The following is a 117,270-nucleotide window of genomic DNA, read 5'->3' as shown; positions in this document are numbered from 1 at the left end:
TGAGGAAACATTTCTCCCACTGAAAATGTCCAGATGAACAGAATCAATGGTTTGGGATTTACTTACCTGGATGAGTGAGCATGCATCAAGACATTACCTGAGAAACATTGGTCAGCACGGTGGTTAGCACAGTTGCTTCACAGCGTGAAGGTCCAGAGTTTGATTCCCCCACAGCCGGGGTGTTTGTGTGTGGGGTTTGCATGTTCCCTCTGGCTTCCTCCCACAGTCCAAAGACATTTAGTTAGTGGGGATTAGATTAAATTATTAATTTATATTGCTTATAGGTGTGAATGTGATGTGAGTGCGAATGCATGAAAGAGACAAAATGTATTTTATAAATGATGCTGAGTTTTGGGAAGGATTTATTTCAACCCTTTTCCCCTCTTGCATTGACCTCATCTTTATTTCAAAAAACCCCCGAAGAGGAACAACCTCCTCTGCCTCCATGGACCAGCTGCCACTGATAAAATCAATGCAAATCAATGTAATTATGCGTTATTTTTTCACATCGTCTCTTTGAGACAGAGCTACTGAGAACGATTCAGTCTTACCCTCCTGTGATTAAGACCCTGATGCCCCTAATTGCTCTGATAATCATCTGTCCTCTGTTTATCCTCTTTGAGATCTCATCCTGTAAATCGTTCTAGCGGCCAAAACGCCCAAATGGTTGCACGCTCGAAAGGATGTCACCTGACTGACAAAGAAACGAGGGCCACAAGGTTATTAAAGCTATGAAACCTAATATAGTGTTTTTGTCAGATTTAACTGCACGAGGTGTCCGTCGTGCTGAATAATTACTCGGTCTTTCAAAATAATTTCTGCACAGTCCACGCCACCCAGAAAAGGTTTCTTCTAAAATGAGTCAGGCATCTTCCAAAGAAGACTAATTGAAAGCCTAAAAAATTCTTTCAAAGTCACGTATCAAAGTGACACTTACTCTTTGCAAATAACACGAGATAAAAAGCAATTAAAGTAGAAAAAATAAAATCCTGTCATCTTGTCAGAATAAAGTAAAGTTTAATAATTTAGCTGCAAGCAGCGATGGCGCCGGGCAGAGGTCGCATTCGACTTTCTCGTCTGTCATGGTGACAGACAAGGTCGTAAAGATCCTGTCGTAGCGTAATTTTACCTGTCATTTCAACTTTTTAATGATAATAAGACACTTAAAAACAACTCCGTCACAAGAAGTAATTCACAGAAAGGATTTCATTTTATGCAGACATGGAAATAAAACAATGATGAAACAGACGGCAGTCACTTCACTACACTGGATCCTGTAATTACTAGCACCACAGCCTGTCTGCCAATCTATCGATGCTTTAGATAAGCTACAACTGCTAGCTGGCCACTTTATTAAGTACACCTTGCTAGAACCAAGGTGGCCCCACTTTTGCCTTCAGACCTTTCTTAGCAACAAGCCTGACCTGGATAAATAAACCAAATTCAAACACAGCAAAGCATTCAAATAAAACTTTATTTAGCTAAGTTGTTCACAGTTTATAAAGTTGAAGATAATGACTAAAACAGAAATAAATACTACATTAACCACAACCACAAATAAACACTGAAACCTGCACCGATGTCCCTCCACACCCAAGAAACAGACATAAAGAAATGTTTTGTCCAATCTGAAGGTTTAAAGACTTTTAAGGCAACACCTGAGAAACTGATACCAGGAGTTAATAAGAAGACCGTATAAGAGAGAGAGATGAAGGAGAAATGGAGAAACGGTGCATGGATGCAATGGCTGAGGTTCCCACCCTTTGTTCATGACGGGGAGAAAATCTGGTCATTTAGAGACCATTTATTTTACATGTTTGGTTATGAAGTTATCAAACAATCTCAACAAACAGATAAAGATATCTGCAGATGAATCTGTAGGTAACAGACGCATGTAGTCGAGTGCTTCTAGCAATCACGTTCGAGTTAGATTTGTTTCTTTTTTAGCTTTTTAGTCATTTGTTTAAAAATAAACTATACTAAAGTAATGTATTCATATAATCTTAGCTTGGATATCCCCTGCTATATACCTGAGGGTCCACATTTCCACTTAGGCTTAGTCAACAGACAATAGTGCTGTCAAAAAAATAACCAAAGATCATGTTCAAAAACTCCACACGAAGCCAAAGCATTTGACTATCACGTCACACCTCTTACCCCATCAAACATCCCCACCCTCTCCTCTCTTGACCTGAAGCATCGAGATGTTTTACCAACTGTAAAAATAAGACAGATATAACCACCAGACGAGTGTTGTGATCTAACTCTTTTCCTCTTCACTCTAAGTCATCCCCTTTTCTTCTCTTGCAGCAGCAGCAGAGTGTCTGCAGTCTGTGTGAGAGGTGAGCATGACTGTGACACACAGTATGTGGTACTGCGGGAGGACAGTGCTGTGTTATCCCTCCAGCAGACCTGGTGGAAGCCCACCGTTACACACTGCCTGATTCTTCTTTATTTTTTAATACACTGATGCTGACAGACCACGGACACTGAGATTGTGATTTTCACCCAACTCCAAACTTCACAGCTCAAAGCCTCTTTTTGCAAAGCGTTTGGTTTTTGTTCCTGCTGTTGTGTTGAAACCACAAAACAGTTGAAGAATCGCATTTCTGACGTGGAGGTACCAGATGCTGCTTGTATTAAGCAACCCTGAAGGTTAATCTGAGGAATAATTCTGATAAATAGTAAAATAGAGGAAGCCAGGCCTGTTTTCAGTTGTATGCGATTAACTGAAGCTTATATATGATTATGATAAAAGACACCTGAACCATCTACAGAGGCAGCTGCCTAGAAGGCAAAAGCTCAGGAAGACATTAAGGTTAAATAGTCATTAAATTTCTTGACTTTTATTCTTTGAAAATGTTACATGAGCAGCTTTGCTTCTTATAATAACCATCACAACAGCTTTTAAAAAGAAGCTATTTTTAGCATCTTTAACAGCATTAACTGGGAAACGTTTCTCTGGCAACACATCTGTAAATGTCTCCTTCCCTATCAGAGAACCTTGGCTATCATCACGTTAGAATGAACAGCTTCAGTAGATTTTTCTGATAATCCCATTTAGAATTATTAAAGTGATTAGGGTTAAATCTGCAAGGCTTCCTTTTTGAGGAGAAAAGGAGAATCTTGAGGATCTGCACGGCGAGGTTTTGCTGTCGTCAGCCGCCTCGAGCCGCACCATCTATCAACTTAACTGTGATGAGATGAGCTCCGAGGCTGCATCCACAAGGTCGCCGCACAATTTGGAGGTCGTTGTGGGGCTTTGGCCAATCTTCCACAGTGGACTGAGCAGCTCCATTAGTTTTCTGCTACCCACACGGTTCGTTGCCAGTTAAAATAAATCAATACCCTCTGCTCTCATCTGATAAAATCCTACCTTTTTTAAGACTTAAGCGACTGGGTAACACAGGACAACTGTGCGGCAGTTCACCGGGTTCACCTCTTGTTTGGGAAGCAAAGCTTTTGATTGATTATTCTGATTCAGCTGAGCAGAGAGCGTTACAGTCAAAATAACCCCACAGAACATACAGTAAAGTGTGTGGTGTTGGAAACAGCTGTGACAGAGGCACAGTTAATCAATCGCAGTCTGAATTCAGACAGTAGAAATGGTAGCAGTGTTTTATCAATCTACTCCTCAGTAATGTCCATCCATCCATTTTATTAACCGCTTCTCCAGTTTAGGTTAGTGGAAGGGCTGGAGCCTATGGACAGTTACCAGTTCATCACAGGGCCATTCAACATGTCTAGCAGCTGAACAGGTGGGTTATTTGACCTTAACCAGTGATATTACTGGATCTCAGAAATAAGCTTAAGAGTGCTAAAACCGTCATTATCAAATATTCAAAAAGAGCATATCACAGTTAGATACCTGACTTTGTGGATTTGGCAGCATCTACAATTTAACCCATGAAAATCAAAGTGTGAAACAACAAGAGAAGGAAAATGAGCAGAAAGTAAAACAAAACGAGCAAACGTTACAGACGTACAGAGCTTCAGAGCTTACGCGTGGCAATCAGAGCGCTCAACGAATCCGCCCACAAAAAGAAAACAACATACGCGACTTTAATTTGGTTGATTTCAGCTTCAGTGTCGCCTCACTTTACATCTCTGGACACACATCCACCGTTTGCTTGTTTTTAGATGTGGAGCTCCTGTTTTATTACAGCAAAAATTACAATCACGGTCATTTTGGTCAATGTTATATTCTCGATTATTAACCAGAGTGACTCTTTAAAATAATAAGCATCTTACATTTAACTTTTTTCACTTGGAGAGGTCTGTGCATGTGTGAGTGAGCGTGTATTCATATCTTTGTGGGGACCAAAAATTGCAAGTTTACAATACTTGTGGGAACCAAAATCCAGGTCCCCACAAGAACAACTAGGGGGTGTTTGTGACCATAACGCTCGTCTCACAAATGAAGCAAACTATCCCCACAGGCCTGCTGTAACTGGATGTTACTGCAGGGTGCTGGTGCAGACTGGGACAAAGAGAAGCCTCAGCCATGCTTTACTGGTAAAGGGAGCATTTGATTTAAACTGAAGAAAAAATAGACCTCTGTATAAAAACGAACAGGTCGTTATCACCAGTGATGATCCTTATATTAAAGTTGGGTCATTGTGACAGAGAAGGGGATGAGCGCTCTTCACATGCATTTTGAAATTACAAACGTGTATGTGCAGTCGTACCACAGCTTCCAGGGGGCTTTCCAGACGGAGCACAGGCTCACTGGAGGTTCAGAAGTGCACAGTGATCTGATCTTGTAGGAAAGATCAGCCATATTTAAGTCAGCGTTTGTTTTTTTCTTTTGTGGGCGGAGACCATGAACTTTCTAATCGCACCTGATACAAAGGAACTAGATGAATATTGTAGTTTAAGGTGTTTTTTGCACCAAACAGGTGATGGTCTGTGAAACGACTGTGTGGAAGCTGTACCAGTAACATAAAAAGAGGTAAATGGAAGTACAAAGACCGGAGAAATGTATTAAGAACAGACGAAAAAAACTCAAACTATTATAAAAGTTTTCCATTATAAAAAAAAAAGCATCACTCTTGTGTAAGCTAAACCATAGGCTCATCATCGCTGTCTTCCTCTTCCTCAAAGAGTCTCTGTAGGGTGGAGAGGCGGATGGAGGAGAGAGGAGGGGAGGGAGGAGGAGTGGAGGAAGAAGGGACAGGGGGAGGAGTAGAAGAAGGAGGGAGGGTGAGGTTGCTGTTGCAGCTGCAGCTCCTGCTGGCCGAGCTGCAGGCCACCGTGCTGCTGCCGCTCCCCGAAGCGCTACTGGTGCTCTCCTCCACCTCCCTCGGCACACCCTCGATCAACACCTCTGTTTCATTCTCATGGCTGTGATGGTGGTGGTGTTGAGAGGGGGAGGGGGGAGAGAGGGGAGGAGCCTGATCAACAATTTCAGGTGAGGGAGGAGAGGAAGGGGCGTTGGGAGATGAAGGTGGAGGTTTAGAGACCGAGTTGTGGTTGCTGATATCGCGAAAACTGGCCAGAGGAGGGCGGAGCCGGACACCAGAGCGTGTGGAGCCCTCGATGGCCTTTTGGAGCTGGAGGAGGAAGAAGAAGAACAGGAAGAGAAAGAAGAGGAAGAGAAAAAGGAAGAGAAAGAGGAAGAAGAGGAAGAAGGAGAGGCAGGGTTTGAAGAGTGAGGGGAAGAATTAAAAACAAGAAGAAATGAGCAGAATTCATACATGAATGGTGAAAATGTAAAGACGAAATGAAGGAAAGCAAGCAGGGATTAGACAGAGTCAGTGATGAGCAATTACACAGATGGAGGAAAGAAAAGTTAAAGAAAATGAGGCGACACAGGAGCATGAGTCAGAGACCATTATGGATAAAGACAGGAGCCCAAAACTTACAGAGAGCTTATTGATTATGCTCACAAAGTACTCATACATAATTCAAAAAGCTTTACGAGACTCCAAGGAAATTAGGAGCAAAAACAAATTGGATTTTTTCCTCCAAATTAAAGACAAACAAGAGAAGACTTCCAAAGGTTGAGTGTATTAAAAAAGAAGATTTTTTTGGACTTGGATCAGGAAAGTTAATTTCATTTAATGCTTAGGTTTCAGTTCTGGGAGACCTTCAAACAGTTGCAGAGTTTTTCCATTAGCTGGTTGTGGTCTGGCTGCTTTAGCCATGCTGTGGCGATGCTGTGGTGAGCTGTGCTGCTGAGATCCAGACCAGCAGTGCCCAACCTTTTTTATTTGCCTTCAGCAACGCCTCATACAAGTACAAATGTGTTCATTTGCACTCATTTGAAAGGGAATACCATTTAATCCCTGATTATATAAAAGGAGGAGGATGTTAATTTTAATCCAGTTCAACGCTTACTCTTTATGCCCGTTTGGTCTGAGCTATTTATTCATTAGATGAAGCTCTATCTCATGCATCTTTATAAACAATAAACCAACCTTTCTAGCGTTTAATAAAAGGCACGATTAAGCTAATTTTTAAAGGTCTCTATTGCTACTTAACGTGACTCCAACAGAGCGCACAAACACTCTTACTCTGTGATTAACTACAACGTACTGCTTATAGGGTGACCAGATGTTCCTGCTTATGTGGGACTGCACAGCATATTTACCTTGCGTCCCACATTTTAAATCGGCTCTGTAGGATGCAGACCTTTTCTAAAGTCTGGCTTTTAGCCAGTGCATTTGAAGAAAGGAAGAAAGGCTTTTACGTTTTTATAGCTTGATTATCGTCGAGAGCAGGTTAACCTGTCTTTTACTCCCAATGCAATAGTCTGCAGAGAGCTACCAAAATCAAAATGAAGCAACAACATAAAAAATATTTGGTGAAAAGGAGCAGTGTGCTTACTGGAGGCTGATTACTTGTAGCTTTTACATGAACATCTGCAGTTTACAGTTTAGCTTCAATCCTGTGTTCATGTATTGTTATTAAAATGATTGATTATTGGTTGCTGTGGGTAGTTTGGGCTTTAGCTGTTGGGCAGCTGGCCTCATGTCTGACTCTGGATTACTTTGGTGTACAGATGAGTTCATGGTCGACTCAGTGACTGCAGTGTCCTGTGTCTGCAAAACAAGCCCGACTCATCACTCCTGCACCGCAGCGCTACAGCCTGACCTGAGTCCTTTATGATGAAGCTTCGCTCTCTCCAAACACGACTCTGTGCATTATGGCCAAATGTCTCCACTTTGGTTTTGTCCAAAGGACATTATTCCACAAGTCACTGTTGTTGTTGAAATGCGACTTTGAAACCTACGCTGTGCTGCCATGTTCTCTGTAGAGAGAAGAGCCTTTTTTCTGGAAACTCTTCGTTGTGCTGTCATGAACTTTAACATTTAACATGCTAACGGAGGCCTGTAGCGTTTCAGATGTAGCTCTTGGGGTTTTTTGCAACTTCTCTGAGCATTGCCATTAATAAAGAGCATTTAATTAGCAGCACCTGACTAGCAAGTATATAAAGCCAGCTTGATATAAAAAGTGCATTAGTTTGTCTGTCTGTTAGACAAATAACCTAAAAATACTGCTGTTCACAGCACACACAGGAATGTAAATGTCCATTTCTGGAAGAAAAACGAACTGCAGGGTGAAATAAAGTAACGTTTCTTACCTCTTTTAGTGCCACCACCCCCACCAGTTTGCCAGTACTGGTCACATAAGCATGACTTAAGCCAAGCAGTGAGAATAAGGTGTGGGTCTGTGGAGACAGGGGGAAAAGGTCACTTGTGAAATTACACAAACTTTTTGCTTTCTGCTCCAAACACAAAGTCACGCAGACAGAATGTCTGGAGGCTCCAGGTGAACCACAGGAAGAGAAAGTCCTTGAGCGTGTTTGTAAGCACAAACTATTGTGTTCACAACCCAGCCAAGGTCACACTTTGGGATGAGCTCTTTGTATGCATCGGCACACCTCCATCACAAGGCCCCCTTTTGCACATGAATAAGCAGAATATTACAAATATTACCATGACAATAAAACCAACGGGAATGGTACAAGGTGTTTACACGCTTCACTATGCTGCAAACATCTGAAAATCATAATAGGGACGTGAGCAGGTCACAGAGATTGTACAAGGCAGGAAATGATTAGAAATACATAGATTTACAAGAGATTTTATGTAAATCCCCGACTGGGGCAGCTCGGACACGCTCGGGCTGCATTCAGCTGCACGGGGACATTTTAACTGCAACGAGACAAATGAAAACGTCACTGTTCAAAACAAAAATACAGCAAAAGCTGCAGGAAATTACTGAATGAAAAGCCATCAAAGCAAATAAGATAAACGGGAATATCCAGAGTTCATATTAAACTTATATTAAACTGCTGTAACTCATTATGGAGTGCATATTGATTAGGCAGTGTAAGAGCTTTTAGAGCTGTGGTTTCAGGCTTGGCTGGCTGATATCTTCTCATTTGACTAAATTCTTGCCAAACCTAAAACAGACCGGCAATTTCCAGATTGGCACAGCGACAAAATTAAAAATGACTGACTTAATAGCATTACACAGCATGTTTACAGCTTGGTACACAACAGGCTTTTGGTCTCTATGAATAGATTTCTCCCTCTGCGACAGCTCCATGGTGGATCGCTTTATTTTTTTAAAAATCATTTTCACTTCACTGCCTGAAGCTTCCTAAACAACAGGTATCGAAACTTCGCTTCACAGACTCACAGTTATAATGGGAATAGAAGAAGTCAGAACAGGAGACAAAGCAAAGTCACACTTGCTGTGTGTGCTGTGCGCAAACACGATAATACTGAGCGTAAACTAACAGTGCTGTGTAAAAAGTCCTGAGACATCTCTCCAATCATTCAAGCAAAAACAAAAAAAGATTCCAACTCAAGGGATGAAGCAGTGTTGTGACCACACATAAGAGGCAACTTAGATCTTTAATATAAAACTATCTATGAAAAAACTATCTGCAGCACATAATCAGTACATCTGAGTCATGTCCTTATGAAAGAGGGAAAAAAATCCAACAAAGACCTGATGCGGGGTCGGAGGGATGCATCTGACCGCTCAGTTGATCCTGTTCAGTGGAGGCACATCACTGTTCTCAGAGAAAGGTTACTGTCAAGAAGCCATTCTTAAGGAAGTGAAACAGGGAGGAAAGGCTGAGGTTTGCCAGATTACAGAAGAACTGCACTGAAAATCACTGGAAACAGGTCTCATATTCTGCAGTTCCATTTATGTGTGCGTGTTTCACAAAATTTTGTATTTTCTTGGCAAAAAAATGAGGAATAGCTCAAGACTCTTGCACACTACCTCACTAACTCCATCTATCTTATTCCACTTATCTGGAGCCGGGTCGCGGGGTCAGCAGCCCAAGCAGAGAAGCCCAGACCTCCCTCTCCCCAGCCACCTCCTCCAGCTTGTCTGGGGGAACACCAAGGCGTTCCGAGGCCAGCCGAGAGAAATAATCTCTCCAGCGTGTCCTGGGTCTGCCCCGGGGCCTCCTCCCAGTGGGGCATGTCTGGAACACCTCAACCAGGAGGTGTCCTTGTCAGATGCCTGAACCTCCTCAACTGGCTCCTTTCGATGTGGAGGAGCAGCGGCTCTACTCTGAGGCCCTCCTGGCTGAACTTCTCACCCTATCTCTAAAGGGAGAGGCCAGCCACCCTTCGGAGGAAGCCCATTTCTGCTTCTTGTATCTCGCCCTTCCGGTCACTACCCACAGCGCGTGACCATAGGTGAGAGTAGGGACGTAGATCGAACGGTACCTTACTAACTCCGTATTATATAAATAAGAATTAATTTATACATATTAATAATACCAAGATCCTACCAACGATTGGCTGCCACCAACAAACAGAAGGTTCGAATAGCATGTGGGCGGGGCTTTTATGACTGAGATAACCACATTAGGGATACCCCCTCACTGCGACATTACACAAGAGACAAGAGTGGAACAAAAAATGATTTAGAGCAGGCTGACAAGATGAGGCAGCCTGCTCTAAATCATTTTTAGATTTAGAGCACGAAACACGTTTCAGTGTTTGCACCAGGAACCACACTTTCCAGCTCCCACATATAAATGTTGGGTTTATATAACAGCACCTCAGGAAACAAGATTCTGTTCTCGGTCAAAAATGAAAAACTGTCGTGTCCATCTCTATTTATTCAGACGACATTGTGTGAATAAAAAACAGTCCTCACTAAGTGTTTTTCATGTGCCATTACTCCCCTGTCAAGGTTATCCACATCTTCAGCTGAATGAGATGTAACAGAAGTAAACAACTTAGCAGCTGAGAGTGAGAACACCAACAAAAGACTGCCACTGCCCGTGGGGCTGAATTACATTTATATGGTTATTTGCTTGCATAATGCATGTGATAAAATACATGAACTCTTCTTCAAGGCAACTGTACATTTTGGAATAAATGCAGACTGTGTGACAATGATTAATAAAATGAAAATAAAGCAACTTTGTCTCTGTTTCTAAGAAAAAAATTATTTTTCTTGTTAGTTTTCTGTAATTTCTACAGTTAAATGCCACAAAACTCACAGTAAACAACAATAAATCAGCTACTTTATGACTGTAGATTATATTTACTGTTAACAGGTTACAGTTAGTACTGCAGTAATTTGCCATCTGATGTCTAACAGCAATATTTCTGGGGGACCCTGACATGCTGGGTAACAGCTTTTCCCCACTATTTCAATGAAATGGTTGTTTTAGGAAACAAGCTTTGGAGACAGTACCTCCTATAAAGAAAAATGTGCATTCATTGAGACAAAATGCAGTAAATGGTGTATGAAATGATGTTTCTGAATGTGTAAGAAGGATCTCAGTGTTTTATAGAGGTGCCATAGGACTGGAAAACAGAGGAGGTTGACAACATGGTCATTTGATTTCATATTTCTTATAATACTGGGAACATCAAAGGCACTGAAAAAGAAAACTGCTGCTGAGAGTGCAGCAGACGAGTCCTTGATAATAGAAAAACATCGTAATCACAATTATGTTGGTCAATGTTGTTATTCTAATTTAATTTTAATTTAATAAAGAGATATCAGTATGTATGGAAAGTGTTTGGAAGTTGATATTACAGTGAAGTGTTTTTAAAACCACCTTGAAGTAAAAAAGGGTTTTATTGAATTACCGTTGTAATACCATGTGTTGCTTCAGCATTGCTTTCATGTGGTCATTCTTTGGCGTTTATGACCACTGATGGTGATTTCAAGCAATGTTTTTAAAAACAAGGCTTTTGTTGTTGCATTCGATGACTCTGCCCATTTTGTTGAACACCACTTCAAACTCCTTCCCTTATTCATCTCTGAGCTACTTCAAACATTTTTTAGAGAGCACACATCAAAAATCATCAGTCATCGCTGGACATGCAAGCTCTGTCTCTGGCTGCAAAGAGTTTGGAGTGTCCAAGCACAGAGTTTGACAATCAAGTCAGTAACACAGTTGCTGTTTTGAAATGTCATGGGTTGTGCGCTATCACGTAAACGTCCAGGTGAGAACAAAAAGTGCAAACTGCCTGAACTATTACCCACTGAGCATTCACTCAGGGTGCAATGAAAAGAGAATCGACTGAGTCTTTGCTCATGTTTGGCTCCTGCTACTTTGTTCTCTTCCTTAAAGTGAAATTCCAGGATGGATCGCAGACGCACATTGAGGTAAGAAAAGGATTTGTACTGAACAATCACAGAATACCAGGAGCACGAGAAGTGATGCTCCGGTAGACATAGAGATGACTTAAACAGTAGAATGACTTTTTAGCAGTTTTTTAAAACACGTCTTTCTCCAAACGTTAATAACATTTTTAATGTACAACATCCACCACCTTGTCGAAAACAAGGTGGTCTCAAAAAGACTATCAAACTGCGATTCACACAGACATGTTGTCCACCAACCTTGTGTAACGATGTTCTCTCCACCAGCTGAAAAGGGGAAGGGTCCACTCGTATGTCATCGATTTCCATCGGCTTGTCCATCTCTTCCTCTTCCCACGCTTTAATCTGCAGCCACAAATAAAACCAAGGTCACGGAGGTGAATCTGCTGTGGTTAGTTCACACTCCCTCTGCTGACGGGAAAAATGCACCTATTCAAACATACGAGTTCAACTAGAGGGGAAACAGTCGGATGTGTTTTCGCTATGAGTCATGCACATGTGTTTAAATATATCTGGCAACAATAAGAACTGTTACATAAATCATGAGCTGTATCTCTGGGTAAAACTCTAGGTGTGTGTTTGCACAGTCTGTGTGTGGCTGCAGGATGGAGCAATTAATTAGCTACCACCGCGGAGAAGTCTGAGCAGTAAAAAACCTTGAAAGCCAGCGTTGCGTCCTTGCATGTCACCGGTAACCCCTCTGAGATTTAGGATGTCTGACACCTTTTAGCCTCTCTATGGATTTTACCTACGAACCTCAGCCTGCCGTGACAGCAGCAGCAGTCTTGTAGAATGTACAGGCCCGTGTTATGGGGCAGTTTGGGAAAGTGCCAGGAAGAGTAAAAGCGGAGCGGCAGACAGAACGGGACTGGAGGGCACGATGCTGTTTTGATGTCTCATTTAAAATTCAGCCTGTGCTCACACTACAGTTTAAAAGTGCCCCAGTTCAGTGTCTTCCCCTCAAACGTGACACAGATCTGTAACACCGCTGACCTACATTTGAGATGGATTCGAAAGCTAATAGAGATTTGCCTGCATCAGTCATATGGTAATAAGTCTAAAGCAACTTGATATATGCTGGCAGAGACAGTAAGTCAGAACTAATGAACTCAGGCCCACATTTTACATTTTAATCTCGTGTCAGTTCCCGTCAAAGTGACGCTCTTCATTTTTGATTTTCACTTCTCTCCTTGCACATTTTCAACCAGTTTTTCTTGCTCTTTGGTGACATTTCCACACATGAAGGTACATTCGCTTTTTCACTTCCACTGAATTTTGACTGTGGGAGGTTTCTGCACAGTGTTTTTAATACATGAATGAATAAAATATGAGACAAAACAATTTAAAGTCACATGTTTGCTTTATGCTTTCACGAACAAGCAATAACTACATGTTCAGCATGCAACATCTGAAAAGTTCAGCTTTCCCTTCAAAAGGTTATTTGATGCTTTTCTTGGACACACATGGTTGTAAAGTGAGTATCTCTGGATTTTAAACTGCTGCTCAGGTAAAATAAGTCATTTGCTCTATAGTTCGTATTTATGTAGAGCTTCTGCCAGCGTATTACAGTCTTGGAGACCAATGCAGCTAAAATGACCCTCAGCAACCGGGAATTGGTATTTTTAAGATTTAGACATAAGCTGCAGTCTTAGCTGATGTTCCTCATAGACGTAATTTTATTTATGAAGCTTAATATTTTTATGGCTACTTGTTCTTTTATGTGTAGTCGCACTGCTGTTATTTGGCATTTGGATGAGGTCTACTGGGGCTTATAAAGATTGCTTTTATTTACTTCTGGGAGACCACTGGGGTCTGTTGTTAAAAATATGTAATGATCTTTGTAATCCAATTACAGCTGTATGATCCATGTAGCTGTCCTGATTGAATGACCCCACAGTGGTACTGTGTTAAAGACGTAAAACAGTATAATCTATACAGAATAGGATGGATTCCCATATCACCGTCATCAATAAAGCAAGATGGTGAAATAATCAGACTGTGGAGCCTCCTGTTGAATTTAAATGGACTTTTCTTTGGAGGAAGTCTCCAGTGGGTTATAGAGCTCTTAATATACATCACAAAACATAAACATTACAGTAATTAACCTGTAAATATAAAAAGGAATCAAACATGTTCGGTTGTATTCTTTGATCTCCATAATTCCCGTTATTCTGATGAGTTTATATATACTTTATGTTTAATGAATTCAGAAATGTTTTGGTGCACAGACAGAAAGAAAGGCTGTTTTATCATCTTTAAAGCTGCTTTTAGACAGGTTGGATTCTTTATCTGTGTTACTATCTGGCTCTGTTTTGCTGTTACTGGAGTCTTGTAAGCCTACTGGGCTTTATAAAATCAAATCAATGTGCAAAACATAATATACTTGTTTGTCCCTGCAGGCTCCCTGCCAGCAAACACTGAAGCTTAATGAGCATTTAAGGTGCTCGAGTGGCAGGAGGAGGAAAGTGGAGCAGTTTGTGTGTGTTTTGGAGACTTTGAGACTTTGTGGACCTGAATGCTATGGAGAGACAACAATCAAAAGTTTTCCTCTGAAATAGTTTTGCGTTTTACATTTTTTAATACCAAAAAGTGATTTTTATTTTTTATTTTTTTTTATTTATGGAGGAGTTAGACCCCATTGTGTTAACCTGTACCGAAGACAGAAACACAGATAAAGTAACAGTAAAACAACGACAACAACCTAAAAAAAAACCCTGGTTTTAAGATTAATCTTATTGGCCAATTGCTACTGTACTGTACTGTAGTACAAATAAGACTTTTTAAACACTTTTTAATATTTGAGCTTTTAATGACCCCAGGAAGCTTGTGTGGTTCTTGCATCACTTGCAAATACAAAAACCTGCTGTCAAAGATTATTGCTCCCACTTTGTGGGATAATGTCTTGTGACTCAGCACTTGCTCTATGAGTAAGCATTCAAATAGCATGCTTAAAATTATTCAGCAGACTATTCTGTAAAATTATGCAAATCCTTCATTACTGTACCTCTTCTGGTGTCATTGTGTCTGACAGCGGAGGAGGACAAGGCTCCTGGAGACGAAAAAACAGGGAAAAGAAGAGAAATGATTTGGAGTGATTTTATAAAAACACCCTGTCCTCTGAAACAGGTCGTGGTGATACTTCTAACTCTAGAAGCTCATCTGAATCTTACATTAGGGGAGGAAACTACCAGCAACTCAAAGAAAACCTGTTTCATACCATGAATATTAGGCAAACACACATTTCAAACTACTCATAACTCTTAAAATGAATGTATTGAACTCTATACAGTCTCACATTAGATTTCTGTCTGTCTCTTTGTTTTCAGGCTTCTGTCATCCAGTTTCCTGTGTTCGTGTTTCACTCCCACATCACATCAGCAGCTTTGTGAGTTAAATGAATGCAGCAGGTGAAATTCAGGCCAACACCTGCTGCGACCTGTTTTGTGAAACTGAATTTATTACTAGCTGCGATCGCAGAGCTAATATTGCTTTCACCTTGTGGAAACAATATGATTCTGTGGGTGTGTTATTGTGGCAAAATGTGATCCTGGAGACACACTCTGCAACAGGAACTATCAAAACAACCAGTTTTGGGTACTTCAACGTGCGTTTGCATGTCTGTGGATGGATTTTGTATTGAAGGAGGACTCCAATCGTGCTCCGTTGCCCTGTGTGATTTCAGAGGGAGCAGAAAGGTACTGGCAGGACAAGTAGAGAGCAGCTCTGGCAGTGGCTGACACAATAACTTGGATGTGGTAGCAGTGTGGTGAAACCATGGAAAAAAAACCTTTTGATTAGCCTCAAAGTTATTCTGGTAAACATCAGATGTCTCAGGAGGGGGGAGTGGTGCTCTACTCAAACTGCATACAGTGTTACTGGGACCTCAACTGAAGATATAGTCAAGTGGTAGAAGGAACACTTTGAGGATTTCCTTAATCCCACTGACACATCTTGTGTAGAGGAAACGGGGTCTGGGGGATAGGGGAACAGCTCGCCTATCACTGGGGACGAGGTCACCGAGGCAGTTAAACAACTCCTTGGTAGCAGGGCCCCTGGGGTAGATAAGAGTTTCCCTGCGTTCCTGAAGGCTTTGGATGTTGTAGAGCTATCTTGGTTGACACTCCTACGCAAAATTGCATGGAGGTCACCCTGGAGTGGTTTGCAGCTAAGTGTGAAGCGATAGGAAAGACAAATCTGAGGCCATGGTCCTTAGCTGGAAGAGGGTGGAGTGCCCCCTCCAGGTCAGGAACGAGTTACTACTTCGGGGTCTTGTTCACGAGTGTGGGGAGAGTGGAGCGTGAGATTGACTAGAGCATAAAAGTGGAGCTCTCGATTTAGCATTCAGTCTACCGTCCTGCCCTCACCATCGTCACGAGCTCTGGGAAGTCATTTGGTGTCTGTTTTTAATTCTCACTTCACTACAACTGTATGACAGATGAATTTTGTTTAAATGTCACTGACTTACTAGCAGCAGGACTGCTTTGACTGAAGGGCTGGAGCTGCATCAGCTGCTGGGTTTGACCTGCACTAACTTTGAAGACAAGTTTTTTTTTAACCCTAACAGCCAGAACGAAAAGATGGACTAAGATGGAGTAAGTTGAACTATGGTTTTGCCCACTTTTCGCTAAGCTAACCTCATATTTTGTCTGTCTACATCAAAGCAAAGTTGCACCAAAAACCTCCAGCTGTGGTTTGTCAGCGATATCAGGAGAATCACAGCTTTGGTTGTCTTATGGTGCATAGACACAAAACACCAAGTGATGTTTTTGTGCCATGTAATTAAATATAAAATCTATGCAATTCTTTGCATTACAGTAAATAAGCACGTCTCCCAATCAGAAATGCGAGGCCTGCTCACTGATACAAATTCAGGGCGGCTGGAGCTAAACTTCTCTTCTACATACAGGAGACAGCACGGAGAAAAGTGAGGAAAAACATACACAAGTGCCTTCCGAGCTTAATGGTGTTCACTGGTTACCTAGCAACCCTCTCCAACCATGAAACAAAGATGGCAACAGCCCTGAAGCTAAAGCTGAGGCTTCAGAATGCTAATCGCCGCACTGTGGCTACATCCATCTTTTAGATACAGTCTATAGTTTATCACTGAAACTATAACTATTGTTTTATTCAAGGATTAGCAGCATGCTAATATTATTACACCTGCCAGATGTTGTCCTAAAGGTCATTGTTTGGTTACCTGCACTCGGCAGTTGGTAAAATAAACAATAGCTGGGTCACAGAGAGAATCCAGCCTCAGCTTGGCTTGATTGCTGGTAGCAACATCCCACTGTGTGCCTATTTGATATTCATGGTTGTAGAACTGTGGCTGATGTAAAAACAATCCCCACCGAGGAACAGGATTGAATCCAAAAACATAATAGAGAATCAGACTGGTAATTCACCAGCCACAGCAGTGGGCACAACACAAATCAAACTCTAATCTTGCCAGTTCACAAGCATATGCTTATTTCCAGTGTGGTTTTCATTCTTGCATGTACTGCCTTCCTTGCGAGCCAAGATCACCACCAAGCTGAATATAATGACTCTGCCACCAGCATCTGCATTTCCATGAGAGCGAGCGAGAGTAGGTGGAGAGAAAGATGCTCGACTTCAGTGAGTTTTCCTGTGGATGAGACGTGAATTCATGTGCTTCTGTCAATCAGATAAGCATGCATCTGCCTGAATAGAAAGCAGACTCCATCTTCCATTCGCCTGGAAGATGTGGTTTCAGGAATTTTTCTTTTAGAGAAAGGGTTGAATGGTTCGCGACACATGGGAAAATTACACTCCTGACACAGCTTAATAATTAGCTGGCTGGAGGAAAGAGCGCAGAGGCTTATAAAGGCATTAAATACACAGACATGTAGAAACATACAAAGATGCTGCGATTTAATTCATTTTGGCTTTATTTATGTGACAAGCAGGCAATACCCTACATCAGGCAAAAAAGAAGTCAGCAGAAGTCTGTAAAAGACCTCTGGCAGAACCAGGATCAGGGATGGGACGCCATATAATACAAGAGATTTCAGGGTTAGAGGAAAGAGCAGAGAAAGGAGATTCTCCCCTCACGTCTACATATACAGTTCAGTGAAAAATAAAGACACCCTAACTGCTTCCATAGGAATTAAGAGGGTAAGTAACAGTGAGGTGCTGCTAATCTGATGAACTAGATTTACTAAACATCAGCACTGTTGGGTGTAATGTGCTCAAAAGTAATGCAGTTACATAATGCATTATTGTACTAAACATCAACTTCAGTAGGTAACAAAGGCAGTGATGAGCAGTCATGCTTGCAGCATTGTAGCCTCCATTGTTTTTACTGTGCATGTTTGTACGGTAGAATCACTGCAACAGTAGCTTTAAGTCTCTTTGGATGGTTTTCAACTTTGCATTTGAAAAATCTATTTTAAAAAAGGGATTTTTGTCAACGTGTGGAACTGTAGCCTCAGGTTTATATCGTTAACTGGTAACTTTGTGAAAATGTGATTCATGTCATGTTACGGAATGTAGTGGGTCACTTTTTCTGGTGTCTAATTAAGTAACGTACTGCATTACTTTAAAAAATTAATATGTAATATATAATATATTACTATTGTTGAGTTGTGACTCCAACACAAATCATCATCTAATATAAATAAGTTTTGACTGTTTGCACATCTAGGGGCATTCAGGTGTGCTTTAACACAAAGCCGCAATCCTCCCAGGAGCCGACATCTGAGCAAACATCCCAGACTCTACAGGCCTCAGTTAGCATGCTGAATGTTACAGTGCATGACAGCACAAAAGCCTGAACAAGCATGGCCTGTTTGGAAAGGTTGCCAGGAAATTGGGTCATGCAACAGGACAATGAGCCGACACTGACCGGCAAATCTACAAAAAAGGAAAGAATTGAGGTGCTGCAACAGCCCAGTCAAAGTCCAGACCACAACCTAACTGACATGCAGTGGAGAGAGCTGTGCATGGCCTCATTGAACTGGCACCATGTTCTAAAGAATAATGGGCAAAAACTCCTCCACAACAATGTGAGAGGCTGATAAAGTCATGCAGAAAAAGTTATTACTGGTAAAGCTGGTTTTACAAACTGCTGAAGTGTGCAATAAGAAGTGCAGACACACCTGAACCTGTCTGCCTGCTCTCAGAGGTTCACATGACTGTTCTTGCCTTTGCAGTAAAAAGAAAAATAGCCACTCACATTTCTCTTAAGTGGTTTCCATGTGACAACAGAGATGATACTGCATTGAATTAAGGTGTCATGCCTTGTCTAATAGCCCTGCGTGAAAGAGGGGTTTAATTACTGCATATTTAAACAGAATTTAATCTTTTCTCCTTTGTTTGATTGTATCTATCATGTCTTTTAAGCAGAAAGGACAAAACATGAGACCGAGAGCAATGCACGAATTAATTATTGTAAAAAAAAAGAAAACCATCCCACCCTACAAAGACGTGACATACAGAGTGGAGATGTGAAGCATATTTAATGCAGCTGATGCATGAGAGCACACGCACTAGACATGCAATGAGACGTGCAGACACACCTGAGACTGGCCCTCTGTCTGCCTGCTCTTAGAGGTGAAGATATTCCTGAGTGCAGACTGCAGAGAACCTTTTTCTGAGGGAGGAGTGGAGAAGGAGACTCAGTGGGTAAAAGGTCAATAAATTATACAAATGCAGCTTTGGAGAAAATAACTCAAGAGTAAATGGAGACTTTTAGAGACTGCAGGGAAAAAAAACCCTCGTTGTTGCCTGGAAACCATTTCACTGGGACATTGTCTGTCTCTTGTTATGTTTGATGGGCTACTGAGCAGTTTGCTGTGCCACAATAGGCACAGACACCATCTGGATACTTGGAGTGAACAAGCTGCCAAACCTTCGCTCACTGCTGTTAGGGTTGCAAAGTTATTAATTCCAAACATTTGACATCTGTTGAGGGCAGCAATGAACATGTTGAAGTCAATTTGGTAACCTAACAAAAAGAGTAGACAGGTTTAACTTTAACCTTTAAAAAGCTAGAAGAACATATTTATTGCTGCAGGGTATGATTGAGTTTAGTGGGGAGTCTTCTGGTTTGTCACCATCGGGAGTCTCACCAACATGTGATGGAGAAAATAAATATGTTACAGGTAAAGCTAGGCTTGCCTTGAGTTATTTAATGATCAAACACAGCTATCTTTCTGTAAACAAGCCTTTCTCGTGAACTTAACAAATTTGCATTCAGGGTTTTGCAAGCTGCAACAAATATATTTAACACATTTTAAGTTGCGTTTCAATTCATAAAGTATATTTTTATGTATCAAATTACTGGACAGCAGGAATAATGCACAGACTTCTGTTCACTAAGCAAACACAGACTCTTTGCAAAGATTATACTGTTGTGCTGAAGTGCAGTCACCTCCTAAAGGACACCTTCAAGCCTGTGCATTTCTTCTCACGCGAGTCATCTGCAAAATGGTTTAGAATATATATGCATTGCATTTTCCCTATCTTGAATTCATCTTCTTTACCGCTTCTCTTCTCTCAGCCACTAAAATTAAGTGGACTTTTTATGCTTTTTTTGTAATTGTTTGCCATATATACATACACACAGTTAAAATTATGGATGCTTATATTAAACATGGTCAGTTCAAACAATGAGGTCATTATTTGTAAGTAATCCATTTGACCTGAAAGCTTCAGACTGTGTTAAACACTGTTTTTCCTACTTTTGACTCGATCATGTCAGTGAGAGACTGTGTGGCAGACTGGAGGAGAGATCAAAGCCACCCTGTTTTCTCACTGGGACTGTGTTTGATGGCATCCTTAACGACGTCCATTACTCTGCATGTGTCCTCTCTGGGTATTCCAGCTTCCTCCCACAGTCCAAAGACATAAGTGGGGCTAGGTGGTTATTAGATTGTAAATTAACCGTAGGTGTGAATAATTGTCTGTCTCTCTGTGACAGCTGTATCCCACTTCTCACCCTGGACAGGTGGGACAGGAAAAAACCCGCTGTGACACTAAACTGGATAACCAGAAGAAAAAATATGGAAAAAATATGGAAAATTATTATTTTAAACTGTAAAACATACAAAACACTTTTATTATAGTTTAAAAATAAAAAAGGGAAGCTGAGCATAACAGCTCCAGTTTAAAGACAGATAAAAGGCTCAAAAAGCACCATTAAAAGCTGAAATCTGTTTAACAAATGATGTAAACTCTTTTTTTAAACCAACAAATCTAAAAGCAACACATATTTTGGCTTCATGTATTAACAGTTGTGTTAAACTACTCACTCCGTCAGCAGTTCCACGACTAAAACCTGCACCGCCTTTTCAATTTCAATTTGAAGTAAATATTATTTATAACAATTTCTCCAGTCATCTATTATTATTATAGATGTTTTTCATTTCATTTCACATTTAGCTCGACGGTGTTTGTTGCTGTGCGTTCACCTCTTTGTTTTCTGAAGACTCCGGAATAAATCCTCCCAAGTGGGATAATTAAACTTTTATTGGAATGTGCCTGTGAGATGCAGAAATGGAGCTACCATTTTGAACTGTGTGTTAAACTGAAGTTCTTACTTCAGATTTCCCAAAATTGCAGCTTTTGTTCTGTCTATGATCAGTGCAAAGACCAGCTTCAGTCCTAATTCAGGCTAGAAAGAGTCTCACAGTCATATTTAACTTCTTTATCATGCGCTTCCTACAGCCTCCCAAATAAATATGACATGAACAATTCAAAGTGTGACCATCTTTGTGAGTGTTATAAGAGTAAGAAGCTCAGTCCCTGCGTGATGTCTTTAACTTGTTTAAACTGCTTTATTGCTAAAAACGGCTCAGAGGGCCGTTCCTCCTGACCCCCGTGTGTTTGGATTAACATTAATGCTGCCACTGCTGTTTACACGTTGTGTAACATCACATTGTTCCTTATGATTTGATTAATTCTGATGGGTCCCCCTTTTCATACTTCACGAGCACCAATAAGACGTGTTTGTGTCCTCTGGGCAGTAATCTGCTCAGCAGATATGAGAACCTGGTGAGCCTCATACACCATCTGGAATGTGACTAAATGCTTAGTCATATAAGAGGAGATTTTTTTTTTTCAAGGAGAAGAAGGGGAGACATAGCGAAGAATAAATCCCATTATTTCATCCTAGTGAGCAAAACTTGTCTGAAAGAATCAATATTACTGTGACAGGAGCCATAAGGCTTTCATTCCCCAGCCTCGCCTCCATGCCGCACAACTCCACGGGTGTAACCGAGCTAAGGAAGAGAGATCAGAAATTGTAATTGTCTTCTGCAATCTGATTTCTGTCTAGATAAAATTGACCTTTAACCCTGTGCTGAACTTGAACAGAAACTTGGGCAACAGCGAAAGCATCACCCTCCGAATACACGATGTGTTAAAATGTTTGGACGTGTGCTGCTTTGCTTTACCCAGACCACCATTACAAATAAGAATAACATTATTACAATAATAACAGACAAAAAAGGTGAAGAAATTGTTCATCCTTTTTTAATATTCGGCGTACGGTAATATATTCCTCCTCTGAAGCGGCTGTAAGGGTGAGAAATTTATACACAGTCATGTTTAGAGATAATGTATGACTACTACACCTCTGCCAATATTAAATATTTATGTTTTCTCATAAATATGTAATCCTCTCAACTCACCAGGAGCAGGAGCAGTGTGGTTTGAGGAAGGCTCCTGGGACTTCTGAGGAGGCAGGGGACCGTTCCTCTCCTCCTGGACTGGACTACCCTGCAGACGACGGCCACGTGTTATTAAGGAAATTAGCATTAATATAGAACCTGCAGACCAAGTGGTAAAGGTTAAACTAGGATTTAATGCAAGGGACAAGCAGCAATATTTTAAAGGTACTTTTTGTAAGTGCAAAATCTAATTAATAATAACTTCATTCCTCACCACCAGGGGGCAGCGTTTTACCTCTGGATGCTCTGAAATATTTTCGGACGTTGGTCTTTTAACTCCTTATATTCTTTTAGACCTAAACAAATGACCTCAAAAGGTCGTGCATCTTCCCAAAAGCCATTGAACATAATCGAGTTTTTAATCACTTGCCTGATTAAAATAAAAGTTACATTTACTCTCTGCACCATCTTATGGAACTAAATTCACATTCAGTTGATATTCCTTCAGCACAGTGCACAGATGTTTGGGACATTAAGTCAAAGTCGTTGCTTTTTCACATTCTGCTGATAGCTTCAGTTAAATTTGGAAGGAAAACTGTAACACAGAGGAATTTGCATTGCATATATTTACGCTGAATACAATTGGCATAAATCTATGACTGGGGTCAATCTTTCACTTAAACGTTAAACAAATTAAAACTGAGGAAAGCAGCTACAGAGAGAAAACCCATACACAATAAATGAATAACCCCTATGAATATATTAAATGAAACGCCCACCTTCTCTCCCTCCTCCTCTTCCTCCTCTTCCTCCTCCTCCTCCTCCTCCTCCTCTTCCTCATCTACGAAGGCGAAGGACTCCCAGCTGTGCTTCTGAGACTGGTTCTGCTCCTGTAGGCTGCGACCCTGAACTCACATCCAGACAAACACATTAAAACAGAGCGGTGCTGTACCTGCGCCAGACTAAATCTAATCTAACTGCTTAACGTCGATGTTGTTTTAGCACCTGCTCTTTATTTTAAGTCCTGTTACCTCACCCGTTTGAATGGGTTAGCAAATCCAAGACACGGAGTTCTCCTTTTGGGCTTTTAAGGTGAATCATTACTGTACAGAAGGTCTTCCACTCACTACAAAATCAATATCTTTTACACAGTCAAGGTTCAGTCTCCATGTCTTTTCCTTTCCAGCATCTGACTGAGTATATTTAATTTCTGTTTTAAGATATTTATCAACATCAGAAATAATTTTAGGACTACATACTAATGTCACACTAGTAAGCATTATTAAGGTATCTTATGTTTATAATTATGATTGTTAATAGCAGTGATGTGGTAGCACTGCAGTGATAGCTTTACATAGTGTAACAGTAACAGAGGATAAACATGTCTGCATGAATGAAACACTTAATAATGCTGAATAGTGTAATAATAATACATTAATAATAGCGTGATAATATCAAACGTCATTATAAAGTTCTTCAGTGGGAATCACTTGGCTTAGATTGGTAGACCACAGATTGGTACTATTGATGATTTCATGGGAAAAATCTTCTCCAAAAATGTTCATTTTTATATCAAGAAAAACGAGCAGAGAGATTTTTAACACCATCACATAAAAAGACACGGCGATTACTAGAATGTTTCATAATTTCCATAATGTTTTCCAGTTTTAGATTTCACTCTGCTCAGTACCAGCTGACTTTTCAGTGCCCCAAATCAATAACAATTGTAAACACTTGTTATTTTAATGTCTGGCTTCAGGCTCTGCCTCTGCATGAATACACAGAGCTTCAGCTGAACTCGAGAGGCGCCCGAGCAGCTAATTCACTGACAATGTCATGCTGTAAACTCAACATTATGTAATTTCGGTAAAACGTTAATGGAATTGTTGCATTAACAACCATGTTTGTACACTAGTTATACATTATACATCTGCTTTAGGGAGCAAAGTGCTTCAAAAAAAACCCAGTAAACCCACAGGATGTTAGCTCCTGTGTTTATACATGAAATCGTGCTTGTACACAGCAGCGCTCCACAAGGTATTTATAACAATCATTTACATGTTCTGCATCATTTAAATGCATCATTGTTATTCAGCTTGAAGTAAAACTGAGAAAACTTTACTCGTGTTTCTCTTTAAAACTATGGAAAGTAGCAAAAACCCACCCAGTGGGCAGTTTTACCAGGTCTGCACGGCTTGTTTGAAATTCTTCATTCTGGATTTAGGTGTAAGGTGAACAATTTATGTCACAGATACAAATTTTGGTGGTTGTTAAGTTGGTGGTTGCCCTGTGACTGTCCTCACCTGCATCAGGAGCCTTCTTTCTGGTGACAACCACCAATCACAGAGAGCCAGAAGCTCCACCCTGTCAATGCTGCCCAATAAGATCATAGAATCTGGAAGCAGACAAACAGATGTTAATTTTATTAATATCACGATGCCTTATGATTCCTATAAAATCCATTAAAAATACAAAGTACTCTTATTTAAATACCTATATTTGATACTGTTATATTTAATGTGATAGCAGCAACTCTTTGTGTTCTTTCAATTACCAAACAAATTTCTGTGAGACACTTTGTTGGCTCATCCACTCATCCAGTTCAGTTCTATTTTATCTACATCAGGGGTCGGCGACCCGTCGGCCCAACATTAAACTGCGGCTCCGCGTGGCTTGGGAAAATAAATTATAACTATTTAACAGAAGTGTGTTTTACTTGTGTTAGTTCTTTTTTTCCAACTTGCAGTTCGAGACTGGAAAATTATTGCAATCTTGAAATATTAAAATAAAATTATATTTTATTATTTTTTGTTGCTCAAAATAAGCGTCACACTCACGGAAGCTGGTATACCCTCCAAAACGTCGTGCATTTATTGAGACTTTCAACCCCAGGTAGGCCAAGTGTGGAGAAATGTAAGAAAAGAAAAATATCTGAAGAAAATAGAACATTTATTGATGCCGGGGCAGATTCATTTGCATTTACTTCTGACAAGAGTGAGAAGCCTACCAGCATGCCTGATTTGTGGATTGTTGATCCACATATGTATGTCAGCAGCTGTTCTCCACCATGAACTATGTTAAAAACAAACACCGCTCACGCCTCACAGACGACACAGTCCTGCGTAAAGCTGAAAGTGACTCGTACAGCCCCGATTTGCAGACGCTGTGCGCAGAGGTTCAGGAGCAGAAGTCCCATTGTAAACATATCACGGCACACCCGACGATGTTTGCATGAACACGCTTTTCAGCATCTCTTTATTGACCACTTTTCACACACAGTTGCTGCACACATGCAGCTGGCTTTAGCTTTCCAGCTCACAGCCTGACACGTACCAACAACAACAACACAACAGCACAGAGAGCACGAGGCATGATTTCGGATGCCGTTCAGGTGCATCCGCCTCCTTGCAGCGGCACCGCAGACCACGCTCCGCTACACACATTAACCAGGTAAAATAAATATTTATGCAAATATTTTGCAAATATTTATTTTTCATTGTTTAGTAGCATAGGGCTTTTTCCCAGTTTATTTTTTAAATTCAGGTCAAGGTTCGGCTACAGTCTCCGAAAGCCCAAAGGCGACATAAGGATGACGGCTCACAACATTTTTTATTTGGTAAATGGATAATTTAAGTTTAGCTTTATATTCATTTAAAAGAGACCTTCAACTCGGCATGTTTCTTTTTTTTGTTATAATTTTTTAAGAGTTTAAAATGTTTGTGTCCATTACATAAATAAAATTTAATTTTCTCTGTAGCACTTTGTGGATTTCATGCGCAACACACTATAGTTGTTTATAGAAAGCATAAAGGTAAAAACAAAACAAACAATATATACAGGGTTATCTTTATTTTAGATGTCAAAAAGTATTTGCAGCTCCCAGTGTTTTCTTTTCTGTGGAAACTGGGTCCAAATGGCTCTTTGGGTGTTAAAGGTTGCCGACCCCTGATCTCTATAATCCCCAGTCGAAATAGCAAGGAAGGCGCTTCATCGGTCTGTTTACCTTTTGAGTCGACCAGGGGGATCGATTTGAGTGAAGTGGAGTCCAGCAGGAGTTTGACTTCTCGGTATGTGGACTGAGACGACATAAACTTCACCGTCCTCACCATGATGTCCTCTACAAAGATGTTGTATTGGCTGTGAAACAGATACACAAAGATGGAACTGCTACACAATTTTAGAAAGCACTGTACAAGAAAATTACCCTTCATCATTACCAAGAGGCACAAATTACATGTTTCAGCTGCATGGCATCTCTGCATGCTGAGGGTCCTTTATAATTGTAAGGTTTCCTCATCTGAAGGGGTAAACTGGAAACCTCTTTTGTCACTTTCTTTTATTTTCTTGCAAACATTTATTAATTATGCAGAAATGTAATTCCTTAATGTTTTTTATCCACCAACAATTACACCATTTATTTCCCTGCCAGCTGGAGTTATGGAGGGCATCATATTAAATTTGTTGACATCGTTCCCACAACTGGCTTGTAAAAAGAAAACAGACCTCATGTGTCCGAAGCCAAGCTCCGGCAGGTACGGGAGCTTCTTGACTTGGATGATGGAGTCGTAGAGGGAGGGCTGCAGGCCCTGGGCCACCATGTTGGCCAGGATTACTGCCACCATCATGGGCAGGATGTGGGAGATCTGACCTGTCAGCTCGAAGCAGATAACCGCCGTGGACACTGTGTGAGTCACAGCCCCAGTCAACGCTGCTGCTCCTGCCAGAGAAACGGGATGGGATGATGAGGGTGGGGGGAAGGGAGACGTGCCAAAGGAAAGACAGTACAAGATACAGTAGGAAGAGATGGATCACGGAGTAACAGGAAGGAGGAAGGGTAAAAGTATACTGATGGAAAGTAGAAGACAAGGAAGACTGGAAAAAGCAGAGCAGAATAGGATGGGAGCAGACAGGAACAGACTCAAAAGAAATAAAATTAAGAGAAAAAAGAAAATCAAGAATGAGGGTGATAATGTTTAAAAAAAGAGCAAAGAGAATGAGGGAGAAAAGGAAAATCAGTGGAAGGAAGAGGAAACCATGCTGCACAAGAGTAGATTAATGAGAAGCAATGTAAGGAGATACTGGGAGGCTACCGAGAGAAGGATAAAAGAGAAGAAGAGGTTAAAAAAGGTAGAAAAGGAGGAGAGAAATTAAGGACGGGCTTTTGTAGGCCAATGGGAGCGAGGATTGAAGAAAAGGCCACATTTCTGGGTCAGCTGTTGAGGTGAGGACAGCAGAGCAAACCCAGGGTGACATTTAACTGTCAGAGCACAGCGACCACATGCTCTGATGGAAAGGAGGAAGAGGAGTTGGGATGGAGGGAGAAGATGACAAGAATGGGGGTGGGGTAGCGGATTAGGTGGGGAGGACAAGTTGACAATGAGTGATGACTGGAGGACCAGAGAGGCTGACAGAAGGAGAAGCTGAAGGAGAAAGAAGACGAGGGAAGTGACAGTACAGAAAGAGGAAGAGGGTGGAACACGCCCGACAAGCTGAGGGCACAGGAAGCTGACAGTTAAGGGGAAAAAGATGAGGACAGTTTGACAGTAAGACTTATAGGTGAAGCTAAAAAATAGGCTAGTTGCTAAGGTGGATCATAGCCGTGATTAAAGAGTAAACATGCGGGGAAAAGCTATGAGGAGAAACAAGAAACTAACCGATGACTGCGTACCCTCCAGGGATGATGCGGTAAAGGATGCCATCAAACACGATCCCATGAGGAAACAGAGTGGCCATGATCTCCCCTACCAGCCTGCCAAATGCAGCTCCTATAGGACGAAAGTGGGGCTAAAAGTAAATATAGTTTAAAAATAAAACACATTATCATCATGTCACTGACGAAGCGTGTGAATCATTAAAGTTTAGATAAAGGTTTCTGAACAGTACTGTTTACAGAGTCAGTATTTATAGTGACAACCAAAGAAGATGAAGACTTAAACCAACGCAAAGCTTCAAAACACTCACCTAGGATGAAGACCGGCATGAAAGCTCCGGATGGGATGGGCATGGTGGTGGCCACAGCAGACATCCAGAACTGCAGGAGAGACGACATGAAACCCTTTTTAGTCAAAAACTCAGAGCTGACGATTGCAACCAATAGAAACCAGATGAGACTTAACTTTCTTACAGTTCAGCCTCTTATCGGTGTCTCCACCTCCACCTGTGGAGAAATACTGGCTTGTGAACCACGTTTAAGTCATGTTAGGGCACTCTGCTTTCACACTGGAAACTCACATATCTGCCTACAACACTATACTGGATTCATGAAATGAGTGTGTGCCTGACATTTGGACAATAAAGCCTCCAAGGACATAATAACTTAGTGATATGAATCCGAACTGTGGTATTGGGCTGAAGTTTGATTTGGAGCAGAAAACAACACTGGGAATGAATAGCTATTTAATTTTTAGCACATATGATGCATGTGTGCGTCTATTTTTAACTTTCTTTGGTTCATTAGTTTTGTTTTCCTTTGTAGGAATAACTGCCTGTGAAATACTGCACATTATGTGCATGTGCTAAAATCATTCTTTTCTAAAAGCTGGTTACAGAAGACATTCGGTGACATTCTTTTGAGAACATGTGGCCTGAATTCTGGGCAGGTTGTATTAACAGAACTTAATAATGTGCTTTAACCCAAATGACACCAACACAAAGTGCCAAAAACTAAAATTCCTCCACCCAGCCACTCGATGCTCAGGATCGCGTCGATCTAGAATCTACACTTTCATGTTAAAATACCTAAAATTACAAACTTTACAGAGAAATAAACATGTTTACAGCCACAGTTGTGACCTGTGGCAGTTGTGGCTCAGGAGTTAGAATAGATCGTTTACCTATTTGAAGGTCAGGGATTTGATCCCCGGCTCCTCTGGTCTGCATGTCATACCCATGAAGTATGTTTGGACGCTTAACCCCAAGTTTCTCCCAATGCATCCATCAGGGTACGAATGTGTGAATGTTAGGTTAAAAGTGCTTAGCCATTGTGATTAGCCTCACCTGTACTCATTAAAGTCAATGAACTGTGGTTTTGGATCATGTTTGTGCTGTTGGTATACTAATATGGCTTATTGTGCATTTAAATTTACCATTTAAGAACTATGTACCTCAGTTTCAGTGAAGGCAGTTTCTGTATTTTATCTGTTAGCGCTAATTAGCAGGTAGGCTATGTGTTTTTCTGATGCATGTGTACAGTATATAAATGCAGCTTGCTAACCAAGTTTGATTACGTTAGCTATTAGCATGAGAAGCACTATTCAGAGTTTGAAAAGCTGAACAAGACAATCAGACAAAACACACAATTTAATTCTAAACCTTCAATTTCAAAAGAAAACACATGAGGTCTTTTTTTTGTTTTTGTTTTCATTTTCAATACATCTCCTTTGTCAGTGCAGCACATCCATCTAATACTAATTAGACTGCTACCAACATGTTGGGTGCATAGCAACAGGAGAACGTCTTTGCACCTTTTTAGCTCTTGTTGTCTCAAATATACAATTTGGCATTCGCTTGCTGTGTTACAGAAGTGGCCAATCTTGAAAGCGTGTATACATGTATGCTGTGAGGAAGGGGACCCAATCACCTTTGGGTGTCCTTGAGCAAGGCACTTAATCAACAGCTGCGCCAGTGAAGCTGCAGTAGATAGTGACGTAGCTGCACTGGGTGGCTGCCAACTCGACGTGTGCGTGAAAAGATCACGGTCCTCTGCAGGGTGAACTAAAGCTAAACTCACCCTTCAAATGTCATTTGCACAGTTCGCGTCCAAATAATTTCTGTATTCATCAGAAAGTAACTCCAAAATAGCTTTCCTAATAATATGCTTTCTACTCGGGTGCTGAGAGCTCATCAGTGATAATGAATACCTTCAGACAAGGCCCTGGATTTTTGGTGTGCGGGGGTGAAAGTCTGTCTGTTCCAGGCACCAGATGCTAAGCTTTGTCTTTTTCATTCAAATGGATTGGTGGGAAACACTACATTACCATTTTAACCATCCAGATTACCAATTCTACACATAATTTGTCATCATCGTTTGATAACTTAATTACTGTGGAACAAGATAAAAACTCATTAGCACGTCTTTCACAGGGTGGCTGCTATCCTGATGACAGAGGAGACTGCGCTCGGTCTTCTGCTCTCTTTTAATCCTGACAGTCAAACACAATCAATCAGAAACTCACACAAAGAGAGTCTCACACATACAAACACAGTGTCACCCAGCACTCGCTCCTTCATCAGTGTCACAAATCCCGAGATAAATGGGAGTTGAAACACTCTGTTTGCTTCAGTGTTTCAGAGAGGCCAATACAGAGTGGAGTGGAGAAAAGGGAAAGAAGTACAGAGCAATGTAAAGTGATTTAAGTAAAAAACTTCAGAGACAGGTGCTACCATAGACTGTATATAAAAGATGTCCATTTTTCAGATAAAGTGTGAAGCGTGTTACACCTGCATTCTTTCTAAAAGCCAGCAGGGGGTGACCTCTGTTGTTGCAAGAAGTTAAAATTGTTGTAATTAAGATTCTCAGTTGAGTCAGCAAGGAGGATAAAGCAGGATATGTGAGTCAATGCATGTGCAGTGATATCGAGTGATATCACATTTCTATGCATAGTTTTTAATCGCGTGGTTTTACGTAGCCTACCACTTTCTGGCTGAGTTTCTGTGATTCGAAATCCTTTCACTTTGTCACAATACCACTAACAGATGATTGTGGAATATTTAGAAATGAGGAAATTTCATGACTGGACTTGCACAGCTGGCATCCTGTCACGGTACCATTCTATAATTCAGTGAGCTCTTGAAAGCAACCCATGTTTGTAGATGCAGTCTGGATGCCCAGGTGCTTAATTTTATACACCCGTGTCCATGGAAGTGACTGGAACACCGGAATTCAGTGATTTGGATGAGTTTCCGGTAGGTGTTGGACTCTGCCAGGGCTGCCCTTTGTCACAGTTCATAACCGTTTTGGACAGAATTTCTAGATGTAGGCAAGTGGCAGAAGGCTTCCACTTGTTTGGTCTCAGAATCTCATCTCTGTTTTTCACAAATGATGTGGTTCTGTTGGCTTCATCAGGTGACAGCCTCCAGCTCGCACTGGACTGGTTCGCAGCCCAGTTTGAGACAATCAGCACCGCCAAATCTGAGGCCATGGTTTTCAGCCGAAAAAGGGTGGTTCACGAGTGTGGGGAGAAGGGAGCAGGCGATCGACAGATGGATTGGTGCTGCAGCTGCCCGATGCAGACGCTGTACCGGTCCATCATGGAGAAGAGAGAGCTGAGTGTAGAAGCGAAGCTCTCGATTCACCAGCTGATCTGCATCCCTACCCTTACCTATGGTCACGAGCTGTGGGTAGTGACTGAAAGAACGAGACTGTGGATACAAGTGCCGGAAATGGGGTTTCTTTGAAGGGTGGCTGGGCTCTCCCTTAGAGATAGGGTGAGGAGTTCGGCCATCTGAGATGGGCTCAGAGTAGAGCCACTGCTCCTCCAAATCCAAAGGAGCCAGTTGAGGTGGTTCGGGGATCTGACTAGGATGCCTCCTGGCACCCCCTACATGAGGTGTCCCACGGGGAGGAGGCCCTGGGGCAGACCCTGGACATGCTGGAGAGATTATATCTCTAGGCTGGGAATGCACTGGTGTTTCCCTGGGAGGAAGTTGCCGGGAAGAGGGAGGTCTGGGCTTCTCCGCTTAGGATGCTGCCACCGTGACCCACCCATTGGCCTAGGTTATCGTTATGATGGTTATGTTTAATTGTCGAACACTCTCTTGGAAAACGAGAGAATTTCTTGCTCTTTTCTGGATATTCATTACAACCTGGAGTGTTTCTCTAACCAGAACTTGGAGAACCTGCTTCATTTAGCAAAAGCAGCTGAACTCTGAGCTGCTGGAGAACAACTATGCAGGATGAGGGACTCACTGAAGATACAGCTGATTACGCTCATTTATTTATTGTCACAAGTAACTTTTGCAACGCTCACATGTGCATTTAGATTTAACATTCACGGAGCTTTTTATATAGACAACGACGGAAAGTCAAATCAGGTAAAGGACAAAAGAGGAAGGCAGATTTTGAGTGTGTAGTGGAGAAAAGCTGACAGCAGCAGGAAAAAAAAAAACCCCTGTGTGTGTGTGTTGGGAGTTTCACCAGGCAGCTGCTCTCAGTTTTGGCTGAATTAAGTTTGCACTGCGGGGGGTCGCTCTGCTCCAATGAGAAACACCATAACTGAACCAATGCAGTGAATGATGCTGAGTGACAGCCTCTAATATCCCGTTGATACAATTATCTGTACAACATTACTGCCTAATTTGACTTTAGACAGAAAAACAGATCGAGGCTCTTCAAAGAGAAACAGGTGAGAATACCTTTTCTTTGGAGTCATCTTGGAAATTTAACCTAATTTCCTGAAGAAAACTTAATCTAACAAAATATTCTGTATACTATTTATTTGGATTGATTTTTAAGCATCAGTGACAGCAAGTGTTGATGTTTAAGATGCAGGCTTTATAATCGTTTGCCTCCAGCTGGACTCACATGAAAAAGCTTCGTAATTTTGAAGAAAAATAAGCAAACAGGAACATATTTGTGGTTTTAAGTGGACAGAAACATATAGCATAATAACACATCACCAAGACAAACATGAACTGACTTCCATGTAGCAGTTTGTACTTTGTATTTAGTGAAATGGTAATGTGCTTTCACACTGCTGTGTGCCTGAGCTGTTGAGAAGTCACAGATTTTCACCAAACAGGAGGCATCGACAGCTTGGCACCATTTTCTGCACCAGCCAACAGACTGTAGGCTGGTCATGACTCAGGAGCATTTAGAGACCAGACTTTGTCTGTCTGGGCTTTTTTTTTATTTTATAAAAAAGCAAGCATTACGTGACTTTGGAAGCTCTGGTCACAGCATTTCAAAAGGAAGAACAGCATTGCAGGGTTTTTTTAAAGATTTGTTTGGACATGCCCAGAGTTCAACAGAAATTTGTGTGCTCTGATATCTGCGTAGATTCTCAGTCATCCAGGTCATGGTAGTCGTAAGAGCTTGAAAAGAGAGCAGCTGAACTTCTTAAAAGACTCTGAAGATGTTTCACCTCTCGTCCAAGAGGCTTCTGAAACCAAGAGGGAGTCCCAGGGATTTAAACCCTACGGGGGTTGTGCTTTAGGTGGTCGTTCACCCACTATTAATAACGAGCGTCACACAAGTGTGAAAAAGGTATAGGTCATTATCACGAGTGTCCTCTGAAGATTACGTTGTATTTTAGGTCCATTTTATTTCATGAGACATTTTAAATGTATAAATAACATGTAAGTTTCAAGCCCTTGTACATCAATGCACCAGCTGTCTTGGTTCTGGGTCATTGACTCAGCATGTTGAGTTTATGAACCTTACAGGGTTTTTTTAACGTCTTCTGATAACTCTCCGTTTGTCGTGTCATTTGCTTAATGTCTCCCTCTCCTTAGTTCCTGGTTATAGTTTTGTTTATATTGTTAGTTTTGTGTTTTAGTATCAGCTCCCTTGTATTAAGTTCATTCGTGTCGCTGGTTTCATCATTTAGTTATCACGTTTTATTTCACTGATAGTTATTTGTTCACATGCCTTGTGTTGAGTTTTGCTTGCCATCATCTCATTTTCCCAGACTGTTTGCACTCATGTGTTTTCCTCAGCTGTTTCCAACTCTCATTATCCTCAGTGTGTACATACAGTAAGCCCAGTCAGTCCTTTTATCCTTTGGCAGCGCTTTAGTTTTCCCTGTCTCGTGATGTTTCTGGTTAGTTTGCTTTTTTGTTTTCCCTGACTTTTTGATTAAGTTGCCTTTTGGACTTGAATTGTCTTCATTTTGAGTTACAGTCTGTCTGTTCATGTGCTACGTCTGCATTTAGGGTCCACACTCCACTTTAACACCAGTAAAGTATATATTGATTGCGAACAGACTTTTCAGTCCAGAAAGAACAACTCTGGAAAATGCTTCGACTTTATTCTCCCAAACATCATTTGTGAAGACGATAACGACACCAGAGTCAGTTCAGATTTCAGATCACGTATAATTTTCACAATTATTCTCAACCCTGTTCGGACCCTGTCTGGTTGTTGTCAAAATTCCTTCAGACTGCTGTCCTCTACTCTGACATTGTCTGGATGTTAATGACTTCGCCCATTAATTTGTATGGGTGAGAGCAGTTTCTGCACTTGGGAGCAATCTGAAAAGATGGCCTTGGACATTAAACGATCATTTCAAAGTCTGCATAAGATCTTTAACCAGACAGCCATCTGTATTCAAGGCCAATAGACGGCTGTCAGGTTCATCTTTTTATCTTTTGTTCACTGGTTTTTGCACCAGTCATTGTCCCCAAGCTTTATAGACAAAGGGTTTCTTTGTATCAGTTAATTGTCTGAATTTCATGATTTTATGTGACCTATCACTCTGCTTGGCTCCTTTGAACTGTTAGACATCTGATGTTATTTTGAAAGGACTTTACCTTGGCCTTTATCGCAGGTTTCTTCTTTATTAGGATTTCTTTGGGTTGTCATGTTCTAGTGCACATTTGCCCACCTTTGTGCAAACTGGGATTTTTTTTTACAGCGTTTCATCAACTTTTTCGCTGATTCATTGTCATCCCAGCACCTAGAACGGATTTACACACACATCTATGCTCATAAAATATTTAAGCAAACAGCTAAGAAGACAGTGGGAATTCTGAAGCTCTGGGATTTGAGAGTGAGTGTGTGTGTGTGTGTGTGTGTGTGTGTGTGTGTGTGTGTGTGTGTGTGTGTGTGTGTGTGTGTGTGTGGCTGCGCTAAAGAAAACCTAAGAAAGCTAGAAGTGTTGGCAGCCTGCCAGCTCTGTTGACCTTGAACAGGAAGAAAAGGAAGAAGACAAACACAGATGTCCCCTTCACCAACACACAACATGAGTGACCTGCAACAAATGTCCCTAATGAAGAGGAGGAGGATGACGAAAATGCTGACGTCAGTCGGAGCCTGCCTTCCAACACAAACACACACACGGTGTCACAAACAATCTCACATAAACATGCAGATGCATAACGCAACTTCGCACAAATACACAGAAAGGATGACAAAACAAAATTTCCTAGCAGTCACAAACCTTCATGAGGAAGAAGAGCACCAGAATGACAAAGACGCTGACATTAGGGTGCAGCCAGGCAGCAGAGCGGCCCAGACCGACCGGTGGAGGAGACCCTGAAATCTTTGTCCATGTGAAGTTGTCAAACAGAGAGTTGATGCACTCTCTGGGCATCAGCTGGAAAGAAAGAGGACAGAGGGGGAAATGAGGTGAGGAGAGGCAGAAGGGACAAAATCTGAGACAGATGGACAGAGGGGAAACTGGTGGAGGAGGAGAAAAGCAGAATATCTACAAATGTACCTGATTTAAATTTAAGATCTTTTTAAAGGCACTTTAAATAAAATGTGAAGCCAAACCTGCATCAAGGTGAAAATGTGAACACTTTGATATCTGCTCAAAATTAACCATAACATAAAAAATAAATAAGTTTAGGAAAATGATTTAAATTAGTTTATTATTGTGAAAATAAAATAAAAACCTTTGACACACCCTGAAGTTGATTCATAATCATTTCCAGGCAGTGGTTTTAACCGACAGCAGAGACGGTTATACTTTAACCATGTTTTGCCAAACTTAAAATTTGGCTTGAAAAACAGCAGGCGTGGCTAACAAAGCTTTCTTCTTTTGATCAGCTGTTAAATCAGCTGATAATCGGACCTCCTGTTAATCATTTTCACCAAGTAACAACCTTCATTTTTTAGACAACCTCCAACTGTCTAACAAATATGATGACTTTTCGTGTGGCACACACTGCAAACTATATTCTGCATAAACTTCAAGTATTTTATTTGATGGTTACTTGTGTGTTATATGTGCGTTTGTCCTTTGCACCCATGCAGTTCATGAGTGCAGCTTGCTAACCAAGATTGCAAGTGTTAGCACTCTGCCTGCTCATTTTACATATTACAGTAAATGTGACCAATTTCATTACACCGTCTATAGTTTTTTATGTACAGGAGTCAGTCAAACGTAACAATGCATTCACAAATCTGTGAAATAAAAAGTACCCTCACACTTTTCATTTTTAAAGTGTGACAAAACTCATTTTTTTCAAAGAAATAGAGGATTAGAACACAGGGAAGATATGTAAGAGGTCGTCTACACAAAACAAGGGGAGAAGGTAAAGCAAAAAAAAAAGAACAGGATGAGAAAATTATTGAAAATTAATGAGAAAGTCAAAAAGGAGAGGGATATAGGGGGAAGTTATAGCAATAAAAGGTGAAAATAAAAATAAAAACAAGGAGGAAACGGTGAAGGGAGAGAGGAAAGGAGAGCAAGGGAAGGAGGAAATATGGTTAAAGGCGGAGTGAAATTTAAAAGGAGGATGAGGGATAAGAAGGAAATGGACACGGAAGAAGAGGAAGAAGTTTAAGAGAGAAAAAGGGAGCAAAAAAGTGAAGTGAGGAAGAAAGTCAATTGAGATAAACAGGCAGGAAGTCATCCAGAAGGCTGGAAGCAGACGGGTATGGGTGGCCGTGTCCAATGAGTCATTCACTTCTGATGACTCATGAATGACTAATTCACTTCAACCGTTTTCCTCCACATTTGCATAGATGCCTCTGAAACTGCTCACAGGAACAAAACGCAGCGCCTCCCGCATCTGCATAACGCCACTGCAGGGGGAGAAACAGCACCAGCGTCATTTTGATTTCTCTACTTTTCTATTTCCTGCTTGAGCTCAGCTCGAATCGTGGTCCCTGAAATCCACCGTTTCGAGTGTGAGTGGAACTGTTGAGGTTCTGTGAAAGGCTGCTGTGGGCCTCTGCAGGGCTCGGATGTAAAAGGCTTTCCTGCTGCTTTTTGAAGTTGCGGGTTCATGTCTGGTTCACAACCCTTGTAGCATTTAATCTCCTCTCAGTGAGTTGCTTCTTCTGTCACTTTGCACCGAGCTACCGCGTTGGATTGGAAGGATTTCATTCCCCAAAGGGTGTGGATAAAGTCTTTGAGGAAAAGAAGAGGTGTCTGTCAAACGTGGACCTGTTCACCAACTTAATCTTTTTCCTGAGGAGAAATGATTTAAATTTAGGCATCGCCTGTGTTAAAACCCACAGTGTGTCTTCATTAAAAAGGTGTGACGCATTTCTACAACGAGTGTGTGAATCATGTTGGGGTGTTACTGGCTGACATATGCATTAAAACACATACCTGGTTCACACTAAGTGGTCTATTCTGAGCGCGTGTGAAACACATGATTAGCTTTTAGCTCTGGGTGGGTGAGCTGTTGATCTTTTCTCTTACCTTGAAAATCCATTTGCACACAGCAGGGCCACAGATGTGCATTAATATGGCGAAGATGTTCAGAATATTGCACATAGGGATATGTGCAATATTCTGATGTATAAGGAAAACAAGTTTTTAAGGCTAAAATGGTCAAACAGAATATACAGTGTTGTGCAAGAGTCTTGAAGAGTCTTAGTTCATATTTTCCCATGAAAATGGAAACAGCTGCAGACATACATTAATCCACAGTGGTCAACAAACTGCCAAGCAGGCAGGAAATGAGAGAAAGGAGATCAGCAGAAGGAGAACATGGGTCGAGATGACAATAGACATGGAAGAAAAGGACAGAGTATAACAGAAACACATGAATTTTACTTCACAAAACACAGGAGTTGGTTTATTATTGAGTAGGTTGAGTTAGTTTGGTGCATTCTCAGTAAGTCTTTGGGTATCAGAAAAACTTGATTTCTTTCTGTGTTATTTCTATAAATCAACCAATTTTGTCAACTGTTGCCACACATAAGTGGAGCATTAACGTCTATGTTAAAATATTTATTGTTTGACGGCCGCGGTGTCTCTTTCCATGCATACCAGGGAACTTTGAAAGCCTGGGCTCCAAAACTTTAATGAGTGAAGAGCCGTAAACACTGACACAGCTTTCCAAAAGAAACACAACATAATACTACAATTATTCACATTATATTACTGGATCATACTGTGTGGCTCGTGCTTCAAAGTTAACCTTACAACAGGGCTAAAAACTGATTTGCCAAATTTTTATATCAATTATTAAAAACATTCGGGAGGGGATGGGTAGCATTTTCTGCCTCAGTGAGTCATGCTGACTTAGGCTACATCCACACGTACACGGCTATTTTTGAAAACTGATTTTCTGTTTTCGTTTAAAAAAAATATATAAAAAAAATCCTGTCCACACGTACAGTTTTGAAAACATCTCTGTCCACATGTAAACACAAAAAATGAAGTCAAAGGATGTCAAGAACATGCCAAATCCTAACCGTGAAGTAATGTTGGCCAATCAGAAGACTAGAAGCCTGTGAGGGAAAGAGTAAACAGGCCCTCACAAAACTTTAAGTACTTCTGATAAGTAGTAGTTTTTATGGAAAGGCAGCTAATTTTGTGTTACTTTTCAAGTGCTTTCATCATTTAAAGTGTTGATAACTAAAGACAGTATTTTGGATTTTGTCTCACTGGGTCTCTTGGCCGGAGTTTATTCAATAAAGAAACAAACTGAAAATTTCACGTCACTCTGAGTGACTCATAATCACAAGTCACAGCACTGTGAAATATGGCTGGTGGAGACTCACAACTTAGGCATGAACAAAATGCATACAGCATGCATCCATTCAATTCTTAAAAAATTACATTTATTCAAAACCAACGCCGACGTTGGCGTCGGGATTTGGGTTTTAAGAGCGTCTGTGTTTAATGTAGGAGTTCACTCTGACGCCTCTGTCTTTGTAAATGGACGGACAGTAATTGCATGTTTATATGCAAGCATGTAAAAACTGCAGATAGTCAGATTACCAGCAACAGTATTTTGTCTCTATCCGCCATTGCAGAAATTCATCTCATGTAAACAATAACGTGGTTTTTAAAAATCTCAGTTTTCAGTGACCCAAAACGCCATTTACGTGTGGACGAAAGGTCCAAACGCATAGAAAAAGATGCTTGTGTACGTGTGGACGTAGCGTTAGATAAAGTAAGCAAAGAGCCAATTGATACACAGAGAGCAGAAATACACCAAACTCCATGAATCCAAGTGGAAAAATATGCAATAAGATGAGAATCAACTTTTAATTTCTTGTCACATTTCTCATCGCAGGAAACGCACTCGTTTTCAAACCCGTGTCCTATGTTGAAATCAAATTAGAAAGCAGTATAGACTCACTACAGTCATCCTCCTTAATATTCAGTAACATGAACGGGTTGTGGTTTGTTTACTTTTCCTTTTAGGTCATAGGGGGTCGGATTGAGTTGTTCCACAGGCCAGTTCAAGCCCTCAGGCTCTGTTTTGCTTATGTGTGCATTCGGGTGTCTCATTATTTTCCAGCCTTCTGCACGACTTTGCTAAACAGTGAGAGAAATTTGGCTTCAAGCAACCAGTGAATAAACTTCTTCTATATATCTGAAAACTTTTCAGCCTTTTACAAACTTAACTGAATTCATCTTTGCAGTCTAATTACACTGCATGATTAAAGTTCGCTGGTTTGTCTCTCATTAGTGCTCAAACTAAGTGTTCATGTTAGGAGCACCCTGCGGCACTCAGAGGTCACGGTTTGTAAATACTGAACTTCAAATCCCAAAACTTGTGTGATGTGACATCAGTGGAGGGGACACAGCAGGCTCACATTTATCATGGCTACTGGTCTGTGATGATGCTCTGCACCAAAGGAAACCGAAGATCTAAGAGACCACTGGTGTCGGCTTTCTGTGGACTTCAGGCCAAAGAAGCTCAGATTAAGCTTTCAGGTTACGATACGTATACGACTACATGAGGATGGTTACTGGACACCAAAACTTTGTGTTCTTGATGTAAAAACAAATGATTACTAAAATAAATAAATTAGCATGCAAATCAATTATTCAATATTCTATAGTGCTTACATAATAAACAGGACAACAAGCTATAAACTGACCTCTCCTGCCATGAACTGTCCAAATCCAGGTGGAAAGGTCAAGGTGGCGATTATCAGCGTTACCACAGCGGGAAAAAGCAGTCGGCTGGGAGGGAAAACAAAAGGAAAGTCAAAGCTCTGTGAACGAAACAAGCACCAGTAATTACCCTGATTATACCTGTGCATTAAAGTAATTAAAATACCTAGAGTAAGGCACAGGCAGCATGGGCTAAAGTAAATTAAAAGCTGCCACAGCAAAGAGAGGCTCACTGTTTAGTCAGGAAGCGGGTCATGGCATTGGGTCTTCTCATAAACAGCACCACCTGTCTGTTGAGGTAGACGAAGAACGCGCCGAGGAACCCGCAGAAGATGCTGTACCAACGAGAAAGTCGGACACTCATTAATTACAGCCTTAATTTATATTATATACATGTTGCTGTCATACATATCAGCATAGTCTCAAGACATTTGTCCAGTGTCTGATGTTACATTGGGCACTACTGTTTAGTTTCATTGGCCAGTGGGGAAAAAGATGATTTTGCTTACTTTATAATGCAGTTTCTATCGTGTAGAACAGAGGCGTCCAACTCCAGTCCTCGAGAGCTACTGTCCTGCAGCTTTTAGATGCATCCCTACTCCAACACAGCTGAATCCAAATGGTTGGATTACCTCTTCAGCCATCAAGTTTGGCAAAGGCCTGATAACAAGCCATTCATTTGATTCAGGTGTGTCGGAACAAGGATGCATCTAAAGCAGGGCTCTCAAACTCCTCGAGGGCCGGTGTCCTGAAACTTTTCCATGTGTCCCTGCTGCAACACACCTGAATACAATTAGTAGGTCATTAGCAAGACTACAAAACCTGACTGCATGCTGAGGTGGCAATTCAGCCATTTGACTCATGTTACAGCAGCTCATGAGTGAATGAACAAGGTGCAATAAAGGTACTGTTAGAAGTACATTTTTCCAAACAGTTACATTTACTTAAATTTACTTGAGCTAGGGGTTGCCACCTCAGCATGCAGTCAAGTTCTATAGAGTCTTGCTAATGCCTACTAATTTTATTCAGGTGTGTTGTAACAGGGACACATGGAAAAGTTTCAGGACACCGGTCCTTGAGGACTGGAGTTGGACACCACTGGTGAAGAACAACACTGCACTTACAATTTAAAAAGTAATAAAAGCTTTAAACTGAATGTCAGGGAAAAATTACATTTCTGTTTCATGTTTAGGCTTTTTCTGAGCAGTTGGTTTGCAACAAAATCAATCAGCAGCCCCTCAGCAAGTAACTGGTTATGACTGAGTAACTAGCAATCACCTTCATTTTCTCATGTCAGTCTAACTGTAGCAAACTGTGTAAATACTCATCGAGTAGAGGAAATCATAAAATAACAGCTGCAACTACATTTTTATTATTCGACTGATTTACTCCATTTTCAGTCTGGTCCCTGAGGACATGTTTGGACATGCAGAGTGAAAATGGTCAAACATATATACTCTCATCCCAAAAGGTTGATTCTGTTCATCTGGAACTGAAAACGCTACGTCCAGATGAACAGAATCAACCTTTTACGATTTAAATACCTGGATGATTGAGCATGCATCAAGACATGCATACTCTACTCACTACTTCATTAGTTGCATCTTGCTAGTACCAGGTTGGGCCACCTTTTCCCTTCAGAACTGCCTTAATTCTTCATGGCATAGATTCAATAACATGTTGGAAACGTTTCGAGAGAGATTTTGGTCCACATTGACATGATGTCACAGAGTTACTGCAGATTTGTCAGCTGCACGTCCATGATGTCCTATTAGATTGAAATCTGGTGGCTGAACTCATTGTCATCTTTTAGAAACCTGTTTGAGATTACTCGAGCTTTGAAACACGACATATTATTCTGCTAGGAGCAGCCATGAGAAGATGGACACTATGTGATCATAAAGAGACAGACATGGGCCCCAAAGTGTGCTGAGAAAATATCCCCCACACTATTACACCACCAGCAGCCAATCATACAATGCAGGATGGATCCATGTTTTTTATGCCAAATTATGATCCTGACATCTGAATGTTGCAGCAGAAATCGAGACAAATCAGGCCAGGCAACATTTTTCCAGTCTTGATGAGCCTGTGTGAGTTTATTGGCTGACATAAGCAGCATCTAGTCTGGTCTTCTGCTGCTGCAGCCAAACTGTTTCAAACACTGTCAGGGTGAGCTCTTCTGCATGTCACGAGTGGTTGTTTAATTTACCGCTGCCTGTCAGGTTGAAGCAGAGTGACCATTCTCCTCTGACCTCTACATATTTTCTCTTTTTTGGACATTTCTCAGTAACCCCTGCAGATGGCTACGAGGGGAAAATCCCAGTAGATCAGCAGTTTATGAAATATTCAGACCAGCAATTATGCCACAATCAGAGTCGCTTAAATCACGCTTTTCCTTGTTCTGATGCACTTTCTGTCCAAATACTGGTGAGTTGGACATATGCCTTCACAAAGAACAGGTGTACCTAACGAGTTTGCCCGGGGGGGGGGGTGTTTGCTTTTTCTTTGCTCACCCAATGATGGCAAATGCTGGCAGCTCCTGCAGATCAAAAGGGAAATCCATACGAAAGTTTGTCCTGAACAGAGCCGTGATGGTTACTGGAAGAAAAAGAAAAAGTGCCCAAATTTATACCCTCGGCTTTCATTTCAATTCATTTAAATAATGAACTGGAGCTTGTGGTTATTTTAGTACTTAGACTAATAGCAGATAACACATTTACTGTGACATACAAACACAAAGCTAATATGTGGTGTACTGCAAAGTCACAGGAATGTGTTTGTACAGCAAAATGATTGGTTAAACATCCACGGAGACGCGAGCGAGGCACTGAAACACTCTGCTGCTACGTGAAGGAGGAGATCGCCATCTAGTGGAGGGAGAGTGCTGTAACTACAGTACACACATATTGTCAGTGTCCATATAAAGACATGACACTTTGCTTCGTGGAGAGAGGGCTCCCTCTAGCTCATGTCTTGGAAAGTAGTATATATATATATTTGCACACATACCTGCATCTTTATTAAACACGGATAACACTCTGAATATGAAGGCACTAAATGTAGCAGCAAAGTATCCTCTCCAGTAGTTTCTTACAGCAAAGTATGTAGATGTTACCTCTATGCTGAAGAGCACACCTGGTGGAGGAAGAAAAAAAGAGCAGAGAATTAGTCATGTATCAGATGTGTACTTCCATCATCACACTAATCTACATTTAAAACCTCTGCAATATGGAAAACTGACTGTAGATGAACATAAGAATTCTGATATTTTCCGTTTTTGACTCTGAATTTCGGTTTCCTGTGTGCACCAGACTGTGATGAAAATACCCAAAGCAGAGGTCTGACTGTCTTACATGCACTCCTGAGGGATATGAGTCAGACAAAGAGAGCAGAGGAGCACAGGGAAAAGGATGTGTACCTCCAAGCGGAGTACCGAAGCAGCAGCCCACCCCGACAGCACAACCGACCGTCAGGATGTCTGTGTAACAGTATGGATTCTACTGATCCAGAGAGGAGGAGGAGTCAGCATTGAAACAACATATAAATAAGGAATATTCAATCAGAGGGAAATTCGAGTGTTTCCTGACATCAGCTTACCTGATAAACTCCTGAAAAAAAGGACATGAACCTGCTGAGAACTGCTGCACAGATGCTGGCAATGTGAACAAACGGGCCCTGAGTGCAGGAATGGAGCATAAAAAGAAAAAGGTTAATCAAATAAAACAATGCAATGGTTCGATGAAATGAAACGGCCCGCGAGAAGCTTTTTCATTTATCTGGGCTGACCCACCTCTTTGCCTACAGGCATGCCGCTGCCCAGAGCAGCCGTCAGACCAATGACTTTGGCGACGAACGCCTTCAGAGTCAAATACTCCTTTAGTACCACACCTCTCAGGATGGTCTTCAACTCTGGTATACCAGAACCTAGAACAGAAGGGTTATATAACAAAATAATAATAACTGTTCTGAACCTTTCATGACTCGACACACTTTCCTAACCTTACACTTGTCTCAGATGGCTTTGGTGCTGCTGTTTTCCGAATAATTTGTTGCAAATTCTCAATTAATTTTCATTCAGGGCATCAAACATTTCTGCAAGTGGCATTTTATGTCAAATGCTGCTTGCAGAAATAATTACAAGTTTTCCTTTGCAGTTAGTTAGTGATGCTTGAGGGAGAAAGCTACAAAAAAATTCCACATTTGCAGGTTGGAGAAAGCGTCAAAGGTTTGCCAGCCAGGAGACTGTGGTTCATTTATGTTGTGTGCTTGTTGTGCTTTGTTTCACTTGGTGGATTCTTTCTTTTTCTTCATTGTGCCTGCTGTTTAGGTTTAGACATCAAATCAAATCCACAGTATTAACCATATGAAGCACAATATTGATTGCACACAAATGTGAGAGGTCTTTTACAAACGTCCATATGTCCCAAGGCACCAAACCAAAGGAAAACCTTGCGTCTATCTGTGAGACAACAAAACAGCAGTACTGTGTGACACCGTGAGAACGAAAACAGACAGAAAACAATAGCAATGCAAAATCTTTCCTCTGTAAAGCTGCTGTTGGTAAACAAGCATCATAAAGGGCTGAAAGTGTGAAAAATTGCATAGTTTAGATGAATGAAAAACTATTTTGTTGATCGGTTGTTTAATGGCTGCAGAGAAAATGAGTTGGAGATGTTCTCCCTCAGCTTCAGTTCCCTATTTTTTTCTTAATTTCATAACCAATAAGAACCTAAATATCTGATCCTGTCCCAGTATTTAAGAGTGCAGACTAAATTTGAAATGCACTTTTAAATCTATGGATTACACGTTACGGTAGACAAACACACAGAAGCATGAGAAAGACAGGGGTACAGACCAATAGCTTGAGGGGAAACCAGGTGACAGAAGAGGGAGGAGAAGAGGATAAACATCAGGGGATAGGATACCCAGGCCAGGTACTGCAGGGGGATGTTCCCCCTCAGCTCCCCGTGAATCCACTTATAGGCTGATGCAGGAGGAAATTTAAGGAGGAAAAGAAAACGAGTGTAGAGGCAGAAAAAAGCATAAACAAAGTAAATTAAAAGAAGAAGTAAAAGAACCAAATTACATGGATAGAAGGAGAGAGAGGAAGGGAAATGGTTAGATATTAGAAGAGGACAGAAAGAAAAGTGCTTCTTGCACAAACACCTGACTCGTGTTTTTGCTTCACAGTCCTACCTTGTAGACTCTTTGCACTGGCGTAGTCCATTGTCCAGCTGACCAGTGCCATTGTGATGCCCAGGAGAACCAGGAAGATCCAGTCCTCTCCCAACCTGGTCACCAGGAATCGCTGCACTCGTGCTATGCAGTCTGCAGAAACCAACACATCCCAGAAGCTCTAAACGTGGCACTCACACAGCATCATTTTCTGTCTTCACTTTTGCCTCATCTCACCTCTACACTTGGAGTAGGAGCGCTTCTTCTTCACAGAGGACGCGAGGTCGGGCTCAGCTGTTTGCTCCTCAGCAGCGTCGGTCTCCATATTGGACTGACGCCTGTTCCGTTGCCTGCTGTAGTAGCTGTATTGATGGCGGCTGTGGTATCCGTTTTGGCCACGGCGCCCGTGTCCGTGCCGTGTCCTGGCGTGGCTGCGGTGGTGGGTCCCATGTTTCTTGATCTGCCTCTCGGTCAGCAGGCGTGTGGCCTCCCGTCTGCCGGAGCCTCCTTGGTTTTCTTGGTACTCCCCATAGAGCTGCCAAACGATCAGTAAACCAATCAGCTAAAATGTTTTGTCTTTTCATGACTCCATCAGACATGAACATGCACAGGTAGTTCCTGAGACAGTGAGAATGAGGAGTGTTTTCCTTTTGGCAGCCTGGCAAAGAAGGGTTCACTTTAAAATTAGACAGGACCACGTGTTGAGCCAAACGGCTCTAATGGAAACGGAAACATGGACTCTGCCTCTAGATTTATCACCGCTGGACAGACTCCATGAAAACTGTCCGGGACATCTGGGGAAGAGATTAATTCTCCTCTGTCGCATTTACAAGTGTCTGGGTTTCACTTCAATAAAGACCCGACGGGACTCAAAGTGGTGGCAAATATAATGTAATGCCTGATCTGTGGACACAAACTCAGATTTAATTAATGTCATTAATGCCTAAAAATATTTGTGATCATTTTCTTCATTTCAGGTTATTAAATGTGTACACAGTTCAGCTCCACACAGATTCATTAATGCACGATGCACTTAAATGCTGGGGAAACTAGGACACCTCTGCTTTTGTGAGATTGATGAGTTAAATCAAAGTGCGAGGAACGTTCTTCTAACTACTCAGTCTGGCTTGTCACTCTTATACCAGCCTATACATTTGGTTCATAAGTCTGGATAAATATACTGCTTGTGATTGGCCAAGTACATCCTGTGCAGGGTTGTATACAGATACTGACAGAGATTCTGCACCACACACACACACACACACACACACACACGTTCGAAGCAGAGCTGCTGAATTGATGGTGAAAATGTTATTGAATTGCCCAAGCATACTTTATATATAAATATGTTGTTTTAAATGAGCTAGATTATGGTTCTTCTGCTGGGAAATTACACAATAATTGCAGACAAAAGAAGATCAATGGGGGACAGACTAGCAGCTCATCATTTGATTAAGCATAAAAAAAAATAACCCACTAGAAGTAAAATGTGTTTATATTCAAATATTTTGATATGCACATGTGTGAAATTCTTTTACATGTGTTCAAAGTCTGTCCTGTCTCAAGTGCTACCAACAAATATTATATCTGTATCTAAACTACATTTTCAATGTACACGGGATGAGTTTGAACGCTGCAAAAGCTGCTATCACAATTCTCAATTTATTCTTTCTCACATAGCCGAACTGTTTAGGACTAGGAGTGCTGTACTGAGAACTCCGCCTCTGTTTTCAATCGCCAACTATTGTAAAATGTCATCTGCTGCAAAACCAAACAGAGGGAAGGTGCATTCGCTCTCTCTGTGGGAATCTCACTTCAATGAAAGGACAGACAAAGTAAAGAAAAGATTTTTTGTAGTTAAAACACAGAAGCAATGCAGCTGCAAGGAAAAAATACTAAACTGTAAATGCAACAAACAGAGTCGCATAAACTCAACGACACATAGTGTAGCCGCCTTAGTGTAACTGCATACTGACAAAAAATGCTTTGGTGCACAGTCAATACGCTCATCATATTCTCTGATGTCATATATTTACATCATACAGCTGCAAATAAAAAGTATTTTTACTAGTTTTTTTTATATAGTATTAAATCACAATGTAACAATTTACTAAAACTAGTAGTTGAATGTAAAGTTTGACTTCACTTAATGTAATCTGAGTGTGAAACCTTTACCATGGTTTCACTCTGTTACGGTGCAAATGTGATGCAAATGTGTACAAACCTCCCTGACAGGTGGATCAGGCCTAGTCGTCACCACAGTCACAGAGGTTGTGTATTCTTTAAATTTCATTGTCACTCCATAGATACAAAAGGCAGAGTGGATACAGAGATTCCAGCTCATTTACCCATTTACACTTGAACCATAAAAAACTCCAGCACTGCCCCACAAATACAGGACCGAGCCTCATATGTGCTTTGGTACATGAACAGCAGACAATAGCAACCCAGGAATATAAGCGACAAGCTGGTAAGTTGTCGCTTATATCACGTCCACGTGTGATCCTTTCAACGCCTTCTGATTTAGCAGGTTCACGGACAGGCCGACTGACGGATGGATGGATTTAGATACACAGACACACGTGCACATAAGGCGCTGGACATGCTGTGTGTCTGTGTGTGTTTGTGTGCATAGATGGCAGTCAATGCATGGTGAAACCTGAGCAGCATAACACACAAAGTACTATAACTGAATGCCTGCACACAGCACAGGCTCAAACAACAGAGCAAGGCACGGACGTCTTGACTCAGAGCTCATGTGTTAAAAGTTAAAAGGATCACACGTGTAGCACTCGTTTAATCTAAGCAGCAGTTAAATTGGGTGAAACAAGCTTTTAAAATACAAAAGCACATTACAAAAAGATGCTTTGTGCATTCTACATAAGAAGTTTCTCATAATTTCCATAACATGCAAACAGATGGCGCGAAGGAATCCTGAATTAAAATTGTTGAATCAATACTATAACAGAAAAATGTGGACAAATTGGTTATTAGGATGACAAACATTAAAAACATTCTGAATTTAAGAGATTCAAATCTCACACATACTAATGATGTGCAAAGTTTTTGAGTCACACTTCATTTCTTGTATTTTGCTAGGAAAATGGATAAGAGGCAAATAAAGTTGGAAAAAGAGTAAAAAGAGTAAAAAGAGTATGCACGGCAAAAACGGAGGTTGTAGAATTCCAACGAGCATGAAAGCCAATAGTTGGTATGACTGCCTTTATCCTTCAACACAGCCTGAACTGTCTCAGGCAAAAAAGTATCTGAGTATTAGTGATACAGTGATGCCACGCACTGACAATCCTGAGCACAACAACAAGACAAACCCAGTCACTGAGGATGAGAGCAGCATGTCTGCCTTCAATTACAATTTAGCACCCAGGAAGTGAGCTGCTTCAACAACCTCCAGCGAAGAACAAAAATATGTAAAATATGCAATAAAAGCACTCAAGTTAAACACGGAAACAACAAACAGGCTAAGAGGTGCATGAGAATATGAGGGTGAGAACTGGTCATATGCAACCAAAAGTAAACAAATGACTCAGTCGAGGACCGGCTTGCTGCATGCCATGTGACAGGAAGAGAAACGATGGATGGACTGGTGCTGTACTGATGCAATTACATGCAGAAAACGAAAGCTTTCAGCAACTGGTTAAAAAACGTTATAAGAAGTTATTGTTTTTAAAAAGCAGTGTTAAGCAGTTACTTTTACATCCAATTTTCAGGGAAAATTCTACTTGTACCAGATTTGACTTCTGCTGTGTCATTGCTGCTACAATGTTGCTGCTGCTGACACCTTGTGGCAGCACATTCACACTTGGCAGTATGCAATCAATAGAAATGAAGGCCTTAAAATGTTCTTTATTTATAACTTGGCATCCTTAGCCTTTCCTCTTATTTTCCTTCTTCTCTTTCCTTCTTGAGAGCCTGAGATGATTTATGAGGCTTTGGCTCAACTGACCAACTAAAATTGTTTCTTTGCTAAGTTGTCTGTTATGTGTTGACACAACATTCATTCATCCCTTAAGTGCTTAAATAGGCCAGTGTTAAGCGATTAACTGGAGTAAGAAAAGTAAAAGGACTAATGAAAAAGCAGCCAACGTCCAAAGACAAAGTTTGAAAGACCTTAAGAAATCCCGGAGAATTACTGCTCTTTACTTACTTTTAAAAATTCCACGAACGTCTGGCTGCTTGGAAGCAAGAATCAAAGACATGAGGTGTGGTTCAAGACTTGTGCACAGTACTGTATGTTGTCAGAAATCTGACACTGTCCCCTTTACCTCTTTCCTGTTTTCCTCTTGACCACTGAAACTCTACTCTGCACTAATCACTTGTGCCCCCTTCCTTCACTGCACCCTACTCTTATTCCTTTCTTCACCACTCTCTCTCTCTTTGCTGCTGAAACACTACTCTGGGCTAAATTTAGGACCAGTGTGATCCAATATTCCTCATTACATTTCCCACACCTCTCTCCTACCATCGTACATTTCAATGCCTCATCGTATTCCACGGTTTTTCCCATGTCTCACATTCATTTACTCTGTGTTCTTCTAACTGGGTCCTGTTCGCTTTGGGAATACATCGAAAGGAAGTACGAAGGGATTAAAACTGCTCCAAAACACTCAGTATATCAAAGACAGACGTACCTCTGGGTCTGAAAAGTGGGACAATTGCCAAAAAAATGCCATATTTCAAACAGCCAACAGGGAGCGACTCTTATTAAGAAAAGACGTCCGTTTTCATAACAATCAAAAAGAGAATAAAACACTACTTCTGCACTGATTTATGACCTCAGTAAACACTTTCTTAATGAGCTCATGGGCTCGGTGGTTAGTTTTGAGGCTCATTTAAGAAATTCTATATTTTTTTCAAATTATATAACATTTATAGAGAATGCCATGCCAAACCTGTGTGGTTACTTTGTGATTGACAGGTCATCACCATATATGCACACAGTGTCCAGGTTTTTTAGTCAGACTGACCTCTTAACTTGGCAAATGTTTTAAATGGGACAAATGCCTTTTTGATCTGTTGTTGTGCTTGTTGGCATGAAGTACCTACAGCTGGACAGTGGCAACTTAACTTCTTATAATAAGGAGTTGGTAGGGCCAGCCAGGACAGACTGGAACTGGGCCACCTATCATATGGTGGACGGGCTGTCACGTGGCGAGAGGCGTGGTACACCCTGGGCAGGTTATCAGCCTGCCGTAGGGCTAACACAGAGATAGACAACCATTCACACTCAGATTCACACCTATATCCAATTTAGAATTGGACTGTGGGAGGAAGCTGGAGAACCCAGAGAGAACCCACCCATGCAGACTACACACAGGAAAAACCAGGCCAGATGGAGGAGCAGAGATGGAGCAGGATCTTCTTCCTGTGACACAACAGTGCTAACCACTGATTATCTATACAAATATTGCAAAAGAAACTCAATGAAATGTTCATATTTTCTGTGCATTTCATAAACAGAACAGAAAAAAGAAAATCAGGAAACCATAAATCTGATACATTTTCTGTCTCTAACCACACTGCTCTGGAAGATAATTAGAGTTTTTTTGTTCTTTTTGGATAATTTACTAATATTTTTTCCCAACTGAATTATGTCACATCATGAGCAGGTATCGCTCTGTACAGAGAGGGATTTATATAACAATGTGAGTTAAGCCACTATATGTCGTCATGTGCAGTCAAAGCCGACGCGTATGAAGCGTTTCTAAAATAGAGGCCGGTTTAACTCCACGCATTCTCTGCATGACTGCCAGCTCTCCGGCCACGTGTCCTGTGTGTAAGAAATCGCTGTCAGAGTTTTTTTATTATCAAATTTAAAAAAAGGACACATAAGAAATGGGAAAGATGTTACCACAGCCTGCATAGTATCCAAAAGCACAAACACACACACACGACAGATTAGATAACTTTGCACTCTCTCAGGTACTCGTAGGCGTACGATTTCAACAGCCATTAAATTCTATAGGTCACTCTGATCACCAGCCTTCACACTCCAGCCTCTCAACACCACTGAGGAGGGCTGCTGTATGGCTTAGTCTGTCAGAGTGATTTTTTTAATATATATTTTTTATTTGCTTTTAACTAACCATGATTTAAGCAGGAAAATGACTCAGGAGATTAAAAAGATAGCACTGCAATCAAAGGCAGCTTCACGGACGAGTACAAGTACACAAAGTAAAAATACAGCAAGCAAAGAATGTTCATTTCCATCTAATACAGCATGAAATTGAATTCATGGATTCATCATAACAATTTTCAGTATACGGATATGTGTACAAAGGCATATTCTCAGCAATCATCACTCTTATGTTCCACTGTTTGTTACCTAATGAACATTTATGATGTTTAAAGACTGGTAAAACTGTTATCCTGGCAACTAAAACCAAAAAGAGTTTAACATTTCTCTTCTTAACACACTGAAATACACTCATGTGTACCACTCGCTTCACAAACCAGTATAATGTGGCATGTATGTGTCAGTAACAGCATGGGAGATTTCTGTTTCCCAGTTGTGTACCAGGGTTTCTAACTTTTCTTATCATTATATTATTCAATTTCATTAAAAATCAGAAATCATTTAGAATAAATGTTTCAATTAAACCATAACTATCTTTTACAGTAGCCGTCCATGGTCCGGGGCCATGGATGGGCCTTGAGGCTGAAATTTATGGTTTTCAGGGTTTTTATCATCATTCTGTTATCGTTTTTAGCATTAACTCAGTCCCTGGGTCTTTTCATGTGTTATGAATAAATCTTTTTCTTTTTTTTGTAGCGGTACTAGTTTTATTTTGTTGTATTTATCCGCGATATCTTAAAGGCCGGTCTGTGAAAATGTTGTCGGACATAAACCGGTCGGTGGCGCAAAAAAGGTTGTTTTACATCCTGTCCGTTACATCAGAAGAAAAGCAATGCACTTTTTCCCACCATGCTTTTCCTTATTTTCTGCCATATTTTCTGTGAAAGATCCAGATGCTTACATTACACAAAGCCAAATTTGAACTAAAAAGATCAGTGTATGCACAAGGGACCAGTTTTGCACGAGGAAGCTATTCATAAGAAAGATGTCCTACAAAGAGAGGGAAGGGAGCTCGAACAGCTTGGTTCAGACAGGGGGTGAACTGATGAGCTACAGCAAGGCCAAGACCTATGACATGAATCAATGAATCAGCTATGAATCAATGACAGCCACTCTACTAAAGTCACACAATAAAAATATAGAGCGTCACTGATCCACCTCAAAAAACTAAACTTTTGCTTATTATTGTAGATGTAAAAAAACATTTATTCAATAGAAATTACAAGCTAACAGTGAACAATCAGATATTAAGAAAAGAAAAACACCAACAACAAAACAACAAACAAAAATGTTTCCAGTTCTCTGGTCTCCTAAACAACTCAACAACAAGAAAAAGAAGATTCAGAGTTGTGTAACAGAACCTGTCAAAGCTGTAATGAAAACCCCCAGATGTTGAGAGACGCTCTTCACACTGCTTTGTCCCAAAAGACACGAGCAGCTACATGAATGCTGCAAATGCATGGTCAGGTTTCCCCTCCTTGGAAACATATGGAAAACCACCTGGGACACACACACATGTACACGCACAAAACCCCCTAATACACAGAAACTGTTGACATGCAGAGTCATGCACTTGTCACAGAAGCCTGTCCCACATGTGCAAAGACCAAGCAGGGCTTAAGAAGCGAGGCACAGAGAGGGTAGCAAACAGGTGGCCAGCAGAGACGGTAGGAAACAAGTAGCGAGACAGCGTCACAGGGGCGAAGGAGCTGCACAGCATCTGAGCACCTGTTTGCACGCCCGTGTGTTTGATACTGCTGTTACACATCACCTTGTCACATGCTGTTCATTCACAAGGACGCAGATTAGTGTGAACGTTACAGGTGCGTTATGCAGGACTCCCGCAACAAAACTGCAGACGCATGCTAGATATGAAACATCAAGGCTGGTGTAGACATGGCACAAGGACAGAGACAGACAGAGAGCGAAAGAGAAATGAAAGAGAAGGGACACTGACCAGGGTTTGCTTGTATCTAAGAGCTTTCCTTTCCGACGCATCTGCAGCCATTGACACACTGTCACTGACCCAAAAATAAACCTACCCGCTCACCGTCTGTCTCAGCAATACCAGTACTGCTGTGGACGCACAGCCAGGACGCGCTTACACACAAACACGCACATACACACATACACTGAAAGGCATGGATTCACACCGCACACACAAACACAAATAGTTCCAGCTGGGGTTACCCCTGCAGTACTCCAAGCTATCTGTAAAATGAACTCAGATTTAATGAGACAGACTAAATACCAAGTGAATAATATACTAACTGAACTAGTTGTTGCTCAATATTTAAAGAGCTGCAGGTCAACCAGGTCATGAAAAGGGAGAAGCTCAGCGTTTCTTTGGAGGGGAATCCTGGTTATTCAACCTTGAGTTAAGATGTTACTAATCCATCCAACAGTATTAAGAGATCTGTTTTGTTTTTTTTAAATAAGATGCAGTTTTTAAAACATGCCACTAATTAGCTAGCTGCTAATTTTGACTGCCTAGGTAGTTTAAGTCTGATTATCAGTGTTAGAGGTCAGTGCTTTGTGTTTTCAGTGCTAAAGAACAGGTGGTGAATGCTAAATAGTTTAATTTGTTTCGTTGTTATGCAAATTATGTGAAAACATGCACAATAACAACGTGTCTTTTCAAAACTCGGACAAAAAAAAAAAGCAAAACTCTTCAATCTGTTAGCTCCTTACGTGTAGACTGTTTAAGCACAGAAATTCAAAATGAATCCTTTCAGCAGGAAGGGACCAAAAGAGAACTTCTCAAAGAATCTGGAAAGATAAATTGTCTCATGTGTTAATCAGCAGTAACCACAGTCCAGCATGGTTTATGGCTGATCCCTGTAGAGCAGCGGTCCCCAACCCCCGGGCCTCGGACCGGTATCGGTCCGTGAGTCGTTTGGTACTGGGCCGCGAGAGTTAAGGCTCAGGTGTGAAATGTATAGTTTTCAGGGTTTTTATTGGTTTTCAGCATTATTTTGTTATCGTTTTTATCGTTTACTCGGTTTTCCTGGGTCTTTTCACATGTGTTATGAATAAATCTTCTTTTTTTTTGGTACCAGTACTAGTTTTATTTTGTTGTATTTTTCCGCGACACCTCAAAGGCCGGTCCGTGAAAATATTGTCGGGCACAAACCGGTCCGTGGCACAAAAAAAAGGTTGTTTTACAGCCTGTCCATTACATCAGAAGAAAAACAATGCACTTTTTCCCACCATGCTTTTCCTTATTTTCTGCTATATTTTCTGTGAAAGGTCCAGATGCTTATATTACACAAAGCCAAATTTGAACTAAAAAGATCAGTGTATGCACAAGGGACCAGTTTTGCACGAGGAAGCTGCTGTAGATCCTTATAATGGCTGAACTGGTTTGCTCTGCTCTCCAGTCACACATGAAACTGGGTTATTCAAACTGGAATGAGGAAATAAACACTGGCAATTTGTTTCTTTGCAAATGAAATGCTTTAGAAGAAAGAAAAACTGGCTCAAAGACCTGTTAGAATGAAAATGAGGGACAAGTGAGTTTGTTAGACATGCCTGTAAACTTGATTGTCAATGCAAATATCTAAACTGCGAGTTTCACGGCAGCAACTCGGTGCATTCAGGCAGTGACGTAAAGATGACCAGCTCTGGGTGAAAAATACCCTGCTGATGTCAGAAAACATGCCCAGACTGGTTCAACTTTACAGGAGAGCAACAGGAGCTCAAATAACCATTTGTTACAACAAAGGTAAGCAGGTATTTAACCAGGGAGCACAGCTACAGCTGCAGACCACACGGTACCATTCCTGTCAGCTAAGAACAGGAAACTCATACAATTCATATAGGCTCACCAAAACTGGACAATAGGAGACTGGAAAACACATCGGAGATTCACATGATCTATGCTGTGGAAAAACTGATGCAGTTCTGAAGGTAAATGGGGGTCTAAAAGCCTAAAAGTGCAGATGAGTGTATGTCTACATTTTTAAAAATATTAGCCATTGCTGCTATAATTTCTCTCTGCATGATCCCTGTGACGCACTGCCAACCTGTCCAGCTCTATGACAACAAGAACTCCAGGCCTCCCGGGACCCTAACTTGGATAAGCAATTAAGAAAATGGATGCAGGGGCATTACCCTTGTAATAATCAGGTGTACATAATAATCTGTTTTGTGTACATGTAGCTGCTTTTCTTGGAGCGTGTATGTCAGGCTACAGCACAGGTTACAGCATGTGGGGTGTAATATTTAATGCTGTGCTACAAATCAAGCTTCAGACAGTGAAGTAATCTGCTTTCAAACACACATTTGCAGAATTCAAATGCATACTAGAGGTGGAAAACAAAGAAATAGTGACTGAAGCAACAGATGGGCTGCCTAACAGAACAACAATCATGATTAAGCAAAACCTCAGAAATGTAAACAATATCAAAAGTTCTTTCTCAGAACAGAAGCAGCTAAAAGAAACACACAGAACAACACAATCAGAAACCTTTAAACAACTCAAGCAAAACATAAAATCTTTGCTTGTGTCTTAAACATAAAAAAGCCTAAACAGCAACAACATACGCTGAGGTGTGGCACACAATATGTAGTGCTGGTTACCTCTGTGTTGCCCTGATGAACTTGTGCAGGTTGAAACCAGAGACAGCAGTGCAGTGAGAGCACCAGGACAGATTTCCATGATGGTTGAAACCAAAACAGCCACGGCAGTTTCACCGTGCTCCTAAAGGAAGGTAAAAGTGGAAAATCAAGAAGGATTAAACCTGTGGCCTTCAATAGCAAGGCCACTACAATGACACTTCACACAGGCTTTCACACAAAAGCTGCAAATATTCGAGTGTGCCGTGGATATGTTTGTTCCTACTCAGACTTCAGGCCTCTTCAAAATGGATCTGCATGTGGTTTACTTTGCTCAACTTTTTGTTTCATCTGAAGTGTAGGCCTAAAGAAAAACAAAGAGGAAATGTCACTAATTAATACCAGATTAGCTTTTTGGTTGATTTAACTCCACCTATTTGCTCTAATTACAGCTGCTAAACCAGGATTTGTGTTGGAAGGGTTAAAATAACTCCCCAGTGTGCATCTTTGCATTAGTCCCGCAGAAGCACTGGTGAGAAAGCTCTGCTGTGTTTTGTGCTTGGACCACACAGAATGGATCATATGGGACAGACACAGCTGCTTTAACAAGTGCAAACTAACCACACTTGATCACACCTTTCCAAACAGAGTGGAAAGGTGTGATCAAGTTGAGAGTTGCCTGTTTAATATGTAAATAAACTACTACATTTAACTGCAGGCCAAGTCTGCAATTAAACAGACTGTTTGCTATGTAGTCCAGTTTTTCTGCAGCTGATGGAATAAAAGTTATTATGCATTTCCACCAACTGGAAAACTCCAAGTTTGTCAGCTAATAAATCCACCCAGCTAACACATACACACATACACAGAGAGAAAACATGAGCAGTGACACACAAAAACAAATACAACACTGACTGCAGACTATGTGCAGGTGATAAAGCTGAGAAAGAAAAAGTGTCGGTGGTGGGTGTGGCTAACCTGAGGCAGAGAGACTGAGAGAGAAAGACTGGAGAAAAGTCACAAGTGAGAGAACTGAAACACAGATCCTACCTTCACTGATGTCTTCAATGGAAATGTGTCTGTGTGTGGATTTCTCTCCATACTTCAGGAAACCATGAAAACGGAGGATTTGTATTTGTTTCGTAGCTTATATGGGACTAAGGACAAAACTACATGCTTTGGATACAAGAAGCATCCAGAATCTGATACGTACACAGCACCAGAGAGTCAACCAGCAGGTAAGATTCAAATATATATGTCAGACTAACATACTAAATAAAATGAAATGATATTAAACAGTGGTCAGATTTTTAATTTGAGGCTTGATTTCTCTTTCCTTTTAAATTGAAGACTGAACAAGAAGTTTCACATCACTGTAAATTTAGTACACCGGCTACGTGTTCTGATGCCTTAATTTTTGTGCACTAGCATTTGCACATATGTGTGTGTGTGTCTTAAATTTTTTCCTGTTTGTTCTCACTGTGCATGTGTGTATAGAGAGATGGCAGAGCCTTTTGTTGTGCGTGCAGGCGTGTTTTGGTTTTTGTCATAGTGTGTGACTATGACAGAACAATGCAGACAAACTGGTTTAGTGACACTGACACAAGTTACAGAGACTGTGCGTGCACGCATATGTGTGCATGCATGTTCTGCCTTTTAAAAATGCTTACCACATACCAGTGTGTCTCTGTAAGGGTGTGTGCGTGCATGTGTCACAGCAGCAGTCAGTCAGTAATAAGCTCTGATGGATGAGGATGACATTTCATTTACAGAACCTGAACAAGCACACGTACCTTTAGATCAGTCGCAGTTGATGGTTTTGATCCCATTGCTTCACCACGGCAGCCTGTGGTGCTGAAACTGCTGTTTGACTGAAAAGAAAAAGGTAGGCACGCGTGTTATTTTTAAACAAACATTATTTGACTTAGAAGACTTTAAAGGAAACTTCTCAAACAATCCTCTCCATTCAGAAATACATTCAATATGGTGACATGAAGTACTGGTTTATATTAACAAGTCATACTGTACAACTCATTTGAGATGTTAATAACTTCATACATATCACGATTGAGTGCCGCACTATGATGTAAACATCATACACTTAGTGTTTGTAGTATCTCTGCTCACAGGATCGTTGATCCTTTTTTCATATTTATATTTTTAGCATTTTTGTGCTTGTCTGTGAAGGTTCTCAGTCATCCAGGTCATCGTAGTCAAAGGAGCTTGCAAAGAAAAGCGTCTGGACTTCTTTAAGTTGCTTGAAGACGTTTCACCTCTCATCCGAGAAGCTTCTTCAGTTCTAAGGTCAAATGGTGGGGAGTCCCAGATTTAAACCTAGTGGGAGTTTCCCCCCACAGAGGGACAAAAAGGCCCCCTGATGATCCTCTAATCGCCTGAGCCAAGGTGTGAAAGGAGGTTTAAATCTGGGACTCTCCACCATTTGACCTTAGAACTGAAGAAGCTTCTCGGATGAGAGGTGAAACGTCTTCAAGCAACTTAAAGAAGTCCAGACGCTTTTCTTTGCAAGCTCCTTTGACCATTTTTGTGCTTCTTCGAAAGAAAACAAAGTAACTATCAGATGATTTGTATGGCGCAGTCTTCTCTGACAGCTTCAGACTCATGAACAAAGCTTTCCTGGTTACCAAGTGATGCCACTGACCCCCCAACCACACATTGGAAACTCTTGATCCAATAGTTTGCAGATAGAAACCAAACCAGAAACAAAACTGTAGCTTTAAGTTACGGTCAGCAATCTAAAAACAGTCTCAGCAGTGTTCAAAAGTCTGTTTTATGGCACTACTGAGAAAACCATGAGACTAATTTCACAAATTTATATAACAACAACCATAATTACGGACAACTGTTGAACTTTTAAGCAATTTAAGATAAGCTGATTTTTGTTCATCTGCTACAAACAGGATTATTCAAACTTGTTGAACGAGGTTGTGTTTTTGGAATAACCTGTTTTAAGCATCTCTCTGCAGAAAGAAGTTTTTGTTTCCAATATCGTGACCTGAGTGACTTTAATCCCCGAGTCATGTGATTAGGTTTTATTTGCTTGATGACTTTATCGCATCTGTGAGTAAATAATGCTGCTCTTCTTGTGATGACCTGAACATCAGGCGCCAAGTGTGAAACACTCATGTCTATATTTGCTAAACAAATTAAACAAACAGGAGAGTGTGCTTCCCTGAGAAGAAAAAGGTTGTAGAAGTGTGTGTCTGAATCCCACACGGTCCATTTATGACCCAATAGCACTGTAATCGTACTGGGAATGAACAGCCATCACATGCAAATACGTGCAGTCAAACGTGCATGGGAGACATTTGCAGAGACATATACTGCAAATGTTTTCATTCAGATCTCACATTTCCTCTTTAGTGTTGTGCTTTACATCAGTATTTGTTTTCCCATTTTTTCCTTCACTGTCAACTTTTAAAACACGTTTTGAAACCCATTTTTATTCTTTGGCTTTTGGCCTCAGCGGGACACTGTTTCTTGTAATTAAATGATCTATTAACTAATTAGTTATTTTACTTTTTTCCTTTATTTAGTTTTTGTTTAAGTAATTGTATTATTTAGTTCCAATGGACAGCACTTTGCATCAGTTGTGGTTTCTTTTAAAGTGCTTTATAAATAAAGATGACGATGATGATTTTTCTTGTACAGAGCCACCTTCAGATGAATAATATTTGAAAGACTCTGGTTTTAATAAAATGTTCAGCGTGGCTGTGGCTACAATGTAGCCTCATGCTTGCATGAGTGAATGGCAGATATAATATCCAATATATTTAAACACTATCCTGTCACCTCATTCACACCCTCTCTCTTTCCCTTTTTTTTTTTTTCCACTGCATCATTTTTTTCACAGGCTTATTTGTCTTGCGCTTTCTCTTCCTATCATCGGCAACATAAAGCAGGGTGCATAAATCGTGCTGAGGACCTTTAGGAGAGGCAATGCACGTAACCATAAATTTACATGATCTACAGGGATAGAACGGAGTGCAGGAGTGGCCAGACACCTGTGGATAAAGTGATGACATGAGCTTTACATTTCTGATGTAGTGCAAAGGGTAAATTCAATCTACAAAAGAGAGAGAGAAAAGAAGAAAGATAGAGAAAAAAAGAAAAGAAGAAAGATAGAGAAAAAAAAAATACAATGTAGCTGCCATCACCAGTGTGTGAATGTGTGTGTGAATGTGTGTGTGAATGTGTGGATGACTGAATGTGTAAAGCGCTTTGGGTCCTTAGGGACTAGTAAAGCGCTATACAAATACAGGCCATTTACCATTTCAAATTAAAGACGTTTTTTATACCACCTGTGTGATTGAATTAGTCGAACCGGCTGCTGTACGTCATGAGGCTTTTATGGGTTTCGGGTCACTGCTAGTTGATGGCTATAATGACATCTGCTCTCTCCATTATCGTTGTAACCAATAGCTGGTCAGCACCACACGTTCACCAAGCACACCCTGGTGTATTTGCTCTGTTAGTCCAGATTAAAAGGTCACTGCTAATATTTGTTATGTGAATCTAGATGGAATAAAAGGCCAAAGTCAATATTGAATTGATTTGCTAACGTTGATCACTAACAGTCTGTATGTCTGTGGGTGTGTGTCCTGCTGGACTGAACTTCACTGTTCATACAGTCACTAGCTGAGTGACTGTGTAAGCTGTGAGGATTTCAGGTTGCTGCTGAGCACAGATATCGAGCTCATAGTAACGTTGATCTGTCTTCTGCTTTCCCTCTCCAGCATGTCATCATCCAGCTCTACAAACGTTACTGTGTGTGCATCGAACGACACCCTGTGCAGTAAGTGCTCCAATCCTACTTATTTCTTTCCTTTGCTTCCTCCTTGAACAATCTCTCCCACCTGGACCTTTCAGTTCTTCTCTCGGGCGATCACATAGACGCTTCTATTAAGCTTATGTGACCTTACAAATTATTCTACTCCAGACATCTTGTTTATTATGAACTTTTGACTTTAATGACACCAACTTAACAGCTTATCTTGTACTTGATTGAGTTGAAACCTGAAACTCAGTATCTAAGAAACCCAAAATTTAATGTGCATCTAAATAGTTTTTTCATGTGTTTGATCACATTTTCTGCTCCTTTTCAGCCCAGTCACAAATTTTTGGAAATATATTGTGAATATGAACATCTACTCCATCTATTCACTGGCCACTTTATTAGGCATGCCTTGTTAGTCCTGTATTGAACCCCATTTTTCCTTTAGAACAGCCTCAGTTCTTCGAGGCAAAGATTCAACAAAGTGCTCTTCAGAGATTTTGCTCCATGTTGACATGACAGCATCAGGCTGCAGATTTACTGGCTGCATGTTCATGATCCCAGTAGTGCTCTATTGTCTGGTGGCTGTGGAGAGCATTTCAATTCACTGAACTCGTTGAGATGTTGAAGAAACTAATTTGAGATGATCTGAGTTTTGTCACATGGTGCATTATCCTGCTCGAAGCAGCCGTCAGAAGAAGAGTGCACTGTTTTTAAATGGATGGAGATGGTCAGCAGCAATACTCTGGCAGGCTGTAGAATTTAAGTGATGCTCAGCTGGTACTAAGGGCCTGATCAGTTTGGCAAGAAAATATCCCCACACCATGACACTACCATGACACTACCATCAGAGGCCTGAACCGTTAATACACGGCAGGCCAGATGCATGTTTTCATGCTCTTTATGCCAAATTCTGACCGTACCATCTGAATGTTGCAGCAGAAATCAAGACTGATCAGACCAGGCAGCATCTTTCCAATTTTCTATTACCAAGTTTTGGTAAGCCCAGGTCAACTGTAGCCTCAGTTTTCTGTTTTTAGCTGCAGTCTTCTGCATATCAGTAGTTCCTGACATATTCAGACCAGCATCAATGACCACATCATGTTCACTCACCCATCCCGGTGCTCAGTTTGAACATCACAACACCTGAGTGCACACACTATCTGTGTTAACAAGCAGTTGAACGTGTGAATATACTTTTCATCACATGGTAACTGGGTCAACATTTGATGTACGGGCAAATGATTGCAATCTATTCTGTTTACACAGCGTTCCAACTTACTGGAAACAGGTTTGAAGTGTGATTTTGGTAATTTGGTCATGTGATGTGTGGAGACAGAAAGAAGTTATTAATGGGTGGTGACTCATCAATACTGCTGGAAATCCTGTGTGATCTCACAGTTCATTACTGGACAAGAATGTATTTTTTTTTTTTTTTACCACAGATTATATATTGTTTTGCTCACTGTTTTTTAGAGCCTACCATAATGTTCTGTGTTTCCTTAACTTTCTATGGTCAAGTCCTGTGGTTTTATCTCCAACTACTAAAACAGAAGAAATAAAATGCAGATTCTTCTTGTAGATTCAGTTCAATTCAATTCAGGTTCATTTATACAACAATAAATCACAACAAAGGGACTTAAAGGCACTTTATACGACAAGGTAAAGACACTAGAGCGTTCTGGAGGAAGCCCTGACAATAAAAACTCCCTTTTAACAGGAAGCAACCCCAGCATAACCAGGCTCAGGCAGGGCAGGCACCTGACTGTTCAGGTAAATAAAATAAAATGCAAAAAACCCTCTGACAAAACCTCAGAAACTTTCCATATGAGCTCAGTCTTTGTTTGACTCTCAATAGAACAGAATGAGAATGGGGCGATGTGATGGGTTGGTAAACATGGAAATGGTAAAAGCTCAAGCTAATAAAAAGCCCTTTCATGAAAATGACAGGAAATGATTTATGGTACTCTGTAAGGCTTTCACCACACCTAAGAATGTAATAGAGACTATATGTACCAGTAGTTTTACATTCCAGTTTGCTCTTTCTAACAACGTGGGTTAAAGGTTAAAGCAGGTGGAAAAAGCAGGTAGAGCTTAAACAGTGAAAACATCAGTGGAAGGCTGAGCCCCCAAATCTAACACATGAATGCCAAACAACATAAAAAAAAAAAAAGGGCAGGGCTTTTGAAAGCTCTGCAGATCTAAAACAAACAAGGCTTAAGCTCAAGATTTCAACATCAACCGTGATGGATTAATGATTACTACAGTTAACGATCACTGTGTTGATGTTATATGTGGGTTAAAAAGGAAGGGAGTGGAGCCAGAGCTAAAATTAAAGATCTGATGCAATCAACTAGCTCAATAACGAGTTGAATTTCTCACAGCTATCAAAATTAATTTGTTCATTAGCTCTAATCAAAATGCATGGACTCAAAGAATGCATGCTCTTTGAACTTTCCAGATGCCACAGAGTGACTCATTCCAGTTAGTCGAAACCAGTTTTACTATCTAACCACAGCCCGATGGGACAGTATAGCAGGAGACTTGCCTTTTACACTTCACTTGCCATCTATGGTGTATCAATACCAATATAGCAGGATGATGTCATCGAGGTGGACAATCTCCACACTCTGATTGTGAAAATTTTATTACTTTAGTTCAGCTGACCCTGGCTCTTCCACTGTTAGGTTTTCATATCTGCTAGATCAGTGACAATTAGTCCTGGTTGTGCTCTGGAGGTCTGCTGAACAACAACTTAAAGCAGGTGGAGAGTTGATTCACAAACTTCTACACCAGACTCACCATGACTGCTGCTGCCAGCAGCAAATTCATAAAAAGGTTTATTTTTATCATACTGGGAATGAACAGGTATTGTGGGAAAGGTCCTGCCTTTCCCACAATACCTGCTTGACCCCACTAAAGAATCCAGATCTGTGGGAAACGCTGCTGGTTATCAGCCAGTTAGGCCAGCAATAGAAAGCAAAGCCAAAACACAACAATCACATTACTCTATGCCTGCATGCCCTGAAATAATGTAACCTCGTTATCATATCAGGGATAAATGAAGCGCCCAAGCTTTGTTTTCCACTTCCCAAGCTTCTATCTTTAAAATAGACAGATCGATGGTGAAAGCCGCTTCGTCAAATTACAGTCTTGTTTAGCTGAATACCAACATTTCACGTAGGCGTAAATGGAAAATGATGCACTGTCTAGGTAGACTTTTCTATCAGCAGGAGGTGTAACAGCCAACATACTTAACCTGTTAACATGCCCTGAGCTTAACAGCAAAAGTAAACCTGCACACCCTCTTCTACAGTGCAACGAGGAAACTGCAAGTCTAATAAACAAGTGCATATTCGACCTGAAATTTACACATGATCTCCTGTGTTTCCCTCTAAGCGATAAAAGAACATCAGGTGGAAGTTATTATCGTCCCCGCGCTGCTGCTCTTCGGCACCCTGGTCACCTTAGTGCCCCTGTTTATACTGAGGTATTGCTGTGATCGTAATCGGACACGGGTCAGAACGGCCCAGCACTACCACAGCTCATCACACAGACAGACAGAGAGGCATCACCAGCAACAGCATAGCACCAACCACCACCACAGTCATCGCACCAACCACCAACACCACAGATCTCATCTGCAGGGCATTGATGGTGAGCCAGCATACAGAAGTCTCTTTGTGCACATTTAATCAATATTTTAACTTTTTTCATCTTTACATGCACATCTGCTTAATGTCCACTGTTCTTTCCTTAAACAGCGCCCCCTGGCATCAACCCACTGGAACATGAAGAGCTGCCAATGTCTGTTACACAAGTGCAGGCAGAATGTCAGGCCAACGATGGCTGTAGCACCACAGAGGTCCACAGAAAGGCATCATGAAGCCTTCAGCCAGGTTGCTGCACTGCCGCAGACTTTCTCCATCCACCCTAATGACACAGTCAACTTCTACAGAGCACGCACGGACAACAAGAACGTCGTGCTGAGGGTGCTGAAAGGTAAACTGAGCTGCTTGAACCAAGTTTTGGTTTTGCAAAGTATACCTGCAAAATGGCTTACAAACAAGGGTTTTCCGTTTTTTGTGTCCAAAATGCTTTTCAAAGTCAAAAATGATAAATTATTGACAGTAACTGGAAATGTTAAGTCTAACTCTGTTATCAAATATTTATTTTTCCCAGAAACAGCCACCAGCAGTGAGAAACAGAAGTTTTTGGGGTTTGCTTCCTTTGTGTCTGGATTGGGGCCGCATCCCTTCATACCTGCGCTGCTCGGCGTTATGTCAGCGCAGTCGCCTTTAGTCATGGTGGTGGAAGAGCTACAGCAGAGAGACCTGCTGGGCTTCCTGTGGAGATGCAGACAGGTAGTGCAACCTATTAGTTATTCATGACGCTGAGCATGCTCTGGGAGTAAAGTTTACAGTGTAGTAACAAGAATTGCCACAGTGCATGCAAAGTAAAAGGATCAATAACACAATTAAACATAAAACAATAACATAGTATTTAGTTCCAAATTATAATGTAATGGTTTCTCAAGTTTAAAATTGCTAATTGAGCAACAAAACAAGAAAAATAAATTAAGTCACAGTTTAATGGTAAAATACATCATTCAACCCAAGAGTTTGGCTGAAAAGCTTTTGAGGTTAAACATAAAAAACACTATACCAACTAAACATAGTAAACGGGATAAATACAATATTAATCACATATTATATAGAAGGATAATGTTTAGCTTATGAACTTAATCATGACTGAAGTAATTACAGCCATCTGCCTGTGAGGGGCAGTATAGTGCAACGTAAGCTGTTTCTGAAAAGATTTGAATAACCTGACAGTTACAGTCTGTCTGTCCTCGTCTATTGGTGTACGGTTTAGGATAGGAGCTAATTATGAACATCCATAAAGAGAGAGGAAAGATCTCAGAGCTTTCAAAGTGAATACTCACTAAGACTGATTGTTTATAATAACATGTCTACTTTCTGAATGTAACGAGTCTGACACATTTACATCTTTCTCCCACTGAAGGATAACTCAGGTTTACAGCCTTCTTGTGACATGACAGAGAAGAGGATCTTCACCATGGCAGCACAAGTGGCCTCTGCTCTGGTTGGTTAAACAGCCGTCTGCCCTTCCAACAGTCTGCTTCACGATCTTTGAGCGAAATACTTCCCAAGAAAACTTTATTTGTAAAGCACTTTAAAAACAGCAACTACAACTGTGGATTCAGTGAAAGCATAAATACAGTATAAATTATTACACACAGTGCAAAACACATATATCTGAGATGCATTCATAAGAACAAGAAAACACATATTTTAGAAATGTGCCAAAAACTTGTTCAAACTAAAAACATTACATAGAAATCACATTTTTACACCCAAATTTGAGCCGGGACAGACTGGACTTCACTGAGAAATCAGAAGTTAACTAAGCAAACATTCAGCCCCTAAGCGCTGGATGTTAATGTTATGAAGTCTGGCTTATGGTTTTATTCATTTTATTTATGTATTTGTAGTAATGGACATCTCCTAAAGGCCCTCGTGCTCACTAACTCTGAAATTGTCTGAACATCTTCTAGGACTACCTGCACAGTCAGAACTGTATCCATGGCAACGTGGGAGCCCGCAGCGTTCTGGTTGGTGGAGACATGACAGCTAAGCTGTGGGGGTTCGGCCCGGCCCACCGCAGGAGAACCCAGGGCAGTTCAACGGAAGAAGATACAGTAACTAAGAAGTGGCAGGCGCCTGAAGTGCTGGCCATGAGACCCATCACTAAGAGCAGTGACGTGTGAGTGTCCTCTGTGAGAATAAAAGATCCCCGTCAATGGACAGAGTTGTCAAAGACTGATTCATGTCCCTGGATGCTAGAAGTACAAACTATTGCACTAACAGCACATTTCACTATGTTTACACTCAGTAAGGTAAAAGGAAGAGCAAGAAAACTGACATGCCATTCTTGAACTTTTCTAACAGATGGTCCTTTGGCATCCTCATCTATGAAATGGTCACATTAGGCAAGTATCCTTCTTTCTTTTTTTTTAAAGAAAAAAGAAAATTAAAGGGTGATGAAATTCCCCATTAGTTCTGTGACATGTAAGGATTTTATAGTCTCTCTCCTTTTACTGGAGTTTTGGGTGGACAGAAATTTTCTAAATCTGATATACAAGTGTGTTTCTCATAATTCAATACTGGTGTTATGCTAAAAAGTGATTTCCCATATTTAGACTTCTATAAATGACTTTCTGGCCTATAATGTATGAAACACATGTCAGTGTGTCCCCCATGAATGATATCAAGTCACCTTAAAACACAGACAACATTCCTGTAGGGGCCAAAAATGACTGGAAAACAGTCCTTTTTGCAAAAACAGTTATTTTAAGAATAGATAAATGTATTAAACTAAATTTATTTATAAATCCTGTTCACTAAAGTCTCTTGATCAATACACACATTAAAAAACCCAAACAATGGAAATCACTTTTTTTGGCACAACACTGGCTGACATGGTCAGTGAGTGTGCTCTAAGATTGTATACTCCAACCTTTCAGGTGACCCACCATTTGCTCAGGTCCCGTCGTCTGAACTTCTGCAGCATCTCCAAAGAGGGAGTCACCTCAAACGACCGGACACCTGCTCCAACTCACTGTAAGAGCAACAGCAGACCAGCAGTTTGCATCACTCACTAATCATCAGCTTATACAAAGATGTCCAACCTTTAGCCCGTGACTGTTTAGGAGACGTTTCTGAGCTTTGTTTCCCCCCATGTGGGTTGAAAAAAAGAATCCAGTCTTTTCGTTCAGGTGTGCCTACACTAGGCTGCCTCCACCTACCCACCCTTACACCATCAATCAGCAAATTAATTTATTTTTGAGTGCATCTTCTTTTACAGTCTCACACGTCTGAACAGTCAGCGTTAGGGTCTGCTTGGTAAACTTTGGCTGTATACTAATAATCAGAAGCAGAACCTGAATGTTTTAGCCCTGTATCATTCATACATTTACTACAATATTTGCATATTTTGCATCATTGTAGCCTTTTAACAATTTTTTTTAACGTTTTCTATGGTCATTGAATCTATTTCCATTTAGTTTAAACATTTCAGTTAATCTTTAGGGATAATTTATCCCTACAGACACGATACTTTTACCTGCTTCTTCCAGTTTTACTAGCTTGTGGTCACACTTCTTTCCATTTTTGTTACCTATTTTCCGACGTCTCAGTGGAAATATTATTGTTAGCTATCAGTTTTTCATACCAGTATTCGTATGCATCCGGTTTCACAGTTGTTTTCTGTTTTCACGCTGGTGTAGGTACTCCATTATCAGGTCATGCTGCCACTTCAAGGCCAAGAGCCGGCTCTCCACGTCGGAGCTGATTAGAATGCTGAAAGCCGGGGAGAGCTCAGCCAATGGGCGGACAGCTCTCAGAGTGACTGAGCCATTCATATTCGAGAAATACTTGAGAGAGGCGGGGTTTGCAGAGGCGTACAACTATGCTGTGCTCTGATTGGCTGGTTATTATCAGAGGTGGTGGCACGCCGATTTTCATGAAGGACCGAGGACTGGTGCAAGAACTCTCGCAGAAACGTGCACATTATAATTGTTGTTTATAACGTTTTTGTATTTGGTAGGATTGTAGGAAAACGTGCATGGCACAAACACTTTATATTTTAAAGAATAATATATTCAGTGTAAAAAATACATTTATTCTGTCAAAATTATTGTCAAGAGATATAAAAATATTTTTTTTTTTAAAAATGTAATGCATGCTTTAATTTTATCGATGAGGCCAGCTCCTACTTGATCTCTAGATTAAACCCCTGACCTGTAGTGATGCAAAGGATGCAAAAAGACTAGCACAAAACTGCCACTGATATAGGAGGCATGTGTGACCAGCACAAGAAAGAAGAAAGAAAAAAAAAAGAAAGGTGCACATAGAGGTATTGTTTCTTTATTCAAGTCATCCACCTGGAAACTGGAGCTGGGTGCATGCGTTCCTGATTGAGAGGTGTGCTAACACAGGCAGCTGTGGCCAGTTTGTGTTTCTTAGACCTCACCTCTGCTAACTGGAGTCAGTGCCGTGGACCTCACAACTGTTTTTGTACTGTGGATGTGCCCACAACCTTTATTTATTTCAATTGAATTATCTGAAGAATAATGCATTTTCAACTGCTATTGGGAAAAAGCACCTTATAGATTCAAACCAGTTCTATTTCAGGTGTTCTATATAATAAAATAAAATATCAGAACCTAAAAATATGTGTTTTTGCACATAAGCCTGTTAGGTTAGAATCATGAGCTGTAAGGTTTATCAACACAACTTGTTAAAGCCAAACTACTGTATGGGCCCAACATGGTCTCTACCGACTCCGAAACAGCCACATGGCTGAAGCCAAAACTAACCACGGAGCCTTTAAAATGGCTGTAGCTACTGTGATCGTATGACATCATGACTACATTCATTTTTCATTTACAGTCTATAGTTTATCACAGCGGTCCCCAACCTTTTTTGTGCCACGGACCGGTTTATGCCCGACAATACTTTCATGGACCGGCCTTTAAGGTGTCGCGGATAAATACAACAAAATAAAACCAGTACCGGTACCGAAAAAAAAGAAAATTTATTCATAACACACGTGAAAAGACCCAGGAAAACCGAGTAAACGATAAAAAAAATAACGCTGAAAACCAATAAAAACCCTGAAAACTATACATTTCACACCTGAGCCTTAACTCTCGCGGCCCAGTACCAAACGACTCATGGACCGGTACCGGTCCGAGGCCCGGGGGTTGGGGACCGCTGGTTTATCACATCTGGGACAACAAACCTGAAGGGACTTTCTTTAAGACAGCACAACACCTCAGCCTGAACTCAAGCCGGGGAGAGGAGTTAAAAACAAAAACATTAAAGTTTCAATGATGCAAACTGTCCACTGAGGATCTGCACTTGTTACACTTGGAAAGCAACAGTGCAAACCGAAACCATTACTCAGGCTAACAAACAACAAAAACAAGCATCACAGCTTTAAAACAGTTTGATTATTTATTTGCATGATAGTATTAATTACCTCTTCTTGTGAAAACCACCCCCTCTAGATTTTGCAGATTTTGGAAATTATTGCAAGCAAAGACATTTGATTCCAAGTGGCTTCCTTATTTGTATGTATACAGATTTATATATAAAAGAACGTTTTTTGCTGAATTCACTGTTCTTCTGTGAGAAAAGTGCTACTTTTTGGGATGTTGAAGACTAAACGAACAACGCTGCAATGGTCTGATTTTGGACAAATGTTGTACAGGTAATCACAGCTGCATTTGTGGCTCACCTCACTTGAAATGAGGCGAAATTCTTTTTTTTTTTTTTGGCGTTTAGAATGAAGATTTAAAGACTCCAAAATCCTGGGGAAAGTGAAATATAAGCAAACATCATCAAGATTATTACCCTTTTTTAAAAAAAAGAAAAAGAAAAAGAAAAACAAAGTACTGGAATAGCCACAGTCACTAACAATAAAGCCAAAGATAGCTAGCTAGCTAGAAAGGTAAATACTGTTGGTAGTTACACGCTATGTGACAAAGCTATGAGGAAGACAGCAAGTTGATCCTTGATCAAAGTAGCTACTATTCAGTCACGCTTTTTGGGAAAAGCAACACATTTCATTGCTTAATCGAGAGTTGTAAAAAAGTAAGCGAAGATATAAAACAAGGAATGATATGAAAGCAGTAAAAACCGACAATCCTCATCTAAACCTATCGTTGTAGAGACTAGTGAGAAAGGCCACGAGGTTCACAGAGAGAGAACATGAGAAAAGTCCTACAGTAAAAAGCTTCAAACAAGGCAGTCCAGCAAACAAATGTGCATTTAAATAGAAAGGCAAACTTTACACTTATTACAGTATAGCTTCAAGGTTCACTCATTCACACAGTCATTCATTCATTCAGGCGTGATGTCTTATTTCTCCCACATCCATCGTAGGTCCACGTGTGGCCAGCAACTTCTCTTGTTCACGAATGCAACTTAAAGACACTTTAAAATGAACATCTTATTGTCAGAACTCCTCTCTGACAGCATCTCTCCACAAAACCAAACCGGTGAACTTGCCTTGTAAGTGCACTCATGCAGACCAGGAGCAGCTGGTGGTACCATTTGAGTAATCTCACAAACTGCTGACAGGTGAATAATCACAGAGTTGACGTGAACTTCTCTGGTAAAAAGCTTAAAAACTGTGAAAAGCATTCAGCAGTAGAGCTGATGTTCTCTGGATATAAAACAATACGGTAAAGATGTGAGAAAAAGTTATGCAACGTCCGTATTTTTACTTGAAGTATGAAATGCTCTTTGAACCTTGAGGGATAGGGGTTTCATTTGGACTCTGGTGTTTCTGCACCCAGTACCCTGTACTCTCACAGTACCCTGTAGCGCAAAGAATAGGCTGCCTTCAAAATAAAAGTGCCATTGTATACTCTTCTCAAATAATTAGAATGCTGGAAGTACGCAATGAAATTCATGTCTTTGAAGGAATGCTGAACTACATAAGAAAAAGATTTGTGACTTCACTTTACAAAGGAAGTGCTATAGAAGTGCTTCCAAAGGTCTTCCTTCCAAATTCCTGTGCAAAACAAAGCACAGCTGTTTTCTTCTGTGTGTATCTTCAGTCTTTTAAAGGAAGTTTAACGAAACGAAAGTAAATCACAGCCTCGGTCTACGGTCAGAAAAAATAACGAGCAAGTACTTCAGGTTCAACGAGTCTCGTTTGCAATTAAAATACATTCAAAACCTTCATTTACATTGATTTTGAGCAGAATTTGGTGGAACGTGTACCTTCATCGAAATAAAAATCGCACATTTGAAGGATTTTTACAACTTGTGCGAGAATCTGATGTGAAACGGGATGAGATTCCACTTCTGCAGTCCCAGAGTCTTTGCCGTGTTTGGGAAATGAACTGTACTTCAAACATTCACCTGCAGGACTCTCGAGCTCCATATCTGACCCGCGGGCTGGTGGTGGATGCCCGGGGGGGGGCTTCACTTTTAAACTTTGCGGATTTGTGGAAAAAAACACCGGTCAGTCTCTTAGGCTGTTGATGTGAGCGCAGATCTTGAGGGCAGGGCCAAGCTTGATGTTCATGGTGGACATGAGATGCTCCTCCTTCAGCAGCAGCAGCGCCTGTCCATCAATTTCCTGCGACAGGAACTGGGAGGCGAGATCCTCGCACCCTGAGAGGACGACGGATAAAAGCACAGGTGGACAAAAATGCAAAGGTTGAAAATTATGGTACATTAACATTAATGCACACAGTCGTTCATGCATTAGCTCCAAATGCAAACAGTTACATAACAAATAAAAGCATCAAGTTCGACATGGAAACAGCTGAACTCCAGATTAATGTGTCACATTAATATGAAACTGGTCCATTTGTTATTTTAACTCTACAGTATTAACAATGTTGATAAGCATGAAACAGCAAATAAAAAGAAGAACTGATCAAAACATCAATTATTGCACTTGAATATAAAAGCAGAGCAACACAAGATAAACAGCAGTAGCCAGAAACCAGCTAATTCAGGAGCACTGCCATTCATTTTCCTCTTTACCCCCATTTCCATCATCTATCAGTTCAGGAGTTCACAGATTCCACAGAGGGAGAGACGCTGGAAGGGCTTTAAAAATACTGGTGGCCACCATGCTACCCCTCTGCCTCCTAGCACACACACACACACACACCTCTATGGTGCCAATTTCAACATCCTGCATCACCTTGCCCTCGAGTTAACTCATTCAGAAGATAACTCGACCTCTGACCTTGACCGTGAAGTCGAGCCTTTTATCTTTATGTGAATCAGTGCTGCATTATAAGATCAAAAATCAGATCTTCTAACCTTGCAGTGAGGAAATAAACTGTGACACTTCCTCCACGCTCCACTGGGAGGGGCTAGCAGGCAGGCAGGTGGGCGGTGGCGAGCTCTCTGCTGGGAGCGGAGGAGGCGGCTGGTGGCAGGACGCTGAGGAGGCCGGCGAGAGAGACATGGGGTCATCTTCATCCTCCTCTACGCTGGACTCCTCATCTGAATGGCTCGACTCGGACCGGCACTACAAGCGGAGGAAGAAAAAAAAAAAAAAAAAAGCAGCAGCGTTCACTAGTGTCCCGGTCTGCTTGCAAAAACATGAACACAGGCTACAAGGACAAAACCCCGTCTGCATATTTAAAGATTAGAGCTGCACAGACGGGGATTGTTACAGTTTATAAAAAAGGAGCAAACCTCGAGATACCCGAGCACCGTCACAGAGAAGCAAGTAATGGCTTCAAAAGGCTCATCATGCATACAAGTGAAAAATGCACAGTCAGATGGATTCAGGTCTATTTTTGCTGTTGCATGAAGTTTGTGTTCAGGAGCCTCATACATTTGGTTTGGGGCCAGTTTGTAACAATGGAGGAGAAATTTAAAGGGGCTCTTTTATGCTTATTTACTCTGCATTTCTATTCTTTACTCGGCATAATTCAGTGTATGTGTGTTAATCTGGGCTTCTGGCCGTGGTTTCTAAGCTCGCAGCCAGAGTGGTGTGAAATGACCACACTGGGGATGTCTCCTCTGAAACAGAGCTTCAGCAGTCTGAAGCCTGAGCTTTGACTAATGGATTATTTGTATGTACACTGACATCATTATTAGAAAGAGATCGCCCTCCTCGCACAATTATATTTGTGTGCTCCTCCATCCGTGTTGATGTCCCTGAGCACAAAGCCAGATCTGTATGTGGTTTAATGTGGTTACAAGTGAAGTTATTTTACAAAAAACACTTCCCAGGAAGCTGAAAGCTGCGGTAGAAGCAGATCATTGTGAGCGTGATCGCAATTATTGATGAATGGGTGTAAAGTTCTAGCATCCAAATATGTTTAAAACTGCTTAAAGTTGCATTTCTGCCAATAGGATGATAGAAAAGTAATAAATTGACTGAAAAAGGTGTAAAAAAAATATATATATATATATATGTGTGTGTGTGTTTTGCAGAGTTAAACATACAAACATTAAAAATATTTGGAGCCAAATATTTTGCACATATCAACACTTACAGGCTTTATTAAGAGGCCACTAAAGTTTAAAAACCCTTTTGCTAAAGTTTGAAATCCATCAGACAAATCTGAGCCCACCATCTCGTCTGCTGGTTCGTCTTCTTTCGGCTGCTCCCAGATCATCAGCCTCTTTCTTACCAGCTTCTGTCACACCAACGCTCTGCATGTCCTCCTTCACTACATCCATGAATCTTCTCTGTGGTCTCCTGCTTTTCCTCCTGCCTGGCAGCTCTATATTCAACACCCTCTGCCCAAAATATCCACTAACCCTCCTCTGCACACGTCCAAACCACATCAGCCTTGGCTCTCCAACTGCATCTCCAAACTGCTCAACCTGAGCTGTCCCTCTGATGCACTCGTTTCTAAACAAATGCAATGCCTCTTTTGCTCTCCACACAGACCGCTTACCTGCATGTGAGCAAAGGCTATTTAAATGTGATCAAAGCAGGAAAGGCTCCAGTACAACTACACAGATCAGTTATGAGCTGGGATCGGACTTCTAATTTTTGACCTGCACCAATAATTTTCCTTGTAGGGACTGTATAATCCTGCCTCACCTTGGCAGGTACGGGCCTCCCTGCTATCTTGGCACTGGCTATTTCTGAGCTGGTCCTGCGGGGAACCCTCCTCCTGGCGATTCCTCCCTCGTCGTCCGAGTTGGAGAGGTGTCCGCGGCTCTGATCCCGATCCGAAGAGTGATCTTGAGCTTGACGCTGGCCGTGACCCTGCCGCACGCCGAAGTGCTGCCTGAAGCTGACGTTGTACCTGGGGAACCAATACATACTGTATCGTAGACAAAGAGTGACATATACGGTACTGAAGCCAAGACGAGCAACACAGTTTTTGTCTCTTTGCACCGTACGCGGTATATAAGCTATACACGTGTAGTGGGCAAAAGGACAAATACAAAGCAGAAGCAGAAAATGTAAAATCATAAGCTGACAACATACTGTAACAAACAATGCAGACAGTGCATTGTTTTCTACTGAAACATGTCACATAATAAATACAGTGTACATTTTAATACGAAGCACATTCAGAGGAGAAACAAAGCGTCCTCCACTGTACTGCGAGGTTACATGCTGCATGTGAAAGTGGATGAAGTGAGGCTATCACAATATGTAAACACAGAAAAAAAACATGAGAACAGAAAAAACACAAGCTGTGAGATTTACAGCTGGAGCCACCTGAGATTCACACTAAAGTCCCGTTTTAGACAACATTTAGTGGGTCACATCTTTAGTAACACTGGCTTCTGATATCGATTCATTATATATCAGTATTTCCCCACACACACACACACACTTTTCTTTGGCAGCTCTGGGATTTAAAGTCATTTTGTGTCCTTTTTTTTTTTTAAAAATGGCTTTTAGCCATTTCCTGGCATGTTCTCCCCAAGCTTGCATGGGTTCCCTCTGAGTACTTTGGCTTCCTCCCACAGTCCAAAGACACATACGCTATGTTGTTGTTGTTGTGACTGTAAAATGACCCCTAGGTGTCCCTCTGTTAGCCCTACAACAGCGTGGTGACCAGTCCACGCAGCCTTTTGTCTCATGACAGCTGGGATAGGCCATAGTTGACATCATCTTTCATCCAAGAGAACAGAAAACTGACAAGAGTACAGCCTCCTCACTCTTACTCAAGCTCACTTGATGCTAAACAGCTGACATAGCCCATCCTGTTTCAGATGGGTAACCCTTCTGTTTGAGAGAGATATATATATATATATATTTTAGTGGTGCAACGATACTCGTATCGATATTGAACCGTTCGATACAGTGCTTTCGGTTCGGTACGCATATGTATCGAACAATACAATTTTTTAAAAATTTATTTTATCAACTTTTCTTCTGACGATGCTGTCTGTGTTGAGCGCTCAGTGCGTTCAACTACTCCACCTAGGCTGCACTGTGGAGCGCAGATCCACTGAGCGCAGCGCAAGCTAGCAAGACAGAAGCTAAGCTCGTTGCAAAATGCCAACTGCCTCAACGACTGAACCTCCCCCACCCTCATTCAGATCTGGCCTTTGGAACTATTTTGGTTTTCATGTGACGTATGACCCTGAAGGTAAGCGCGTCATGGACTAAAGTAAAACAGTATGTCGGATGTGCCACGCAATGCTCAGTTACATGGGTGGGAACTACTGCGTTAGCGCAGTTAGCTCGTTAACGTGTTGACGCTGTCCAGCCCCACGGGGCGATCCGCAGTAGCTCATTAACGGAGATTTGCCGTGTTGTGACGTTAACGCTGACAGCTCTAGTGGGAACACAACGAATATGACTGCACATTTACTCCGACATCATCCTAGTGCAAAGACAAGTGGAAGCAGACAAAAACAACAAGCACGCATGCTACAAACTTTACCAGAGTCATTTAGACAGCCGTTAGCACATGATTCTCATTATGGGGACCTGATATGTTTAATATGCTGCTGAGAATATAGCCCAGAAGAAGAGTATAGTATAGCTTTTATTTTGAAAGAGCCATTTCTCTGTAATAAACTCTCTTTTCCAAAGATGAGTGATTTCTCCATCAGATAGATTTATTATTTTATCCCTTTGTTGTTTCAGCAACATTAAATTTAAAAACTGTACTTTTGAGTTAAAATATATATTTATACTTTTAATAAATGACAAATTAAAAAAGCATGAACATTTTTTTGTATCGAAAAAATATCGAACCGTGACACCAAAGTATCGAACCGAACCGTGAATTTTGTGTATCGTTGCACCCCTAATATATACATATGCACGCAGTCGATTCTACTAAAGCAGTCAGCCTTCAGCTGCAGTTCTAGATGCTGCAGTTTGTAAATGGGAAAGCAGACGTTATTATATAAAGGATTCATTTTCCATTTATTTAAGAAGGCACACACATGCACTGCATGGCACAATTACAGTGCAGTTATGTGGGAAACACTGTATATAACTAAGAACTAAAAGCCTCAAAGAGGATTGAGGTTTTGAGCTTTATGCAGTTTTGTTTGACTTCAAGATATCCAAATCTTACTGCACAGCATCTATGACAAACTGCACTGTAACTAGAAACAGACGTTCATCACTCGCACTGTGAAATAAGCTGAAGTGGCTGCAGCTGTTTGCAGTACAGTGATTTATTCTGTATATGTTTCATGCATTTGAAGTACCTCTTGGCACAAGACATGGAGCAGAACCTTTTGGTGCCTCGGAACTGGCTGGCAGGAGCAAAGTTTTTACAGTATTCACACTTCAGCACTGAGGAGAGAGTTTAGAGACAGAACAAAGCAGATGGTGAATAATACACAAACGCAAACGTGGTATTATATACTCCAACGGGTTATGAGTCCCGGTCCACACACAGAAAATCAGACTGCGATGATATTTTCTTGTGATATCGCGCTGCCTGCGGTTTAGACTCAGAGGTGGGAAATTCCCAGCTTGAAAGTTATAATTAAAGTCTTTATGCTTTCCTGCAGCCCAGCTCAAACAAACAGGGCAAACAAGGGTCATCTTGTTACACAACATTAAATCCCATAAGCCATGTCCATTTTATAATGTTAAAGGGACAGATCACCAAAAAAATCAAAACAAAAAAACAATTCATATTGTTTATATTTTCCCTCCAATTCTCTACATTCATAATGCTCAAAATATTTTTATGTGTTTCAGTTTTGAAGATATCAGCTGTACCAAGGTCTGCCTTTAAAATACATTACTGTAATATACTGTCCAGTATGGCAGTCACCGTGTACCGTATAAAGAAAAAACTGTGCAGCAAATCATGACTGTGTGACTTAAAAGAAGAAAATGAGAATCTAGCTAGAAAACTGGGCACACCAAGTAAATAACTAAAAATCTAGAGGATAATAAAACGCTAACGGCCAAAGAACAACAACAATAAAACATGTACTATGGCTAATGCACAGAGACTTCAGCAATGCAGAAATCACATTTTGATTTTCAAGATTTTAAGAGCCGTTTCTCATGCAGAGGCAACTTTATCCCGGAAACCTTACAGTAGATATTTATGATTCTGATTTCAGCCCTTAAACGTGTCTTTAAAGCAGCAGTGCTTTAAGCAGTCTGGCTGTTACCTGTTGCTGTGGTAACAGTCTCCGACGGGTTAGTGTCTGGACTGTCGTTAGTCAAATCTTCACCAGCCGAGTCCTTGACTGGACCGCAGACCTGTCAAACACAAATTCAGTTTAAGAGTCAGCGACCGACAAAAACAAGAAAAACAAAACAAAAAACAAACTACAAATCCCATGTACTCACAGGGAAAGGCTCCGCCCCCTCCTGGATCACAAAGCCCTCTATGAGGTGTGTAAGAACCTGCGGTTTAACCACAGCTTGAGGTGGAGGAGCTCTCTCACCCTGACCACAAGTCCCACGGGACACCAGCAGCACTGGAGAAGGAGAGGATGCAGGAGGAGAAGGAGAGGATGCAGGAGGAGGAGGAGGAGGTGGAGGAGGAGGAGCAGCAGAGCCTGGAGAGGTGAGAGGAAGATAAATACTGTTTTTCACCGAGTGTGTGTGTTGACAGTATTTTACAGGGATGTATTTCTATGTTATTACCTGCATCGACGGGATTGGCTGGGATGGCCGAGGCATGATCTCTGACTGGCTGGAGCCGTGGAGGGGAGGGGCCATGTTCGTCATTGGCTGAATTCGAGTCTGATTTTCTTTTCAGAGAGCCAGTCGTCTGTTTACTCTAAACAAAAAGTGCCAACAGATACAGACAGACACTGAGAGTGATTGTAGGATGTAATATTTACACAAGGAAGGAGCAGTTATGGCTGAGTAGCGTGTTTGTTTTAGTGCTAGAACCCAAAATCACCATCTGTGACATGTAGAAATGTGTGTGGGTTAGAAAAACATCAAGTCTGATTCATGAGAATCACTTAAATCCTGCTTCAGCTGACCTGTGGCGTCTGACCTCCTGATGAGTCTCCATTGGTGGTTACACCAGCTGATGCTGCTCTCTGCTCTTCGGTCACCAGGTGGAGAGAGAGGGAGGAGCGAGACAGCGAGGGGGGAGGAGATGAAATGGTGGAGGGCCAGCAAGAGGCGGGGCTTGAAGCCAGCTGTCTGTTCTGACTCTGTCCAGAGCTCTGATTGGCTTGTGGATGCACCTGAGACACCTGAGCCAAGGGGGGAGCCTCCTGAGGTGACTGAAGCGTCTTCAGCCCCACCCCTCGGCCGACGACTCCACCCTCCCTGGAAGCGATGGACGCCACCATGGTGAGCAGACTAGAGGAGCTGCTGAGGACGGCGGCACCATCCTGGCTGCAGCTGCCACGGGCCAGAGCGAGAGCCTGGGCATTTCCAAGTGTGCTCTGCCTGGCTCCCACTATCTGCACTGGGATGTGAGGCGTGTGGGGAGGCTGGCCGGAGCTGCTGGCAGGCGGCGGGGCGGGCAGGATGGGAGGGGGGTTCCTTGAAGGAAGCTGGAGGGGCAGGCGGAGCCCCTGTAAAGTTTTAGGTTGGATGGGGATGGGTCCGTTTCCGTGGCCTGATTTCTCAGCACCGAGTGAGGTTTTCTGTAGAGGCTGCACCACCAGAGTCTGAGCGTTGACCGCTGGTTTGATGGTTGCCGTGCCCACCGGGTACCCGTGGGGCTGAGATGTGGCGTTGGATGTCAGGACCAGAGTATGTGCTGCTGTGGGAGCTGTGGTTCCTGTGGTGAGGGTTCGAGTACCGTGGAGTAAGAGCTGGGAGAGAGGGATGGAAGACGACGAGGACGACGAGGCACCGGAAGAAGAGACGGGGTGAGCTTTGAGATTAGTAGGCTGGGGGTAGGTAGGGATTTTGATGTGGGATGGCTGGGGCTGAGGCTGGCTTGGTTTGGTGGGGGACTGAGGGGTAGACTGGTGAGAGGGCTGGACCAGCGAGTAGGCAGCTGGGAAAAATAAGAATGAAAATATATTAGTGTCTATTTAGTGACTCATCACATTTAAAACGGCAGTTCACCCCCAAATTAACGTTACGTTACATATAAAAGCGTTTAAACCTGAATCACTGTCATGAATTTGCTTCAATATTATTATAACTAAAATGAGAAAGTCCAAATTAAGTGTACGCTTCTGAAATTTCTGCCAAATCCACCACAGGCTCCATCATCATACACAACCTTCAGAGCATTACAAAGCTCATTTATATGTTTAATTCCTCTTCTTTCTTTCCTACCCGAGTCACTTCTCTCTGGGGCTTCAGTCTTAACACCCACACCTTTAGGACCCGACAGACCTCGCATGGCTAGATTCTGTACCTGGAGATGGAGCACAGAGCAAATGTTTGGGTGAAAACACCCATCTGTCACTTTGTTGCTGAAGAACAAAAGAATGTGTCTTCAAGCCATGAAAACATTTTTATGTTAGCCACACACCTGGTCGTTATCAGATTGGCTGCTGGATGAGGAAGTCGGAGGCACTTCCTGCTGCTGTTGCTGAGCCTGTGGCTGCTGGGCAACAGTTGCCACAGCAGTAGTTGCAGTGCTGCCGGGCATGAAAATGAGCTGGGAGGGGATAGGCGTCCTAAGGGAGCGGTTCACCTGCAGGACAAAAAGACATTAAAGCCATTAAAATGCACAAAACTGAGCTGCCGCACATAAACCATCTGATCAAACTCACTCTCAGGTACATCTGGCCCTGCCCTCCGGCTGTCCCACTAAGCAGCACTGATTGGCTGATTGTGGATGTTGCTGAGGCACCCATTGGACGGCTGCTGGTTGTGGACCCTGATCCAGATGTTACATTGACCTGAAGAACAGGAACGTGCATCTTTAAGATCCTTTGTGGCTCGAAGGAAAAAAAGCGGTACTGATTTTGTGGCATAAAGAGCTATCGCTTTTGTATGATTACGTACTGCGGTTGTGCTGGTAGTCTGAGAAGAGCTACTGCTGGAGGGGCTTGACTGACGACTGGCAGCCAGAGTGGCCTTAAAAAAAAACAAAGAAAGTAAAACGAAGAAAGGGAAGAGACAGAGAAAAAAAAGCAGCTTAAGGTTTCAATAAACTCCAAACAAAATGAAAACTGAGATGTTTACAGAGGCTGTTGTGTGGTTGATGCAAAATATGCTCAGCTTTGTTTCTGGCCACAAAGCCTCCATGTTTTACAACCCACAGCTGTCCAGCATCGACTGTAGACGTGGCCTCCCCACCTTTTTCTTCTGGTTTTCATGGGAGTTAATTATTGCATGCAAGTAGGTGGCAATCTGTCTTATGCAACGCTCTTACAGCGTCATCATGTATCGTTTTATTTCTTACAATAGTTTTTCTTTGTGCTTTGCAAACAACACGTGCAGGATGTTTACAACTTCCTTTACTTGAAAGAAACAAAGTGAAATTTGCACACACCTTTACCTGTTGCACAGCTGCCAGGTTCTGCAGCTGTGCTGCGTTGTTGATCTGCTGCTGCAGCATCAGCTGCTGGAAGTACTGAGCGGCATTGGGCTGCCTCTGTAACGCCTGCAGGGCCTGGAGGGAGGAGCAGACGGCCAAAAATGAAAACTGAAGGAGGGACAGCATTTTGGAGAAGGAGAAGAAAGAAAAAAAAGGGGGAGGGAGGAACGGAGCATGAAGGAAGTAAAGTGCTGTGAAAAGATGGGGATGGAAAACATGACAGCAAAGAGTCAGAAGAAGACATGAAAGAGTGAGGGATGGGAGAAATTTAGGATGGAAAAGGAAGTGCAGAGAAAATTGAGGGGATAGAGCAGACTGAGAGAAACGAGTGCAGAAGGAGCAGAGAGAGAGCGAAGCTGCAGAAACCTGCCAGCTGCCTGATGTATGAGGGGAGGCTCGTACAGTAATAAGTCGGGGGATGAAAGCGAGCGTGGCGGGCTGGATTAGTGTGTGCCGGGTGACAGAGACAGATGGCCGTGCAGGGTGACAAAAGCCTGAGAAAATAACACCCAGCCTCCATCACACCCAGCACGGCTCTGTCTCTTTTCTTTACCCCCCCCGATTCAGTCAGTCTTCATCAGTTTCTGTCCATCGGCTAACACATAAATCAGAAATTATGAAGACAAATGAGCCACACACACTTTCTGCCCCTGCTTACACGCAAACAGTCCATGTTTACGCTGCAGCCAAAAACACAATTTGGACACGAAAATGCAAAGCGATATCATCATTTTCTATTAATTTTTATTACAATTTTGTTTACTGGCAGGATTATAAATGCTCCGCCTACATCACAGTGAAGGTTTTGCCACAGGGATCTATTTTACGCGTTTCACGACGCATCTGAAATGAGTTTTAAACTATGCAAAGAACCAAACGCTCCCACGAGTGCCTTTTTTAAAGTCTAGACCTGAATCTAGACCTGTATACGTGCAATCTAATCCCCAGGCATGCAACCTACTTTTAGCCCAACAATAACAACTCGAAAGCAGAACAATGCACCATGCTGCCGGGCTATCACCCTCAAGGTATGGTTCAAGTGTGAGAACAGCGAGATATTAAAGATGGTAGGGGTCATTAAAAGCCACCCCATGAAGATTATGACCACTTCCTACTTGGGGAGGGGGGGGGAATAGTTTTTGAGGATGAGCACTGGTTTCTAATCAGGGATGTCTCCCTTTTTTCACATTTACAAACAAAGAAACGCATTTCCTGTCGAACAAAACTTACATTTTTAAGCATTTTAAATATTTTTAACGCGATGCCTTTTCCCCCCTTTGTGCACAACAATCCTGGCACACTTGGAATATTACTGAGGCCCAAAACTGTAAATCCAGCTAACTAACATGTGTGTTAGTTTTTAACTGTTAAACTAAACTGATCTTAACCTGAATTCTAAAGGCAGCTGTGAACCGAGCCTTTAAAAGCTTTTTCCATGAAGTGAGGACTCATTGTCAGCGTGTGAAAATCAATGTGGTCTGGTCCTGTAGCCACACAGGTATAAACACTCACACCTACCTGGACCGCCTGCCTTTCATACAGAGACATGGAATTCATGGGAGAGGGGCGGGAGCTGGTCCCAGACGGAGCGCTTCCATTGGTCGAGGCCCCCTGCTGGTTCTGCTCTCCGTCTGTCTCCATGGCTGCTGAGGAGACAGATGAGGCGTCCGTCAGTCAAACACAGGATGAAACAAACACCACTTTCTCTCTCTGCGAGAGTCTGATGGATAGAGGAGGAAAAAACCTCCACACCTGTCACGGTTCCTGACAAACAGCAGACCTCACAGAGTCGAGATGCTGTGAAACACTTTTTACAGCGTGAATGACTGATGTAGTTCTGCTGCTGGTTATTTTTAACACTTTCAACATTTTAAAATGTTTTCATTTTTTATGGCAGTAAATCACAACGACTGAGTGTCTCGCTGACAGCTGTTTTTTCCTATCGCCACCATGGAGACGGACACAATGCTCCACAGACCAGTTTACACCTTTAAAGGGCTTCCATCAAGCTTTTCCTTTTTTCTGTCACACACACACACAGACAGACAGACAGACAGACAGACACACACACACACACACACTATAACGGATGGATTTAGTATGGATGTTCATATGAAAGATTACATTTACTGCCCTCATTACTTGAAACTTTGGTGAAGTATATGCAGTTTTTTCCTGCTTGGATCTGTAGGATGTCCAGATAAGGGGACATCTCAGGTATACAGAAGCTCCACCGACCTCCTGTTCAAACCTTCTGCTTATGAGGGGCAGCCAATCAACAGAAAGTTGACCCAAGGGGCAGTTGATGAACTGAGTAGCTTCACCAAAGCCCAATATAAGACCGACCCACCACATTCTTGTTTTACATGCTGTGGACAAGCTGCAGATTCAATTTTAACCCCCCTCACACGAACCACACGCAACATGCATCCTGCAGACAGGAAGACTATGAAAGTACCTCTAAACTGCACAACTAAAATGATTAATGAAGTCAGGTTGCATTTACAGATTTGCCAAATTAATGTAAGTCGGGCTGTCACAAGGATTGTGGTAAAAAAACAAAATCATAATAATAATAATATTCTTTACATATATGCAGAAAATGAGGGGAAAATTTGCAAAAAAAAAAAAAAGATTCTGTCAAATCTATTCTTACTTAGTGTTGGGGTCATTTTGCAAATGCTTTAAACTCAAAATGCGAGAGCGTGGAGGTGGAAAGGATTCTGCAACCATGCACAAAATTCAGTCATCTCTGATATTAAAGACGTGGATTTTTGACACAATATTGCAGTCATCACCTTTATCATCAATGCATGGTTACTGTTACACACTAATCTGTGTGTAAGAAAAAGCAAATATTTGCTGTAACACATGAAGCTCAGAGTGAAGTGATAAAAGACAGAAGTCTGTGCATTTTCTTCTTATTTTTGACCATTTGATAAACAAAGGTGTATTTTATGCTTGTGTAAATTAAAGCTCTGCATTCGATTTTTTTCTTGTTCCGTTTTGCACGTCTGGACATGCAGGAAAAGGCCTGAAACGTGTGAGGGGATGAAGATGGCAGCTGTAGAGATATAATTAACTGTAACATGCAATTTAAAAATGCACATTCATTTCCTCTTTGCAGCAGTTTATCATTTTAATCAGGTTATCTGGTTTAGGTAGGAAGTCATTATAAAGCATCCATTTTCGGGGGTTCACAGGAATAAAACGGGGAAACGAGCTTTAGTACAAAGGCTCCTGCATGAGAAACATTTCCAAAAGCATCGCTCACACAGCCTTTCTGCATCTACTTCACCACCTTACAGGACTTGTTCAGACCAGGTGTTCACAATCGTTTTTTTTTTTTGCAGTTTCCTTTATCACTGCTCCTCCTCCTCCAACCATCCTGTCCCAGCACCTACAGTCTGCCTCCGTCTCCAGCCTCCACCAGCTCAAAAACAGCCACCTGAGCAGCTCACACAGCGCTAACGTTAGCTAGCCATCCTCCATGTTTCAGACCAGTTAACACTGGATCCACCGGAGGCTACTCCTCCTAGCCTCCCGCTAGCCCCCCCGCCTCCACCGCTGCTGTCTGGCTCGTTAACGCGGCTCTCGCTCCGACCTTACCGTCACCGCTCCGGGTTCGTCCGGCTCCTCCTGCACCGGCTGCCCGCTGCAGAGCGACACCGAGCGATGCAACGATCCGCCGGGCTTCTTGTCTGCGTTGTGCCCGGTGCTGCTGCTCTTTTCGCCCGTCTTCTTCTTCTTCTCTGTGCAGGACGCTCGAAGCGGCAGCAGCAGCACTGATTTTACTGTTCTGCATAAATTTGCAGCTGATGTGTGGAAACGCCTCCTTCTTTTTTCTGCTCGGCCCTTTCCGGCGCTGCACGATGACGGAGCAGGACGGGGACAGGGGCTCACTGTACCCCCAAAGGCTTCGGGATCAACATGCTTAGCATGATCTCAAACTTCATGTTTTACTGGACACCAGAGTAGTTTTGCATTTTTCACAACTTGACATGATACTTGTTCATCCTGCACCTATATTCATCTGACACAAGGTGGTTCAGCTTCCTCCCCCTCCCTTCCTTCTGATTGGCTGACACTTAACAACAGAAGGTTTGAACGGCAGGTGGGTGGAGCTTCTTTTCCTGAGATGACCATTTTAGGGATATCTTGTCTTTATAACTTCATACTAATAAAAAAAAAAGGTATACCTGTCTGAAGTCAAGTGTTTAGAGCAATGTGAAGGAATTACTTGTGGACACACTGATCTCATTATTTTTAACTTTGGCCATGTTTAATATGAATGTCCACCAATGGAACAGGAGATATAAGGTATGATATATAAATATATATAAGGAGAAACTGAAAAAAGATTCACCTGGGTACCTGCAGTCATTCTATACCAACGTATTCTAGAGTCAAATGTGAGACCATCTGCCCAACAGCTTCAGCCTGAGCGACACTGTGTCGTGCAACAGGCCAATGATCCCAAGCACAGCAGCAAATCTGCAGCAGAATGACTGAAAAAGACGAATCATGTGGTCCAGTCAATGGCCAGACTGCAATCTAACCCGACCTGAAATGCTGTGTCAGGACCTCAGGAGAGCTGTGAATAAATAAATGTCCACACACCTCAATGAACTGAAGCAGCGTTGTAAAGAAGGCTTTGCTGAAATTCCTCCTCAGCCATGACTGATAAAGACACACAGAAAACCATGACCTTAAGTTATTGCTGATAAAAGTGGCTCTCCGAGTTATTCAATCGTGGGATGTACTCACTTTTTCAAACACCACTTCTGCATTTTGGCTCAGTTTTTATTGAATAACTCAGAATAAATCAGTGTTTAGATTATGAGGGAGGAAAATGTAATATCCTTTTAAAGTCTGAACCATGAAATAATTGCCAGAAAATTCTAAAAAGTATTTTTTGAACATGGAACATTTATTGAGCCTCCTGACAAATAAAAAAAATATATTAATTTGCATAGATTAGTTTTAATTTGTATCATATTTGCTGCACATTGTATTGTTTTTGCTCAGTAGTGTATTGTGCAATCTCAAAAACTCATAAAAACTGTATGTATCAAATATGATACACTACGTGCTAAGAGGATATTATAAACAAAATTTCATGAGTGCTGAAAGAAAGATGGTCACACTGTGTGTAGTTACATGATGAATATTTTATTTAACAACATTATAATAACTGGTTTGTACAGTACAAACAAAAAAGGCTGGGGTGCATCACTGTTGTTGCACAGAAAAATGTAAAAAAATAAAATAAAATAAAATAAAATAAAAACCTAAATCACCAGCTTGGTCTATTTCCATCAAAACATATGATCAATATCACTTGGCTTCATTTTTGGCTGCCACTCAAAGACAATCCATAAAGATACTGGCTTTTTGAAACATGTCTAAAATAACACCCAGTCACTAACCACAGCACGGCCTTCAAGTTTCAGATGAACCTCGTTTATTGTTACTGAGTAAACCAGCGAGTTCTTTCTAACGTACTGGAAGCAACGGGAAGCTTTCTCACAAAGACACACATTTAATAACAGTGAGAGAGGCACAAACAGAATTACAGTACATGACACTCAAACATCTATTTACACATCAACAACACACGTTAGGACCAAACCGACGCCGGAAACACAAACAGAACAAAGATCACAGCAGCCAAAGTGAACTGTTGAGACCTGTTCCTTGGTGATAGATTCATATCTGTGACATTGCATGAATATTACCAGAACTGCTGGTTTAAAACACAAAAGCTTTGACAGTTTATCGTGAAATTTTCAAGTGTAACAATATGGCTAAAAGTCCTAACCAAACTGAGCAGTGCTAAACACCTCTGAGTGTAATGTGACCAGGCACGTACAGCCGGTGGACAGTAAAGAGCAGGGACAGCAGTGTTAGTCTGTGAGTTGACTCTTACTCACAGGCAGATTGTGTACAATGTGCAAGGGTACTAGTTAACCAGTTAACATCCACCAGGTCTCAGGCGATCTAAATGATTAGGGCTGGGTTAATATCCACCACATTTCAGGGAGCTTTTGCTTACTTTACACCCAAAAAGGAAGCAGAAGAATAGACGAACTACAATCTAACACGGCCACCGGTGATCTGCTGGATGTTAAGAGCCAAAGAAGCAGAGTGAGAGATACAGTAATGACAATGTGCACCCCGAACTAAAAAAGGAACCAAACACACATACAATGGCCAAAGTCAACATATAAATAGTACTCTATTAAAAAATACATATTTACAAATTAACAATTATACTATCTTTGTACAGTAAGTGGAAGGTTTTGAGGGTTTTGGGTTCGTACATGTGCATAAAGTAGCTGTTGGGAGCAGTGTGAGCCTGGGTCCATATATCTGTTTTAAATCCTTTCAAATACATTTGGGATGCACTGCAGTCAAACCAGGGGTTGAATCAGGGCTGAGTTACCCCAAATCATTCAGGTTTTAAAGCCCTGCTGAAGAAGTTTTGCCAACTTTAACAAACAATATTCACTTTTCCACCACAGTTAGAATAAGAGGTTCTAAGTTTACAAAACAGCTGTGAAAATACAGGTAATTTTGAATATTAGATACTGCACAGTGCTGTAATATTTTTACAGCAGGAAACTGTTGTTGTAGATTACAGTAGGAACACTGTAAAATAACAGATTCATGCTTGCAAATATTAACTGGAATATTGTTACAGTGTTGTCGTGAAGGTTGCAAAAATCCAATCTTTCCACATCAAAAGCAAGCTGTACGTTTTTAAACTCCATTTTAAACATTTTGCTCCACCCGTGACCTCAATGCTGAGAGCAGTGAACTCGAATCTTGGAGGTATCCTGTATCACAAAAGGCCAACAGGGCAGGCTGTGTAATAGAAAGAACTTTAAATATCAGACTCAGTGTTAGTGCCATTGAAGAAGCTGCGTGTGACTAAACAGGGTCGAGAGACTAAACACAACACTGAACACCACCGGCGAGGAGGAGCGTACCGCACCCCTCCCTCAATGCAAGCACAGTACATCACCCACAAATACAGCAATACACAACAAAGTCATGACTGCACAAACAATCCCCTCATTGCAAGAAATATTCCTCTCAATAAATCTCTCAAGTTCAACAGGTCTGCAAAGTTATATATTTCCACCATTTAAATGAGGCAGGTAGCATTGAAAGAAGTCGTGTCCACACAAATATTCTTCCAGTGTACAATAATTACAATAAATTCATAAATAAATACATAAATCAATAAATATATCCTCGTTGTGCAGCATGAGTGAAAATAGCTTTTTTCATGAAACTACAGGAATTCACGCAGTCACGACAGAATGTATAAAATATACTTTGTGTCACACATGTCTACACCACACACACTGCACACTGTTTGGAATACAGAAATCTGTAATGGCTGATGGTGCTACTCTTCAGACAAAGCGTCACAATGTTGGCAGGATCTGGACCCAAGCACGTAAAGCCAGACTCACACCACACAGATGTGGTCTCATTTTTACAAATCGTGGTTGTTAATGTTCATTTTATTATTTGGGAATCACTATTAATGTATGAAATGCACAAGACTGATTGTTGCTTATTAAGTCATTTAGTCTTACAGCTTTTGTAAGAATAAACAATTTTTATACTCTTACAGTGTTGCGTCAAAGGTTCGTTTTAGTGCATTTGGGCCATTCGAAGGATTTTTAAAGCATTTGAAGACATTCTTCATGTCACGTTAACAAATCTGATGCACGTATGGGAAAAATTAGCAGAAATGAGGAAAGATGAAGTTCATTTTGACCTGAAGGATGAAATAATTTAACGCACTTTCTCAGAGCGAGCTGAGATGCGCCGGAGGTTACGTAACCTCGGTTCTCTGAGTGTTCCCGTAATCAAACAACAGAAAGAAAGCTTTAAAGAAAACTCCGGCATTCGGAGCACATATGTAATAAAGTCTGCTGGAAAAAAAAAAAGGTTTTGCCCTCCAATCACTGGGTCCTGCATCCAGACCAGCTGCTTCCAGATGTTTTTTTGATTTTTGTAGAATTAAAGCCCCAGTCAGTCCTTTGCAATTTCTGAATATAAATAAAAACAAAACCACATACAGTTTCATTTCAGAACGAAAACACAATACTAAAAAATGTCCACTATGTCATTTTCCCTTTGTGGAAAAAAGTATAATTTAAAATAAAAGCCCATGAACCATCACAGACAGCTGTGTCACCCGTTATCCTTACAGTATTAGCACTTCCCCCTTTAATGGTCTCTGCCCATTCTCAGCTCACTGAGAGTTTAGGATTTTTTATCTATTCTAACATCAGCTCTGACAGATATAAGTGTTCTGCAGGTAAATATAGTTTCGGTTATTCTGTAGGTTAGACATAAAGCGCTATTGTGCTCAATGACTTCTACGTTGCTGATTTCGGCTCTATTGCTTGCGTTGCCGCTTCTCTGGTTAACAAGGTGCATTAATGCATCTAAATCTCTGAGCTACATTTTAGGTGATGGACACAGAGCTTATTGCAAACTCTGTGTCCCTCCTTGGGGCAAATCTGGAAAGCACTACAGTTCTTTGTTTGATTTCTAACTATATACTCTATACAAAAATCAGTTTCTAAGGTTATAAATACTATGATAATTTTCCCTTTAACAAAATAATATACATTGCACGCTACCCCACCGTAATCTACATGTGTAAAATAATTAAAAGGGTTTTTGTTTACAGGGCACAGTCCTAAAAATAATAATTCTTTGTATATATTCAGTGTCTATATAAACATTATATAGAATAATTATAACTTTAAATTCTCTGGTGAACGGGACATTTTTTGGAGTAAATTTGGGATTCATCACCAACTACATCAACTCTTAAGATCAAAGATGAAGCAGAACACCTCTGCAATTGTCAGTTATTACTGAGGGTGGCGCCAAACTCCAACTAAGCAAAGGCATACTAGATTACAGCTTTGACCATCTTATGAGCTTTCAGAATTTCTACAGTTAGCGTGACCTGTGCGGCTGTTAAATCCCCGCCGTGAAGAGCCGATTTCAGGTTGTGTGTTCACCATTTCTTTGGCTTTGCTCTTCAAAGCTCTCCGTGAGCACTTAATCAAATGCTGAAAGCAGAAACTGCAATTATCCTTTCAGACCTGCGATTTGAGAACGTTTCCATATACATAATTGCAACAAAATCTACAATAATATACGAACTACAGCTAAAATACACACGGCACTATACTGCCCACTACGACACATGTCTAATATTTTAGACAGAAGTGTGTCAGTTTAAAAAAATGTGGATCATTGTTATTCTAACATCACTCAGGCCTGAACTCAAACATTATGTTTAAGGAGACACCTACACCCCTTCATAAAAGCGTCATCCTTTCACCTTGGCTGTTACCCCGCGCCAGCTTCAATTTTGTTTTACAGTGTGTCATCCTGAGACACACTGCCGTGTTGAAAAAGAGTCACACTGTCAATGAGTGCAGTTGAATTCCTAGGAATGTATCCGTTTCTTTTCAAAGGAAGAGAGGATTTAAAAGAAGGAAGCGTGAGAACGTTCAGAAAAACAAGGAGTCCAAAGTGCGATGATGAGAGCAGAAAGTAGGACCTTTCAAAGGTCCAAACCCATGAACTCGTAACGCTATTGTTATCTAAGCTTGCTGTAAAATAAGCTTTAGTTCCAATTTAGAGTATGTCTAAAATTGCTGTGGCTCTTCCTTCGTTTATAACCTCTCTTATCCATTAAAACCTCATCTACACCTGCTCTACTTGCTCTCCTGTTTAGCTTCAAGAGGTGTGGTCTCAGCCACCGGAGATGGAGCTGCTGCTGGTGCCTCCACCAGTGGGACCTTCTCCTTCACAGGAGAAGCAGGAAGCGTCACAGCAGTGCTGGCACTGGCTGGAGGATCCTCGGCGGACGAGGAAGGAGGAGGTGCGGCGCTACTAAAGCCACGAGCAATCTCGTCGAAGGTCTTGCCTTTGGTCTCGGGCACTTTGATGAATGTGAAGATGAAAAAGACGATCAGTAAGCCGGTGAAGATGAGGAACACCCACGGGCCCAACCACCCCTGAGGAGAGGAGAGAGCAGAGTCAGAGTGATCTACAGCAAAATAAACCACAAGAAAAAAACCATCACCTCTCCCTTACCTGAAGTGTGGGGAAGCTCATTCCAACCAGGAAGTTAGCCGTCCAATTACAGCAGCCGGCCAAAGCCATGGCTGCCGGGCGGGGCCCCTGGGAGAACAGCTCGGCCACAATGAACCATGGGATTGGACCGGGGCCCAGCTCAAACATAGCCACAAAAAGCATGACAGCCAAGATGGCCACGTAGCTCACACCAGGGATTTTATCCTGCACAGACAGAAAGAGAAGGAGCTACTACTGCAGGAACACAAAGATTAGCTTATCTAACAGTTAGTGAGAGCATGCAATGGTGAATTATTTGCTTTTCAGTGGAACTAAGTATATTTATTTGCTCCTTAATTATTTATTATTTTGTTTTTAAATTTTTTCCTACGTTTCCACATCTTTATACAAACCACTGACTGAAAATGGCAAGGGACAAAAATACAGAAAAAAGTAATAATAGAATAATTAACCAATTAATTGCTTTTAAATATATAAATGCTATGGGAAATAACTGATGGAAATACTGCATCGGCCATTCAATATAGCAACAAAACCAAACAGCTGATGTCGCATTTACTTTTGTTTTGGCTGTGGAGAGAATCAATCACATCTTTGTTCTTACTCCGTCTCTGTATTGCTCTCTGACGTCACCAAACTCACCAGCAGGAGGGACACAGTCATTAGCAGAGCGCTAACCGCCATCCCACCCAGTCCCAGGAGGTGCAGAGTCCTGCGCCCTGCTTTCTCCACTAGGAACAACTGTAGGACAGGAACATTGTGAGTGACGTGCTTCCCAGCGCACACAAACGCATACCAAGATGAAAAAGACACACGGCGGCGTCACTCACAGAAACAATGGTGAAGATGGTGTTGACGACGCCGGCTCCGATGGTGGCGTAGATCGGCTTCTGCACACCGGCTGAGGAAAAGATCCCAGTGGAGTAATAAAACACCTGAGGGAGGTAGAGAGGATGGAAGTGAGTAATATGAGGGATGTAATATTACCTCATTTATAACAGTATCAAAATAAATAATGCATATTTTATTTTCCCGCTGACCTCCATCTTTTATAAACCAATTTTTCTATAGGATCCTTCTGGGAGCTGCCAACAGTGAGAATATAACAGCCCAACCTACCCAACATCCAGGAATAATAGCTACACCCAGTTTTATAGCATGACGTTGCTTATAAGACATTTTTTAGTCAAATAACAACCTTTAGAGGCCTTTTAGCCAATATTTTTTTTTCAAATTAACTAAACGATCCAGACATGTAATAACAAATGCTCAGAGCGCTAAACTGCCCTCCATCTCTGACTCTGACCTGTGGTTTGAGCGATACCTTCTAGCACTGCTGTTATTTTTATTTTTATAACTTATATTTATCAGTTTTATTATATAGATTTTTTTTTTTAAAATGAAGGGCACAGGAAGAGCTAAAAATAAACATTAAGCTTCCATCCATCCAAGTCAGGGCCGCCAGGGAGGCTGGAGCCCATCCCAGGTCTGTCGCAGGTTGCACAGAGGCAGGCAGTCACTCTTGTTTATATTCACAACACAGCCAAATTCACCAATTAGCTTAATGCCATGGATGTCTATGGAAGGAAGTCAGAGTATCCGAAGTAATCCCACACAGGGATAGGGAGAACAAGCTTCTTTCTGTGAGCTGACAGCACTAACCACCGCAAAGCTGCACCAAAAACAGACAATAAAACCCATTAAACTTACAGCGTTAATTCCTGACAGCTGCTGGGAGAGCTGCAGCATGACGGCGATGAAGAGGGGCTGTCGGTACGCTGCCGTGCGGAACAGTTCAGCGATGGTTACTTTCTTCTCCTTGGCCATCTTGGCGCTCTCCTCCTTCATCTCCTGCAGATCTTTGCTCACATCCTCAGAGCCACGCAGACGCACAAGCACTGTGGACAGAACAGAGACAGGTTTTGTTCACCTTTACAGATGCAAAAGACAAAAAAACAAAACAGCAACAACAAGAAGATGTAGACATTCAAGAGTAACATGCTGGAACAACAACTTACAGCTATCGGACAGAATTCACCACAGTTCATATGCAGATTAATTTTCATGGATGTTTATCACACATCAAACTCAGGACAGGCTCCTGCAATCCATGAACTGCATTTTAAAATGAGCTATAATCTTATAATGGCGACCAGCGGGCGCTACACAGCAGGATTCACACAGGCTGAGTTCAAAGTCTTTTCCGACATAATGTCAGTTTGTTTATTTGAAAAAAAGACAATCTGCATATTTATTCCTTCACAAAAGATTGTGAGTTATAGCAGCTTTGTTTATCATAACCTTTATTCATAACATCAGGACACATTGCTAAATTTTGCTTTCTCTAGAGAATCTGCAGTCACTAAACGGTCACAGTAACTGTGTTTGTTTATCTTATGGAGGCATGAAGGAGAAGTGGGTCAGGGCCTCGGAGTCAAACCAAACAGGCCACATGTTGAACAGATGCCAAAACCTTCTGTCTGTTCAAGGACTCCTCTGATCACGCTCGACCTTCCTCCTGACTCCGCTGATCCCACCTCTGTGTATCTGTAACGAATCTCTCTCCTTCTCACTGCTTCTGTCGCTGTAACGCTGCAGTGCTGTAGTAACTGCTGAGTCGTTCCAACATTATTACATGAAGACACTGTGTTAATCAATGGGACCATCTCAAGGTGGTCTTTAGCAGTAATGCTGGTGCTAATAGAATACATATTATAGTGTTATAGGTGCCGTGAGACACCTATAACAGAGACAATAAAGCTAACAACAGTGAGTGACTGAAGTTACATTTCTATTGGTGGTAGTTTAATTTAGTTTATTGAAATCCTTATTATCCCCATTAGTAGCAGTTATACAGTAATAGTAGCATTTACAAGACTATACTTGGTATGTGTTGTGCTTCATATATTTTAAGGTAAAGTGATTAATTTATTAGTAGACAGTTTCTTTGCTCTTATTTTGAAAGGCCAGCCACTGCTAATGAGCTAGCTCTTGCTAGCTCAGCGTGTTGTGATGGTTTTGAATATAAGTTTGCTAACTCCAGTCTCTTTTCTTCTACTGCAGCTTCCATTCTGCTCTGGGCTTCTACTGTGAGGTGGTGCGCCATTCTAATCAGAAGCTAAAAAAAGGTGGTGCTACTGTGACCTCACTGAGGCTTCAGAGGAGAGAGAGAAACACCACCACCAGGTGCAATCCAAGATGTTGGAGTCCATCCATGCACAGCAGCAGGAAATGCAGTAATGTTGTGTGTCATTGCAGTTTATTTATAGATGTATTATTGTGTACCGTTGCGTGCCTCCTCTTCCTGTTTGAGGTTGATGAGCAGGAAGCGGGGGCTCTCGGGACAGAAAGGCAGCAGGATGCATTGCAGGACAGCGGGGGCCACAGTCAGGGCCAGCAGCAGAGGCCACAGGTTGTCTGAACCCAGCAGAGCTTCCAGACCAAAGATCTAGACATCAGGGGACACAGAAAAAGGGTAAAACTGATAAAAACAATAAAACTCAATCAGTTTTAATGCTCACTGTGTGTCCTAGCTGATATCCTCTTGTAGATACTACTATGTAGTAAGACAAGACTAAAGAATATCTTGTTTTAAATTCATGCATAACTTTCATATTTCACGGCCTCACAGTTCCTCCACCCCTCCCTGACCCTGGTTCTCCTGGAGGTTTCTCCCTGTTAAAAGGGGTTTTTTCCTTCCCACTGTCACCAAGGGGCTTCCTCATAGTGGGCCATCTAATTGTTGGGGTTTCCGCTGATTTATTGTAGGCTCTTTACCTTACAATATAAAGCACCTTGAGGTAACTGTTGTTGTAAATTTGGCGCAATATAAATAAAATTGAATTGAAGTAGAATCACTGTAGTGATCACTTTGGGCTGCTTTTGATCTTTGCTTTGTCACGTCGGCTTTTTTTCATTTGTAAAAACTAAAAGAAAGATGGTTTGTCCTCATTAGGAATGACATTTGTCTTAGCATGTGGGACTGTATCCTAAGGTTTCTGTTGTTAAATTGTAATTAAGTTAACTTTAACTTTCTGGAAAAGTGTAATGCATTGTAATGCATTTCTTTTCTTGAGTAACGACCACAGCGATGATAATTATCCATATTAATTAATAATGAATGAACTCCTATAACTCAAAGACTTCTTGATACAAACTAGGTTTAGCTCAGATGCCCGAAATGAACCTAATATACATGTCTTCTGAGCTTTGACTTAATAAACTTTCAATTCAACTACATTTGATTAAATAGCACCAATTTACAAGAGCAGTCACCTCGAGGCACTTAATATAGTAAAGTAAAACCCCTGCAGCATTAAACAATCAGATCCGTGCAAAGCTTACTCCAGCAAATTACATTAATTTCCTAAAGCAGTCAAGCAGTCACACATCTCTAGTGTGAAGTTTTTAGTAGAGCTGCTGACCTGAGCGATCAGGATGCCCACAACCACGCCGAGCTGGTGCAGAGTGCCGAAAGCTCCGCGTAGCGGCGTTGGTGACACCTCGCCAACATACATGGGAGTCAGGCCAGTAAAAAGGCCACAGAAAAGGCCGATGACCAGACGCCCAGCGATCACCATCTCGTAGGAGGAACAGATGGTGGAGAAGCCCATAAGGAGGCCGCCGATCACTGCCAGAGAGTTCACCAGGATCATGGAGCGACGCCTGAGGATGGGGAGGTTGAGGAAAGAATATGAATGTTAATGATTAAAAAAACAAAAAAATGTACAAAAAAACTCCACAACTTGATGCTAAAACGTTTGACAAAGGAAAACGAACATTTTCAACCAAACTCCAGGGAGGAAAATTAAAGCTAATGTAGAAGTCCCAAAGACTGAAACTCCTGGAATGACGTCTCAAGGCTGGTTCCAAAAGTATCCATAGTTTTCCATCTTAAAAGGCTTAACTTTAGACGAAAAGAAGCTTTAAATAAAAACAAAAAACAGTTTAAATACAGTTTAGGTTATATGGACACCATCTTTTCATTTTGCTAGCCAACACTAGCATTAGCTGTGTGTTAACTTCCCAGTAACTTCACATGGTGACTGGCAGCAGACTCACCACAAATAAACAATTTAGAAGGAAATGGAGAAATAAAGGAACAACTCTGGGGAACGTTAGAGCAGAGCAGCGAACTCAGGACAGACACGCTTCATGAGATCCATTAACAGTAATGGGCTGTGACGGTTCAGCTGTACCGAACAGGAAATGCACAGAGCCAATGTAGTGAAAAACACTGCTGTGACTTAATGTCCACAAAACTGCTCTAAAAGTAAAAACATGAGTTCTTATAGAGAGGCTGTAACTAAAAGGTTTTTTGGCTAAAGATGGTGAAAGAAAATAAATCTTGCATGTTACCTATAATATTACACAACAGGATGAAGAAGGTTTCGTACCTGCCAAACCGGTTAGCTATGACACCAACACTAAAGGAGCCCACCATGCCGCCCACACTGAAGATGGAAACAGCAACGCTCCAGACAATGGTGCAAACACCAGGGTCGATTTCCTCGTTATATCGCTTATACCAGGTTACGTTGAAGAAAGATTTGAGTTTCTGTAGGCAGAGATGGATGCACAGACAGAGGATGAGAAAACAGATCAATTCACAGAACTGGCCAGACAGAAGAATAGACAGAACCTTATGGTATTTGGTATTTTATGTCTTCAATAAACAAAAAAATAACTATATTTAAAACAAAGATAAAGTTAGAAAGTGAGAAAAGTGGGTAAATGGAGAGATCTGTTTCAACCAAAACAACTTTTCCAAAGAGGTTATTTTTGTTATATATTCTTTCACATTAATAAATCACTGACTTTTATCTCTTAGTTAAGTAAAATAAAAATCTCCCCCAAATTAACACAAACATTTTATAATTTAAGCCTTAATATAATTCTGATGTAAATTTGCTTCTCTGAAAACAAGCAAAATGAACCCTTTAAAGCCAAGCGCATCATATTTGATACATGTGTTTTTAAGACTTCTACATATTCAGTGTGACAAAAAATGATATAAATTGCATGACACATTTTTAACACTCCATTATCCAAAAATTAAAGTTTTCTGGCAGTTATTTCACGGTTCAGGTTTTAAAGGGTTAAAATGCAGTGATGCAAGCACCACAGTTCCTCTGCTATCTTGTGGTTTATGTTCAACCCACCTCGGCTGTAATGCTTGAGAAATCAGATATTTGTATTTGCAATCTTTACAATAACTTATATCTCCTATAGTATGAAGCCTACATCACATTAGATTGCTAATATTCACCAACCATCTCTGGAGCATTGATGACTCCTGTGTTGTAACCAAACTGCAGAGAGCCGATGACGGCGGTGGCGAGGGAGAACAGGAGATAACCTGTGACCTGCTTCTCCTGGAGGGAGAAAGAAGGGGAATGAAAGGAGGAAGAGGAGAAGGGAGAAGAAGAGGTATGACAAAGATATTGATTATGACATTTGATATCATAATGGGATTTTAAATTATTGCAGGAGGCAGACAGATGCAATAAAATGTAGAAGCTGACACCAGACAGGTCAGAGATGCAGCGTCACACGAGCAGTGATAGCAGGAATCAAACGGTGAAGTCACTCGGGCTGCACGTAGAAGCACTCACATGTAGGGACACACACTTACTCGTCATCTTTGTACTCTAATAAACATACCTGCTGCTACCACAAATCACTGCTATTTATTCTTCAGAGGACGTTCTTAAGGTTAAAGGCAAATAGAAAAATCATGAAAAGATATACTAGAAACAATAATACACAAAAAACTCAAGTGCCTTCTGGGTAGAGCCATGGCTCTGTGATCAGCTGTTTTCCTGCTTGTGTGCTTTTCCTTCCTGAAGATAATCAACTGAATGCAGACGAAATTCAATCCTGAAGCCGTCATCTGGTCCTGCAACAGAACCGGGCCTCATAACACAATCTATTCATCTATTTAATGAAATTAGGGTGTGTGATAAAGGAGCCATCACTGTTGTTATTGCAATCAGATGTTCGTAAGCTTCAGTAACGCTGATAAGAAATGATGACGAGTTTTATCAGGGTGGGTTTGCTCTTTAAGTATCATGCTTCTGTTATTGCTTTTACTGCTTTTATTTCTAAACTGAAATAATGGCTTAATTAAGATTTACTTTTGCCACATTACCCTTATCTCAAGGATAAATAGCATTCTTTCTTTTGCATTATTTGATTAGTTGTGTTCCATAAACCCAGACTTCAAAGGTCTGAAGCTAGTCCGCTACTCCTGGTTCTGGTTCCAAGCCTAGAAGGGCATCCGGCGTAAAACCTAATCAAATATGTCGATCCCTCTGCTGTGGTGACCCGCTCAGCAGCTGAATGCGTTTTTTGAGTGATGATTCTACACGTGCAACTTTTGTCCCCATTATCATCAAAATGTAAGTTATAGCTTGCTCACTATTCATTTAGGTAAGCACTTAAAAATAACTGCCTGGAGGCATTTTCAGGTTGACTGGCAAGAGTTGCTTCTGGAAGGACTTTGGTACAACCAGGTGCAGGATATTTGTTCTGCTTGAAAAGTTAGATTCAATATTTGTGAGTCTGCTATATTTAGAGTGCAGATTGCCCTTCACTTTTCTTTCATTGCCTTCTGCACAGTGCAATGACATTAAAATCATAATTGAAATACATTTAATATAATAAGCTTGCTATGGATTATGCTAAATCAACAGCACAATAGAGTGTGCAGGAAATAAAATCCCTGTAGCTTTTTCTCTCTCCCTCTGATTGGTCGTGTTTAACCAACACCCCTGAGACAAAAACAATCCTGAGAAGTGCAGTGTACGCTAATAATATGTGACCTCGCCGTGATATTGTTGTGCCAAGGGCAGCGTATCACCTGAGGCCCATCGACATCTCTATGCGGCCTCAAAAACAGCAGCCAGTTCCGCCCCGTCAGCAGTGGGTCTCCTTATTACCGGCTGCATGCTGAATTACTAACATCAGCAGAAACAAAGACACAGTGGCCCAATTTCTGCTGCTGTGACCCAGTTTGACCTGAATCTCATGACTAGGATCAATTTCTCAAACATAAGTATAGAGTTCTTTGATAAAGTCGACCTTCATTGACCCTTGATTGTTAACAGGAGGGATTAAAACAACAGCGCCATCATGAAAACTGTGCTTTGAGATCCATGATAAGTAACTGTGATCTGTATATGAGTCTACTGGGAGTGTAATGTAAAGAATATAAAGTGAGAGTGATATGAGCTCACTTGCTGGAATGTGTTAATAATCTGGCAGCAGCATTTTGTGTTGTCTGGAGATGTGAAAAGATAATTGATCTAAGTCAAGAAACAAGCTATTACAATAATCTAATCACAAAGGCACAAATGCAGGAACTCCAGTTCCATCAAAGAGACCACATGTTGCAATTTAGAAATGTTCCTCAAATGGAAAAAAAAAGGAATGAAACACTGATTTTACATGCAAGTCAAAACCCAGAGAGGCATCGAATATAACACCAAGATTTCAGACACTGTGACTGAACAATAGGATGTAAGAGTTTGACTGAAATTAGAATATAAACCAGGAGGGGCTATGACCATGGCCTCAGCTTTGTTGGTGTGTAAGACAAGGTGAGAGTGTCAATCACTGATATGGGTTAAACATTGTAGTAAGCTTTTATATATATAGCCTTTGCAGGTGTTGACACTTGGACATTTGAAAGTCATCAGCATATAATTGGAACAAAAAATAATTCAGAAAAAGATTTAATGATGACAGCTAAGGGAAGGAAGTAGAAAAATGTAATGGGCCTAGGACTGAACCTTGTGGAACCCCACAGGTTAGAGAAGCAGTGTTAGAGCAGAACTAAGAGAGACAGAACATAAGAGAAAACTCCCATCCAATACACAAGAAAAAAACAGTTAAATGCCGAGCCTAATTACTATTTCTATCGTTACAACGCCGTTACTGTTACTAACAAGGTAAATGGCTGCAAATAACTTGTGCATATGATTTTAAAATTGACAATTTATATTTGCATTTAAAGAAATATGATTCATTAAACATGTTTGTGGTTGTTACAGTAAAAAAATATAACTTTTTCTACTGGGATTTGATGTTTTTTGTCTGATTTTAGATCAGTTGTGTTACTACAGTATGTCAAAATGAAAACATGACTGTAAATTCAGACACGTGAGGTTGTGCTGAAAAGAATGAGACCAAACAAGGCAAACAAATAGTTTTTAAAGGTGAAATGTAGAGGAAACATCAAAAGTAGTAAAACATGGCCAGTTATACCCTGGACCCCAGAGGGTTAAACTTTATTTTTTTTAAAGTAACACAATAGTTACTTTTCAAGTAATTAATTACTTTTAGAATATTGTAACTCAGTTACTAACTCAGTTACTTTTTTGAAGAAGTAACTATAATTAATTACTTTTTCAAAGTAACTTGCCCAACACTGGTCAAGAGTATCAAAGACTGCACTTTGATCAAGTAAAACAATTAAAAAAAGAATTGCCTGGATCAGAATAGCTTATTAAAAAGACGAGTCTCAGTCTCATATGTATGTTGCATGACAGGGATGTGAATGTACTTAAAACAACTGGTACCCTCATTTTTATTTCTTGAGATTAAATAAATCATAAAGTGCACTCTTTGGATATAAAGACTATTTTGCTTCTCCCGTCCTTAAGGATTTGTGTAAAATATAAAAATAATCAATAATCCTCTGAGACACCACAAACTAAAAGCCTCGACATCTCTCTGGGTGTGTCTGCTAATGGACATCAGAGAATTTGTCTGTATTTAATGGATGTTAAGATATAAACAATCACCAAAAAAGATTATCTTTAAACTGCAATTAAAATTTTGAAAACTAGAAAATATCTGCAAACATGTGGCTGCCAAACAGTGGTGCTGCATGTTAAAGCTGTGGAGTAAGGACCTTCAAGTGTTCATTTATTATTATTAGGCTCATATGACCTCAAAATCAACATAGAGGTTATATGACTCAACTGACTGATGAAGAAGAAGAAGAGAAGAAGAAATCAGTGGCTTGCACCAACTACAAGGGCAGAGGGGTCAACCTAAACACTGTAACTGCTGTAAGGTGAGAAGATGGAGCCGTTTTACACAATTGTTACATAGTTACTGAAGGCTGTAATAAGTTTCTGTGAAAAAAAAGAGTCAGAATTTGTGAATGCAGCCCTCCTCACGTGTCTGAAATCATCAGCATCAGTTCAGCTGAAAGTTAATTAACCGAGACACAGAAAAAAGGCCTCCAGCATGACGTAGGAACAAAATGAAATTCAGAGTGTCTTAGCTGTAAACCGCTCTCCCATATCCTATGACACACACACACACACACACACACACATACAGACACACACACACACACACACACATACAGACACACACACACACACACACACACACACACACACACACACACACACACACACACACACACACACACATTTCTTTCTACATTTGACCTCAGTTTCACCTTTGTCTTCCTCTCCGTCATCCTTTTCATCCTTTTTTTTTGTCAAGTCACAGTGACTCAGTAGAATTCGTCAGTCACCTGACAGCACCCAAAATATCTCAAATAGCGATCAATGAGAAGGTTAAATGTCTGTACAGCTACATTTCAGCTACACTTTGACATCTGTGATCCAGAGGATTGTAACCTGTCCATCTACTGTGTCTGGGGGACAAATTCTTTCTTCTAACTGCCGAAGCTCTTCTTGGTTTTATGAATGAAACACTTTATGATTATATTTTGAATTATGAAGGTATATCCAACTGGATTTCAAGCACTTTTATTCACATTACTGCAAACATTTGAAGGACTTAATGGTCCTTTTAAGAGAACCTGTTTCATGCAAGGGCGTGTCCAGGAAAAGGAGAGGGTGGTGCCAGCAGATTGGACCTTAATGTTGTCCCAATCCCACTGGACTGGGCTATTCTGGACTATCTGCAACATTTAAGTGATGTAATCATTACTTAATCAATAATTATGGTCCACTAATATGCCACTTTGTCTGTGATTATTTGTGATGAGTACTTTTACTTAATTACTTCAAGTACATTTTCTAAAACACTCTTAGAAAAGCACTCTTAGACTACTCAGGTAGAAGTTAGATTTTTACTTAAGTAAACAACCTAAATCTTCTTTTACTACTTTACAAATGACTCAATCAATATAAAACAATTAGCTTAATAATAGGACTCCTGCAGAGTTCCATATTTCATTTAATACCATTTGATTTAGTGCACATGTCTGTGCCTAAGCCTGGGAATTAGGATTTTCTAAACCAGTTTTCTACACTGTATAGTTCTGATAATATACTCTTCCAAGTCATTATTCTTGGTCTCCCACGTCTTAAAACCCCCCTGGAAACACCTCTGGTTTCATGCAGACAAATGTAATAATCAACCTCCTAAAAACACTCTAAACAGGAGAAGGACAAACTTGGTAGTAGCCTGTTGCACCAAACACATTTGCTGAACAGATGCTGCGTTACTATGGCAACCTGTCTCATGATAACAGCATCAGATCACACTGTTCCAGTGTGCAGAAATCCTCCCTGATACAGCAGAACACAGATTTAACGAACAGATATTTCTGTGTCATTTATACAACCTACATGTCATTCTAGTACAACTGTGTGTATCAGATGATCACATGACGCATACATTAGACCTCTGTGCTCATACTGCATCTTTTTTCTTTTAACACAACGTGTGTACATTTAAACCTCCACCCCTTATTCCACCCTTCTGTCCATCCATCCAAGAACGCCCACAGCTCCCCCTCCTCCCACCTCCTCTTTCCTTCATCTCCATGGCAACAGCCCGGAGGTGACACGTTTATTGACAGAGGCTGAAAGTAACCACTGTGCAGCAAACATGCGGCAGTGTCTCATTCACTAAAGTATCACTAATCCACAGCAGTGCTGCACGGAGGTGTGCGTGCATGCGTGCACACACACACACACACACACACACAGAGATACGATGAGTGCATCTGACCTACATCTGCGCTCAGCCAACCAGCTCATAGTCTCTGAAGACTGAATTGTTGAAGGTAACCAGGGAGCAGGGTTAATGTATTGATCTGTTCATTATGAAGGACTCAGGCTCTTCTGTGAGGGGAGGGTCTCACAAGTGTCAGGTGGTGTACTGACAAGCAGATTCATAATTTGTATGAACAGAGGAGGGTGGGGCAGAAGGAGGCCATCTGAGCAAGGCTATAATTGCTTCAGTGTGTAAGGTTAGTCATAAATATCTGAGTCACTAAACATTTAAAGACAAACAAATCCTGTGAAATTGGACCTTGTGCTGGTGACAGTATTCACCACCAAATATCTGACGTCTTTTGTATCACCTACAGAAACAATTAAAAGGTTTTTGTTTCACTGGATATTTTTAGGAAACAATTCCCTCTTTTGTTTTAAGACATTTCCTTGTTAAATTACAACAAAGTACAACAACATCAGCCATTATTAAATCAGCACTATTATTAAATTGTTGTGACTGTAATCTTTGACAGAAGTTTCTTAATAAAAAAGATTTTTAAGATTCCTAATGTAATCTGCACAGTTTATAACTGTAAACATGTAACTGCATGTACCTTAATACTGTACAAAATTACTTTTAATTAATTGCTTGAAATTAATCTTTCCTCATTTTTTTCATGTGAAGATTTCAGATTACATTTAGAACAAAAAGTAGTTTTTTGAGTCAAATAAATGGAAACACGAGCTAAACTGGGAACCTGATGTTCTTCATATGTCACATACTTTCCACCATAGCATTGATTTTTGGGAGGAAATAGAAATTGCTTTCTTATTTTTGTGTCAAATGTAGTGCCATGCTTTGTAACTAGAAAGCAAATCTTAAGGCTTCATTTATACTGCAAAAGGTTTCAGCAAAATTCATTTAGCTTCAAACTGACATCTACTATGAAGGTTGTGTATCTCTGACAACCTGTTAGACTGTGACAACCAGAAAATATGTAAAAGTATCTGAATTTGAGGCAATTTATAGTTATGTTAACCTTTGGAAGCATATTTTCTTGTCCTCTCACCCTACATGTCGAATCTCTCTCTCATTAACCTAAAACAAACATACAGTAATAAAACTGAAAGTATAAAGTAGAATGAAATATGCATTAAGTCGCACAAAATCAGACACTGCTACTGAAATGACAGATAATGCCAGAATGCACAAACATACACATGGTATTCCTCTGGTGCACATTTGATACCCATCTGCAGAGCTTTGCATGACTCAGAGAGCTCTCATGGTGCACATACTGGCTTATACCACCCACACAGCTTCACTTACACTCTATATAGAAAAAAAGGGAAAGTATTAAAAATAAATCCTTTAGTTGCAGTGACTATTCATCTGTTTTTCATCCAGTTCACTAAATGCAAACTGGAGCAGTAGGCCTGTTTTGTCCTACAACCGCTCTCTCTCTCTCTCTCTGAATGTGGGTCACACACAGAATAAAGAATATTAAAATCTCTTGCCTGACTCTCCATCTTTTCAAGTCTGTCTGGGCGATCACCGGGCAAATTTTAGGATTTCCAAACTGCAGGATGGAGTCTGGAGCTGGGAGCTTCAAGTGGTGTTTAAAAGGCTTCGCAGGACCCGCCCGTCGGTGCTGAAAACTGCAGGAAAAGGAGGAAACCTCATTAGGCGCTGTCCGTGGTACCAAACCGACTCCATCAGGGAGGACACGACTACTCTCCCCTCATTTCCCATCATAAACCGATCTCAAGTTATCCGTACCATGCTGCTTTAATGCAGGTTTAAATGGAAAGAAAAAGTAGTTGAAATAATAAAGTTAACCTTTTTGTACTCGCGCGGCCTAATGCCGGTCAAAGTGGAGGTGCAGTAGATTATTCCCACCCCCTGCTTGCCCCCAAAGACCCTTAACCCGTGCACAAAGCGGACAAATAAAGGGTTCTCACCTGTCGTGACTGCCAGTCCGGACACAGGAGCTGCAGCGGTGGCTTTTTGCGGCAGTGCCTCCCTTCTTTTCTCATATAGGCTGTGCATACGGGAGCTGCGAGGGGAACCGCACGTAACCGCACGTAGTTGTAGTCTGTTTGAAGCCAGCCTATGAGAAATGAGGACGCAGGGACGCCGTGAATGTGGCCGCGCCCCCTCAGAGTTTGACGTGCAGGATCTCATGACTCCTGCGCATCATCACCGCATCCCGTGAGGAGAGGCGGCGTCTATGTCCCATTATGGATACAGCCTTATTTCGGTTAGTTGGTCAGCTCAGTTAACGAAAAGACTAGGCGCATGCGCGGACGGAGTTTGCGTGAGCGAGTGTGGTGGGGGATGATAATGGTGAACCCTTCTTCCTCCCTGCTCCGTCCTGGTGTCCTCCTCGGCTTCCCATGATGCATCTCGCTGGTGACCTTGACAGAAGCCAGTGGACGACTGATGCTGCAGATGTTGATGCGAGGCGGGCAGTTGCCAGGGCAACAGGCCATGCAGTGCGGCACACAGGATATTCCAGCTGCAGAAACAACGCTGTGACTTTTGCACACTCACGAACATCCTCTCAGAATTTGTGAAGCACGAGCAGAAAAAAGCCACCAGTATGAGCTGGTGCTGAAATCACGCACGCACTGCAGTTCTTTCACGCTCACGATTCGCGCGTGACAAAGATACAAACAAAAATCAGCTGACTCCCTGGAGGAGGTTTGTGTGGAACTATTATGCAATGAACGTAACACTTCTCTGTTCTGCCTCAGTGAATTTGTTTAAAAATAAATAAAAATCATTTGAGATTAAAAAACAAAATAACCTTCTTTGCCTTTCGTCGTTTGACCTTAGCACATATGTTTCCTGGCACGTTTTGTCTTAGCAGCCACAACCACTTAGAGCAATGTTAACCGCTTAATAATTAGAGAATACATTAAAAATGATCATTTAAAATCTGACCACACAGACATGCCTTGGAGATGGAGGCCTTGTAAGTGGTGTGGTGAATAGACTTTTGACAGTAAATTCATAGCATAAAATCAACGTTTATAGTTTATGTTGAAAGTTATTTTTAAAGGTACAGTTCAGAAGAATGACTGTTTCCGTTTTTGTTTTCAGTTCAATCATCTTGAGCTGCATCTCTACAACAGCTTTAAGCTCTCATCTTTTGTTAAAAATCTTGAATAAAGTTAAAGTTTAAAAGCAAATCATGGCACAATAAGTAATTTATATAACGATGCGCACCACTGTTTTCATGAGCCGTCTGATGATGCAACACTTTTGCATCGTGGGTCAGCATCATCTCCTTTCTTACCATAAAGGATGGGCAAGTGTCTCCTCTCCTAAAGGAGGTAATAAAGGAAGCATTGAAGCACCTTTCTGTAGTATTTAGAGAATTCAAACACTTGTTATAATGGCTGCCACACAGACACAGCTAAAAGCCTGAGTAAACTGTAAATTACAGCTGTCAATTAGCAAAAGTCAGACATGACTCATAGTAACATTTTATTATGACATTTTTGTACAGAAATATTGGAGTGTTTCACTTTTATATCTTAAGATGAGACAATTGGATGGAGATCAACATTTCCTTAAATCTTCCCAGGGAAGCTTCCTGCCTCTATCTGATCGTCCCATTTCTGAACCTGAAGGAAAGAAAAAACAGGAGAAAAATCAAAAAGTGGAGCAATAAATGCCTAGAGTGGAAACTAGCCTGAAACACAGCTGTGACTTTTACAACTTTAAACGTAGAGCTTCTGAGTGAAAAAGAATAATAATAATAATAATAATAATTATTGATTGGATTTATATAGCGCTTTTCAAGGCACCCAAAGCGCTTTACAATGCCACTATTCATTCACTCTCACATTCACACACTGGTGGAGGCAGCTACGGTTGTAGCCACAGCTGCCCTGGGGCAGACTGACAGAAGCGAGGCTGCCATATCGCGCCAAAAAGAAAACTGATGACTAAATTAAAACCAAGAATTTTGGAACAGAAGCAAATGAAGGTGCAGCCAAGTGAGACAGTGAGATTTGTTTCACGTGTAACTTACCCAGCTGATTGGGCAGAGACTCTTGTAGACTCTGCGGTACCAGTCACAGGGAGCCGTGTCCTGGTCTTTGGCTGACAGAACTTTGTTACATCTGTGGAAGTCTGTAACAAAACAAAGAGGGGGACGAGCTGTCAAACCAGAGATGGACACTAAACAGCCAGCAAAGCCAGCCGGTGTCCTCGAGTCCTTTATCTGACTCAAGGACTCGAGTCAGATAAATGAGCCTGATTCTGTTTATCTGCAGTTTTCCTCCAACATCATACTATTGTCGCTCTAGGACCATCAGAGTCACCGACCACAATGCCACACTAACGCATGGCTTGTTGAAGTGTAGACCTACAGAAATCAACCATAAACCGTGTATATTTATTTGAAACATCAGCATTTTAGCTGTCGCCCTGTTAGTTTTTGGAAGCCAGCAGAGACGTATATGGACGAGAGGGTATAATGCTACGTTGCTAGCAAGCTGTATGTTCATACTCGCACAGGTGCAACACACCTGCCGAGTAACAGGCCAATAAAACACTTGAATTTCACTCACTGAAACAGAAGCACAAACTTCTTGAATGATCTATATTTGTAAGCAAGACATTTTTCATGTGATTTTAATAAAAATGCTCCAAAAACCTCAGACAGCACAAAAATAGTAAGGAGGCTCATACAGTCATCTGCTACACTTCACTGTTAGCTCACGTGCCATTAAAAGAGACCAGACGTCTAACTCGAATGACAAAATCAATCAGATTTTAAAAAAAACAACAAAAAACAAAACAAAAAAAACAACAACAAAACATCCAAATCATCCTCTCTGGAGTTAAGTAGGAAACTACCCATTATATATGCTGACGCTGCTGTGACACGGTAGTCTCAAAGTCCTCATTTATCTTACATGGAACTGTTGTTAGAAACCCAAACATCATTTATTTATGAGCCAAATGTCAACATGGTTTTATTATGTGACCATAAACAACCACGGTTCAGTCACGATTAACTTTTATAATTAAGAACCACAATTCATAAAATGCTGATACACCCTGACATTTATTGTCGCTCAAAAAACAAAAAAACAAACCCAAACAAAACCACAACCACAATCTGTTTCTGTCCGTCGGTGTGATGCGTTCGGGCCGTCACGTCACAGGACAGGACATTTTAAAGAAACTTGTAACACATAAAATTGTATTTTAACATTGTGTTAAAATACAATTTAAAAAAATATATAAATTCAGATACATCATGAGTTTGGTTTGAGCTCTTGAGTTTCAGACTGAGTGACTTACCTATTAGTAAGTAAAATAATTAAATAATAAACTAGTCAAAAATTGTTTTAACATCAGATTGAATGTTGAGATATCAAAGTTATTTTGGAACTTTTGAGAAATTATGTTTTATCCTTAAAATATTTGATTATTTTTAATCAATAATAATTAAAAATAAAGATTTATCTGATCAAAGTTGAAATAAGTACTTGACATATTTTTGAACACAATAACTAACATTGACATGTATAAAATACCAACAAATATGTTGAAATAAGAAACCGTTGCATCGGGGGAGATGCAGTTATCACTCCTCTTAAAACTGGTGTAATTTTCAGCTCTTATATACATTAAATCCAACAAATGTAAGTATTCATGGTAAAATAAATAAATAAGTGGTAATTTATACAAAAACAAAACAAGGTGACAACTTCCTATTTGTCAACCACTCATAGCAAATTCTCCTTTTTAAAATCGGGCTGTCAACACGCTTATTTTAGATATTTCGAAGTCATTCATCCATCCTTTTCCTCCACAGCTTAAAAATGAAGCCAGTGCAAACGCACCAAGAAGGTTTTCTAATGGGCACCCAAGCCTGACTGCAGAAGTGATTCCCAACATCCACAGAAGTAAACGTGTTTACAGCCTGCTACACAAATGGTTTTGGTCTCTACAGAGTTCTCCCTTCATAACAGCCTCAGGGAGACGTTCAACAGTGAACTGAAGCAAACGGCTGTCTGCCAGGCCTAATGTCTGATAAATAGTCACTGAACTGGACCTCCCAACCATCTCTGTGATGTTTGGGCATTTGGAGCATTTTTAATAGATGATCTGTAGCACGTATGCTGTGTGCTACAGATCATCCAGGAAGAGTGTGCTTTAGTTTTGGCGAGTCAAGTTTTTGTGTTTTGTTACTCTGTTACTTACCATTTATTTATCTATTGATAAATAGATATCAGTGTGTTGCACTTGAACACTTTATGAATGCTGCTTGCTAACCAAGCATTACCGATTGCGTTGTGCCCCATCATCCATATAAGGTAACTTCTGGCTTCAAACCCTGCAATAAACAGGAGTTTCATTAGCCTGACTGGTTATGCCTGAGAAAAGATCATAGGTGTGTTTCACCGTTGTACACATGGAATAAAGGCCTTTCTGGCAGGAATCAAACTTCCCCATGTGCAGCTTTTTTACCCTGAAGTGCAAAACTAAAGTGTCACAGCATTGTTATTGGTCAATTCAAGTAATGGTCCTGTAACAGTTATTCAGTATCAGATTACCAAAATGATTTAGGTTACAGTCACTTCAGATTGAAACTGAGTCTCTGTGTCTGGGTGGCATTTAGTTTTTACTGCACTTCCACAAAGACTGATGCAAACTTTTACTCTGAAAAATCAGCAGAGAAGCAGCATTAATCAAAACATTCATTACATATGCAGACGGATCAATACGTCTAACGTGAAGCTGAATCACAGCAGCGATGAAAGAGATAATTAGAGAGTGCATTTAGTCTGCAGCAAATCCACCGTCACACTGGGCATAGAAGGAGATGTGTTTAATTCTTTGAGTTTTCATTTGAAATAGAAACTAGCAGCAAAGCAACTTTGATTGATTTAAATATTGAAATTCAGACATCAAGCATGGGTTGTGTCCTCGTCTCACACAGAAATAAAATTGACCAGAAGAAGTTTGGAAGTGAGAACTGCTGCAGTTTAAACCCTCAATTAGTCTCAAATGAAAACAACAAATTCCGCAGTCAAGTATCGGAAATACTCAGCAAACATGCCAAAAGCAGCTATTGTGTGAATAGATGATGAAATCAAAATGAGGGGAACAACAGCAAGCAAACAAGTGAGAATTCAGCTGAAGGCCCCGAAAGACTCGCAACGCTCAGCAGATTTGCAGGTTTCCTGTTCTTCACACATTTATGAGAAGCCAAACATTAGTCTGAGTGAAGACCCAGGCAAAGCTGAAGAGCAAAGGTGCAAATAACCTGTGGCCATTTTTACCTGTCTGATTTCAAAGTTCAAGGTGTACTCAGTGTAAGAGGAAACAAGGAACTGGACCTGCGTTGGTCTGATGGAAGAAAACACTGAATTATGACAAAGGTTGACATGACTTTGCGTCGACACTGTGCAGCAGACGGCTCATTTACCCAGGTAGTTCTGGAAACAGTTGCGTGTCTGGTTGGTGTTGGGGAAGCGGGCATCAAACGGAGCCGTCCTGTAGTTCTTGATCTTCTCCTGGACCGCGTCTGACATTTTTCAGCTGCTGGAGGTCTGCACAGGATCAACAGCATGTGAGCAACGCTTAAATGTGATCATGCTGCACACACGGACTACAAGAAAGCATTTAAATGCACAAAGTATCCTAATAATAGTCAGTGAGCGCTACTTAAATAATATATCTTTAAGCTGCCCTCTTTAACTGCAAACATTTATGCTGTGTGCCGATTTAAACACGTGACTACACCGCCATGTGAAACGTGATCCACTGTGGTCTTAAATATGTGTTAAATAATATCAAACAAAAGAGTAAAAATACAGCTTGTTCGGCATAAGCAAAACTAACTTCTAATTTGATATTAAGCCCATTTTCCCTGCCAGTAACTGGAAAATAAAACGAGAGTCCTGATGAATCCGTTCATTAACGACGTTATCGATAAAAATAGAAAGTTAAGATTAATCCTGCTCAGGTATTTACTAATCACACACAGCTCACACAGTTTTTAAAACATTTTCACCACAGAACAAAAAGAAAAAAAGCACAAAAACAACTCACAGAGGCTCTAAACTGCGCACACACTTAAACTAAATTATCATCGACTCGCTATTCACGTAGAAACCTTAAGAAAACCGGCTTACCGTCGACAAATCAATTCCGTTATAATCCGTGCTCCCGGCGTCCTCTAGCTTTGAAAGACAGTGCGCTGGCAAAGCATGCTGGGAAAAAGCGGCCAAAAAAACCCACACAAAAAAAATGGCGCCTCCACCAATGTTTGGAAAGGCAGCACTGCCACTTGCTGGACATACAGAGGAGCAACAAGCACAGATTTATTTTAACATAAAGGACTAAAAGAAAGAAGCCATGCTCAAAGTGTAGTTCTTTGCATCAGCACGTCTGTTCTGCTTGATTCTGTATTGTTGACTTTTTCATTTTATGGTCTTTTCCAACTGTTTTTTTTAAGCGTACCATGATTTTGGTCTTTAATTGCTTGTAAGGTGCCTTTGAGCGTCTTGGAATACACATATGAATAAAATCTAAACCATCTCAGTAACCTTGTGTCCAAACTGTCCTGAGCTGGACCTCTGATGTATTCATTTCTAATCCATGCTGGTCACCCCCAATGTAAATCTGAGCATCTCCAGCTTGGCCTCCTGTGCTTTTGTTATTCTCACCACACTCAAATCATACATCGTGTCTCTTGTAAACCTTGCTGCTGCTTTTCTGTTACAAATCACCCCTGACACTCACCTCCACCCGCTCTACCCTGTTGCTTTTGTTGGTTGACCCCTAGTGTTTAAATTCACCCGCCTCCGCTTGCTCCTTGCAGCTGGACTATTACAACTGTCTTCCTCCTTCACACACATGTATCCTGTCCTGTTCTACTGACTTTCATTCCTCTTCACACAACAAACGTGATAAAATTATGAATATATTAAAATTTGCATTGCTATAAAATTTAAAGATCAAATTGATGGATCAAGGCAGAAAATTCCTGAAGCTCCAAATTAGCAGTGAATAATAATAATAAGCTATAAAATTACCAGGATAAACCTTAGCCTCCTGTGCATAAATTGGGAAGATCTCATATCAGGTTTTATTTGAATTAGTTTGAGTTTGCCCCCGCCAAATGAATAAATAAATAAATAATTGTAGATAGACAGTGGATATAAAAATGAAGCTGAAAAACACAATGAAAGCACAGACAAACATGGGGGATTTCCTGAGTAAAATGTTTATTTGCTATAAAGATATTTTGGTGTCAGGTCAGAGAAGCTTGCCTCCTCTCACAGATCGTCCGCAGCTTGTTGGAGCATCTGAAAGTGAACCAGCTCCTGCTGTACACGACCCTCGGGGTGAGTCGACCACACAGATCCACACTGCTTTCACCCGCGTTATCCGGGTCGCGTGCCCAAAACCTGTAACACACACTTTATTCTGTTACCGTGGCAACCGATTCTCTGACATATGATAATGTTCATAATAAAACTCCCACAGTGTTTTAATCCCCTCACAGTAAATCCACAGTGGGAAGACACCGTGGTTAGGTTGCTTAGGAGTGAAATTCACTCACTTATACATAATCCACAATTACTGATGTGTGATTACCTTTTGTAATCTCACTACAATGTTGTGTTTTACTGAATTCAAGACCAAGACCTCCAGATTCCAGAGTTCTGATCGGGCATGCTCAGTATGTGCCACACAAAGAAAGCTTCAGAGGATCTTAGCTTATCCCCCAGTGTGGGGAACCACAACACAAAGATATTGTAATAATATTCATCAGGTAGTTTTAATATTGTGGCTGATCAGTTTAAATAGTATATACAAACAGGAAGGGAAAAATGTGATAATATTTTATTCCAACAAATATTTTACTGCTACTTAAATCTTATGCTTCTTATAATTAACTACTAAATGTTATTTGATTGTGTTGTCATCTTTAAAATTAAGATCAAACTCATATTCCATTATTGTTTATTATCTGCTCTTTAATTTGAGCATTTTACTTAAATTCTGTTCATCATTGTTGATTCTCAATTGTTTAAATGCACCTGTTATGTTATTATTAATAGTACTATTAATATTATTATTATATATATATTAATACTACTATTCTTACAATTGCTATTAATATTGCTAACATTGCTATTACTAATATTATTATTATTTCAACTGCTTTTGAAAAATAACAGACAAATTACTGGATAAAGTAGTTATTGTCTTCTTAAATCCCAAATGGGAGATAACAGGTTAAAGGAATGTGGCAGAATGAGATGGTGAAAACTGCACCAATGAAACCAGCTCCAAACAAGCGCAGCAAATGACAGATGACATTAAAGTGGCTCGGTGTAATTAATGTGAATGTATTTTTATATTTAGACCATGAGGAATGTTTGACTATGAACAGGGACACATACATTTTTAATATCTAGTCCTCTTATAGTTTTGTGTCCTGACAGCTGATCTGGCAAAATGTCCTCAGCCTGAGACAAACTTAAGGAGGAGAGATCAGCACATACTTGCTCTTCACCTTATGAGCCCTGTTTGTCCTGCACCACCTCCTCCTCTTCCTCATGCCTGTCATCATACTCACTGTGGTCCCTTCTCCAGCAGCGAGCCATCGCTCCACTGCCAGCCGCCGTCAGCGCCGCTGCTCCTCAGGCCTACCCAGTATGAGTCCCCCTGACTCAGACTCTGGGCCTTCTCCCACAGGAACTCCTGAAAAACATGTCAAACGTTACCATTTTGCAGAGAGAAGCCTTAATTTCATTCCTTAAGAACATTCTCTTTACTGTTGATCAATCAAGAACACAAGCTGTCTCACATGTACAGTAAAAGAGCGAAACACAAAACCTCATTTGACCTCAAGCACTGGCCGCTCCTGCAGACATCTCCATATTTCATAGAGGCCTTAAATCTATTCTTAACTTCTCTTCCTGGTGGTATGAATCTGTATGTCAAATAGTGTGTCCAAAAGGTAGGACATATCAGGAAGGGCATGTCAAATATTTACAACTGGACAGAGACTGAATATGTCATTAATGCAGGGAAGATTTGTGAGAGCAGAAGGGTTCCAGCAAAGCTAATTTAATATTTATTATGTGCTTGATGAATAAATATAAACTGGAAATGACAGGACAGAGCAGGTGGACAGAGTAGTGTGTGTGTGTGTGTGTGTGTGCATTCACCTGCTCCTCTTCTGTCCTTATTATAGCCATGACGCCCCCCAGTGCCATGCAGTGGTACTGACTACTGATCCAGTCAGCTCTGTCCTGGCTGAAGAGGAAACATTTCTGTCCCTGAGGCGTCCAGCCAGGTAAGCATAGGCTGCACTCTCTTTCTGAGTGAACAATAATAATAATAATAATAATAATAATAATAAAGAATAGGTAAAAGATGTGGCTCAGATTACTCACCCCTCAAAGTTTGTTTTAATCTACTTTAAGCTTCAAAAGACCTTAAATGTCAAGCCAGGGTCAAGTTTCAGCAGTGATTTGAAATTTTCTAGCATCCTGTACATCTCAGTACAGCATTACTGTTCTCAGTATGAAATAATCCCACAACAGCACTGAAATCATGACATATTTTTCAACAAACTGCATTTTGAGTGTGTAAATGATTAAACAACAATACAGCGCTCCACAAGCAAGACTTAAATTTGGATTGTGTATTAGCTACAACCATTTAAAAGTTACTACAGCCCGACAGTCTGAAGGTGTTAATGTCAGGTTTCATTCTGAAAAGCCTGTAATAGTTTTATGGTAGTGTGTTTTTATGTTGTGTCATAAGTAAGTGGTATAAATATGTTTTCTACTTTATTTATATCACTGATTACAGACTGAAAACAAACAGACTAATATTACACATCCAGTTTCACTGGTTTAAATCAGTTTATCTAACATACTGGAAACTCGTCATATGTAATATGACACAAAAGCTCAAAGTGGATCTGTTATCTGAATCTGAATCACGCTCGAGTTGTTTGTCTTTTTCACAGCATAATGGAAATCAGAGCTTCTTTGTTAAATGGGTTTTTTGTAAACAGTTGTCTATATTTAATCTGCCGCTTGTTTGGCAGCGTGACTGGGACATTATGTGGTTGAAAGAAAATGACCAAACTGAAACTGACATTTCTCTCTCACAAACTCGTCTGTAGTTAAATACTCGACCTTTATATAAGGGATTCATTAGCTTCTTTACCTTTCTGTTACAGCCTTATAATTAGAGCCAAGCCTCAGGTAAACCTTTACACTAAAACCACCCAGTTATCCACTGATGCGTCAGTTTTGAAGTCTGGCCATAGAAATGCCTGAAAACAGACACAGTGTGTACGAGGAACTGTCACAGGAACATCTTCAAAAAGTTGTGATTTTTGTGGGTGTAAAAAATGATTTTTTTCTCTGGATTTTCTCTTAACACTTGTAGCTCTGAATAAAAAAGCACCCAGACTCACCACCAGTGGTAGCGTTGCTGATCGGGCAGTACTGGTTTAGAGCAGGGTACTGGGAGAACAGGAGCTGATATGACTGGTTGAGCTTCTCCAGCCCGATTCTCAAACCTCTCAGTTTGTTTTCCTGCAGGGCCGACTGGGACTGAGACACCAGTGTGAGCTGAACCACTGTGGTATCAAACACACACAACACACGCAGCACAGTGTCAGAAGATTGCATACACAATGTCTCATCACCCGTTACCATGGATACGGGATAATAAAGCAGTGTCAGACAGAAAGCAAAGCAGACTGACAGAGGTGAAAAAAGGGATGATTCAAAAAGAACAGAGTTAATCCTCTCTGCAAGCCATCGCGTAACAGAATTTATTCTAAAATAAGACGCAGAGACCGACGGATTTATTTCTCGACAAAATGACAAAAGACTCGTCCTGCTTTTTGTTGAAACACCAGAATCATGTTAAAATTTTCCTGCAGTACCTCCATATGTACGCTGTATACTAATGCAGTGCTCTCCAAAGGCAGGTTAGCAGTAGAAGAAAATGTATTTATTTATTTTTGTCCCTTTAGGCATTTAAAGTTCACAAAAATACGCCAATGACATAAAATTTGAGACTCCTGGTAACATTTGATAATAAAACCTCAAACTGTTTTTGATATTTAGTATCATTCTGTCTGTAAAAACAATTACTCAAAAAGTTTAGATTTTAAATGTCATGCCACATTTGACCTCTGACCTCTCCTTCAGACATTTAACAAAACAAAAATATTTAAAAAGTCTATTTAGTGTCATTCTGCCGCCTGAATCTTGTGTGAATTGTGACATTTTCACACCTGCAATCTCTTGAGTGGTGACTGTTGTTTTGAGGCTCCTCTTCACTGCGTTTTCTCTGAACAGCTGCAGTTATTTTCTGGTGCTGTGTTCATTTTGAAGCCAACCAGTGGTTCAAAGCTTTTCACGCTGCTGTAAGTAATATATGCGTCTTTGTTTTCGTTTAGATGAGCCGTTTTTGTGTGGCAGCCAGCACACCTCGACATCTGTGTATCAGCAGATGGAAAGAGTGAAAGAAAGAAGGCTAGTTACACACAACGCCTTTGTGTGAGCGCAATCGATGCAAAAGGAAACACCTGGGCAACAAGTTACATTTGCCAGTGTGAAGCGGGTCCACTCTACATAACAACACAGCCAAATTTCGCTATGCTGTTAGCATTCGCTTGGAGAACTTTAAAAATCATATTATTCTGAGCTCCACTATTAGCGAGGATCTATTACACTCACTTTCAAACAAGGCCCTACGTTTTTATCCAACATGATGTGTGTTACTTCACTAATGAAATCCACTCTTTCTGTTTTTATTTTCTTTAAACCTTTGAGTATAGGATTTGG

The 117,270-nt window shown here is 41.0% G+C and overlaps 6 protein-coding genes across 11 annotated transcripts in view; 1 reads left to right on the top strand and 5 right to left on the bottom strand.

Annotated features, from left to right (window-relative positions):
* Positions 1-1,456: 1,456 nt before the first annotated feature.
* On the bottom strand, positions 1,457-54,302 carry LOC120728205 (chloride channel protein 1-like). The gene is made up of 24 exons (XM_040023011.1): positions 53,431-54,302; positions 45,617-45,914; positions 45,401-45,532; positions 45,060-45,188; positions 43,995-44,128; positions 43,802-43,879; positions 43,623-43,701; positions 43,214-43,339; positions 42,718-42,802; positions 40,435-40,536; positions 40,186-40,270; positions 35,327-35,482; positions 28,191-28,260; positions 27,884-27,994; positions 26,733-26,946; positions 26,233-26,366; positions 24,533-24,624; positions 23,009-23,134; positions 22,251-22,338; positions 19,137-19,210; positions 14,606-14,650; positions 11,842-11,946; positions 7,586-7,672; positions 1,457-5,552 (listed from the first exon to the last, which is right to left on the bottom strand). The coding sequence occupies exons 1-24, from the start codon at positions 53,479-53,481 to the stop codon at positions 5,061-5,063; spliced, it is 3,093 nt and encodes a 1,030-aa protein (XP_039878945.1). The 5' UTR covers positions 53,482-54,302; the 3' UTR covers positions 1,457-5,060.
* A 2,851-nt stretch (positions 54,303-57,153) lies between these two features.
* On the top strand, positions 57,154-68,728 carry LOC120728207 (tyrosine-protein kinase STYK1-like). 2 transcript variants are annotated; one of them, XM_040023019.1, is made up of 10 exons: positions 57,154-57,268; positions 60,785-60,843; positions 64,222-64,479; positions 64,587-64,824; positions 65,005-65,186; positions 65,848-65,928; positions 66,401-66,609; positions 66,795-66,835; positions 67,370-67,466; positions 68,132-68,728. In XM_040023019.1, the coding sequence occupies exons 3-10, from the start codon at positions 64,477-64,479 to the stop codon at positions 68,325-68,327; spliced, it is 1,047 nt and encodes a 348-aa protein (XP_039878953.1). In that variant the 5' UTR covers positions 57,154-57,268; positions 60,785-60,843; positions 64,222-64,476; the 3' UTR covers positions 68,328-68,728. The 2 variants fall into 2 exon arrangements, with proteins under 2 accessions (XP_039878953.1, XP_039878954.1); XM_040023020.1 differs by lacking the exon at positions 57,154-57,268 and adding an exon at positions 57,800-57,915.
* Positions 68,729-69,986: 1,258 nt separating this feature from the next.
* Positions 69,987-85,261, bottom strand: LOC120728201 (polyhomeotic-like protein 1). Of its 4 annotated transcripts, none has more exons than XM_040023005.1 (15): positions 84,875-85,261; positions 82,784-82,911; positions 81,227-81,340; positions 80,731-80,802; positions 80,496-80,624; positions 80,252-80,416; positions 80,053-80,134; positions 78,789-79,765; positions 78,442-78,577; positions 78,142-78,353; positions 77,961-78,051; positions 77,034-77,121; positions 74,446-74,671; positions 72,699-72,909; positions 69,987-72,035 (listed from the first exon to the last, which is right to left on the bottom strand). In XM_040023005.1, exons 1-15 carry the CDS (start codon positions 85,068-85,070, stop codon positions 71,884-71,886), a joined length of 2,979 nt encoding a protein of 992 aa, XP_039878939.1. In that variant the 5' UTR covers positions 85,071-85,261; the 3' UTR covers positions 69,987-71,883. The 4 variants fall into 4 exon arrangements, with proteins under 4 accessions (XP_039878939.1, XP_039878938.1, XP_039878937.1 ...); XM_040023004.1 differs by having other exon boundaries at positions 81,221-81,340; positions 82,784-82,908; XM_040023003.1 differs by having other exon boundaries at positions 81,221-81,340; positions 84,875-85,260.
* A 2,290-nt stretch (positions 85,262-87,551) lies between these two features.
* On the bottom strand, positions 87,552-106,356 carry LOC120728203 (solute carrier family 2, facilitated glucose transporter member 1-like). The gene is made up of 11 exons (XM_040023007.1): positions 105,367-106,356; positions 104,923-105,063; positions 97,684-97,785; positions 96,808-96,968; positions 95,836-96,076; positions 94,697-94,859; positions 93,122-93,309; positions 92,242-92,346; positions 92,054-92,152; positions 91,412-91,615; positions 87,552-91,332 (listed from the first exon to the last, which is right to left on the bottom strand). The coding sequence occupies exons 2-11, from the start codon at positions 104,932-104,934 to the stop codon at positions 91,030-91,032; spliced, it is 1,578 nt and encodes a 525-aa protein (XP_039878941.1). The 5' UTR covers positions 104,935-105,063; positions 105,367-106,356; the 3' UTR covers positions 87,552-91,029.
* Positions 106,357-106,861: 505 nt separating this feature from the next.
* On the bottom strand, positions 106,862-111,686 carry LOC120728204 (cytochrome c oxidase subunit 6B1-like). Of its 2 annotated transcripts, none has more exons than XM_040023010.1 (4): positions 111,488-111,564; positions 110,862-110,985; positions 107,448-107,548; positions 106,862-107,037 (listed from the first exon to the last, which is right to left on the bottom strand). In XM_040023010.1, the coding sequence occupies exons 2-4, from the start codon at positions 110,965-110,967 to the stop codon at positions 106,984-106,986; spliced, it is 261 nt and encodes an 86-aa protein (XP_039878944.1). In that variant the 5' UTR covers positions 110,968-110,985; positions 111,488-111,564; the 3' UTR covers positions 106,862-106,983. The 2 variants fall into 2 exon arrangements, with proteins under 2 accessions (XP_039878944.1, XP_039878943.1); XM_040023009.1 differs by lacking the exon at positions 111,488-111,564 and adding an exon at positions 111,571-111,686 and having other exon boundaries at positions 106,863-107,037.
* Positions 111,687-112,653: 967 nt separating this feature from the next.
* The window catches only part of LOC120728200 (C-type lectin domain family 4 member A-like), a 5,962-nt gene continuing 1,345 nt past the window's right edge, over positions 112,654-117,270 (bottom strand). The window contains exons 3-6 of the mRNA XM_040023002.1: positions 115,887-116,051; positions 114,622-114,773; positions 114,027-114,151; positions 112,654-112,848 (exon numbers count right to left, since the gene is read on the bottom strand). Coding sequence (XP_039878936.1) covers positions 112,692-112,848; positions 114,027-114,151; positions 114,622-114,773; positions 115,887-116,051 — 599 coding nt within the window. The 3' untranslated portion in view covers positions 112,654-112,691. The remainder of the gene's footprint in view (positions 112,849-114,026; positions 114,152-114,621; positions 114,774-115,886; positions 116,052-117,270) is intronic.

The sequence above is a fragment of the Simochromis diagramma genome, unplaced genomic scaffold (assembly GCF_900408965.1).
Source record: "Simochromis diagramma unplaced genomic scaffold, fSimDia1.1 OVJJ01000307.1, whole genome shotgun sequence".
NCBI classification, from domain to species: Eukaryota; Metazoa; Chordata; class Actinopteri; order Cichliformes; family Cichlidae; genus Simochromis; species Simochromis diagramma.
Note: the sequence above shows the minus strand (reverse complement) of the source record. Positions and strands in the feature narration are given on the sequence as shown.

Coding starts and splice junctions, on each gene's coding strand:
- LOC120728205 (XM_040023011.1), bottom strand. CDS start 53,481: ATGGCTGCAGATGCGTCGGAAAGGAAAGCTCTTAGATACAAGCAAACC. Junction 43,702..43,801: donor TTTTTTCAGGAGTTTATCAG/GTAAGCTGATGT, acceptor CTGGATCAGTAG/AATCCATACTGTTACACAGA. Junction 40,271..40,434: donor ACCCGCTTCCTGACTAAACA/GTGAGCCTCTCT, acceptor TTTCCCTCCCAG/CCGACTGCTTTTTCCCGCTG.
- LOC120728207 (XM_040023019.1), top strand. Junction 66,610..66,794: donor ATCACTAAGAGCAGTGACGT/GTGAGTGTCCTC, acceptor CTTTTCTAACAG/ATGGTCCTTTGGCATCCTCA. Junction 67,467..68,131: donor GACACCTGCTCCAACTCACT/GTAAGAGCAACA, acceptor ACGCTGGTGTAG/GTACTCCATTATCAGGTCAT.
- LOC120728201 (XM_040023003.1), bottom strand. CDS start 85,070: ATGCAGAACAGTAAAATCAGTGCTGCTGCTGCCGCTTCGAGCGTCCTG. Junction 81,341..82,783: donor ATGAAAGGCAGGCGGTCCAG/GTAGGTGTGAGT, acceptor TCCTCCCTCCAG/GCCCTGCAGGCGTTACAGAG. Junction 80,803..81,220: donor CAGCTGTGCAACAGGTAAAG/GTGTGTGCAAAT, acceptor TTTTTTTTTAAG/GCCACTCTGGCTGCCAGTCG.
- LOC120728203 (XM_040023007.1), bottom strand. Junction 91,616..92,053: donor TGACTGTGTCCCTCCTGCTG/GTGAGTTTGGTG, acceptor CTGTCTGTGCAG/GATAAAATCCCTGGTGTGAG. Junction 91,333..91,411: donor TGAGCTTCCCCACACTTCAG/GTAAGGGAGAGG, acceptor TCCTCTCCTCAG/GGGTGGTTGGGCCCGTGGGT.
- LOC120728204 (XM_040023009.1), bottom strand. CDS start 110,967: ATGTCAGACGCGGTCCAGGAGAAGATCAAGAACTACAGGACGGCTCCG. Junction 107,549..110,861: donor CTGTTTCCAGAACTACCTGG/GTAAATGAGCCG, acceptor GTTTTGTTACAG/ACTTCCACAGATGTAACAAA. Junction 107,038..107,447: donor GTCTCTGCCCAATCAGCTGG/GTAAGTTACACG, acceptor TCTTTCCTTCAG/GTTCAGAAATGGGACGATCA.